At 55.0% G+C, this 140,296-nt stretch overlaps 3 protein-coding genes across 9 annotated transcripts in view; all 3 read right to left on the bottom strand.

Moving 5' to 3' along the window:
- Positions 1 to 321, bottom strand: part of WASF2 (WASP family member 2) — an 82,376-nt gene extending 82,055 nt beyond the window's left edge. Inside the window, exon 1 of the mRNA XM_046004164.1 lies at positions 150 to 321. The gene's annotated coding sequence lies outside the window, so the exon portion shown is untranslated. The remainder of the gene's footprint in view (positions 1 to 149) is intronic.
- A 34,009-nt stretch (positions 322 to 34,330) lies between these two features.
- Positions 34,331 to 98,097, bottom strand: AHDC1 (AT-hook DNA binding motif containing 1). Its single transcript, XM_046003872.1, is given in 8 exon segments — positions 34,331 to 34,987; positions 44,198 to 48,947; positions 48,949 to 49,115; positions 49,519 to 49,556; positions 49,697 to 49,808; positions 54,943 to 55,121; positions 97,373 to 97,467; positions 97,702 to 98,097. Coding segments are annotated over 2 exon segments (4,800 nt in total). The 5' UTR covers positions 49,042 to 49,115; positions 49,519 to 49,556; positions 49,697 to 49,808; positions 54,943 to 55,121; positions 97,373 to 97,467; positions 97,702 to 98,097; the 3' UTR covers positions 34,331 to 34,987; positions 44,198 to 44,240.
- A 6,191-nt stretch (positions 98,098 to 104,288) lies between these two features.
- FGR (FGR proto-oncogene, Src family tyrosine kinase) lies at positions 104,289 to 126,168 on the bottom strand. Of its 7 annotated transcripts, none has more exons than XM_046026634.1 (13): positions 126,073 to 126,168; positions 117,934 to 117,995; positions 116,770 to 116,999; positions 116,192 to 116,294; positions 115,284 to 115,382; positions 110,298 to 110,401; positions 109,922 to 110,071; positions 109,091 to 109,246; positions 108,835 to 109,014; positions 108,164 to 108,240; positions 107,752 to 107,905; positions 106,808 to 106,939; positions 104,289 to 106,695 (listed from the first exon to the last, which is right to left on the bottom strand). In XM_046026634.1, exons 3-13 carry the CDS (start codon positions 116,984 to 116,986, stop codon positions 106,487 to 106,489), a joined length of 1,581 nt encoding a protein of 526 aa, XP_045882590.1. In that variant the 5' UTR covers positions 116,987 to 116,999; positions 117,934 to 117,995; positions 126,073 to 126,168; the 3' UTR covers positions 104,289 to 106,486. The 7 variants fall into 7 exon arrangements, with proteins under 7 accessions (XP_045882590.1, XP_045882599.1, XP_045882573.1 ...); XM_046026643.1 differs by lacking the exon at positions 126,073 to 126,168 and adding an exon at positions 125,497 to 125,816 and having other exon boundaries at positions 116,770 to 116,996; XM_046026617.1 differs by lacking the exon at positions 126,073 to 126,168 and adding an exon at positions 125,497 to 125,812.
- Positions 126,169 to 140,296: the final 14,128 nt, after the last annotated feature.

The following is a 140,296-nucleotide window of genomic DNA, read 5'->3' as shown; positions in this document are numbered from 1 at the left end:
CTCCCCCGGCCACTACCCGTCCGCGGCAGAAGGTGCGCCACCCACTCCCCCGGGACCCCACGAGGCTCGAGGCAGGGGGTGGGGGGGTGGCGGCGCGGCCGGGCCCGGCGCCTTACGGCGGGGCCCGCCCGCGAGGACTTGTTGCTCACCTGGTCTCGTGCGGTCGCCCTCAGCGACAGAGAGGCCTACCAGCCGCCCTTCTCCGTACGGGGTCTGTTCCCGCGGGCCGCCTCCGGGGATGCCACACAGCCAAACCCCCCTCAGCGCGCTACGCCCCCAGCCGCGCTCACCCGGCCCGCGTCCGCCATTACGCGATTCCCCGCCCTGGGACACAGCCACACCCCGCCAACGGCCCTGATTGGCTCTCTGCCCCACCCTCCTGGGGCTTTCGGGCATTCCATTGGCCCGAGTGGAATGCCAGTTAAATAGCTACGCAAAAGACGTACTCAAGGGTACAGTCTGGGGAGCTCCACCCGAGCTACTTCCGCAATCGGAGTAAACAGCGAGAGGGCAAACCAAGTGAAGTGGGGGTGGAGATTAAACTGAATCAACTCCTAAATTCAAGGTAGGAAAATCCTACCTAAGAAAGTGTAAACACTCCTACAGAGTGTATTGAAATATGGGTTTCACTTGTTAGAGTTCAAACAATTGGGATTTTTGGTGGAAGGAAGGGGCCAAGCCCATGAACTTTCTGTGGATACCCCTCAAGTTGCAGATAGTTTTGCCCGGGTCTCGGGCCCGACTGAAAGTAGGGTGGGGAGAGTGAGTCATAGGCTCTGGCCCGCTGCTAAATGATTCTTCCGGGGCGAGGTCCGGGGTCCTGGGACTGGGAGCTGAGGTCAGGTGAGCGAGACCCTGGTCAGGCGTCACCTCATTCTGCGACCTTAGACGACTTCCTCAGTTTGTCCTTCTGCAAAATAGGAGTAGTCATGTCGGCCTCATGTCCTGGCGTTTTGAAGCTACACGCCTGAGTTTGTTATATGTGCGTCTTGTTGATTATAAAAGGCTGCAGCTGGATACCATTTGACAAATTCACAAGTTAGCGAAAATCTCTCATTTAGTTCTTTTGAGCAACTCTGTAAGACGGATATTGTCTTCGTTTTGCAGGAGAGAAAACTGAAAACTCCATGACTTACCCTGGGTCACCCAGGGAATTTGAAACAACCCTAGGACTCAAACTTGTATCTTTTGTTTTCCATTTCTGTATTTCTCCTTCCAGGCCTGGTGTCCCCTGAGAAAGGCCTTCTTCCACCAACCCTTTAGCATTCCCCAGAGTGTCGTGAGAGTGCCAGGCCAGTTCCCCTCTCTCCGGTCACCCTAGGCCCCAGCTGTTTCTAGGGTCCTAGGAATCAGGAGGTGAGTAGGGGATGACAGGTGGATCAGCAACCCGGACAGAATCCCAAACAAGGACACAGGGGCAGTGACACCATTGTGGGCCCTCAGCAGGGCAGCCTCCATGCCAAGACTTAAATCCAGGTCTCTTTGCTCTCAGAACAGGGCTCTTTTCATTACAGGATTGTTTTTCCCAGAAGGGCTGCCTTGGCTGTAATTCCTAGTCCTTTTCCCTCTCTGGAAAGGAAGGAGGCCAAGATGGGAGGGAGTGGAGGAGCCCTCTAAGCCTTTAGAAGGGCGGAGATCACCAAATGCATGGTGCTGAAAGAGCCTCAGTGCTGGCTGAGTCAGTGACCTCCAGGCTCAAATTGGGACATGTGGTCTGACAACCAATGACTATTTAAATCGTGACTGTGGCCATTGGGTGCTGGGAGGCAGCAGGTGCTGTGCAGAAGTCAGTGGCTTTGGGTTAGCCTGACCTGAAATTGAATCCAAGCTCCACCACTTTCTAGCTTTTTGAGCCTCACATGTCTTCTCTAAAATGGGGACAACAGGGCATCTGGGTGGCTCAGTTGATTAGGCATCTGCCTTCATCTCAGGTCATGATCTGGGGATTCTGGGATCTAGTCCTGCATGGGGCTCCTTGCTCAGCAGGGAGCCTGCTTGTCCTCCTCCCTCTGCCTGAGGTACCCCCCTGCTTGTGCTCACTCTGTGTCAAATGAAGAAATAAAATCTTTTAAAAATTTCATATACATATATATATATATGTATGTATATATATCTCCACATCAGTGCCAAAAAAAATGTATATCCACATCACTGCTAAAAACAAATTAAATTAAAAAATTAAAAATAAAATGGGGATAGCAGGGCAGTTGTGAGGATTCAGTGAGTTAATTGTGAAATTAATGAGTCATGTGTAAAAAGTACCTGGTATTTATCTATTCATTCATGGATTCATCTATTCAGTAAAAAATTACTAAGTACCAGGGTGCCTGGCTGGCTCAGTCGGTAGAGCAACTGACTCTTGATTTTAGAGTCAGTGAGTTCGAGACCTATGTTGGGGGTAGGGTTTACTTAAAAAAAAAATCGGGGTGCCTGGGTGGCTCAGTGGGTTAAGCTTCTGCCTTCAGCTCTAGTCATAATCTTAGGGTCCTGGGATCGAGCCCTGCATCAGGCTCTCTGCTCAGCGGGAAACCTGCTTACCCCTCTCTGCCTGCCTCTCTGCCTACTTGTGATCTCTGTCAAATCTTTTTTTTTTTTTTTTAAGATTTTATTTATTTACTTGACAGACACAGATCACAAGTAGGCAGAGAGGCAGGCAGAGAGGAGGAAGCAGGCTCCCCACTGAGCAGAGAGCCTGATGCGGGGCTCGATCCCAGGACCCTGGCACCATGACCTGAGCCGAAGGCAGAGGCTTTAACCCACTGAGCCACCCAGGCGCCCCAATAATAAAATCTTTTTAAAAAAATTATTAAGAACTGACTGTGGATAGGCAGCCTGCCAGTGGTACAGCTACAATGGTGGGCAAAACAGACAGACCCTCATGGAGCTTAGAGTTTAGTGAGGAAGTAAGTCATAAAACAAATGACCAGATGAATCAAAATAGAGTTAGAAACTGGTAAGGAAGAGAAGGCAAAGTACAAGGTGTTTATGAGAGTGAATGTTGGGATGGGGGTGGGGCCAGAAGAGGCTTCCTGAAGAGGTGATATCTCAGAGTGAGTTGGTGAATGGGGGTGAACCAGGCAGCAGGTCTTTGGAAGAAGGATTGCAGGCCAAGAGAAAGGCATCCAGGCCAATTGGAATAGGTGGCAATGAGGAGGGAGGACAGAGCTCATGCAGGGGCCTAAACAAATGAAGTGTTTCAGGGGAGGGAACCTGACTTTGAAATGAGGCTCATTTCCAAGGGTCTGTGTACTTTTCTGGTAGGCCCTAAATGCCAGCTTTGAGGCCAACCCAGGGTTTGCATCTTGGCTCTGCCATCTCACTTCAGACTGTGTGACCTTGTCCAGTCACCACACCTCTCTGTGCCTCATCTCCTTTTCTAAGAAATGGGGATAATGATAAAGTGTCACGGGGGGCAGTGAGGACTCAATGTGGAATGTGTCTAAAGTGTTCCGGCACACAGAAGGCCCTCCATAAAAGGTGCTCATTCTTCCCAGCATGGAGGGAGGTGAGCCCGAGGCAGCAGATCCATCAGGTAAGTTTGACAGAGAGCTGATGGAAGCATCCATACACTGGGCAAGTTGTCATCTGACCTTAATTGTTTTGCGAGACTTTGAAGCCAGGCAAACCTGGGTTCAAATCATAGCTATAGCACTTTCTAGCAGTGTGACCTTGAGCAAGTGACTTTGCCTCTGTGAGCCTCAGTTTCCTTATCCGTAAAATGGGAATCATAATTGTTTTTATCTCCCAGAACTGTGAAAGTTAAATGAGATAATAAATGCAAAGCACTGGGGCGCCTCGATCCTGGGATCGAGCCCCGCATCTGGCTCTCTGCTCAGCAGGGAGCCTGCTTCCCCCCTCTCTCTCTCTGCCTGCCTCTCTGCCTGCTTGTCATCTCTGTCACATAAATAAATAAAATCTTTAAAAAAAAAATAAAATCTTTAAACAAACAAACTCTTAAAAAATAAATGCAAAGCACTTCACACAGTGATTGGCACATAGTAAGCAGCTGTTAAATATTAACTTTAATAGTAGTATTGTCATTAACTCTAATTTTATTATTTCTTTATTTTTAAAGATTTTGTTTATTTGACAGAGATCACAAGTAGGCAGAGAGACTGGCAGAGAGAGAAGGAAGCAGTCTCCCCGCGGAGCAGAGAGCCCGATGCAGGGCTGGATCCCAGGATCCTGGGATCATGACCTGAGCTGAAGGCAGAAGCTTTAACCCACTGAACTACCCAGGTGCCCCTATTAGTAATTTAATTATTATTGTTGATATCAGCATTACCACCCGTCCTAGGTAAGATTTTGGAGCTTTGCTTGAAGATTGTCTGACAACAAGAGCCATAGGTTCTCCTTTTAGGCAATGGACACAGACAAGTTGCTTTCTGAGGGGATGGTGCTGAACACGGAGCATTTCCTACGTGTCAAACACATGGTAAGTACTGTCCATGCATTAACTCATAAATCCTCCTAGTAGAGTGAGGTCCTGTCATTACCATCATTTTACAAATGAGACAAAAGAAGGACTAAGAGGTTAAATGACTTGCCCAAGGCCACCCAGTATGCAGGCGGCACAGCTGGAATTCGAACCCAGCCCCTGAACATGAATGGACTTACTGTGCTTGAGGGTAAGCCCTCCCTCCCCTACCCAAGTAGTTCCGAGGAGTTATCACAGCTGGAGGGATGACATTATCCACTGCCAGTAGCCAAGTCCCAGGCTCTGAAGGCGAAACCCGTTCCTTTCCCACCAGTTTTGAAAAGTAACCCCTGCTTGTTTGTTCCCTGCCCTCCGAGGCAGCTTAGAGCAGGGAACAGACCCTCTTCCACTGCAAGGGAAAGCAAAAAGTCATTTAGAGTCTGAGTCCCAACCCTCTTCCACTGCAAGGGAAAGCAAAAAGTCATTTAGAGTCTGAGTCCCAACAGTCTTGACCAAGCCACACCCCCTGTCTGAGCCTCAGTTTCCTTATCTATGAAATAGGAATGATAGCAGCTTGCTTACAGGGCTGTTTTGACGAGCAGAAAGAATAAGGCCCGCGTAAACTATGAAGTGCCGTTGGCACAGACAGGCCTCTCATTGTTGCTATGGGGATGGCAAACACCCTGGGGAAAGCAGCCTAAACCAGTACAGCTGGCAAAATTGCCATCTCTAGAAAAAGTCCTGGGTTTGAGTCCAGCATCTGCCTGTTACACCCTGTGTGACCTTGAGCAAGTTATAAAACCTGGCTGAGCCTCAGTTTTCTCATCCATAAAATGGAGTGAATAATACCAATTGTACAGCTGGGGAGAAAAACACTGAGGGAATATATAAAAAGCCATGAACCAATTCCTGGTACAGAGCTGGCAGAACCCAGTGTGTGAAGGGAAGAAACAAATCACAAGGACCACGAAGAATCAGTGACCCCTCTTCACCACCCCTGGTTGAGGGGAAGAAGATGGAGACCAGTGTGTTCAGAGCCCAGGACAGTCTGCAGCCACTTCCCTACCTCTAGCATCGTCAGCTCTTGCTGGGTCCACTGCATCTCTCTCTCTCTCTCTCTCTCCTTCTCGTCAAACAAGTTCTTCTCCACTGAGCAATCCCAGGGGGCCCTGAACCTCAGTTCCAGCCAAGCTCACAGGCTTTCCCCGCCTCCACATCCTTAATCCACAGCCTTTGCATTTGCCATTCCTTCCACCTGGAATGCTCTCTCCTCCCGGAGCGCTTGTGATGGGGAGAGGGGGGTTGCTGAAGGGAAAGGATCTGGAATGATGCTCCCCTTCCTCCTCACTCCACTCCCCTACATCTCCCACGCTGCATGCCTGACCTCCCCCCCCTCCCAGCGTGGGGGGATGAAGCAGCATCAGGAGGGGGAGGAAAGGGGGAGGACTCTGAAGGGCCCTCTGTGGGGTTTTTCACCTGCTCAGAAGAGGCAGACGGAAATGAAAGCTCTAGAAAAAAAATGCCTGCTGCTCTGCTCCGGAGGCCCCAGCTCAGGGAAGCCTCCCTGCCTTCCCACTGTGCCATCTTCTCTTCCTCCCCCTCCTCCTGCAGGCAGGTGCCACAGTCAAGGAACATGGGTAGGCGGCAGGCCAGGGAGACGTAGGTTCAAATCCCATTCCTGCCCCTTACCCAGGGACTGGCCTGGCCTTAGCAAGAACCTTTGGCCCCCACACACCTCATTTTTCAGTAAAAGGACAAACAGCCCTGCCTCTCAGGCAGCTGTGAGGGCTAAGTGGGGTGCCAGATGAAAATGCCTGGCACAGCCAAGGTGCTGGGCCATGGAGCAAACTCAAGCACCACGCGGGCCTGGCCCAGCTCTCAGCACCTTGCAGATACTCGCCCATTGAATTCCCAGTAAGGTAGGTACCCTTAATCTCCCCTTTTGACGGATGATGAAACTGAGGCACAGAGAGATGATCTACCTTGTCCAAGGTCACACAGCCAGTGAGAGGCAGAGCTTCATCTCCGTTCTGCCCACCACACTACGGTACACTCAGTACTGGCTGTCAGGAGTATTGTTTCTCTGATTTGTTTTTATCGACGCTGACTCTGTGCCCTCAGTGAGTACATGTTATTCTTCCCCCACATTCAAAATGTTGCCTGAATTTTCCCTCCGTCATGACATCCTCCAGGTTGTTTCTTTAAAGAGCATACATTGCTCTCTCCTCTGGCCAGGTCAACCCAGGGCTCTCAGGACCAGTGATCCATCCACCAAGGTTCTGTTTTCAGCAGCTCCCAATCTGGTGGGGAAGAAAATACACACATTAAAAAAAAATTTTGTTTCAAGTTTTTTTAAGTTTAGGGGCACCTGGGTGGCTCAGTCATTAGACATCTATCTGCCTTTGGCTCAGGTCATGATCCCAGGGTCCTGGGATCAAGCCCCACTTCGAGCTCCCTGCTTGGTGAGAAGCCTGCTTTCTTTCTCCCACTCCCCCTGCTTGTGTTCTTGCTCTCTCTGTCTCTCTCTCCATCAAATAAATAAGATCTTATAAAAAAAAAAAAGGGGGTTTATAAATTTATTTTTTTGAGAGAGAGAGAGCACAGGCAGGGTGAGTGGCAGAGGAAAAGCAGGCTCCCCGCCAAGCAAGGAGCCCAATGTGGGATTCTATCTCAGGACCCTGGGATTGTGACCTGAGCTAAAGGCAGAGGCTTAACCAACTGAGCCAGAAGTGCCCCTACATACATAAAAATTACCATAAAAGAGGGAAACACCAATTGCAACAGGAGCTGTAAGCTCACAAAACCTTACACTCAACCTAACACAACTGAAGGACTGAGCAGGTTCATAGAGGAGGGGTCATTTGGGTGGGGCCTTATAGGGTGAGTAGGAGTTCCTCAGATATGGTTCTTTTTTTTTTTCTTTTAAAGATTTTATTTATTGGGGTGCCTGGGTGGCTCAGTGGGTTAAACCTCTGCCTTCAGCTCAGGTCATGATCCCAGGGTGCTGGGATCGAGCCCCGCATCGCATCCGGCTATCTGCTCAGCAGGGAGCCTGCTTCCCACCTCCCCCCCCACCCCTGCTTGTGCTCTCTCTCTCTGTCAAATAAGTAAAATCTTTAAAAAAGAAAAAAAGAATATGATGTGTAGTGTAGACCCTGCAAAGGGGACTGGATAAATAAAGGCTAGAGAGTAATATATTTGGGGTCAGTTCTGTGGCAGACCCTGCACTGTATATGCTGCAGGTATAGAGGTGGAGAGAGAGTAATTGGGCCCTGAAGATGCTTCCAGACTTGGTTTTGGGGGGGGGGGGGAGAGAGCCACAAGTAAAGCAAAATATCCATATTAAAGAAAAACCCAGAGGCCGCTTTAAGACTACCTGAAAGAGAACTAAACTTGTCATGGGGTCAGTGAAGGCTTCCTGGAGAGGTGCTGAAGTCCAGGCTAAGACTCAAAAAGCAGAGTCCCATGATGTTATGTACTACCACCCAGCCTCAAAAACAGTGCTGGCGGGGTGCCTGGGTGGCTCAGTGGGTTAAAGCCTCTGCTTTTAGCTAAGGTCATGATCCCAGGGTCCTGGGATCAAGCCCAGCATCAGGCTCTCTGCTCAGCAGGGAGCCTGCTTCCCTCTCTCTGCCTGCCTCTGTGCCTACTTGTGATCTCTGTCTGCCAAATAGATAAATAAAATCTTTTTAAAAAAAATTTAAAAAAAAAGTGCTGACTATAAAGTAAGAGTAAGAAACCCCAATAAAGTTCTATTTTTTCCCATGAGTGCTCTTTAAATGGTTTTTTAATTATCAAACATCAAATTAGTTTAAAAAATAATATTTGGGGGCGCCTGGGTGGCTCAGTGGATTAACCATCCGCCGTCGGCTCAGGTGATGATCTCAGGGTCCCTGGATCCATCAGGCTTCACACAGCAAGGGGCAGGCACCCTGCTCAGCAAGGAGTCTGCTCACCTCCTGCCCCTCCCACCTCGTATCCCCCCATAAGTCAATACATAAAATAATATTTTTTAAAAATAATAATGTATTTTTTTTATTGTTTCTGCTTTGCTGGTGCCCTAAACACGTGCTCGGTCTGCTGATTGGGTAATCGGACAGGGTGACAGGCCAGAGGGAGTCATCCAGGTGAGAGGTGGAGAAGGGTGTGGAAAGCAGAGGGAATTTCACAGGCAAAGGCCCAGAGGCAAGAGGAAAGATGGCACTTTGGGAAAAAAGGAAATCCTTTGATGAGAGCTGGCAAGTGGGAAGAGGTGGCAATAGAGAATCGGTCTGGATTCTCAGGGAGCCGGGGAAGCACAAAAGGGCTTTAACTGGGATGTGCCATAATCCAAGGTCCCTTCTGTGAGAGCTCACTCTGAATATTTCTAGAGACCTATTTCCAGTTTGAATCCATTCATTCCAGAGACCCCATGTACCTACTAGGCTTTAAGCACTGACCCAGGTGCTGGGGCTGCAGCAGATAATTAAGGGCTTGGCGGGCAGGGACACTGATGGCCACCGGACAGTGGGTCTGGCTGGACAAAGGCTTGGAGTGTGGAAGTGCATGCCCTGCAGAGAGAGCCAAGCCCGGTGCCAAACAGTGAGGCCCTGATGTGGGAGATGCCTTTCAGACTCTTTGCTGTGAAGAGGCCAGAGGTTCCTAAGACAGGAGAATAAAGGAATGAAAACAGGAGCGGAGGCAATGGGCGAGGGGTGGAAAATCCTCGCCTTGTAACCTCCCGAGAAGGCGGCCAAGTGGGCAGAGGGGCAAGAGGCCCAGCCAAGCCCTTCAGCCCCCCGTGCTTTCCCAGGCCTGCCGAACTCTGCAGCTTGGCTCCTCGTGGCTCCAGAAGTCAGACCCAACCCTGAAGGAGAGCAGAGGCGGGTGAGGAGGGCGTGAGGGACAGGCCCCGGCCTCTGTCTGCCCAGCCGGGCCTTCCCTCCCAGCGGCTGGAGCCAACCCAGCTGAGGAGCCAGAGGTTATGGGGAAGGATTAAGGAGTTGGTTGCTTTTTTACCCAAACTGTGGCTGCGTTTCTCTCTCCCTCTTTCTCTCTCTCTCTCTTTCTTTCTTTCTTTTTTTTTTTTTAAAGAAAAATGTTCCTGTACACGCACCCGGAGGCTTTTGCAGGAGGCGGCTGTTGGAGAACCGGGAAAACAAGCCAAGAAACAAGAGAGAGGAAGAAGACCACGCCTCGCCTGGCAGATTCCTAATGGCCCAGGAGACCTGAGGCTTTACTGTGGGAGGCCAGTGGGGGGGGGGGGGGGTGAGGGGGGTGCTGGCTCCGGTGGGAGGGAAGGGCAGGCTGAAGGACAGCCACTTGCTGGTCGGTGACCTTGGGCGGGATGCTGCCTGCTTCCCTCTGGTGAGAACGGGGAGGGGGGGGGGCAGGGGCAGGGCTGGCCGGCTGAGGTCACAGGAAGGCCCCTTCCAGCCTGAAACGCGATCTCGGGATGTGGGGCCTGCCAACCTGCAGCGACCCTGGGCCAGCAGAGATGAAAGGCTGCCTGTCCCCAGCTTCCGGACCCCCCCCCCCCCCCAGGCCCCAGTGCCTGAGACTTGAAGGGCAGCAAAGCTGCTGCAGCTGGCTGGAGCCGGTTCCTGGACTCCTCACCCCACCTGATGTCATCCAACCCTCCCTTCCCTGTTTGGCTGGGGACCCTCAGGCCCAGAGAGGGCTGTTGACCTACCGGAGGTCACACAGCAAGTTGGAGGCTGAGCCAGGGCTCACCACAAAGTCTTTGGGCTTCAAGTCCAGGCCTCATTCCCTTTCCCAGAAATTTGGCTGCCTGGAGCCTTACCCCAGGGAGTGGGAGAGACCCAGGGTTAGGGGAGACAGTTGGAAGCTGTGTCCTTTGAAGTCAAGACTTAATGTTGACTAAAGTGCTTTTCTTTTCCGTCTTTCTCTCTCTCTCTCTCTCTCTCTCTCTTTTTTAAGACAAAAAAGAACGTTCCAGGCCCCTGCCATGAGCCTGGACTTGCTCTGTTGGCAGGGGAAGGAATGCAGCTCTGGCCGCCACAGCCGCTGGTGGCCAGCTGCAGCCTCCGCTCCTGCCGCTCCCACCCCAGTGGGCGCGGGGACAAAGGCCTCTTCTCAGGCTGTTCCCCTCCAGCTCCCTGGATCAGTGGGGGCAGAGCATCAACCCCGAGGCTTGGTTACAGACCAGCTAAGTCGCCGTCCCTCTCTGGGCCATAGTGCCCTTTCTAGAAAATGGGAGCCAAGGATTTGCCTGACCTACTTCTCAACATTATGTGGGGGCTCCAAAGAGGTAAAGTTACAGAAATACAGACCTCTCTCGGCGCCTCCTTCTGCCTGAGGGTCTGCCTACTCAGACGGCCCTCTGCCTCACCTGACCCTCCCTCCTTCCTCGAGCTTCACCTGGCCAGCCCCAACTCACTCAGCTCGGCTCAGCAGGACCGTCTCTCGCTCTGGGGAGCCTTCCCTCACCTCCAGACCACACTGCTCCTTCAGGGTATTTATCATTGTTGTAATTAAATAATTAATTGTGTAATTGGATCTGTCTCCCCACTACAATGTGAACTCGAGTAATAGCTGATCCCCAACGCTTACCCAGTACCAGTACCGGGGACCTTACACATACCAGCCCACTGAGTCCCTGTGGCAGGGACTGTCCGTTCCCCTGTCTTATGGATGAGCCACCTGAGACAATGAGAGGTTCGGTGACTTACCTGAAGTCATAGCCAGCTGGAGGTTCATCCAGGACGGAGCACCAAAGAGTTGCAGAACCGGGATTCAAATCCAGACCCCAGGCTGTAACCATTACCCCTCAAATAAGGCAGGCTGAGCTTGTTCCCCGCTCCTCCCCAGCTCCCAGAACAGCCGGCATACAGTAGGTGCTCAGTGTGAATGAATACACAAACAGATGAGGAAGAGACATTTGGGAGAAGAACAAAGCACCTTCCAGGAGTGAGTTTTGCAGGTGCCAAGGGTGCCAAGTGTGGAGCTAAGCCATGGTTGGGGGACGGGGTGCCCAATAAATTGTGAAAGACCAATTGTTGGGCTTCCCTCTGGAGGGCACACTTGGGCCAGAAGCCCCGGAGGCCATCTTCGACAACTCCATCCGTTTCATCCCCAAGTTCTGCTTGGTTTCTCAGTGCACCTCCTCTTCTCCATCCCTCAACCCTCCTCTCTTTCTTGGATTTTTTTTTTAATATTTTATTTGTTTATTTGACAGAGATCACAAGTAGGCAGAGAGGCAGGCAGAGAGAGAGGGGGAAACAGGCTCTCCGCTGAGCAGAGCACCCGATGCGGGGCTTGATCCCAGGACCCTGAGATCATGACCTGAGCTGAAGGCAGAGGCTTGAAACCCCGGATTTTTTTTTTTTTTTTTGAGTAAGCTCTCTACCCAATGTGGAGATTGAACTCATGACCCGGAGAACAAGAGGCACATGCCCTACTGACTGAACCAGCCAGTCCCCCTTTTCTTGGATTTTTGTAGCAACTGCTTTACCGGTTTCTCCATCTCTAACTTCTCCTCCTTCAAAGTGAGCTCTCAGTGTAGAAAGCTGAGTGTGGGTGCTGTCCCTCTTTACCCCCTCCTTCACTAATGAACCTTCCATGGCCCCACGGCTCTCTGGATAAAGCCCATACTCCTCCCAAGGCTTCTGCCACCAAGCCCTACTTCCACCCATTCAGTCTTCCCCCCTGCCCCCTCCTCCACATGTCCTCCGTTCAAGCCACTCTGTGTAGTAGATGTTAAGAGCACAGAAGCAGGGGTGCCTCGGTGGCTCAGTGGGTTAAACCTCTGCTTTCGGCTGGAGTTGTGATCTCAGGGTCCTGGGATGGAGCCCCGCATCGCATCGGGCTCTCTGCTCAGCAGGGAACCTGCTTCCTCCTCTCTCTCTGCCTGCCTCTCTACCTACTTGTGATCTCTCTCTCTCTGTCAAATAAATAAATAAATAAAATCTTTAAAAAAAAAAGAGCATAGAAGCAGATAGACCTGGGTTCAAGTCTTGGTTCTGCCATTTACAACCGTGAGAGTCTGTAAGCAAATCACTTCCCCTCTCTAAGCCTTGAGTTACTGCATCTAGAAAATGGGCGTAATTCTAACACCTACTTCACAGAGTCATTGTAAGGAGTCAATGAATACAGAAGGTGCTGGGCCCAGTAGCTGACATCCACAATGGTCACTATAATTCTTATACTCTCCACTGTCACAAAGAGCATTTCTTTCTGTCCGTTTCACTTATTCTTTATGACCCAGCTCAAATGTCACCTCTTAGAGGAAATTTTCCTTGATATTCACACCCTGTTCCGCAGGTGAAGTCAGTCTCACTTTCTATACTTGCTCGCACTTTGCTCTTCTATAAAGCCCTTGTAAATTTTGCTCTCTCTTTCCCCCATTATCCTGAGATTTCCTGGAGAGGAGGAATAAATACCGTTTTCCTTAAGGCCCTGCCCGGCATGCAGCAGGTGCTCAGTAAATGTTGGTTGAATTGAAGGGAGTAACCGTGGCTTGGTGACCACCTTGCAGGGAGAAGGCCTGAGTGGTGAGACAGCTGAAGTCTGTGGGGGCCTGGTGCTGGGGTACTGGTGGCAGGGAGTGGCAGGCAGAGGGGGCGAAGGAAACTCCTGACCTCTGGGCTCTTCCTGGTGAGACCCTTTGGTCCTCCAAGGAAGGGAAAGAGGAAAGAGGATATGAGTAGGTCCAGGTGCTGAGCAGGGGTGAGGTGGGTGGGGCTGTAGCAAAAGCTGGGGCGTGGGTGGGAGCTGGCAGACTCCAGCTCCTCTAAGACCCGGGCTGGGCCTGGCAGGACAGGGCCTCACAGCCCAAGTCCCCACCTGCCACATCCCGCCTCATCCTGGCACCTGGATTAAGTGACTTTTCAAGTTGTAAAGCTACATCTTGATTTGCAAGGAAGCAAAACCCAAGCCTGGCTTTGTCTTGTTGCTGAGCAGGGAGAAAGGGGCATGTTCCCTTTCATTCGTGGTTCTACATAGACCATATCTTGTAATCCTGGGCATATCAAAGAAGGTAATTCTTGATTTTGCAAACCCAGGTGATGGTCACATTATCCCTAACTGTTGTTTCAATTGCTGCTCCTTCCACTCCCCCTTCTAAAAACCCTTCTCTTGGGATGCCTGGGCTGGCTTAGTCAAAAGGACACGGGATGCTTGATCTTGGGGTTGTGAGTTCAAGCCCCATATTGGGTGTAAATTAAAAAAGAAAGAAAAGAAAAAAGAAAAAAAGAAACTTAAAAAACCCTTCTCTGCCTGCCTACCACTGTCAGGATAAACTCCTAGTTCCTAACCCAGCTTATAACGCCCTGGCCCTGGCTTGGACCCCTACCTCCTCTTGGATTCTCTCACACTTCACTCTCCCCCTGCCTTTGCTTCTTCTGGCCTTTTCTCAGTTTTTCTAACATACCTTGCCTCTTCCTTCCTCTGGGCCTTCACATATTGTTTTCTGTGTCTTGAATGCTTTTCCCCATCCCCTGACAATTCTGTTTTATGTTTAGTATTTTTGATCCTAGGAAATTTTTGCCTATCCCAAGATCATGGAGATATTCCCATACATCTTCTTCTAGAAGCTTTATAGTGTTAACACATTTAGGTTTGTGATTCATCTTGAATTCTTATATTCTTAAGTAAGCTCTACGCCCAATGTGGGCTCAAACTCACAACCCCAAGATCAAGAGTCGCACGCTCTACCGCTGAGCCAGCCAGGCGCCCCATCTTGAATTAATTTTCGGGCAGTGTAAGGTAGGGGTTGGGAATCATTCCTGCTCTCTAAATTCCTGGTCACTCTGTACAGTTCAGCTTATCCCTCACTTCCTTTGAGACCTTCCCTGACTACCCCGACGTGGGCTAAGGGCTACTCCACAGCACTTAGAGCCCTCTACTTCCATTGTAGCACTTGTCACAATTGTGATTAATCAATTATTGGTGTAATTAGTTAACATCTCACCTCCTCTACTATACTGTAGCTCTGTAAACTCAATGCTTGTGACTGTTTTTTAAAAAAACAAATGTTTTGGGGCACCTGGGTGGCTCAGTGTGTTAAAGCCTCTGCCTTCGGCTCAGGTCATGATCCCGGGGTTCTGGGATCGAGCCCTACATCGGGCTCTCTGCTCCGCGGGGAGCCTGCTTCCTCCTCTCTCTCTGCCTACCTCTCTGCCTAGTTGTGATTTCTCTCTGTCAAATAAATAAAATATTTTTTAAAAATGTTTTTAGGGGCCCCTGGGGGGCTCAGATGGTTGGGCGTCTGCCTTCAGCTCAGGTCATGATCTCCAGGTCCTGGGATCGAGTCCCACATCAGACTCCCTGCTCCGCAGAGAGTCTGCTTCTCCCTCTCCCTCTGCCTCTCCCATTGCTTGTGCTCTCTCTCTTTCTCTCTGTATCTGTCTCAAATGAATAAATAAAATCTTTTAAAATTTTTTTATTTGAAATATACATTCAGAAGAGTGCACATACCAAAATGTACAGCTCAATGAATTTTCACAAACTGAACACACCCATGTAGCATGTACCCAGATCAAGATGCAGAACATTTCCTGCCAGGAGCCCCCTCATATCCCTACCAGCTCTGACTGTCTTTTTTAAAACCCTTATATTCTTAGCAACCAGCATAGAGCCTGCCATTATTAGACTCTCAAAACACACACACACACACACACACACACACACACACACACACACACAATCCCTTTGTTGAATCAGTGGATTAGTTGATGATACTTAATTTTTCTTCAAAGAACTTGACATAGAATCCAGTCTTGACTCTAGCCCCAACTTGGTGTGACCTTGAGGAGGTAGGTCCCTTCTGCTATTGGGGTCTCAGTTTGCTTGTATATGAAATGGAGGTAGATGGAGGGAGGTTGGACTTGGGACTATTCCAGATCTGGCATGTGAGGCAGAATTAACCCCCCAGGTTCTGATAATACATGCTTGGGAACTCTTTTGGTCTCCTGCCTAAAAATGAGGACCCGGGAGGATGAGAACCTTGCTTCAGGTTCAGGTCGAGTGTCAGAAACCTGTACCTAAGAGCCAGAAGACCTGGGTTTGAGTACTGGCCTGGCCTCTGGGTGACCTTGGGCAAGTCCCTTCTCCTCCCTGCACCTTCAAGGTTTCTTCACCTAAGAGGAGAGGTGCTTAGATCTCAAAAGCTTAACAGTGATGCTGGCTTCAGGTCTCTGAGCACCAAGGTTCAGCTCCTAGGGTATGGGCCACTCTGGCCCTGGGCTCCTCCCTACCTGGCACTGTGGGGGGAGAGGGAAGCACACGATGTGATAACCGCCTTGGGAAGAGAACTCGCAGTCTGGCCAAGGGGACCCAATGTTCAGCCAGGAACCAAATGGAAAATGGGCTCATGGTCCAGATGATTCTCTGTGTGTGGGGCTGAAGGGAGAGGAGCTGGAGTGTTCCAAGTAGGGGTAGGAGACCTGGGGGTGGGGGTGGGGGAGGACAGAGAAGGCTTCCTGGGGGAGAAGACTTTGGAAATTGGCAGGGCAGCCCAGGGGCGCTTCCCAGAGATGGGAGGAGGCAGGAAGGAGGAAATTGGGTCCAGGTGACCACAGAGCAGCAACTTGGCTGGGGAGTAGGAGAGGCGGGGCTGGTGGGAGCTTGGGCAGCCACCCCACAGCTGGGCCTTGGAGAGGAAGGGGGGGGCTGCCTCCTCTGCCTCTGGCCCTGAGAAAACTCTGTGTTCTCTGGCCACAGGCTGGGAGGGAGGGCAGAGTAGTGAGCCCAAGCCAGAGGGGCCTCTCTCTGAGCTGCCCCCAGGGCCCTGCTCAGCTATCCTGTGAGGAGCAGAGGTAAGCCCCACTCCCCCAGCAGCTGCCATATGGCCCTCCTTCAGCCTGGATCCCATCTCTGCCTCTTCCTGGCTTTATGGCCTTGAGGTGGGAAGCATTTTTACTGTACCCATTCCTCAGACAGATGATTGAGGCAGAGTGGTGCCCGGCCAAGTTAAGGAAGCCAGTTATAACTCTGGTGATGGTAAGATAGCAGAGCTCAACGTTAAGAGCTGGACCGCCAAGATTCAACCCCCAGCTCTGCCACTTCTGGGCTGCGTGACTTCAGACAAATCCCCTAATCCTTCCGTGCCTCGGTTTTCTCATCTGTAACGTGGGATACTAATATTGCTTTATCAGAAGGTTGTCGTGAGGATGAAGTGAGATGAGAGACATAAAGCACGGCCGCCTCAGGGCCAAACCAATGAACAGTCTTTGGAGTCATTCCTCCAGTCTGAGCTTCAGTTTCTTCTTCTCTACAATGGCACCAGGAATTCCTTCCTTTGGGGGCATTTGTAAAGATCAGTAAGGGCAAGCTGGTCACTAATGAGAGTGTACCAGAGGCCCTTCTTCTCCCCCACTCCATCCATGCTCCACCCCTAGCAAGTTCAAGGTCTACTCACCCACCCCCAGCAACCAGCTGTCCCTCGGTCACCCCTCAGGCCTGGAAATCTACACTGGCAGTGAGGTTTGGATTCGGCAAGGACTGATCCAGGCCCTGGGAAGCTAGCTCAAAGGATTATGGGATCTGGGATCCCAGAGATGGCCTAGAAGTGGGTAGAGGTGGGTGTGGCCTCTTGCCCTCTCTGACTCCTGGCTCCACAGGGAAGGGCCCAGCAGAGGAGGGCCAGAGTGGGCTCTGAAATGCAGGGGCTCCTGCCTCCCTAGTTACCTGGCTTAAGGGTCACACTACTCAAGAATAAATGACAAAGCCCAGCACAGCACGTGTGGGGAATAATAAGAATGGCTGGCATTCATTATCTTCATCACCAACATTTAAAAGCAGCCACTACTGGGGTGCCTGGGTGGCTCAGTTGGTTAAGCAACTGCCTTCGGCTCAGGTCATGGTCCCGGAGTGGTGGGATTGAGTCTCACATCAGGGTCCAGCTCCAAGGGGAGTCTTCTTCTCCCTCTGACCTTCCCCTCCTCGTGCTCTCTCTCTTAAATAAATAAATGAATTTTTTTTAAAGATTTTATTTATTTATTTGACAGACAGAGATCACAAGTAGGCAGAGAGGCAGGCAGAGAGAGAGGAGGAAGCAGGCTCCCTGCTGAGCAGAGAGCCTGATGGGGGGCCCGATCCCAGGATCCTGAGATCATGACCTGAGCTGAAGGCACAGGCTTAACCCACTGAACCATCCAGGTGCCCCTAAGTAAATGAAATCTTTAAAAAAACAAAAGCAGGCACTACTGAACCCGTTTTGAGGATGAAGGAAATGAGACTCAGAGAGATAAGCCATTTGTCTGGGGTAACACAGCTATATGTGGAGCGTCTGGGTGGCTCCGTCGTCGATAAGCCTCTGCCTTCGGCTCAGGTCATAGTCCCAGGGTCCTGGGATCGAGCCCTGCATCGGGTTCCCTGCTCGGCAGGAAGCCTGCTTCTCCCTCTCCCTCTACTGCTCCCCATGCTTGTGTTCCCTCTCTTGCTGTGTCTCTCTCAGTCAAATAAATAAATAAAATCTTAAAAAAACAAAACAAAACAAAAAACAGAGCTGAGATTCAGAGCTGGATCTGTCTGATTCCAAAGGGGCTGTTCCCTAAAGGATGGGAATCTTGAGGTCACCAGCAGACACTTATTGGCTTTGGGTCAGGTGCTGGACTGGGCACGATGTCTGTCCCAGGATGATAACCAGAGCCACTCAGGATGGAGGAGTCTAACCCACCCTCAGAAAGCTGTCTTTGGGGGTGCCTGGTGGCTCAGTCGATTGAATGTCTGACTCTTGGTTTAGGCTTTGGTCATGATCTCAGGAGGGGGTCTGCTTGAGATTCTCTCCCCTCTCCCTCTGTCCTTCTTTCTCTTTCTCCAAAATGTGTTCTCTTTCTTTCTCTCCAAAATAAATAAATAAATCTTTAAAAAAAAACAAAAAAACAAAAAAACACGAAAACTGTCCGTGAGCCCAGAGCACAACCCTATAGTAACCTTCTAGCTCATTTTTTTATTTGCTCTATGCACATTGGTACCCACTCCTGTGTGTAGAGGAGCCATATGCTGGATCCCAGGGAGCCTAGATGAATTGGACTTGGACGCTGACCTCCACGTGCTGCTAGTCTGCTCAGGGAGGCACATACATTGCTAGAAAACCTTATTAGAGGGTAAGGGGGCCTAGGGATTAAGCACACGAGCTGTGGCCGTCAGTCACCTGGGGTTGAGTCCCTGCTCTGTCACTTTGGAAACTAGGTTAGTCCCTTCAAGTTTCTGAGCCCCAGTTTCACATGAGTAAAATGGGGCTGATGATAAGACACTTTCCTAAAGAACGTCATGAGCATGAAATACTTCTGTAAAGCCTAACAGAGAGGAAACAGCATCCACTGAATATTAGCTCTCTGTCATTAAGTGATCGGGGCATAGAGGAGAAACTTACTCTTGCTGGGGACAGGGGTCAGGAGAAGCTTTGGGGAGGAGGCCCATCTGGGTTGGGTCCCCGAAACATGAAGACTTCACCTGGAGAAGTGGGAGAGGGCGTTCGGGGAGGGGAGCACTCCAAGGACAAAGGCCCAGAGCCAGGAAAGGATATGACCTGTTCGGGTGTGGCTGAGCAGAGTCTGCCGGCAGGAGGAGCGGCAGGAGAAGCGATAGGAGGAAATGAGGCCGGCTTGAGGGTTTCAAGGGTCTCGAGTGACTTACTCCTCAGGGTTTGAAAAAGACTGGGGACAGAGCAGGATTTTAAGAGCTGGGAAGGGGCTTGGTTGTGCCAACTGTAGAAAGATGATTCTAGCCGAAGCTTATAGAGTGAAATGGATAGCAGATCTGAGGGTACGCCCCTATGGGTTCAAGTCCCCCAGTGGCCCCCTCCAGCCTGCACGGGAGACTCTGACTCTCTTACTTCTGCCTGCCCACGTGGCCTGCCCACGTGCTCTTTCCTCCGCGTGGGCTACCTTCCCCTTCTCTTTCTGCGGCAAATTCCTCACCCTCCCTCAGGTCTCCGTTTAGCCACTTTCTCTTGGAAAGCTCTTCGAGGCACCCCTGTCCCAGATTAGGTCCTCCTACTCCTACTGCTGTGGACTTGCCCGTCTCCTGGACTAGACTGAGGGACTGTGTGCTTCCTGCTCACCGGTGCGACTGCAAGGCCCAGCCTCGGGCCCAGCACATAGGGGGCGCTCAACGCATGAGCAGAGCGACAAAGGAACTAGCGAGTGAATGGATGAGCTCCTTAGGGGGCAGGTGTGATTGGGGTGAAAAGGATGGGGTCCGAAGTAGCAAGGAGGAGAGGGAAGACCAGCGGAAAGTGGTAGAGTTGACAGGACATGGGACTGATGGGAGGTGAGCAGGATGGAGGTGGGGGTGTAGGAGTGGGGAGACAGAAATGGCCCTAACTTGCAGGTCTCTCCCTTGAGTAAGCCTGATGCTTTAACCAAGACAGGAAACATGACGGCGGCGGCGGGTGGGGGGACGCCTGGGTGGCTCAGTGGGATAAACATCTACTTTGAGCTCAGGTCATAATCCTGGGGTCCTGGGATTGAGCCCTGTATCAGGCTCAGGGCTCAGCTCCCTGCTCAGCGGGGAATCTGCTTCTCCCTCTCCCTCTGCTCCTCCCTACCTCACTCATACGCTCTCTCTCTCAAATAGGTAAATAAAAACCTTAAAAAAAAAGAAGGAAACATGGGGGTGGGGGTGGGGAGAGAAGCAGTCCAGGGCGAGAGACTGGGGCGCTGGCCCAGGCTCTTCCCTGGAAAGCTCTTCCTCCCTGTGTCCCCACTGGTGGAAGTCACGCTGACCATCCTAGGTAGGCCAACCCCCTCTGCATTAATCTCTGCCCGCACATCCTCTCCATTTCTTCCCAGTCCTTGCCATGCTTGTAATCAAGTATTTATTGATTTGTATTTTGTCTAGAGTGTGTCTTCCTCACTAGATTGGAAGTTTCAGGACGGCAGGGATCTTGCTGGCTTTACTGCCCGTGTGTACCTGGCAGTCTCTCGGGCACATAGCAGATGGGCCAAACCAGATTTGTTGCAGGAATGAGTGAACGAATGAAGAAATGAATGAATGAAGGCCTTGAAGGCTGCGAGAAGGAATTTGACTCTTGGCCTGGAGGGAATGAGGAGCCATGGAAAGTTCTTAAGGAAGGCCAGGTCAGGATTCAGCTGGTGTTTTAGAAGGCTCCCCCCTGGGGGCTGTGTGGAAGATTGATTGGGAGGGAAGGCAGGGGGAATTGAGGAGCCACTGGGGGAGACAAAGACACAGCACCTGGGCCCGGGCTTGGGAGTGCTTCCCCCCCCCCCCCACCCCCAGGGCCAGGCCTGTTGTCTCTGAGCCCAGCAGCGGGCGGTGGGAAGAGCAGAGCTGGCAAAGCTGACACTCACTAATCACGGCCCTCACCCCGGAGCCGCACTGACTGTCTGGTCTCCATGGAGACACGGCAACCTCCGGCCACTTGTTAATGGCAGCTCAACAAGGCTGCAGCAACGGGGACAGGCCTGACCGGCATGTCCCAGCCCCGCACCACCTGTCCCAGCCTGGGCCTCGGCAGCAAACCCCAGGGGCGCCCGAGTTGGGGGACAGGACCAGAGGTCTGGTGGCGGCGAGACTCCCCCTCCCCCGCCCCTCCTCGGCCCCGCCTCCCTTGGCACTGCCAAGCCGTGAGAGGGCAGAGGCAGCCTCTGCCCCGGCTGACTCCTCCGCAGGGCTGCTGGGAAGCTGAGCTCATGCAGGTCACCCCGGCAGGGCCAAAGGGCTGGAGGGGGATGGTGAGCAGAGTGTGTGTGGGGGGGGGACCAGTTTGCATCCCACACACAAGAGGAATGGAGGGGAGGGCGCTTCGCTTGCCCTGACAACCCTCTGCTCTGCTAGCCCGAGGCAGGGACCCGATTGGGAACCATCTGTCCAGAACCTCTTCCCTAGTTTGCTGTCACTACATCTGAAATCTGAAATGCCACCATTAGCAATTCACTCCTTCGGGAGGCAGCGTGGCATAGCACAAAAAAACACTGGCTTTGCAGTCAGGCGGGCCTGGACATGTGGCCTGGCTCTGTCCCTCTGCTCCTGAGAATTGATTTCCCCATCCGCAAAATGGGAGGGTAATTGCACCCACTTGGACACATACTGGAGCGCGCTCCCTTCCCCGGGCTTGCTACGGCTGCTCCTGGAAGCATGCGCTCAACACCTCGACTCCTCCCAGAGGCTTTTCTTCCCCCTCCCAGATGAGCCAGGAGCCTCCTCCGCAGGCCTGGGGACCGCTCCCTCCACATTAACCACCCTCCTCTTGCTGCCCCACATTTGTCCTCCCCGAAGACTGCCCTGCAGGGTGGGGCAGAGTGACCTTCAAGAGAGGTTTGTCCAATAAACAAAGGAGGTAGGTAGTCTGAGAGCCTCCCTCTGCCTTTTGTCCTCTTTCTTCCTCAAGGGGTGCTTTGCCCCTAGGACACTGGTTGAGGGCTTCTGCTCCCTTCTGTCTTTCCTTCCTTTGTTTGTCCACTTGTCTGCCATGCATGCATCTTGCAAACACTCTCCGAGTGGGACTTCAGAGAGGACTCAGAAGTGAACCCAGCCTACAAGTGAGGCAGAGGCCAGATTCTTGGGTCCAGACACCTGAGACACACCCATGGCCTACCGGGGACCTCGGTACAGCTGCCTCTCCCCACCGTGTTTCTCCTTGGTCACTCCCTAGGCAACCGTCCAAGCCAAAAGGGCCCCTGGAACTCGTCTAGTCCAATCGACCGTGGCCAGATGAAGAAACAAAGGCCCAGAGAGGACTGTGGCTTGCCCAGGATCCCACAGCATCTCCGTTTTTGAGTTGACAATGTACCAATTATGTGGGTCTGCTTCGGAGGCGGCTTTTGGCTCTCTTGGCCCTGCTGACAGCTGTGTTCCCAGTGGCAGCTGGAATGCTAGTGGGAGGCCTGTCTGGCCTTTGAACCCTCACTCCCCAGGGCAGAACCAGGTGGCTCTGGTGGGGCCCAGGGCTGGGAGATGGGGAGCCTCAGGGGGGCCAGCCCCTGATACCGGTGGGGGCGTGGGATGACTGAAAGATGAGGAGGCAGCTTTGATTCTTAGAGGTAAACTCCTAAGGCCAGCTCCTGTCCCAGCTCTGCCAGTCACTTGCTGGGGAGACTTGGGTGCATCATTTGACCTCTCTGAACCTTAGTTTGCTTATCTGTAAAATGGTACTACCTGTGTAGCATGAATATGGTTTGTCAACAGTGAGAACTATATAGATTTCAGGAATTTTTACTGTTGGACTGAAAGGCTAAGTTTCCGAGGAGGGGAGGGACCCGCCTGAGGCCACAGAGTGAACTCACGTCTCCCTCCTACGAGCTCCCTGCTGCGCTGAATTGGATACAAGGTCTGGGAGATGAAAGAAGTGTCCAGTCCAGACTGTTCACTGAAGGAGGAAACAGGACCAGAGAGGGGAGCAAGCTGCCCAAGGTCACCCAGGGAGTCCGGGGCCAGTGTGGGCCCAGAGCCCAGGCTGGGCACAGGGTCCCCCTGCCCAGCTGCATCGCTTGCTCATCCAGCCCCCTTGGTTTTGTCTCCCCCAGTGAGTGGGCGCAGAACAGGCCCAGCTTCCTTCCTGCCGCCCTGCCCGCCGTCTGCCACGTTGGCAGCCGCCTGCACCCTTCTCGCCCCTGCTGCTGCTGCTGCTGCTGCTGCTGCGGCGGCGGCATCAGCTGAGACCAACCCACCGAGAGTTTGCCCAGAACAGCCAGGGCTGCTGGAGCCGGGGCTGGGTTGGCCGACTCTGCCAGACAGGAGGGAGCGAGCCAGCCGGCAGAGGGAGGGAACAAGGGCTGAGCCAGCCCCCCAGCCTTCCCAGTCCTTCTTCACCCTCACCAGCCGAGGGAGGGAGTCAGGAGCCTAGGGTGGGGAGCCAGAGGGCTGGAGGGTCCTTGTGTGAGGTTCAGAGAGCTGGGTCTGTCCAGGGGGGAGCACGCATACTTTCGTACACGGAGAAGAGCATGTGGGGGCGATTTGTGAGTCTGGGTTTGCCTCGGCGTGCACAGATGCTGCCGTGTGTGTGTGTGTGTTTGTGCTGGCTCACGCGTACACAGGGGGTCACTGTGTGTCTTTGTAAGCACCAGGAGAAGCTACATGTGTTCTGAGTCTGAACACATGCCTGTGTTTCCAGAGATGCTGTGTCTAGCAGTGTGTGCACGTGGAAGCCAAATGCGAGTGACGAGGAAGCCTCGTGTGCGCTGAAGGGTCAGTATGTGTGCCTGAGTTCACGCACGTCCCGTCTGGGGCCCCTGTGAAATTGTTGTTGACGAGAGGCTAATGACACAATTGTGAGTCGAAGCTCATCTGCATGTGCCCAGGGGGCAGTGGTTCTGCGTGCCCGGAGGAAAGCCGCATGTAGTTGTGTGTGCGTGTGTCCATGACTGCTGGGCTCCTCCAAATGTCCCTGGTATGGCTCTGCGGTGTCTCTGCGCCCAGCGGCCTTTGTCAGGGCGGTTACCTAAAGCGAGGCAGGAGACCGCTGCTGTGTGGGACTGACGTGCTGGGCCGCGTGTTACCGGGCACAGGCGTCATGTCGCCAGGCTGCGTCTGCCTGGGGTGGCGATGGCGGTGGTGGGCACAGTGGCAGCGGCGGCTGTGGGCGCTGTGCAGGGAGACAATATGCTATGGGTTTGCACTGGTTTCTCTGCACAACGAGGCCCCATGTGTGATCATGTTTGTGAGTGTCTGTGAGCCCCGTGTGCTGGGAACCGTGTATGCTTCTGAGTCGGTGGTAAGCTGAGTGTGGGAAGGAGGGGGAGGACGTGGCTGTGTTTGTACTTGTCTGGGAGCCCGGGGTCAGATGTGCTCCACGTGCTACCTCCTGTGTGCACAGGTGGCCGCTGTGTCCAACCGTGTCTTTGTGTGTTTCGGGTCGTCTGAATGTGCATGGGAGGAGGACACGGAGGGGGGATTGGAGTGCGTGCCTGTGCAGGCCCCTTTAACGTGGCAAGTCTAAGAAATGTCGGCCTTCTTGGCAGCAGATCTGGGCTTGGTTCCACTGGGGGTGTCTGCAGAGAGGGGCTCTTAGAAGGGACGTGCTTGAGCGAGAGAGACAGGAAGGGAAGGGGGGGGCCAGCCCCAGCTCGGGGTTTCCAGGAGGGAAAGCCAGACATTGGAACTTGTCAACGCTACCTCCTTCCCCACCCCCACCTCCCCCTCCCCGACTGCTGCCTCCCCTCCTGGCGCCTGAAGGCTGCTGGCAACCAGACAGACAGACAGACAGTGCACACATAGACTGGCTCACCGGCACAGAGCCCAAATGTGAGCCCCAGATACACAAGCCTGGATGCCAAAGGTCCAGAGAGGGGCAGAGGACATGGCCAAGGGTTGAGGGGAGCTCATGTGTTTATATATGTTGGGGGGGGCAGGGCGTGCTGTTGGCCTCTCAGAAACCAGGCCCCGAAGGAGGAGGCTGCTCTGGTTGGGGAGCTCTGGGGAGGGGGCTTTCTTTGCTCTAATCAGACTCCCAAGGCTCCAGGCCTTCTCTCTATTTATACAGCCACTGCAGTGCCTCTGAGAATCTCACTGCCTCAGAATCATCCCCTGCAACTTCCTCTTTGTACAGAGGCAGAAGGGAGACCCAGAGATAACTGACCCAGGGTAACACAGCAGACCCGGGAACACACAGGGCTGCTTCTCCCAGCTGTGCATGCTAGCCCATGGGCCCGTTGGTCCTATCCTTCCTTCCCTTGGCACATTCTTTCCTTCTTCCTCCCAGGACTTCAGGATTTGACAATGACTCTTGCTTTTTTGCCGTTTTTTTGTTTTTTGGGTTTTTTTGTTTGTTTGTTTGTTTTTTGTTTTGTCTTCTAGGGCAGCAGAACCTGGAAGAGAAGAAAATTTGGTTTTGGGCCAAGGGCTACTGGGGAGGTGGGATAGGGAGATGGAGAAGTAGAAGGAAAGAAACTCAAGGAGCAAGGAAGGAGGGGAGGGACATGGAAGGAGGGAGCAGGGGGGAGATCTGAGAAGCATTGCTTCTCCTTGGCCTCTACCTCTAGCCTGGGCACCAGGGGCAAACTCTGAGCTCAGAGGGAGTCCTGCCCCTTGGGGACTGGCATGGAGACAGCAGGATCAGAGTCTTGGAGGTGTTCTGGGTGACCTGCAGTGATCTGATCTGCAGTGATCTGATCTGCAGTGACCACACTCACCTCATGAGAAATGAGGGAGGGACTGTGGGTGGGAGAGGGGGTCTGTATTGACTCAGGGTACATGGCCTCTTTAGAGCATGCAGGTGGGGTGTGTCTGAGTCATGAGTGTGCCAGGAGTCCCTGTGTTTACCCGTGAGCGAGTGGCAAGCAGACCTGGACTGCACTGGGTTGGGCAGGATTATGGGAATTGTGCGCATATGTACGTTAGGGATAGGCAGAGGGAGAAATTCGACCTGAAGGAATGGTGTGCACGTGTGTGTGTGTGTGTGTGTGTGTGTGTGGTGGGGCATGGTTGTGGGATCCTGCACTTACGGGCTCTTGTGGAGACTCTCTTCCGTGTAGGTGGGTAAGGAACATGTCCAGCTCTGCACAGTGTGTGTGTGTGGCTACATTTGTGCCCTGTGTCACGTGTTCGAGTTGCATGAGTGTTTGTGAAGCGTGTAACTGCAGACGCGTGTGGCAAAGTGTGCATGTTGGTGACCGTTGTGAGGTACATGTGTGGAGTTGTCTGTGTGAGTCTTGGCCATGGGCTGTGGGTGCTGTTGTGTGAATTTGTGGGAGAGCGAATGTTAGGGAGTCGTTCACATGTGTGGTTGTATATTTTGGGGGATTGGGTTATACACGTGGTTCCTGAAGTAATACTTTGCTTATTTGTTTTTTTGTTTGCTGTCAAACTTCCTACTTCCCTCACAGGAACATAACATAAACTCCGTGAGGGATGGAGAATTTTTGCTGAATTCGCTCACAGTTGCCCTGGCGTTTAGAAGAGTGCCAAAACTCAGTCGTCACCAGATCTGCCTTCTGAAGTGAATGACAAAGGAGTGTGTGTACACTTGGCCAGGTGTGGGAAGTGGGTTCTAGGTATGAACTGTGTGTGTATCTGGGTGTGTGAATAGACACGTGTCGTGTCTAGGTGTGTGAGGTCTTAGGCGTAAGCGGCCTGTGAACCAAGTGTGTGCACAGGTGCACACGTGTGTGTCTAGGTGTGTGACTGTGGGCCTGAAGCTGCGGCCCTCGTGTGAGCATGGGGGTGTTGGGGGACGGGGCTGTGTGTGTGCACAGTTGTGTGTGCGTGTGCATGGGGGTGGGAAGGCGCTGTCGGCTGCTCCCAGCCTTCAGCACTCACTCAGCTTCACCCCAGGTCGCCTGCTGCGAAATGTCAGTGGCAGAGAAGCTAAAAATATCCACTCTCCTCCTCTGCTCACTGCTTGGGCTGCTGGGGCTGTGGGGCCTGGCCGGCCCCTGGGGCCCTGGGGGGAGCAGAAACTGCTGGATGAGGGGCGGGGTCTGGGGTAAGAAAAGGAGGCTCTCTCCTCAGCACACTCCCTCCCCCACTTCTTCGTGGGCTCCAAAGTCAGGTCCCAGGCTCACCTCCATCAGGAGGCCCTTGAGAACCCCCCAGGAGCTGCCACATGCTCTCTCACAAGTGCATGCGTGTGCGTGTGTCCGTCCATCTGTGGTGTCCAGAGCTGCCTGGGAGAGAGATATGGCCTCCATCAGACAGGGGCTCATCTGAGCAGGACAGTGCCTCTTTTGTCCAGGGATTCCAGAGGACATCGCTTCAGACAGGGGCTACCAGGGTGGAGCGGGGGTGGTGGTGGGTAGTGGTGAGCGGGATCTTTTCCCTCCGTCTGGGGGCTCCCAGCAAAAGAGCTGGTGGTTTTCTCCCTAGAGCTGAGGGCCAGGGGATAGGGCACAGGACACACGGGCTCATCTGGCAGTGGTCCTGGGGCCATTCGGGCTCTCTGACCCCAAGGCACAGTCGCTGACGCTCAGGGCTCCGGGCTGGGAGGAGTCTCTGCTCTGCCCACACCCTGGGCCGGCATGTGTTTGTGCTACAGTATTTGTGTGGGAGCGGGTGGGACAAGTCAGGGCCCGTGGTCTTTCAGGGACCTGTGCCTTTTCACGTGTCGGGCTCCTGGGTGTGTCTTTGCCTCTGTCAGTGGAGTTAGTGACTGTCTGCCTTGGGCAATCAATAAAGCTTTGGGGAGTTGCGGGTTTCTGTGTGCTGTGCGCGCGTGGGTGACTCTGTATGCGGGCCCTGACGTAGACCAGCACACTCTAGCCGGGATAAACTGGGTTCGTGGGACAGTTGCTGGTGTGAACACATGGGGGGGGGGTCTGTGTATATGTCAGTGTGTTTGTTTGTTTTTAAAATTGTATTTATTTGTCAGAGAGAGAAAGAGAGAGAGGGAGAGAGAGAGCACAAGCAGGGGGAGCAGAAAGGAGAAGCAGGCTCCCTGCCTGATGTGGGGCTCGATCCAGGGAGCCTGAGATCATGACCTGAGCCAAAGGCAGATGCTTAACCGACTGAGCCACCCAGGTGTCCCTGTCAGTGTGTTTGAGCATGTCCCCGTCGGATGGTAGGTACCTGTTTATCCTCTGTATCAAGATGTCTGTGTTTCTGGGTTTCAACCACTTGATTACTTTGTTCCTCTGTGTTGGTGTCTGTCTGGGTATCATGATGTCAGTGGGCATCTCTGTGCCCGTGTGTGTGTGAGTGCCTAAGTCAGTTTAATTTTGTGGGTCTGTATGTTCACATGTCCCTGAGAATGTTGGTGTTCTCTGTGTGGGTTGAAGTCTGTGCACAAACTGGGCACCCCCCTCCCCAGTCCCTTTCTTAGTCTCCCACCCTTTCTATGTTAAAGGCCTCAGGTTGAGTATGTGTGTGTGGTTGTGTGTGTGTGTGTGTGTGTGTGTGTGTGTGTCCATCAACTTCTCCCAGCTCCAAAGCCTCCAGGTCTGAGATCTGCCCTCCCACTCTCTCCTGGTTGGACTTGAGGTGGGAGCTGAAGCAAAGAGGGCAGGCAGGCACGGAGCCCACCCGCAGCCAGGGGCCAGGGCCAGGCTGCCACGAGGGCCCTGCCTCAGCTTTCCTCCAAGCAAGCGCTAAGCCAGAGCCTCGGTTACATGTAAACACCAGCTGTGTCAAGACAGCGCAGCTTCTTCTAGGTCAACAGACAGCTGTGGGGTTGCTAGGCAACCGCCTGACTCCCCCCCCATTAGGCCCCCCTCCCACTTTCTTTACCTGCAAACCCTCTGCTGGCTCCCCCCCCCCCACTGCCAGGGTACCGCCGCCAGGGTACCACCGTGCCCCGCCATGCCAATTAAAACAGTGGGGCTGAGGGGGTAGGGGTCAAGGCTGTATGAAAGGGGGACTGTGGGACTGGGATCGAGGTATGAGGTATGGGGAGGTGTTAACCATTCCAGTGCTTCTGCCCCCCTCCCCTCAGTCCTCAGCGCACACCACCGCATCACCAGTCAGACTACAGGCAGAGCTGAAGTGTTGGGAACTGATGCTCTCCTCTCCTGCAGGTCAAGCCAACACTGGAGCAATGAAAATGGAGAGGGGTGTGGATTGTATTACTACTAAGATCGGTCAAGTGTCCTTGTGGCTCTCCCCGACCCCAGCCGACCCCAGCCAAGCCTAGGGACAACAGATTGATGGGCCCTCTGGCAACAAAAGGGTTAAGTTCCCCCCTTTATTTCCCACCCCTCCAGGATAGCCACCCCCATTCCAAGGCAGCACCTGCGCTCCCAGCTGCCGTGTCTGTTTGGTGCCCAAGCCCAGGCCGGGCAGCCCCTGCATCGTCCCAGTTCCTTGCTCCGCCCTCGCACCGCTTCGCACCACCCGCCTGGGCCTTCTCCCGGGAAGTCGAGGCCACGAGGGTCCGGGAGCCAGGTCTCCTGACCGTCCCCCAGGGCTCCGGCCTTTGGAGTGGGGGTCGCGGGCCGGGACCGCGGGCCGGAGTGACTTCGGTGAAACTGGAAGAAGGAGCGGGAGGAGGGAGCCGGGCTGGCCAGGGGGCAGCGCCCCTGGCCGATCCATTAGTATGCTGCCGCGCTCTGCGCTCCATGGCAACCGCTCCCCCGGCAATCCGCGCCGCGCCAGCCGGGCAGCCCCGGGCGCAGTGCGCACCTCTCCTCCCACAGGTGGCGGCGCGCGCGGGCGGGTACGCACGCACGCACGCACGGGCACGCACACTGGGGGCGCCTGGGGGCTCGCCTTGGGCGCCAGGTGCGCTGGGGCCGCGCTGCTCCCCACTCCAGGCTCCCGCCGCCTGTGGGCGTGTCCCCAGGTGCTCCCGAGTGAGCCCCTAGGGGGTGTGTGTGTACCTGAGGGCTTTCCGCCTGTGCTGGGCGTGTCCCTCAGTGCGCCTGTCTTGCCCTGGTTCGGGTTGTCCTTGAGGGTATTTGCCTGTCTGTGCTCATTTGCGTCCCTATCCTGAATGTATGTGGCTCTGGGTGTTGATAGCCAGGTGTAACAGAGTGTACCTGGACCTTTGGACATCTGTGTTCCAGTGAGTGATTGTGTCTGCTGTCTTTAAGCCTGTGTGTCTGCCCCAGACTGAAAGTGTGTGTGTGTATGTTTGTGTCCATTTGTGTGCCCATGGCTCTGGGTTTTCCTCTGGAAAAATGCCCTGATTGTGCCTGTGACTGTTTTGGTGTGTGCCTGAATAAGTATTCATCAGTTTGTGTGTGCATGACCCCTTGGTATCTGCATGTGACCCTCTGTCTGGCACCCTTGTGTTTCTGGGCTTAGCTGTGTGTTGAACTGGGCACCTGTGTATATGTCCCTGAGAACCCATCTCTCCACGTATGTCATTGTGTGTTCCTGTGAGCGACCCCAGTGTGTCCTGGAGTGTGGCTGTGTGTCCAGGGGCTGCTGGCTCTGTGCCCTCCTTGGCTTCACTCCCTGCTGCCTGAGTGAGCTGACACCTGCTCCCTGAGCACTGGGCCCCTTCCCCCCACCTGGCAAGGACAAGGAAGGACACGGAGACAGAGTCAGACATGGAGACAGAGACAGACTTGGAGTGGGGACAGAGAGCCAAGTAGGCTGGAGAGGTGGTGACCCAGAGTCATGTGATCAGCCTCCCAGCCCAAGACCCAGAAGAAAGAAAGAGTGATGCCAATATCCGGACATCAGAGAGAGGGAGACCCAGAGTCACACAGAGACCCAGAGCACCAAGTCCGGAACTGCTGAAACAGACCAGAGATCAAGGATGTGGCTCCCCAGCCTCCCTCCCTTGCTCTCCCTCCCTTCCTCCCACTCTGGAGTTTCCAGCCCCAGCTGTGCCTCCTCCACATACCCGGAGCAGGAGCAGAGTTCTCCTGGCCCTGGGACTGGAAACCAGTATCCTCCTTGCAGCAGCTGGCTGTATGTGTGTTTGTGTGTGTGCACGTGCACTGGTGCCTACCTTGCGCACAGCCCTTCCCCATCACACCCCCTTCATCCTGTTGTCTACCTTTTCACAGGCCCAGCTCATGCACATCTTTACACACATGCCACACAGGCAGCCACACGCATTCAAAGTTAGAAACATGCCCTAGGTCTCCTTCTCTAACACATCTACACGTAAGGCCAGAGGCCCCCAGCTCCCCGACCCATGCACATAGCAACCAGCATGTCTCACCCTCCTAAGATCTCCCAGCCAGACATTCACCCTTCAGCAAACTCCAAGGGCAGCTATCCCCTCACCACACATAGGCAAAGACAAAAGACCAGTCTGTCAATTCCAAAAGATGATACATTCAAAGGCAGGGACCCCATCTGTTTTGTTCACTATTGCATCCCCAAGTGCCTGGGCTATTGCCTGGAATCCTGTAGGTGCTTAAGAAATATTTGTTGGATGAATGTGTTTACAGTGCCTCTAACAGTCACTCGGAAAACCCATAGTAATTTACAGCCACTCAGTGAAAAGCACTAATGGATACCACAGTGCATACACAAGAAAAGCATCTTACAAACACCTGAACACCTAGGACAACACATTAAATGTAGGTGTGTGCACACAGGTGGCTGCTTGTGTGTAAACACTCAGCACAATAGCTGGGTTAGTGGTTCTCCACTTGGCACATCAGAACCATCAGTGTAAACTTTTAAAAATCTCATCGCCCAGACCCTACCCAGCCCAATGAAATCAGAACTTCTGGGCTGAGAACCACTGTTCTCCTTGAATGGACCTGAAAATGTAGACATGTGGGTTATTACCAGGGATGTGGGTAGAGTGGGTTTTCACTTTTAACAGGACAGCAAAGCAAGCAGACTCCACAACCAGATTGGGGTTTGAACTCTCCTCTTATCACAATGAGTGGTCTTTGTAAATTACCTCTCTATGAGTTGAGTCTCCGGTCTGTAAAACAGGAGAATAATTACAATAAAGCCTTATCATAGAATTGTTGTGGAGACGGCATGAATTTTATATAGTTTAGAATAGTACCTGGCACATAATTAAAGAAATGATTTTCTATTCTTGTTTTTTACTTAACCTTTAAGCGAATCTTTTTTCTGAGTGAATTTTCTTCAGCAGGATTTTTTTTCTTTAAATTGTTATGAAAGAGTGAAAGTTCAGACTACTTCTTCCCACTTCCCATGTGATCTTGGACAAGTCACTTACTCCAGGTCTCTGAACCTGTCTTCTCATCTATAAATGAGTATCTTCTCTACCTCAAGGATTGTTTTGAGGAATAAAAACAGGGAAGTATTTACTAATGGTGGTGAAACCCAAACATCTGGGGCCCACATTGCCTTGATGCTTTTTGCAATCAGGTGCAGGGCTGTGACTGTGGTAAGGCTGAAATTTCTGAAAGAACAGATCAGAATAGGGTGAATAGGGTGACCCCCCCCCCATCCCTGCCCCACCCACCTGGACAGGGCCAGAGAGCCTTCCATCCCAAAGGCTGGACCCTTGGTCCTGGCAGATCTCCCAAGTCTGCTCTCCAAGATGCACCTCTGCCCTCCTCACCCCTTACTAAGCCACAGACTAAGCCCCCTTCCTTCCCTGAGCTCCTTTCTCTCCTCACCCCCCCCCAACTTCACTTTCGAGGAACTCCCTCTCCAACTCTCTCTCCCAGCCCAGAAACTGTAGCTCTGCTCTTTGCAGTGAATCCCCATCCTTCCTCCAAAACCCTCTTCAAGTTAATGAGCCCCCTCGCTGGGCTATAATCACCTCCCTAAACTCCCATTTCCTTCATGGGTCGTCCCTCCCAACCCCCACCAATTCCTGGGCACACAAGCTTTCATTCCCTCTCTCGCCATTTCAAGTAGAGCCCTAGTCCCTTCCACTGAATTCCCCCTCCTGCCCCTTTCCTCATAGAAACTCCTCTGCGCACCCTCCCCCTACGGAGCCTTCAGAGCACCCCCCCCCAACCTGCCCCAACCTGGATAGTGACCCCAAGCTGCTTCTGCTTCCTCAGCAGCGCCGAACACATTTACTTTCTCCCTGCAGCCGATTCAGGGACTGAAAACAAGCTTCTGTCACCCTGCACTGGTTTCGTCCATGCCACCTACTCCAACCAGCCTCCGCGGGGCCCCAAAGCGACCTTGACAAAGCACTCTCCCTGTGCTCTTCCCCCTGCACAAAGTGTCTGCTCCAAATAGACCTACCTACGGGTGGTGGCCACCTGCCCCCCCCCCCCCCCGTCCCCCCCCCCAGGCCTTTGCACATGCTGTTTACTCCTCTGGGAACAAAGACCCCCTTCCCGACCCTTACTGGGTCTTACTGCTCCCTGCCCCCACTTGCAAAAGCATACTGAATTGTGGCCTTGAGCTTGTGTTGCCGCCTTTGCCTCACCAGGCAGTGTGGTGACAATGTCTTCATCTGAGTGTTGGGGACACACAGAGACTTGGGGGTGGATAAGCCTCACATTCAGCACAGAGGCTGTGGTTTTGGGGGATTGTTTTACCTGCCCCATCTGAATCCTCTGACATCTGCTTTCAGGTAGGGGTCCCCAGAAGCTAGGGGTGTGTGTCCCCCTCAGAGGGTTCCTCAGGGTCTCCCTGATCTTCAGTGGGGAGACAGCCACAACCGGCAGCGGATCTATGGGAAAAGCTGCTTGCTAAAGACCAGGCGGCCCAAAGTGGGCATTAATTTGATCAAGGGCAGCCAAGAGCTCCCAAAGTCAGGGAGTGGGGAACAATTCAGCCTTTCCAGGTCCATCAGAAATAGGCACGGGATTGAGTTTTCTTTATACATAGTTTACAAATGCTGGGAGGGAACAGACCCAGCATTTGGGGTTCAAGTAAGAACGGGGAAGGCAGAAATATTGGGGTTACTGGCCTAGTTAAAGTCTGGAATTTGCACAGGCAAAAGCAGGTACATCAGGTGTGCTGAGGCAAAATGGGGGGCCTGGAGGCCAAAGGACCTGGGGTGAATGATAGATAAACAGGGGGTACTCCAGTCCTTGTGGGAAAGGGGGTTTCCCCCGTAAGAGTTCTTGGGCTTAGGAAGGCATGAGCATCTCAAAGACAGGTGTCCCTGGACCAGAGGAGAACTGTGGGGCCCATAAGCTGGGGTGACACAGTACAAATGAAAAGGCTGGAGTCAAGAGACCTGGGATCTAGGATGGAATGAGAGAGTTCAGAAGCAAAGAAACTCGAGACCTGATTTATAACAGGAATCCCTCCTAGGAGAGGAGAGGACGCCTAGGACTTGAGGGGAGAAGAGGGGTCTGAGAGGCCAGCATTCCCACACTTGTGGGATCCTGGGGCATGGGACACAACATGGGTTTCAGAATCAGGGGAGACCCAGGACCAAGACCAAGGGTCTAGCAGGCAGAATCCCTGGATCTGGGACCTAAAGCATGGGCAGGGGCCACAAAGCCCTGGGGAGCAGGCTGGGGATCCCCGTGCGGCAGGGGAGACCCAGGGCCTGGGCTGTAATCTGGAAGAGGGGTGGTACCCTCCAATGCAAAGCTGACTCAGATCTCAGGCAGAAGGGAGACCTCAGAAGATGGAACACATGAAGGGGTATTTCAACTCTGGGGAACCAGTGTCTGGTGACAAAACCCAACGATGCCTTCCATTCCACTTCCATTCCATCCACCCTTCACTCACCCCCTTTCACAAGACACGAGGTTGTTTTTTTTTTTTTTTTTTTTTTTTTTTTGCTTTTTTTCATTTCTTTTTAATACAAACTTGGATCTTTGGGTGTGTCCTGCCAAAACAGAAAACAACAACAACAACAGAAGAGAAAACCCAAAAGAGTGAAAAATACGAAAGAAAGGGAAAAAAAAAAAGCTCCCGCAAGAGGTTCTGCCCCTCCCCCCCACCATGCGAATTTGCACACCACGGGACCACAGCAGGTTTACAGAATGCAATATACAATCCACAATTTATAATAAAACAGTATATACAATAAATAGGATATTGTTCATTTTTGTCAAACGACCTGTAGATAAATGTCTCAGTGCATACTTGCAGGGGCTCTGGACACCTCGGGGGGCCCCCCCGCTCGCAACCTCTTGCACACGCTCGCGCGCTCTCTCGCTCTCTCTCTTTTTTTTTTTTGTCTTTTTCTAAAACTGTGTTTTGTTTTTAAGTTTTGTACATTTTTAAAAAGTATTTACAATTGCTGGTTTTGTGCAGAAAGGGCTCACCTTCGGCTTCTGCGTGGAGGGATGGGCAGGGAGGGGTGGGGGGGAGATGGTAGTGCAAGGGGGACAGGTGGGGTGGTGGGGGAGGTGGAGGGGCAAGCGCTCCTGCCAGAGGACAATGTGGACGCTGGGAGGGGTCTTGGCGTTGGTTTTCTGAAAGCTGCAAAGAAACACGAAAGAAGCAGAAGTCAGTGGTGGGCACAGACACTGAGCTCTAAGAACAGAGAGGCTAAGAGCGGGACCCCCACTCAGTTCCTACCAGGATTCTGGGAGAAGCTAATCACATTGTTCCTTCTCCCAGAACACTCCAAATAGCCCCTCGTGAGACAATGGACTGTTCCTGGTCTTCTCTGAACTCAGTTTCCCCATTTGTAAAACAGGTCTGTATCCACAGCCTGCCTCCCTGAGAGGTAAAGGAGGCTCCTGGAGAGGAGCTGGGGTTCCAGGCAGTGCAATCTGCCAGGGACTTGGGCTCTTGAGTCAGACACAGCTGAGTTCAAATGCCAGCATCACCCCTGGACAGCTCTAGGATGCTGGGCAAGTCAGTGAATCTCCGTGAGCCTCAGTTTACTCATCTGTAAAAAGGGGATAACCAAACTATCCCATAGGTTTGTTGGGAGGATTCAGAGGATTAAGGTGGCTTAAGCCTGGTACAGGAAACATAAGAAATGATGCTGATTATACACCATTATTATTTTCCTGGGGCCTGAGCCAGCTAGATGCCCCAAGCCTCGGTCTCCTCATGTAACAATGAGTTTAGTACTTCCTCCAAGCTAGGCTATTTGAGGAATGACACAGTGGGGAGCAAAGGGCTTGAGCACAGACAGGTATGAACTGCACACCTGTGCACTTTCATTTTTTCCAATTCCAACCCTTTCCCTCTGCCCTCCAATGCCGTTTGGTTCCTTCCAGAGGCAAGGTGACCGGGATGTCTGTCTGAATAAAGGAATAAAGAAATGGTCCAACACAATACCATTTGTGTTTGGCTGCTGAGGCTCAGAAACCTCCAAGCTCCCAGACCCTACAGTCACCAGATGCTGGAGCTCTGAAGTACCCCTTCTCCAGGCTTTGCAAAGGCTAATGGGAAGATGCCCAGAGGGACAGGGATGGACTCAGTTATTCTCAAGACCGTGTCCACGCACTCGGTGAGTGACCAGCTCACCAGAATTAAGGGGTGGGGGGAGCTACAACTGCCTTCTAACACCCCCTAGCAGAACACCCCCCCTCCCCCACGCCTGCAGGAAGCAGGCGGCCACAGAAAGCCTTTCCTCTCTTGTCCTTTCTTGGCTCCCCTTCCCAACAGGGCCACATTTAAATTCTGCTCAGCCTCGGCTGCTGTCTGCTGGGCAGTCAGCCCTGGGGAAGACTTTTGTCCTGAGGCTGGACTTGCCAGGACTCCCCCCACCCCCCACCCAGGGCCAGGGGAACCAGGTGGGCTCCCAATAGGTAGAGGCAGCCCCCATCCCAGTCTATCAGCCCAGGTGGCAAGCAGAGGCTGGAGGGAGGGAGGGAGCGGAGGATGGAGTATCAGCCCTAGGGGGAAGGGGTGCGCCTGTTAAGGTGCAGTTGTATCAGAACGGGGGTGAATGGTGGAAAAGCAGCTCTTGGGGCCGGGGGTGCCGATGGGATGGACAGTCCTCCAGTTTGGGTGATAAACAGACCACCTGGAGCCATAAGGAGGGTATCCATTAGGGCCAGGATGACTGTATCTGGGGGAACGGGTTCAGCTGGGGGAGGGGGAGGCCTCTTCTGTAGGTAGCTTTACTGCGGCTGAGGAACAGCTGCCAAGCTAAGGAACCTCTGTTGGGGTGACAGGTAGTGTGCCTGGGTGACAAGTGAGGCGGAGATTCAGGACTGGCTGCCCCAAACCACTCAGCAAGTGGACTGTACTAAGCCCCAGCCTTCCCTGCTCCCCAGAAGGGCCCCAAGGCAGGCTGGGAGCCTCTGCACAAATCCCTGTCGCCCCCGCCCCCTCCGGCCCTTAGCCACTGCCAGTGACCCTCTCCAAGCCAGGTCTCCATGGTGATCTCAGCCCAGCAGGCAGCTCCTGCCAGAACTGTTCCCGCGGTACCCGAAGCCAGGCAGCAGGGAGGCTTTCTCGCCCTCTGCTAAGCCCTCCCTGTCTCACCTTCCTCCTCCCCCTGCCCTCCCCACCTTTCAGGACTTGGCCAGCATCTGGGGGATGGTGGGGATGGTGGGGGTGGGGGCTGGGGAGAGAATCAACTCCAGAGGGTCCTGAGCCCGGAGAAGGGAGGATGCCCCGTAGCCCTGTGAGACCCTGACCTCACTGGGTTCAACTCCACAAAACAGAACTAAGGTTGTGGTGCCAGGTGAGGCCCCGCGCTGGGCACTGGGGACAAAGCGGAGGAGGCAGATCTGGCCCCTGCCCTTGAGGGGCTCACGGAGTCCAGAGAAAAGCAAAACAGACCCCAGAGCCGGCAACCCCAAGGCAGAGAGATGGGGGCAGTGCCAAGGGACATCCAGAGGGCTCCAGGAGCACTGAGGGGGGCACCTAACCCTGCCTTGGCAGGAGGAACTCTGGCTTTTCAGCCCACTATTGAGCACAGTGCCCAGCACACGCTGGGGTCGAGACAGTGCTGACTTGAATGCCAGAGTGATGACTGCTCTGAGTGGCGCGGTCCAGCTCAGGTCTTGCACACCTCCAGGATGCCTCCTTAGGCCACCCTGTTACCATAGCTACTGGTGCACTTCTCCTTCCCTTCTATGCTCCTCCAGGGCAGAAACCTGTATGTGGTACCTCTCTATCCCCACGCCTGGCGCCCCAGGACACCAGCCATTGTTCCTGAGACTTAACCTTTTAGTGCCTCTATAATCGAGGACTGCAGAGCCACATTCTGCGGAGCCCTCAGGGCCCAGCGGTTTTACTGGCTGAGGTGCTGAGGTGGGAAGCGGTCTCTGCCCGTCAGGAGGGGCTGGCACTGGGAGCATCCGGGGCTGGATGAGCAGGCACTCGCAGTGCTCAGCTCACGTATAAATCAGGCCATCCATGGAGAGCAGCTCTCCCCCCAGAAGGTGCACACGTCTGTGCATTCATTTCAGTGACCAGCAGACATGTATTCACACCCACTGACTGCCAGGCCAGGAGCTATGGTCTCACTTCCACCTGCGGGTCTCTGCCCTCCAGAAAGGGGTCTAACACAAACAAGGCAGTGGAGCAGAAGGCAGAGAGAATGCGTGAGCGTCTGAGCCAGGTGTGCTGTGTCACCTAGGGCAAGTCCTCTCCTTCTGTGGGATTCAGTCTTTAAGTAAAGTAGGGAGCTGAACAGGTCATGGGGGAGATGAGGAAGACAGGGAACTCGCACAGGAATGAGCAAGCAGCCTAAAGGAGCCAATGATGTGGTGAGGACATTCCTGGGAAGGGCTGTCATGGACGCATAAAGGGCTGGAGATTAAGTGGGCCTGGGAAAGATCCTGGAGCGCTTCTTGGAGGAGGTGACATGTGAATGAAAGATAGGAACTGACAGGTGGGAGATGGATGGTGGGCAGGAAAGGGGGAGCCCAGACGAGGGAAAGCTAGGGACAAGGCACAGGGCACACTGGGGTAAAGAAAACTCCCTCCTAATTCCACATTCTAGGGCTGGAAAGGGATGGTGTGTGAGGAGGAGGTCAGGGCAGAAAAGGAAGAGCAGAATATCTGGACTACCAGGCTAGTGGCTGGGCCCTTACTTTGTAGGCAAGGAGACTAGAGGGGTGGGCGGGGGGTGGGGGGGGAGAGGGGATGCAGCCGACAGATGGGAAGCAATGGAGGCACAGGAGAAAACGGGCTGGAATCCATACATCCAGTAAATATCCGGGGGACTCCAAACACCATGCATCCAGAAATGTTGAAGAACAAGCACTCTGGGGGCCACAATGAGGGGAACAGATGGGGGCTGAGGGCAGGTGTCAGGGCAGCAACATGGCAGCCACTGGATGACTGACCCAGGACTACAGTTCTGAAGCCTTAAATTTGTTCAAGACCCACTTTCTTTTTTCTCTTTCTTTCCTTTTTTTTTTTTTTTTTTTTTTTTTTTTAAATAAAATAGGCTCTGCATCCAGCGCGGGGCTTGAACTCATAACCCTGAGATCCACACCCGAGCTGAGATCAAGAATCAGACACTTAACCGACTGAGCTCCCCAGGCGCTCCGTAAGACTCATTTTCTGATTTTCTGGCTCCAGGAAGCGTTTGCAGCCTGCCCTGCTCATGGTTCAAGGGTGGGGGGGGGGTCCCTGGAATTTCCAGAGGGTCCATTTCAGTCCCTGTCCTGGAGAATGATGCTCCCACGGAGACTTTCAGTGGACACCTGTTGACAGCCTGTGAACTCCATGAGGGCAGGACACCGCTGGTCGCGTTCAGTGGTCTCCCCAGCAGCAGATATAGTGCCTGGCCCGGGGCAGGTGGCTGGTTCACGTGTGTTGAGCACAGACTTAACCTACTTCCTCCCGCCCTCTAGCAAAGAGGGCACTACGGCAGCAAAAGTGATGGCGACAAAGATGGCAAGTCCGCCAAGATATGACCATGGCACATTTACAAAGACGCGAGGCACCAAGAGAGGGGATTGGTGTAAGGACCTGCGTGGGAAGGGCTTCTGGCTGACCCGGGTCATGTAGGGGTCTGGGTCCTGCTGCCCATCAGGCTTTATAGGTCCCTTGGCAGGGGGCGGGGTGTGTATGTATTGGTGACTTACCTTGCCTCGGGGCCCCCCAGGGAGGAATCAGCCCAGTTGCTAAGGCCAAAAACTAGGTAGTGATTCAGAGCCTCCCACCAAAGGACCCACACCCACGTGAGACACAAAATCATTCCAAGGAGACAACAGGGACAGCAGGTGAAGGAGGCTGGCTACCCACAGAGTCCTGAGCGAGGAGGAAAGGGTCAGAGGTGTGTATGAGTCACACAGACTGGGTGACAGAATTCATTCAGCTGGTGGGAGGCGTTCGTCCACCCATGTACCATCCACTGACTACGTGCTTACTGTGTGCCAGGGACCGGGCTTCATGGGTAATCTCATTAATTCTCACAAGAGACACAGCAAGGTGATGTGACTCACTGGGTCACATAACTGGTAAGGGATGGAACCAGGCCCTGCACAGAGGCTGGTCTGTGCCTCCAGGCATGCTCCTGGCCCCCTCCACTTCCAGGGCCTCACTCCCTTGGGCTCTTCCGGGTCCACAGGGATGTGGGGAGATGGGAGAGGAGGAGTGTGAGAGGGTGTGTTCACAGGGAGATTATATTTCCAGGAAATGAAGGCTCAGAACAAGAAGGCTTGGCCTGAAAATGGCCACAAGGGAGGCAAGACATAGGATGGGAGGGAGGAAGACCTCAGAGTGTGAAGAGAAGCCCACAGAGGCAGGGCAGGGATGGCTGACCCCTGACGTGAGGGCTCCTCGCTCAGAGCCAGAGGCAAGATCAAGTGACCTCTTGAGGCTTCAAGACGCAGAGAGACAAAGCCCGGAGCAACTGGGGCCTGGCCCAGGTCCGGGCATGCCTGCTGACCCTGGTTGGCCGGAGGCCTTGGAAACTGCTTCCTGCTCTGGTTGGGCCCCAGGCTGGTGTAACCTTGGAGGACCTGTGACATTTCTCTTGGCCTCAGGTCCATGCCTGAGAGGGAATAAGGCGGAGAGGGGGACTCAAGATTCCTGAGCACTTTGGAGGGCCCTTCCCAATGGCACAGGGTGTGGTAGGACTGACTTCAGCCATGAGGGCCCAATGTGGAGTCAGTCTCCCTGGCTCGGTTTTCCACCTAAGGGCCTCGAGAGGTCTGCACTGGGACCCGAGCACTCCCGGCCCTCTACCTCTTCCCTCTGTTCCACTAGCTCAGCTCAGCTCCCAGACCAAGGGGGTCCCACATTCTCCATTCTGGCTCCCCTGAGCTTTCCTCTTCTAATTCATAGTGGGGTGTGACCCTCCCCTTGCCCACAGTTCCCTCTGCCTAGAACACCTTTCCCCTCAAGTCTCTGTCCATCCAAATCTTGCCTATTTAAGGTTGAGATTAAATGCAGCGTCTCCCACAGAACCTTAAAATCTGCTTAAAATGTCAGACCCAGGGCTCCTGGGTGGAGTTGGTTGGGCAACTGCCTTTGGCTCAGGTCATAATCCAAAAGTCCCGGGACTGACTCCCCCATCGGGCTCCCTCCTCGGTGGGGAGTCTGCTTCCCCCTCTGACCCTCCCCCCATGCTTTCTTTTTCACTTTCAAATAAATAAAATCTTAAAAAATAAATGAAATAAAATGTCAGACCCCGAAACATTTGAGTGTCCAACCAAAGTGTCATTTTGCAGATGGGGAATCAGTAGGTGTGGGGTGTTGGGAGAGTGGTATGGCAGGGTACCCAGGCTCTGGGTGGAGGGGGCATTACTGGGTTCGAATCCCGACTCCATCAGACTAACTGTGGATCCCCTGGGCAAGCTTCCCAGCTGCACCCGCTTCCTCAACTCTCCGATGGGGTGGCGAAGCGCGGGCACTACCGTTTCCAGCCTGCCATGAAGGCTCAGTGGGGCAGTGTTGCATGAAGGGCCCAGCACAGACATAGGTCCCTTTTCTCAACAAAAACTCTTGAGAGATGACCTGTGACCTGAACACCCACCTTCCTGGTACACAAGCTTTGTTTCTCCCTGCCTTTGGGCACCTGCCACTTGCCACCAGCTGTTTTCCAGTTCTTTGTGGACCTGTTTTATCTTCCCGGGGTGGATGCTGAACTCTTGAGGACAGGACTGTGTGTGCTTTGTCTCCTCTATGCCTGGCACCAGGATAGGCAGCAAAAGGGTCAAGATGTGGGGCGGAGCCGAACCCGTGCTTCTCCTGCGCCCCACACCCGAATGCTCACTGCCTGCTGGCGAATGAGGTCTCCCTCCTTCAGCCCTTGCTCTGGGGCAGGGTGGGTGGTGTATGTGTGGGTATGGGGGTTAGCCTTCTAGCTGATAACTTCGGTGGCTCCCCACTGGGTTTGGAATATAGTTCAAACTCCTTCCGGTGCCCTGCCCACATGATCTGACCCTGCCTGCTTTGCCCGCTCATTCAGTGAGTAATTACTATCCTCTTACGGTTCCTCAAGGTTGAGCTCCTTCCTGCCCCAGGCTTCACCCGCTGCTGTTCCCTCTGCCCAGAATGCCCTTCCCACTCCCTGTCTAGCCGGTGTCCCTTCATCCTTCAGGCGTCGGCTTCAGGATCTGGTCAGCCCACTGCAGGCTCCCGTAATCTCGAGGTCTTTCCTATGGTAATCCTTACCAAATGCTTTGTGTCAGCCTACATACTGTCTCTCTCAACTGGAAGCCTTCTGAGGACCAGGACTTCGTCTGTGGTGCTAAGTGGGGTGCCCCCCAACGCCTGCGTCATGGTAGGGGCTGGACAGATGTCTCCAGAACAACTGAATGCATCAGTCTGAAGACAGCACTATCAACTCCCAGCCCTGAGTGGGGAGCGTGGCCAGAATGTGGGGCTGGATGGCATCCCAGTTCCTCCTGTGTTCAGGCCTCACTGGATGGTTCCATTATGTATCTCACTGAGCTGTGACCTGCTCAAACACCCAGCCCCCACACTCATTTTATTCTCCCATCCAGAGCCCAGGAGGAATGGTTTTTGGATTATTTCACATTTCTGGATTATCCACGAGACATCTCCCCTCCAGTGAGGAGGATCAAGAGTTTGACATTTTAAACCCTAAGCAGCTTCTCCCTGGCCTGCTTCAGATCTGCAGCTCTGCGGCTTGCAGTGAGACGCATGGGGAATGGAAGGCCATTTTAATCTTGGCCTGGCTTCATTAGGAGGAAAATATGCTGCCAAAAAAAGAGAAAAAAAAAAAAAAAAGTTTGGTCCACTGTCCATGCCACGCAGAATTGCAAAACCTACGAGATTATCAAAGCCAAATTTCTTGAACAGATGGGGAAACAGAGGCCCAGGGCCCGAGGGAGTAAAAGCGTGGTCAAGGACACAGAGCATGTTGATGGCCAATTGGGGAATGGTCCTTCCCCAGGCCTCCTGATTCCCACGTGCTGCCCCTGGCCACCTTCAGGCACCAAGGGACCTGGGGTCAGGCAGAAAGGGGATAATAAGTTTCCACTGACACGACTTCAGGACCTGGAGTCACCCTGGCCTTGAATGGCCTCCCCAGCACAAGGATGGGACTTTCCAGGAGCCCTGCTGTTCCTTCTCCAGGAAGAGGCTCTCCCAAGAGGCTGCGGTGGCAGCAGGGGTGGAGGGCGAAGGACTCAGACAGGCCCCTAGGCCACTTCCCCAGCATCCACCACATCCGGGGCAATTCTGTCCAAACAGAACTGTCCAAACGGTGGGATCTGATGGGCCAGTTGTGGCTGTGTTTCCTGGAGCACCTTGTGCTTTGAGAAAATGATTCTTCTGACCTTGTCCCTTTTAACCCATTTTGGGGGCGTTTCCCCTCTTATTTTCAGTTCCTGAAAACAAAATCTTGAGAATACTAAAACTTTGACTCTACCTCATGAGGACACCATGCCTGATAAATGCAGGATCAAAACATCCAGCAAAACTTAACTGAACTCTTGGAAAAGCATTTGGCTGTAAGAAAGGGAGACTGGCTTTTCTTAGGCAGGAACTATCCAGCCCGGGGATGGAGCTGCCGGGTGGGTGGGGGCTGGTCAGGCACAAGCAGGAGCTCAGTCTCCCTTGTCCACCTCCGGATCCCCATCCCACTTGCCTCCGACCACTGTGAGCCCCGCCTCGGGTCAGAGACAGTGAAAAATAATCTTTGGGTGGGCCCCGAGGGAGACCAGGAAAGACACTTCAGGCCATTTTGTAAAGCCCTTGCAGAGTGTGACCAAGATATAGTGACCACACCCTCAGCCTGGCCCTGGCCAGAGTGCACCCTGAAGTAAACGCAGCTCCTAGAGAAACTAGCGAGCCAGGCTGGGTCAGCACCCTGGGTGGGCCCTGGAGGATAATTATCCGCCCTATTTCATTCATTCTCCACTCATCTCCCACGGGGCCATGCAAATGCCCTCCCTGGCAAGAGGACATGGGGTGAGTGTTTCCAGGGATTCAGGTAGCACCTGCCCAGGACCTAGCACAGGCAAGGGAAATAAATATTTGATGAACTGAACCAGATGGCCCCATCCAACGTAGGGTTCTCCAACCATCTCAGTGACTGAATGTCCGAGTGGATTGCCCACCCAAGCACCCCATCTCTTCCCAAAGACTGTCCCCAACATCTAATCCCAGGTGCCTTCCTGAATCCCAACTTCCTCTTATTGGGATGCCCGATCTTGTCCTTAAATCCTTCCTGCTCGTATCTGTACCCCTTCCCCTTGACCGAGTGCTAACGTCCTCATCGCCACCCCCCCCGCCCTGCCCCGAGACGCCTACCCAGGCCTCTCCCCACTCCACCCACACCCCCAGACTCACCCAGGAACAAAACCTCGAGGTCCAGTCGGCATTTCAGTTGGCACTACAGGGAGGTGACGGTGAATGTGTCCTCGGGGTGAGGTTCCGCCATGGGCCCCAGGAAGCCGCTCTTGGGGCCCCCACCCAGGCCGGGATGCGCCTGTGGCATGAAGCCTGGATACCTGTAGGCAGTATCCTGCAGGGGCAGCAGCGAGTCCCTCGGCACAGGGGACAGGGTCAAGTCACTAAGGAGAGGGCAGCCATAGCCAGCAGTGGCGGCGGCAGGGCCACGGGGCGGGCCAGGTGGCCGGGCCATCTCCAGTGGCTCCTTGTCGGCCTTGGGTGTGGCCGGCGGGCTAGCCAGGTGTGGGGCACTGAGGCACGCGGCCTCCGTCCTGCCCAGGAAGTCAGCCAGCAGCCCCGTACCCACCTTCCCTTCATAGGGTGGGCTGCGGGCAGCTGAGCCTGGCGGGTACCAGTAAGCTGTGCCCTTGCAGCTGGGGGAGTCGTAGTGGGGCTGGCCCAGTGGCAGGTCCCGGCAGCTAAGGTGGGCCTGGGCAGCAGCTGCGTGCCCCAGACTGGCCCCCTGGAGCCCATGCTTGAGGGGCTCACAGGCAGCCAGCTTTGTGGGTGGTGGCCGCAGCTCTTCCTTGAAGCCCAGTGTGGGTGAGCAGGTGGGTGAGTACGCCTTCTGCAGACCAGCATCAAACACCGTGGGTGGGTGCGCCAGAGGCGGGAAATGCTTGCCGTCTAGGTCAGGGGCACCCAGGCTGGGCGAGTCGCAGTGGAAGCCTTGGCCGAAGGTGCCGTCAGAAGGAGTGGACGGGTTCATGGAGTAGGGTCCCATGAAGTCACAAGGGTCTCGCTCACCCACACTGAAGGCCCGTGACTGGGAGGGCAGCGGCGACATGCTGCTGTCCCCACTGTAGTAGTCCAGGCCGAGGTCTGGGCTGTCCTGGAACAGGGGGTTGACGGGCTGTGGCTTGGGGATAAACTTGGCTTTGGCGGCCGCCCCGCCCCGCTCCTTCTTAGCTGAGCAGGCCCCACCACCCCGTCCACCACGCGGCTGCCGGGGCCCAGTGCTCCGTTTGGATGGGTAGCCTGAGGCAGTGGCCGAGGCGGAGGACGGGAAGCCCAGGTGTGAGGCCTCGAATAGGTCCACCTTCTTCCGCCGTCCACGGCCCGGCTTTGAGCTGCTCTGGAAGAGGACGCTCTGGTTCCAGTTGTAGCCGGGGGCAGAGGATGCCTCGTTCCAGTCCATCATCAGTTTCTCCAGGCTGGACAGGCTTGACTGGCCCTCGCTGCTCGAGGCCTCGCTGTTGGCGCGCCGGAAACCGCCGCCGACCGGCTGATTGAACTGGGTGCTGTCGGAGGACGATTCGGAGAAGGTCTCAGACACAGCCGTCTGCTGCTTCACCTTCTGCGGCGTGTAGTTGGAGATGTCCAGGATCACGTTGGGCTCGCTGACGTGGCAGTCGAAACCAGGATTGTAGAGTTGACTGAAGGCCTCTGAGGCCCAGTCCAGGCCTCCATAGCCCTGCCGGAAAGGCCACTGAGAAGCCCCCGCAAACTGCCGACAGTTTTCAGGCGAGGGCTGGAAGGAGGACGAGGAGGAGGAGGCAGCAGAGGCAGCAGAGGTGGCCGAGGCCGTGGTGCCCTTGGGTACCATGTAGCCGCCGGGAGAGACGGTGCTGGCCCGGCTGTCACAGCGCAGGGGCGTGGGGGCGGACCCGGAGAAGGGGGCCCCCTCAGAGCTGTTGAAGAAGGAGGCCTTGCCGGGTGGCAGGCAAGGACCACCCGTGGGCGGCGGGGCGTAGCCGGCGCTGTGGGCGCTGCTAGGAGAGGCAGGCAGGCTATTGCCGCTGCCGTAGGCGAAGCTGCAGTCCTTGCTGTTAGCACAGTCCTGGCCCGTGAAGGGTTTCGCTGGGGCGAAAACGCTCTGTCCGGCCCCATAGCCACCATACTGAGGTGGGTAGGCGGAGGCAGGCGGGTGGGCGGTAGGCGAGCGGGCCACAGCCGATGGCGGGGGAGCCAGCTTCGGGAAGGTCTCCGCTGCCCTGCAATCTGAAGTGGCTGGAGTTATCCCGTAGCTCGCCGCCCGGCCTGGCGGGAAGGTCTGGCGAGCGGGCAGGACGGGCTGGAAGGAGGGGTCCGCACCGGCCCCGCCACTGCCCACGGCCACCGGGCTGGCCTTGGCCCCCCGGCTGGGGAAGGTGGCCAGGCCCCGCTGGGCAGGCAGGGTGCTGGTGGGGGGCCCTGCATAGGCGCCTGATGCCTTCCGGGACTCGGGACGAGAGGCTGAGAGGGCGAAGTCTAAGAGGTCGGAGGAGTCATCCGAATCAAGCAGTGAGCGGAAGTAGCCGGTGAAGAGGTTCTGGCGCTCCTGGCTGAGCTCGGTCTGGCCCGCGGGCGCGCCGGTACCGTAGTAGCTGCCGCGGCCCGAGGCCCCACTCTCAAGCCCAGTGGAGGCAAAGGCCTGGGCCTCGGTCCCCTGGAACCCACAGTTTCGGCCAGCTTGCCCGCCTGGGTGCCCATGGTGAGGGGCCCAGCCACCACCCTTGTCCCCGGCCCACTCAGCGCCGGCCTCCCCAAAGCCTGGGCCACTAGGCACCTGCTCTGGGAACAGAGTCCCATTCTTCCGGGACCGCCTCTTGCGCTTCGGCTTCCCGGTCATGGCGTCCACCTCCCCTCGGCCCCGTTTGCGTGGGTGCCCCAATTCGGTGAGGCTGGGACCCCCCACGCCAGCAGCTGCCACCGCCACCACTTTCTTTTTCTTGCCGATGCCCTCAAAGAAGTCACTGAAGGAGCATCGGGCCGCCTTGGCTGCGTGGCCCCCGCCCCGGCCACCAAAACCGCCTGCTTTACCGCCCCGCCGTCGGAAGCCCTGCACCCGATGCAGGAAGTGGGAGATGCTCTGCGTGTCGGGTGCCTGGTGTACCGACTCGGGCTCGCTGGGTGTCCAGCAGCGGGGGGGTGAGCACCGCCCAGCGCACTGGCTCTGGCGGTTGAGGAAGGCCAGCTTGGCGAGCACGTCGGAGTACTCGGCCTTACTGTCATTGGCATCTGCTGCGTATGATGGCTGGGGGGAGGCCAGCTTCTGCTTCCGCCGCCGCCGTTTCTTCACCTCCGGCATGGCCATGGTGGCGGCGGCCACGGTGGCCGCTTCCGCTGCGACCACTGCTGGCTCCTTGGGCTTGCCGGGACCCAGCAGCAGGTTCTTCGGAGGGCGGCCGCGCTTCCGCTTAAGAATAATGGGCATCTCCCCAGGGGGGAAGACCACCACCACGTTCCGTCCATTGTTCTTCATCTTCAGCAGTGGGGTGGGCTCCGCAGACACGCGCAGGCCCAGCTCCTTGCCCTCTACGCTCAGACTGCTGCTCAAAGAGGACACCTTGTATGTGGTCTTGTTCCGCCGCCCCAGCGACACGGGGATTTTGGCCATCTTCACCACCATGCGCCGCACGCCCCGGCACTTGCCTCTGCGGGCAGGGACCACGGGAGTCTGGGAAGATTCTGGCTCCAGCTCTGGGACTGGGGCCGGGCCCGGCAGGGCGGGAGGTGGTGGAGGCGGTGGTGGTGGGGGCTCAGCCAAGGCGGCCGCCAGCCCCGTGGGTATAGGCAGGGGCAGCAGGCGGCCCTCCGGTCCGGCATCAGCCTTGCGCCCCCGTCCAGCTTTCCGCCGGCGACACAGGATCTTTGGCCTATCAGTGCGCCGCAAGGCGTACTTAGGGTGACCCTCAGGCCCATGGGGGCCATGGGGTGAACACAAGTCCAGGCGCAAGGGCTCGCCCAACGGGCAGGGCCCCAGGGGCTGCTGAGGCTCCAGACGGCGGCCAGGTACATCAAGCAACTTGGGCAGCGGGTCGAGTGCCTGAGGGTCGAGCAGCTGCGACTCCAGAGAGTCGGGCAGGGTATCCAGGGCCTGGAGCGCCAGGCCTGGCAGCCCCAGAGGATCAGCAAGGGGTTGCAGGGGTGGCAGCTCCAAAGCTTCCCCGAGCGGCTCTAGTGCCTGTGGGTCCAGGAAGCGGGGCTGGGGGTCCAGGAGCTGAGGCTCTGGCTCAGGAGATGGTGGCTCGAGGGCCTGGGCCTCCAGCAGCTGGGCCTCGGGGCAAGTGAGGGAGGCCAGCTCGCTGAGGATGTCGGCGTCAGCGAGTTCCGAGTAATCAGGGCCGTCTGGCTCAGGCTCCGGGGGCAGCCCGGTGGCCGCGGCTGTGGCTCCAGGACTGTGGCCTTGGCCAGGCTGGGGGCTGTCTCTAGGCTCGGGCTCAGGCTCATAGAGGGGGTGGCTGGGCCTCTCTGACTTGGCATGGGGGGCAGCCCGCTCCTCGGGGCTGCGGATGCTGTTGGCCAGGCTGGGTGAGGAGAAGAAGCTGTACTGAAGATCACCGGGGGGCGGGGCCGGGGGGCGGCTGAGTCTGAGGCCACCGCAGTCCAGGTGCACACCGCTGTGCTGCAGGTCCTGGGAGAGCCGTGTCAGGTCCTTCATGATGTCAATCAACCGCACTACTGGACGCAGTTTCACCCGCCCGTTGTCCCAGCGCCGTCGGGAGCTGTTGCCGTCTCCCGCGGGGGTGGGGCAGCGGGCCTGGGAGACCGGACGGGCTGCCCTCGGGGGCAGCGGGTCGTCCCCCTTGGCAAGGACTGGTGGGCGCCGGGTGCTGGGGTCCCGGCGTGGGGGTGGGCGTGGGTTCTCGGAGAAGGTGTGGGCGAAGGCCTTGTCGGGTGGGCTGGCAGGGGGCCGGGTGGGAAGCAAGGGCCGTGGGGTGGGGGGGGCCGCCGGGGTAGTACTTGGGCTCTCGGAGGTAGTCAGGAGAGCTGCACACGGCACTGGAAGTCACCACCAGGCCCTGGGGCTTCACACGCATCCTGACCTTGTCCTCCGCGGGCCGCCGGGCGGGGCCGGGGCTGACATGAGGGTGCGAGAAGCCGGGACCAGGACCTGCGGGGCAGGACGGGCAAGAAGGCCCTCACGGAACGCCCAAGACCTCGGCTTCCCACATCCTCAGGGAGACCCTGCTACCCCTCCTGGGAGTCCCCTCAAGCCCTGTCCCCCGCTGTGACTCCCAGCGTTTTCCCGAACCACGGCATGCACCAGGAACCCCTCAGGGGCCCTAGTTCCACTTGTCGGAAGCTCACCCACTTCTAGACCCTGGCTATGGGCTCAGGGAGAAGAGGATGCCTGACTGGGCGAGGGAAGGCCATCAGCAAGCTGGGGTGACCACTCCATCCAAATCAAACTTAAGGAGAAGGCAAGGAAATCCTACCCAGGGCATGACCTTTTCCCTCTTATCCAACCCCCCCGTCCCCCCCCCCAACTCCATTTCAGAAGCCCGGCCACTCACCCTCGGCTCTGCCGCCTGGGCTGTCACACTGGAGATCTCTGTGGGCGACAAGACAGGAAATAGGGGATCTGAATTGTCAGCTGGCCACAGCCTAACCATTCCTGCCCACTGGCCTGGTCTCCTCCACACACCACCCCCAGCTCCCTGGGGCTCCCTCCAGGGCACGCACCCTGCTGACCTGGGAGAGAGAGGGCCCCCGTGCCTGGGGGCTCTGCCCGTTGCTGGCTGTCAGCCGGGGGTGCTGTGGAGCAACTTCGGCCTGAGCCCAGGCCTCGGGGCGTGGACAGCGCCTGGAAAGGACCATCGCAGCTCAGGTTTAGTGAGCACCTACTGGCGCCAGGCGCTGGGCTGGAAGCTGTCCAGGCATCGTTTCACTTAATTCTTCATATAAATCCTGTGAGGTAGGGGCTATTAATAACCCCATCTTGCAGATGAAGAAATGGAGGCTCAGAGATGAAGGAACAGCATTCATTCATATACTCATTACTTACAGAGCGCCTACTTTGAACAAAGACCAGGTAGACAGACAGTGATCAGATAATCATAAATGATTTAATTATTAGTGGGATAAGAGCTGTAAAGAAAAAGTGAAGAGTGCCTCAGGTCAGAGGTGTGACAATCATACCAGGGAGTCAACAACAACAAAAGCTTTGGGGACACTTTCTCTACTGCCAAACAGTGGGCTAATAAGCACTTTATGTGGATTATCTCATCTAAGCCCCCTGCAAACCTGAGATCAGTAGGATTACCATTCCCACCTTCACGGAGGAGGAAACCAGCCCCTGGAAGGCGGTGAGCCCCACGAAGGCAAGGATTTCTATCTGTTCACTTCTGTGTGTATCTCCCAACACCCTGACCCACATGTGGCCCACAAGGGTGCTTCAGGAAGTATTAACTGTTTCTTATGAATGAATGAATGAGGTGCAGAGAGAAATCAGCCCTGCCTTTTTCCCGGGTGGTTCTCTCTCATTCCTCTCGAGATCCAAAGGTGGGACCCAAGAAGGGTGTGGAGAGAGGGTGAGGGACAAGCACGTGGAAAGGGATGTTCTCTGTCCCTCTCCCACCTTTATCAGAGAGGCCCTCTCTGACCCCCCCCCTCACCATCCCCCGCCCCCCATCGCACCTCTGGCCACAGTCTGGCCCCTGCTGCGAACTCTCAGAGGCCTCTCTACTTCCCCTTCACACTATCTATCACAATTGCAACCAACTACTTGTATGACTGGCTTTTCAGCGAGTCTCCCCCGCAGAATGTGGGCCCTTCGTGGGTAGGTCCTGTGTCTGTCTTGTTTACCACTGTATCCTCTGACCCCAGGGCCTGGGCTTTGGATGCTACATAAATATTTACTGACTAACTCCCTGAGCTGGTCAGGGCAGAGCTGGGATTTCAATCCAGTCATGTCTGACTCCCCTGGGAGCCTGGGGACTCGGGGCCCTGACCACGAGGAGGGTCTTAAAGCTTGACCCCAATCACTTCTTAGTGTTTGGCTCTGACCTGATCCCCGGGGTCAACCCCCACCCTCATCCCCACCCCCACCACACACACATGCAGACTCCCACCAGCTGCTCAGGAAGACCATGGATCTGACTCAGGGACAAGATGGCTCTTCCACTCCCTTGTGGTGGGCAGTGCTTTGCAACCTACAAAGCACTTCCACACATGTGACCCACTGAATCTCCCCAGCATCCCAGGAGGCAGGGCCGATTATCCCGTGGAGGCTCCGAGTGCTGGGTGTGGAACTTGCCTGAAGTCACATAGCTGCAAAGTGGCAGGATTCCTAAATCTGCCCCAAGCCCAAAGCCTGCTTCCCCTCCCAGCTCTGCAGCTCTCCCTTGGCCACTCCTGAAGGCGCTGCTCCTAGAGCTGAGGTCTAATTTAAGGCTGGGAGGAACCTTAAAATCGCCAAGCCATTTGGCTTCCAAACCCTGGGCCTGGGGGAGCTGTGTAACATTCCAGATACCCAGGCCCTCATCCAGGGGAGTCTGACTCACAGATCTGAAGGGACATCTGGGAATCTGTACTTTAAAAATCAGCTTCCTCATGGGTATCAGGTTCTGGTGCCACCTTGTGCTCTTCCCATTTTACAGATGAGGAAACTGAGATCCAAAGAGGGAAAGGGCCTTTGCCCAAGGTCACAAAACGGCCTGGGAGGAGCCCTTCTGTTGCTTATCCAGACAGAACATCCCTCTGACCACTGTCCCTTTTCACTCTGCGGTTCCCAGGCCTCGGTTGCCCCTCACTGTCCTGCCTGCTCCATCACTCAGGGTCCTGCTCTCGCCTGTGCCAGGCTGTAGGCTGTGGACTGGCTCCTCCCAGGCTAGGCTCTCTTGCCCACTGCTCTTGCAAGAAGGACAAGCTCACGAAGGAGGGAAGGGGCACAGACCCTGGCCCCTCCAAGTCCCATTTCCAAAGGTATGGTTGACCCAGTATGGTTGACCCGTGGCTCCCGAGAGTCTTTGCGATGCCTCCCTTCCTGAGGGTGGGGCTCACCAAGCCTCCCTGCTCTGGAGACCTCCCACTTGGGGCCCTGAGGGTGTGATCTTGGCAGAAGGGAAAACCTCCTCTCCAGTGGTTGCTTCTGTCCCCCCCCCCCCACAAGACCTTTGGGCATGTCCTCCCGCCAGACCTCCTGACTCTGTCCATTGCCCTCTCCAGCAGCCTCCAGGATCTGAGGGAAGCGGCTGGGCTCCCCTCTCTACCACACCCAGGCAGCCATTTTCTTGGACCCCTCCCAAGGGCACCACCTATCCCATGTCTGTGAACAAAGTCAAAAGGGTCCTCTGTCTGACAGTCTGCTTCTGGGTCAGTGTGTCTGAGTCTGCCATGGGGACACCAACGGGCTGGGAGGGGGCTGGGGGCCCCAACCTGCTGTGCACAGTGCCGGGAAGCGCCAGCCCACATCCTTGAGTCCCCAGCCCCACCCTCCCCCGCTGCGGCTGTGACCACCCCACCCCTTCCCCAGCCCGCCTCCCCCTCCCCCACCCACAGCCTCCCCAGGGGAGCCAGGCTGCCAGCCCCAGCTCTCACTTCCGGCCTCATGACCCTCTCTCCAGCCGGCACACTCCTCCCCCCACACCATTTCCCTCCCAGCCTGGATTCAAGGCCCAGGGATGTCCTCAAAGGAAAAACAGTGTATCAAAGGGGCTATTACTACTGCTGTGAGCCCTCCCCTGTCACCTCCCTTTGGAGTCTTTATCCCCCAGGATGTGCAGCAACCCTCTCAATCTCCTTCCGCCCCCTCTCACCCACCCACTAGTGCCCAAAGATCTTCCAACCTGACTCCAGCCCAAAATCTACCAAAGAGGACACTGATGAAAATAATAACAGCAGCTGTCACTTATTTGGCATTTAAATAGAAGCACAGAGAGGTTAAGTGATGCCCTTGAAGACAAACAGCCAGGACCTGGAACAGCCAGAGTCTGAATTTGGGTTTGTTTAACAACTCCAGTGCAAACTTCTTCACCGTCCAGAGAGTCAGCTCTCTCACTTGCGGCCTCCTCCAATAGTCCCAATCCTCATCACGCGTTTTAATTTTTGACTTCTAATTTACCCCCTCCCAGCTTCTTCATCCCCTCCCACCACAGTCATCCAAACGCACTACCCTCCCTCACCACTAGGTGTCCCCTTAGAGCCACCGATGCCCCCAAGGGGAAGCAAGTCCTGCCTGGCCTCCTAGAGTCATCAGCCCCCCCCCCCCCACGGTATAGCACACCCCACCCCACCCTACCCCCAGCCACACAGAGCTCCTTTGTGCAGCCCTCGCCCACCCCCTTCCTGCCCTGAGCGGGGCACCTGGCAAGCAGGTCTTCCTTAGACCCGCCCCCTGCCAGCCCCCTGCCCTGGGTGCCAGGTGTTGCGGGCACCACCGCCAGCTCTGGCTGAACCTGAGGGTCACCCTGCCGGGCGGCCCTCCCTTCCTCCCTCCGAGGTCACCCAGGGACTGTGCTTCCCGCCCTGCTCCACCCCCATCTCCTCCTGCCCTTGGCCCTTCCAGACTCCTGTCCTAGTCTTTCCTTCTGTCTCCCGGAGGACTCCCCTCCTCCAGCCCCACCAGGCCCTCCCCACAGCCTCTCACCCCCGCCCACCTCCTTCCCCTGAGAGCTCCTCGTCCCGCCCCCCCCTTCCCCGCCCAGGTCTGAAGAACTCCTCCTCCTGGAAAGTTGAAGCTGGAAAGGAAGTGACTTCAGCGATTTGGCCACAAGGCTGGGCACTGCTGAGCCCAGCTCTGCTGAAGGTCTGCCCAGCCCACCTCCAAAGCACAAACAGATCCACACGCACACACCACCCGCAAGTGTGCGCCCAGAACCCTGAACGCGAGCTTCCCGGGTAACATGCGGAGAGATCCCGTGTGCACACTCCACACCGACCGAGTGTGCCCACATATCACCCCAGTGTTCAGCTTCCTGGTTACACACCTCTTCAGTGTGCACTAGCACCCTGCACACATATACCATCCTGTGTGGCCCCCACCACACTACAGGACTCCCATACCTACCCAGGACACACTCTGAATCCTGCACTCACTACTCCCCTATAGTTCCCTTCAATGTCCCCCAGCCCAATGCACTTATGTAACTCCTGCATACCGAACCCTGTGTACCTAAGGACAGAGCCCTACACACACCGGCTCACTCACAAGCCTGAGGGCTCGCACACACGGTGCCCTGTGCATTTACAGTTGGGTACGAAGAGCCCCGCATCCTCCCATAGCCACACCTCCCACCCTTACCATCCCAGGAGGCCCCACCCCTAGACCTCAGGCCCCAGGAATGCTCTTTTGGAGGCTGGGTGGAGTCCCCAGGCAGGCTGGGCTCTAGGGAGCTTCCTGGAGCCTGCAGGCTCCCTGTGTCAGTTCAGGGAGTTGCCTCTGCAGGGCAGGGCAGCCCCACCTGGCCTCTGGAGTGGGTGGGCTGATCAGGGCTGGGAACTGGGAGGCAGGTCCAAGCCCCCACCCCACCTCAGGAGGATGACCTAGCCTACCTGAATTACCCAGGTCCTCTTGGCACCTCACCTTGGCCTCCCAGCTCTCTGCTTCCAGACTCCAGCAGACAGGGGTCCTGGGAGGTGGGGGTCAGCAGCACACATCAGGTACTCTGGTTTCCATCTCTGCCCTGAGTTCTGGTCACTGTCACAACCCTTTTCTCTTCCCAGTTCTCTCACGTCAACAAGGTGCTGGGAAGAGTCCCCAGACTAGGGAGGCAGGACTCCGGGGGACTTGCTGCATAATCCATGGGCCTCAGTTCCCCTTTCTGGATAACGGGGAGTTTTGAATAAGTGGGGTTAATATATTTTGATTCTATAATGGGTGCCTTTTTGGCCTAAGCCGGGGGTGGGGGATTCCTGCTAAGACTGGGAAGTCAGTCGCCCTGACCCTCACTTTCTGGGAGTGGCCCAGGAACAGAACTGGCTTCCCCGTACACTGTTACCTGAGCAGGCTGTGTAGACAAGGTCTAGCTCAGCAGGAAAGGCCGGTCTTTGTCAGTGATTCCAGGGTGGTCTCTGAGGCAGCCTGAGAGTTGCCCCGAAACCGGGGCCCTCTGCACGCACTTAGCTGGGCAGGCTCTGGGGTCCAGGCCGATGGGTAGACAGGTAGGCAAGCTCCCATCTGTGGAAGCAAACACAACACCCCAGGCATAAGCGTGGACACAGGAGGAGTCAGATAAAGGGACCAGGAGGCTACCATGGCTGGGGTCCAGTCTCACAGAAAATGAAATCACCTGCCACCTCACGTCATTGAGGAACTGCACGCCTGTTGACACCCCAGGTGCCTGGGAAGCAGTATCTTCGTACATTACGTAGGCACATGCATGAACCTGAACACACATGCATGGGAGCCAGACAGTCCTTGGCTCAACCCTCAGCGTATGATCTTGGGCAAGTCAGTTCACCTCTCTGGCTTTCAGGTTTCTCATCTATAAAGTGGGGCGATATTATGAATGGGGGAGGCATGCTTTGGGGAAACCGTATATGCTAACAGCTGATTCAGAATGCAGGTGTGAGAACTGCTGTTTGAAGACATGGTGAATGCAGATTTCCAGGCGGGGTGTATAGGCTGCTGGCCTTCACTCTCCTCCACTGGCAACTGGTTAGGTCTCTTGTTTTCTTTAATAACCATGGCCCGTCTCACCACCCTCCTGCTTCCTGCACATTTGTCTGCCTCCCAGAGGTCTGCACTGGAGCCCAGAGGAACCAGGCCTCACGGGCTGCTTGGGTTCTGGCTGCCTGGGAATTTGTATGTGTGGCAGAGAGCATTCCTGTCTGGGTAAATACACCTGTATGTGGGCTCCCAGGTCTATGCAGCCTTCTGTGCATTTCTAAATATGCGTGTGTCCATGTGTGTTTAAGAATGTACACACATGGGATCCTATGTTTGCTCAGTATGGTGCATGTGGTTACCCGTGTGTGTGTGTGTGTGTGTGTGTGTGTGTGAGAGAGAGAGGAGGTGATGTGTACCCGGGTTCAGCATCTTCAGTTATACGTGTGGCTGTGTTTATCTGGGTCTATTCAGCTTTGTGTGTGTGTGTCCAGCCGAGCCTGTGTCTGCATGTCTGTGAGGCCATGGGAGCATGTGTCGGCCCCTCTGAAGTCAACCCGACCCCAACTGTGGTTGGGGTAGAAGTGTGCCTGCGTGTGCATACGCTCCGCCCGTCTCTCTGTATCTCGCTGTGTCAGGAGCTAAACCGGCTTCTGCCTGTCTCCGAGCTCTCTGGATGCGTTGTGGTGGTGGTGGTGGTGGGGGGGGGGTGCTGCTGATCCTCTGCTGTCCCTGCAGGTTTCCCATCTCGAGGCCTGTGACTGCGGGCACTGGTGTCACTGTGGATCAGTGTTACCTCCCGCCTACCTCTGCCTGTTTTCTGGGCTTTCAGGGTCATGGCTGACAGTGTGAATAGTCACGGTGTTCCCGTGGGTCAGTTCTGCTGGGGGTCACCGTGTGCCCGTGAGTGGGTCCTTGTTTGCATGCGCTGTATGCCCTCGTCACTCAGGGCCTGTGTGTCAGTGGGTCCTTGGGCCACGTCCCTGTGTCTGCGCCACAACAGCGACGTGTCAGTGTCAACATGTGTGAGGGGGTCTGTGTGCCACGGCGTGCCCGGCAGCACAGCGGAGGCTCAGTGTTTGTGCGGTGCCTTTGTGTACCTCCTCGGTCCATGTGTGCACGCGCGTGTGCATCGCATGCGAGAGACCCTTTGTGAAACAGTGTGTGTCTGTGTCACTGTGTTTGTGTGCCTGCTTCCCTCCTCCCTCCCTATCTCCTGCGTGCTCTCTCTTTCTCTCTCTCTCTCTCTCTGTAGGAGCCAGACAACTCCCCAAGCCTGGATTAGGGACAATTTATCCACAGGCAGAGAAGGAGAATTCCAACCTGCCAGAGCCTCCCTCCTCTGATCCATCCCCCCTTTCCCCGTGGTTGGGTGGGCACAGAAATGCAGCCCAGCAGCTCCCAAGCCCTCAGGGAGCCCCCACCTCTGCAGCTCCCCAGAGGCCCAGGAGGGCGGAAAAGATGGAAATCTGGGTGGCCCCAGAGCCCTCCAGTGGGGGTGGACTGGCTGCCCCCCATCCAGGCCCCCAGAGCTCAGTACATCTTGGCCCTGTTTTCCTACATATGGTGGTGGTGGTTGGGGGGGGGGGGGGGAGTCTGCATGGGGTCTGGCTGGCCCTGCGGGCTGGAGGGACCTCAGGAGCAAAGCTGCTCCCAGCCCCTCTACAACCTGATACTCCCCAACTGATAAACGCCAGCTTCCTCACCACCCCCGAAATGGGAATAACTGGGGAACTTGCAACTGCGCCCGCATAGGCTGGGGGAGATGCTGGGAGTGGGGGTAGTGTGGTGGGGGGGAATGCAGCAAAGGGGGGCACAGGGGGGCTGAGCTGGGACTAAGGCTCCCTTCACGGTGCTCCAGGCGCAAGGCAGAATCACATGTTTCCCATTAGCTGCTCTGGCCTCCTTGTTCAGGGGGTGTTGGCTGGGGGAGATTTGTTCTGGTTGCAGACACCAGCCGAGACCACACAAGAGAGAGAGAGAAAGAAGGCAAGGGGGGGGGGGGGGAGAGAGAGAGAGAGAGAGAGAGAGAGAGAGGTTGAAGCCCAGAGGGAGAGGAAAAGACACAGAGACACACAGAGGGAGAGAAGGTGAGACAGAGAGACACGAGAGACAGAGACAGGCAGTGACAGACAGAAACCGTGAGACAGGCAGGCAAGAACACAAAAGCAGAGAGGCAGAGCCTGGTGATGGGGAGGGGCTCACAGGGGTGGGGGGCCAGGGAGGTGGAGAGGCAGGTGGAGAGGCTAGTCAGAGGCTCAGAGTGCAAGTTAGAGACTCAGAGGGACCAAAAGGGGAGAGCAGCACAGGGCCCAAGGGCAGGAGGGCGACAGGGACGAGGTGTGGGGTACACCCGGGAGAGGGGCTGGGTGAGGGCACAGAGATGGCCCTGGCGGCGCTGTGAGGGCAGGGGGAGTGGACGCTGCAAGCGGGCTGGGCGGGGGCAGCCAGCGAGCCTGGAGCCTGGAGCCTCCCGCCTCCTGACCCTCGAGCCTCGGCGAGATAACAGGCCGAATAGTGCTGACTTGCGGTTCAGAAATCCAATATCCTCCGTGGCGCACTAATCGACTACCTGAGCTCCCGGCCCGCGCCGAGCTGCCCCGATTAATCTTGCGGCTCCATAGCCTTAATTAGTTTAACAGTTTCAGGAACAGAAGAGGCAAGGACCGGGGTCCCCCCACACTTGCAGGGACACGGACGGACCCCCATACCAACGCTGGCGGGTGCCAGTCACACCTGCTTCTGCCCCAGAGGCCCCTTGCCACATGGCCTGAAGAGCACTGGGTCCTCTTCCTTTCGGGAAACAGTCCCAAGGGTTGGCACCTGGGGCAGAAAGAAGGTCATGGGGGGACTCAGACACCCCCTCTGCTCTGGCCACCAACCCAGCATACTTGTCCCTGTGCTCAGGGCTCTAAATGCTTCCCCTGTCTGCCTTTGAGGGCCCTGCGGCCTGCACGGGAAGGCCCCGCCAACCGCGGGCCGCATACCACTGGGCAACATGTTGTCTCTTTAGGGTGAGAGACGAGCTCCCAAGTTACTGACAATCTCCCAACAGCATGAGAGAATCACACATGCCACTCCCCACAACAGCAGGAGAGGGACACGTGGTGACATCTCACACATCCCCAACAGTCAGAGACAGGCATGTGGGGTGGTGACTACCCTCCTAACGGGATGAGCTAAGCACGTAACCTGTCACTTCCCCCAAAGCGTGAGATGGGCGCATCTGATGCCCCCAGACAACAGGAGACAGGGACACATGTTGTCACCCTCACCGCAGTGTAACAGACACGCGGCCAGGCACTCCCACACCCGCTAATGGATGTGAACTGTGGAGAACCTGTCTCTCTCACACACACATAGACAAGCCTCATCTTTCAGGTATGAGGAAGGGACAGTTCCCCCCACCCCATGCCCACCACCCAATGTGAGTCAGGGACACCACCTCAGCCCTTCCCCGGAGGTCCTCCCTTCAGACCACCAGATGGGCACACAACATACCCCCCGACTGCTTCAGACAGGTGATCCCCCCACCCCTGCCATGGCTCCCCCATCGCTGGCGACAGCCTGTGTGATGCTGTCCTCTGCCTGCAGAGGCGTCACAGCTCACAGGGCATGAATGTCACCCCGGCACTGCCAGAGCCGGGCACAGCCGCATGTTGCCCCAGCGACAAACAGCACTGGCCCCAGGAGGAGGTGGAGGCGCACAGGGCTCTGGGCGCGACCTTGGTCCCTGGGCACCAGGAGGGGAGGCGCTGCGGCCTCCCTCCTGGGTAACTCTGGCTACCTGGTGCTGGGGGAGAGAGGCAGGGAAGCAAGTGGCCCCGGGGCATGCAGACAACCTGGAAACACAGACCTGGAAACACCACCTCTCCATGCTGCCACCCCGGCCCCATTTCTAAGTGAATGTGGTTGTTCTCCAGGGAGGGGGCAGAAGGAGTGGCGGAGGGAGGGCTGCTGTTGGGGCTTGAGGAGCTGTTCTCAGTAATGGGTGGCAGGGAAGCAGACTGGGGGGTGCAGTTACCATGACCTCAGGCCCCAGGACAGAGAGGGGGTGTGATGACAGCTTCAGACCTGCACTGGTCCTTAGGAAGGCCCCGTCTCCAAATTCAGGCCACAGAGCCGGACAAGGAGGCCAAAGTCCAGGGGCATGACTCACCCAGGGAACAGGCCCAGCCTGCTGGCCGGAGATCGAGGGAGGCCAGGAGCCAAGGGGCCTGGGTTCAAGTCTGAGCTCCTCCCAGGCCAAGCTGAGTGACCTTGGAGCAGCAGCTCAGTCTCCATGGCTTATGGGGAGGGGGAAGGGGCAGTGGTGAGGGGAGCGCCAGAAAGAAGCTGGGACTGGAGCCCGCAGGCAGAGCCCTGGTGATCATGGGAAGGACCCCCGCAGTCCAGTCCCTGGACCCACCACTTCCTCACAAGGAACCTCAGCTTTCTGTACCTCAGTTTCCTCAGCTGGAAAGCGGGGATGATGTCAACCTCACAAGACAATGTGATGTGAAGTGGGCAGGTGCTCAAAAAATAGGAGCTTCTCACTGAGGAGGGGAAAACAGAGAGGGCGAGAGACTCGTCCAAGCCACAGAGCAAGTTAGTATCTGCTGAACTCGCCCTCTAGCTCTGGGTTCCCCACCTCAACTGCTTCCGTAAGACTCCTTGGAGATCAGTAAAGAGTTGGGGGTGGGGGGGCAAGGGGAGGATTTGGGGGTGTTGGTTACAGAGCTGCCCTACTTTCCCGTGAAGACCAAGTGAACTGAACGGGAGTCTTCCATGCATCCCGACCTTTACCCCAAACCCCACTTGGCTCATCTTCAAACTCTAGACCAGAGGGCCAGCTCTGAGGGAGGGAGGCGGCTCAAAACCCAGGTCCCCATGACCAAGGCCTGTATCTGGTGCTTAGAAGGTTGGGGGTATCTGGGATATCAGTTTCCAGAGCCTGCCCATCATACAGGAGTCCAGAGAGGGACAGGCCTAGCCTGAGGTCACACAGCATGACAGCAGCAGAGCCCAGAGCCCTGGCCAGGGACAGTCTCAGAGCAGAGTCCCTCTAGCCCCTGGGGATGGCTGGAGCTGGGGAGCCCTGGGGGACTGAGCGAAACGTGGCGACAGATGGCCTGCCGAGGCAGCGGCGATCTGGGCGGCTGGCAGGCATGCTCGCTCCCGCGCAGGGAAGCGGCTAATTTTAGCTGAGGCCTCGATGCCAGCTTTGTTCCCCCCACCCACCCACCGAGGGGGCCCAGCATGCCTTGCGTGCAACCCGCCTCCCCCAGGCACCCCTACTCCCCCGCCGGCCCCTTGGTGAGTAGTGCCCAGACCCCAGGGTCCTAGAACTGTCTGCCTGACCAAGTCTCATCACACCCAGAGGCAAGGGCTAGGCCCTGGAGACCTGGCACCCCCACCCCAGGGCCTGTTTCCCAGGACTCCAAGTTCATCCCTTGAAGAGGGTGGCAGGGAGGAGAGCTAGATAGAGGCCATTACCCAGACTGAGAGGGAGGGCCTGATAGAAGGGTCTGGTACTCCTGGGGGTGAGGGCAAGGGGAGGTGGGGCACTGTCTTCCACTCTATACTTAAGGGGACGAGACCCATATTCTACCCCTTCCCCGACAGACTCTTCTGTGCTGGAGTCCCCCCTGGTCTTGGTAAGCAAGGGGCAGCAGCCCCTCTACCCCCTTCCCTGTTCTGCATAACTTTTAACTGTTCCAGGAACTCAAAGTACTTTAAAGAAGTCAGAGATAGAGCAAGGGTAGCACCCTTGTGCCACTGGGGGAAACTGAGGTACGGTCAGAGACAGTCATCAACGTAGCAGGGGAGGAGACCAATCCCAGGGATCTGTGAGACCCACACATGCTCTTCTTTGAGTTCTTAGAGCGAGGCGGCTTCTTGGGCCAGCTCAGCCCCTGAAACTACCTTCTGCCCTGCCCTGGGCTCCTAGAAGGTAGACTAGATGGTTGGAATCTGTGCTCTAAAACCCCAGAAAGGGAGGGCTGGCACTCTTGGCTTCTGTAGGTTCTATGGCCTTAGAACCTCCCCTTCCCATCTCGGATTCAACTACAGGTGCCAGATGGGGTGCCAGCACATCTGGTCCCTATCTGAAAAGGGAATCCTTTGGGGAGACTCTGGAGGGCCCTCATCCCTGTTCCAAAGCCGGGGCCATGAGGAAATCACCAAATGGAAAACAGAGGAAGACAACTTGAAAGAAATCTATGGATTTAAAGAGAGTCAGAAGAGAAAGAGAGGGAGGGCAAAGGGAAGGCACGGAATCCGATTCAGGAAGAGAGAGACAGGAAGAGTGTGGGGGACAAGAGACACAGAGCAGAACGGGGCTTAAAGAGAAGGAGATGGGGAGGGAGGGGATGAGAGAGAGAGAGAGAGAGAGAAGGAGGGAGAGAGGACAGGATGCTGGAGGAAGGAACACAGCAAAAGGAACTCAGAAGAGAGGGACAGAGGAGGAAGAAAAAGACAAAGACACAGAGAGACAGGCAGGATGAGGCAGAGACAAAGACAGAGAGAGAGAGCAAGATCCACACAGAGGGGAAGAGATGGAGAAGGAGCCTGCCACAGACAGGGCAAGGCGCAGAGAACTAAGGACACCACAGGGAGCTGGAGACAGACAGGGATTGACACACCCAGAGACCAACAGAGACAGTCGGAGAGGGTGAGACACACTCAGAGAATGGGGCGGGAGGAAGGGGGAGACACGAAGTGATAGAGCGTGTGGGAAGGGGTGGGGGGGACAGCACAGAGTGAGCAGGGAGGGGGCACGAAGAGGGGGGAGATGTCGTCGCCAGAGCTGGGGGGGGGGGACAGAGGACAGAAATGGAATGTGGGTCTGGGCATGAGGCTCACAGATGCATCGGCTCCGGTTTCAGCTGGGGCAGTTGGCTGCTGGGGGGGGCGGTGGGGGGGAGAAGGAGCAGAGCTGGTGGAGGGGGGCCTGTTGCCATGGCTGCGGGCACGGCAGGGGCACAGCCGGCAGGGGCACAGCCGGCTGGCACTTGGAGTTCTGGGCATGGTAGGGGGCTGACTGAGGGGAAGGGGGGGGGGAGTGATGAAGAAGCTTCACCCCTGCCCTCGGGGCTCTACCAGGAAGAAAGTTTCCAGAGATAGGATGGGAGATGTTGGCGCCCAGGAGGGCTCTGGGCTCTGCTCAACCCCATGGAGACTGGAGGGGTGTGGGTACCACTCCACAGGTCGCCTGTGAGTCTCCCAGGTTCCCACCCCTGCCGCAGGCTAGCCCCTGGGGACCCTCAAGCTCCATCCCCTCCAGTCTAGCTGAAGCTCCCGCATGCTGCTGCTGCTGCTGTTTTTGCTTGCAGGGGAGCAGCAAGATTGTGAATTCAGGATCTGTAATCCTAACGCAGAGCCCAGGCCTACCGGGCTCCAGTTGCCAAGGCGACGGAGGGTCAGAGGGCAGCGCGGGGCGCCCGCTCCTCCAAGTCAGAATCCCAATTGTTAAAGCCCAAGAATAAACAGCTGAAGCGGCCGTGGGGGGGCTGGGAGGGGGGCTGAGGTCTGCATCGGCTCAGTGTGGTGTTGTCAAGCGAGATGTCACTAATTGTCTGAAGGAACGGGCTGAGGCAGCTCTTAACTGCTTCTGTGCCACCGGAGACACCTTGGCTGCCTGGTCCCATCCCCCGGGCCTCCCAGCATTCCACCGGGCCAGCCTGGTGCTGGGAGTGCTGGCCCAACATAATCTCTGCCTCTCCTGCATTGAACCCCCACATACTCTGGCTCCCAGCAACTCCTCTTTGCCCAACTTGGAACCTCCCACCTGCCAGCTAAATCCTTATGTCCCCAGAACCAATACCCCCAATTACTGGGCCCACAAGACAGCCCAGAACTGCCCGTTTGGCCATGAAAGCTGTCCCAGCTCCCCCAGCATCTCCATCTCTGCCTCCCAGAAGTCAGGGGTTCTGGTATGGATCGCAGAAGAAGACAGACTTCGGGGCCCTTCTGATCTTTGGCGGCTAGGCAAAGCCTTCCTAGAGGGAAAAGGTCTGTGGCATCTTTCTGTGCAACTCCTGACTCAGGCACACACCAGAACCAAAAACCTGAATGGGGCCAGGAAACCCCATTTCCAGTGTTGGTTGGTCTACCTGCTTGCTGTGTGACTTCTGAGTATTCTCCCTCTGGAGCCTCGTCCATCCTCCAGCCCCAAACATTGGTAGCGCCTATTCTGAGCCAGGCTGTGTCTGCAACTCCTGCCCAGAGGAACTCCTAATCCGGTAGGTGGGAAAGGCTCTTTTATACAAAGCGGAAAACAACCCGAGATCCATCAGGTAAGCTATTCCAGGAAAAATACGGAGCAGTCTGGTACACAGTGAGCTGTCCGGTGGACTGCAGCTAGCTAAGAGCAGTAGTGTACTAGCAGCCCTTTATTACAGAGGGTCACTAAAAGAGTGTGGGTAATCAGGAAAAAGGCGGGGGGCAGGAGACGCCGGTTCTGGAAGGCTTTCCTGAAGAAAGTGGTACCTGGTTAAGATTTGAACAGGTGAGCAAGAAGGTAGAATGCTCCGGAAGAGAGATCTTGTGAGGTCCTTGAAGGGGAGCTGAGCTCTAAGGTCTCAGGGTCGCCAGTTGAGACCCTTCCAGGGCAGTAAGGAGGAGGCCTTCCGTGGTCTCCCAGCCTCGCAAGGCGGCCCCGCCTCCTCCTCCTCCACCCACTGCGCCTCGGGATAGCAGGAGATTGGCGCCTGGGGGCGGGGCACCCGTGGGCAGGGCTCCCAGGGATTGGTAGTACCTGGAGTGATGTCACGAGGGGCGATGCCAGCGCTTCGGGCACTCCCCCTGCCTCAGGTCCCAGACCCCTAACCCCAGGCCCAAAGCACAGACCCCAGGAGGGGGCGCTCAGGCCACCTGGCCGCCCCCCCCCCCCATCAGGTGGCGGGTGGGGCTGGGGCGCTGTCCGTGGGCGGGGAGCTGGGCGCGGAAACAGGGGATCCCCCAGAGAGGGCCCAGCCCAGCCCGGGCTGCAAGCGTACAAAAGGCAACTTGTTCTTTCTTGGGATGCCTGCGTCTTCTCAAACATACCTATGGCCACACTCCGGGGACAGCTACACCCACACACTGCTGCACAAAGCCTGCCGGGGTGGGGACTAAGGGGCCCTTGCCAGCCCAAAGGGTCAGCTTTAAGAACCTTGCCCCAACCACCGTTTGCCACAGGCTCAACACCGTTCATCTCACCCCATCCCACCCCAAGTGACCCGGATACTCCCACAGCCTCACATGCAGCTCTAGAGACACTGATCCAGTCACATTCTCACAATTACCCGCTCCCTCAGACCATCTGTAGCTCACCAACTCCTTCCGGCCAGAGTCAGACCTCCAACTTCAGCAGGGTCACTGCATCATGTGTGACCTTAGCAACAATGAAACCCATTTCGGTTCCTTTTTACTGAGCACTTATTCTGTTCCCATCCTTTTAATTACCCTTTGTGGGGAGTGGTATTAGTCTCATTTTGCGGGTGGGGAAACTGAGGTTTATGTTAACTAGCTCATCTAGGGCAGAAGGATTTGAACCCAAGTCAAACTTGACTTCAGAGCCCCTGTTCTTCTCTGTATTGTTTCTGCCAATCATCACACACCCCCCACAAAACCACAGAGGGCAAACCCATCTCAGAGTCAAGGTGTAATTCCCCACCCCAAATACATGTCAATGTCACCGTCTAGGATCAGGCAGTTTCTCTCACTCCTCAGAGAGTGTATGTGTGCTGAGGGGGAAGAGTGTCCTACCTCTAAGCTTCGCATCTCCAGGGCTGGCCGTCAGTCATTATAAATGGGGCACCGAGTAGAGCAGGGCCAGAACAGGCTCCCTCTAACCTTTCCAGCAGGCTCACCTCCACCTCCCCTGACCCCAGGATGACAAAGCACTGCCAGACTGGCTGGGGCACCAGGCTTGAAGCTCTCCCTGACCCCTTGGGCCATGATCTTCCCTTACCCCCCAACCCCTGCTGGGAACAAGTCGAAACAAACTCCTTCCTGGGGATGTCAAAGCACCTTTCCTGGGGGAGGCGGCTCTGTGATCCCCTGAGCCTGGCTAGGGGGAAGGATCAGGTTACTCTTGCCCCAGCTGTGCCTGGACTCCTTGGGGCTGACCTTTCACCTCATCCAGGCCAGGACCCAAAGGGGACCAGAGTACAGCCCTCACCTCCTGTTAACCCTCTGCATTCCTTATCTTTTCATGGGAGGGGATGGGGAATCTGCCAGGACCCAGAGGGTCTCAGGAAACCCAGCTAAGCATGCCAACTTCGCCCCACCCTCCCATGGGGGTCCGGTTTCCCAGAGGGCTTGACAGAATGCTCCTCCCTGCCCCCTGCCCAAGCTGCCCGGCCCTGCCAAGATCAGATACCTCCCTCAGCCTAAGCAGCTGAAAATGACCTGGGCTATTTTCGCTCTGGGATCGCGTTGCAAACTCCCCCTTGAGCTGGCAGCTTCCCACATCCCTCCAGACCATCGCCCCTTACTCCTCATCCCTAACCTGGAGCCATTGACTTAGAGAACAGGAGGACTTTTAAAGACCACAGGCTTAAGCCCCACTGATGGGGAGACTGAGGCCATGGGGGAGTCAGTCAGAGGGCTGGGCAGAGAACCAGGCTTCCTGGGGCTCTGCCCAGGTCTCTTTCTACTGTCTAGCACAGCCTGCTCTGTACCCTAGATCTCAGAGCCTCTGACCCAGCCAAACACCCAGCCGACCTCCTCCAAGCCCCGGAAAGTCACACTGGAGGCTACCCACAAGTCTCTGGGCTGCCCTGCATGTCATAAACCGCTTCTGCCACACTCTTCTCTTTGTTTAGAACTGGGACCAGGTCTGTACCTGTATCACAGCTATGTGGATCATGGGAATGTTTTGGCAGGTGCAAACAGGGAAGACAGACAGGGAGACTGAGGCCTAGAGGAACGGGAGGTAGAGTCAGGCTTCCTGGGATTTATATTGCACAATACTTCCATGTTCACAGCAGCCCCCTGCTCCAGCTTCTTGGTAACCCCCTTTTCCACTCCTACCAACCCAAGCCCCCTCCAGGCCCCTAACCCCCCCCCCCCCCCACCAAGCCCCAGTCCTCCTGGGCAGGAATGTGACTGGTCAGGTCTGAGCTGACCACATGAGTGGCTATAAGGCGACAGACCCCCATCCTCCCATCCCCCAAGCCTGGGGGAGCTCACATACCAAGGCAAGATTGGGGGGGGGGCTGTGCAGCTGCTTTAACCCTTTGCAGCCAGGCTTTCAGGGTGAAAATAGAGGTAACTTTACTTGCAATGGCCACTCCCATTTGAGTGCTGCGGGACAGTGCAGGGGAGGGGCGGTCATGCAAGCAGAACTGACTTCACTGAAGAGGTGGAATGAGGGATTTGTCCTTCCAGTCCCCGGTAAGAAAAATTATCCTTTGCCACCCCAACTGTTTAATCTCATCTCCCATGACATTTGGAAAAACAGTCAGGAGCTGGTGCTGAGGAGAGAGAAGGAAAGAACAAATCGCGAACCCCAACCTCAGGAGCCCCTAGTCTGATGGGAGAAATATAACCCTGCCCTGGGGAGTCTGATGGGGGAGACTAGGCACAGAGGTTGGGACAAAGAGCTGTGAGCCGAGCAGGGAAGAGCACGTCGCTGCGCAGAAGTGGGAGGAAGCCAGGGCAGGAGCAGAACGAGCCAGGTGGGGTCAGATCAGGCAGGCTTCCCGGAGGCCCCTCGGCCCACACCCCTCCCCCCAGGCTCTGGAATCTCGGGGGTCAGGGCTGAGGGACAGCTCCGCCCCCTGCTCCCCTCGGGCTCAGGAATTCCACCAGCCAAGGGGGGGGGCAGCTGCTTCGGCCTCAGTCCAAGTTGGCTCCCACTGGACCGGGAACTGCAGCTCCTCCTCGGCCCCCCACCCCCACCCAAGCCCCTGGGCTGGCCCCCAGCCCCCTCCCCTCCCCCTCCCTGGCTGGCACCGTGAGTGCCAGGCGCTGGCAGAAAACAAACCCGCCGGGGTGGGTTTGCAGGGAGCGGGGTAACCTTGACACAGTTGCGGCAGTCGCTAATGGCAGACACACACTCCGCCTGTTCTGGGGGGACTGTTGCCGTTGCTAGGAAACCGGCAGCCGCGTGAATGGAAATGGGTCAGTAAACCTGGGGAGAGATAGTGTGACACTCGAACCACTGCAGCTGCTCCAGCCCACACCGAAATCCCTCCTCTTCAATATTTATCACTCCCGCCTGGGCCCTCAGCTCCTGCCAGACCCTGCACCAGCCTGGCCCTCAGGCCCCCCCAAGGCTCAACAGGGGGGAGGGAGGAGAGAACAGATGGGGGGGTTGCTTATCCGCTCCTTGGGGGGGCCCCCCAGGCGGGATGGAACTGGTTCTGGAGGAGATTGAACAGGAAACAGAGTCTAATCCTGCGGCAGGGAAGGGGTTAAAAGGTCAATTCACGCCTGTTCCTGACTTAGGCACCGTGGTAAAATTACTGCAAGTGTGAGCAGGCTAGCAACTGCCTGCTTGCCTACCTGCGGAGGCACTGATTAAGACAGGAGACCTCCCTCCCCAAGAGATGGAGGGGGAAGAGGCACCCAAAACACCACCAGGATTTGCTTGCAGCTTGAAAACACCTTCTCTTACAGCCAGGCAGTCTCCCTAATGTAGCCCAAGCTTTCTAACAGCTAGAACCGATGCCTCTAGCACAATCTGATAAGCACCCCAAATGGACACGGGCTGCCTATTGCCCTACAATAAATACCATCCTGTGCACACACACCCCTCCAACAGCCAGACACTCGCTGTTCAGGAAACCTTGACAACACCCCTGCATGGACGCCCCCCCCCCTCCACAACAGGACAACTGCGATTCAGAACAGTACAATTCAGCTCAACACCTACAAACAAGCCGACAAACCTAGGCACAGGCAGAACTACTGTGTCAGATTGTGCCCAACCTTCCCAGTCAGGCTGGGAAGTTAGGCCTGTCCTAACCCAAAGCCTGGCTTCTCTGGTTCATCTATGTTTCTTTCTCTCCCTTTGCCAGCTTTCTTGTCTTGTTCACTGCCCCCCACCCATATAATGCCCCTGCAATCGCTTTTCTGGCCACACCATCCCACAAGCTAGCTGCCCTGAGCACTGCAAGCCTCCCCGCCCCCCCCCCAGCCCACTCCCCCAAATCCCTGGAGGCTGACTGGTCACTGACACACACATTCCCTTCGCCTAGAAGCAAGCAGTCTCACAGCCCCGGGCTGACACAAGCTCTTATTCTTCAGCTTCTCTACTGACAACAGGGACCCTGGGAATCAGCAGCACCACTCACTTGGGTGATATGTCCCCTCCACCCACCACAATCTCGACCAGTGTCCCTGAATGGTGTGTCTGGGGAAGGGAGGCTATCTAGTCTTCTAGAGGTGAGGATACCTCCACAGGAATCTCCCATCTGACTCGGTTCTGTGTGCTCCTATCTCCTAGGATACATCAGTCAACACAGTCTCAGAGCCTGTCAGAGCGGGAAGGGGCCTCAGGGAGTCACTAATCCAGCCTCCCCTGCTATGCAGGAAGAAACCAGAGCCCAGAGAAGGGAAGCAGCTGCCCAAAGTCACACAGCCCCACTGTGGCTTCCAGTCCCTTTCTCTTCCGCAGGCCCTGAGAGCTCTCTAAGCGTTGGAGAGAAACCATAGGGATACAGGCAGCCCGGGAGGGCTTCCTTGAGGCAGAGGGAGGTGGGGCTGGATTCGATGGGAGAGGGAGTCTACAGTCCTAAAGGTGAGTTTCTGAGAACTGCCCAGCCGTGCATTCAGAGACAGGCACCTGGCAGCCCTGGAATCTGGGCCACATAAATTTGCTTGAATCTGGACTATGCCAAATGATCTGATGGACACTCATCCCTACCCCACCCCCTAGCCCAGGCTCCCCCCACCAGCCCCCCAGCCCCCCCCCCAACCACCACCAAGCTGAGACCCAAACCAGCCCGCCAAACCAAAGGTAAAGGAAGACTGATCTTTTCTCCATACCTGGCCTTCAAGGTACATTCTAAGGACTCGCTGCCTTTTCTTATTTAAATAAATCTCTGCCAGGAAGCCTGGGATGCTCCGGAAAGAGGTGTCCTGCTAGGTAGCTTTTATGTCAACTCCATTTTGCAGAAAAGCAAATCGAGGCTCACAGAGGTGGGGCAGTTTGCTCAAGTTCACACAGACAACAAATGGAGCCTTGAGTTCCTTCCAGTACATAAGGAAGGCCAATCCAACAGGAAACAGGGAGAACTGGAGGGGGGGGCATGAAGGGGAGGGAAGGGTGGGAGTTGACACAGGCCCAAGCCCAGGCCCAGGCTCAGGCCCAGGCCCAACGTCCTGGGCTGAGGGGAAGCCAACAGGGATCTGAATTTGAATCTGGATATCTGGGCTCCACCCGCAGCACCCACTCTAGCAGAGGTGGAGTGAAAGGTCAGCACGGAGATGAGAGGGAGAGGAAAGAAGAATTCCACCAGCCTTTCAGCCTGCTTAGGCCATACCCTAGGGAGCCAGGCCAGGGGCTGCCCCAGCTTCCCCCAGCCCAGAGCTCTTTGCCAGGCCCCACCCCCACCCCTTAGGAAGGAACAGCAGGAGTACTGTGAGGCCAGGCCCCCTCTGTTGGCCTCAGTTTCTCCATATGTACTAAGAGCTCACCAAGCAGGAAGTACTTCTAAGGGCCCTTCCAGCTTTAACAGAGTTTAGTGACCTGTCCTAGTTTTCAGTTCCCAACACACATTCAGAGGTCTCTCCCCTAGTCTGGAGCTAGCTGAGAACAATGTTAACTATGTGCTCAATGAATAAATGAACACAATGAAACCAACATCTTTCATCCTCCTCAGCCTTACTGAGAGCCACTACTTACCTTGGGAAGCCAAATTTCGCAGGGCTGTTGGAGGGGAAGGGGATTCAAATACTTAATGGCTCTGAATGAGGCCGTGTGTTACACAGGTCCCTTTTATTTCCTGTCCTCACTCTGTGCAGACACTATGGTAATTTGCTTTAAACATTGTGCAACTTTAAACTCCACAACAAGGCCTCGGCCTACCTACTATTATCTAGTTTTCCAGATGACCAAAGGGACTAAGGGGTGAAGGGACTAGCTCAAGGTCACACCACCAGTGTGCTCTAAAGGCTTTTGTTGAATATGGTGAGGGTGTGATGGGTTGGGGCGAGAAATGAAAGCTGAACAGGGACCCTTGGCAAAGGGAGAGGTAATCCACCCCAGGGGAGAGAGGTGCCTCAATTGCCAAAAGGCTCAACAGTTTGCAGAGGCCAAATGGTACTGGAACTAGCAAAGTGTGGGAAAGCATCCCTTCCCCTCCCCCACAAAGGGCAAGGTAGACCTCCTTCCCTCCCCCTACCCACAGTGCCAAGAGTGAGCCCTGAGAGGTCACTTACCTACTCCCCTGGATCTCAGGGTTCCTCTAAAAGGAATCCCCTCCCTCCCGGGAGCCCTTTTCTGGACTTCAGGACCTGCAAGGTGCAGATCCGCCCCCAAAGAAAGCTGCCGCCAACGTCCAGAAAACTGTCCAGGATTTTTCCGGCACGTCCGCCCCCCACCGGCTCCGCGGTTGCCGGGGGTGAGGGCCGTGGGGGGGGGGGGTTGTTGAGAGAGGACGGCCTCGCCTCCCTCCTAGAAGCCCTGGGGCGCCTCTTGCTCAAGCAGGGAGGCTCTGGTCCGCAAGCCCAGCCGTTCTCGGGCCCGAACGGTCCGCCTCCGAGTTTTCCCGCCGCCGCCGCCGCCGCCTCTGCCTCTCAGGCTACCTGGCAGGCCTGCGCTGCCCCCTGATCCCTGCCACCCCCCCCTCCTAGATGAGGCCGCGGAGCTTCTGACTCCTGGAGGAGGTGACGGGCCGAGAGGGAAACCAGGCGGCTGGGGGAGGGGCGTTGCCTGCACCTGGCCCCTCTCCGCCGCCCAGGCCGGGAGGGGCGGGACTGGACCCCCGCCAGACCCGAAACGAGCGGCGGGGGGAGGGGAGGTGTGCAGCCCTCCACTCTCGCGGCCTGGGGGCGGGTAAGATCTCCCCCGCCACAGCCCTGGCTGCGGAGGCGCCCCCTAGGGTCGGGCTACGAGGCGCCCCTTCCCAAGCCGAGCGCTCAGCCCGCTCCCCCGGCCGGCCGCGCTCTCCAGCTGCAGGAAATTCCAGAAGCTCTCCATCATCCCGGCGCAGCGCGCAGTCCGGGCTGCCAAGGCTCCCCGAAGGAGAGCCACATGCCGGCCGGCCGCGCGGCCCGCCCTCGCCACCCCCCCCCCCAACCCGGCGAGGCAGCCACGTCGGGCCGGGCGGGGGCCGGGCCGGCCGCCCCTTCCCGCGCCCCGGGCCCGGCGGAATGCGTGGCAGCCCCGGCCGGGGGCTATTTTGAGCGGGAGGGGAGCGGCCCAGCCTCGGTGTTTTCGGCTTTTTCCTGGCCCCCGGCCCGCCCTCCGCCAGCCCGGGCCCTCGGCTGCCCGCGGAGTGGGGAGGGGGGGTCACGTGGCGGGGGGAAGAGGAGGGCCGCCGCGATCCGGCTCGGGCTCCGGCCCGGGTCCAGGCCCGGGAGGCGCCCGGCGGCAGTCGGGACCTGCGCTCTCGGCCCAGGCGGAGCGGCGGGATTATTAATAGCGCGCTTGGCTCCGGCGGCGGCTGCGGGGCGCCGGCTACCTGTACGCCCCTCCTCGGACCAGCACTGACAGCCTGGGCCCTCCCGCCCCAGCGGCGGACTCAGGCCTCACTGGATAGCGCCACTGTGCCCCAGTGGCCAATCACCGGCCTCGATTTCCTTACCTGTAAATTGGGGATGTGCCACCTGGCTTTATATAGTGGTACCAAATAAGGATTTTGCTTGCTGTGTGCCTCTCTTTGGGCAAAACGCTTTCCCTTTTGGGAGCCTCCGTTTTTCCATTTATAAAATGAGGGGGTCCGAGAGAACTCTTTGCAGGGCAAGAATCCCTTACATCTGAATAATGCATTTTCACTTACAACCCAATTGAACTTGTCAATTACCAATAGTAATAGCCAACACTAAGCACTTGCCCTGCATGGGTTAACTCACTTGATGATAAGTAAGGTTCCCATAAAGTAGGTAATATTCCCTTTTCGCTGATGTAGAAACTGAGGCCCAAGAAGGTTAAGTGATCTACCAAAGGTCCAATGGAAGGGACCAGAGTCAGATAAACTTAGGTTCCAGCGTCTGAGTTAACTACTGAACTACAGTGCCCTGAGACAAGCAGGACAAACCCTGCCCTTTCTTAGAGTGGAGGAAACTGAGGCTCAAGTGTCATTTGCCTAAAGTTTCCCTTGGCCAGTCAGTGGCAGAGGTGAGCATCCAACACAGATCTTCCAATTCCTAGTCTAACACCCCACTGCAGCCCTCCAAATCTGCTCAGCTTCTGCCCTGGGGCAGCTAGCAGGGTTCCCAGGATGGAGTCCTAGAAATGAGCTCACAGGCACTATCCCCATGGCTGCAAAGCTATGTCCAGGGCCCTAGGAATCACCCTTTGTTCCCAAAGCACTGACCCAGGCTTCTGGGCCCAGAGGGTTCACCAATCCACCAAACTCTAGACTTAGCCTAGCCTTAGAGCCATGGAGGTGGAGAAGCTAGGGATGAAAGGAGATGGCATAGAGGGGTAACAGCCTGGGACAGAGCATGGAGTTGCTTCCTGCCCCCACTCAACCTCCAGCAAGGAAGCACAAAGGCTGGCAGGCCCCCCACTCCGCCCCGGAAACCTGGCAGTTTATTTCTGTCTCTGGGCCCCCTGTTTCCACAGAGCCAGTCCAGGAAGGCTGGCAGCAGCTGGCTTGGAGGGGTGGAGCTCCTGCTCCCTCAAGGGTCCAGCTGCTACCCTGCCCCACCCCCACCTGCCAGGCCAGACCAGACTCCAGATTCAGGGGTGACACTGGGATGAGGAGGGAAGAGCTAGAGGCCACTTGGTCAGGACTACAAAGGAGGGACCGCCCTCCAACTCCCAATCCAGCAAAAGATGCTCTCCCAGGGTGAGCCAGCCAACACCCAGTTCAAGTCTGCTAAGAGTATAACCTCTGGTGTGTCCAACTCTATTTACTCCAGATCATTCTGGCTGATGATTCCTCTGGATCATGGTCCCAAAGAAAAGCCCATTTCTAAACCTGTGCTGCCCAATATGGTAGAAACTAACTATTGAGCATGGGGAACGTGGCTAATTGGAATTAAGATGTGCCATAAGCACAGAATATGCATCAGATTTTGAAGTCTGAAATATGAAAAAAAAAGTAAAATATCTCAATACTTTAAATAATGATTATACGTATTAAAGTGATAATATTTTGGATATACTGGGTTGCTACATTATTAATATCAATTCACTTATTTCTTTTCACTTTATTTAATGTGGCCACTAGAAAATTTAAATTACATACATGGCTCCCGTTACATTTCTATTGGACAGTGTTGTTCTAGATCATATGGTACTCTGGCTTAGGGCCAAGACTTTGCCTGCTCTAGATCAATATCTATGTGGCTTTAGCTCACCCACTTCCCTATATTCAGACCACAACCTTATGTGTTGGTCTAAATCTCACCACCCCACACCACTCTACCCCAGTCTTCTGTGAATCTAGGCTCTGCCAGAGATTATGGCTTAGTTTGTTTTAAACCACTCTCTATTACTAATTTCTTGTTCACTAATTCCTAACACCTAGATCCCAGCAAGACCGTGGATCTCTCTTCCATGTTAACCAGCCTGACAGTCTGACACCACAACCTTATTTGCTCAGATCGCTGTCTAGTAAGATTTAAGATCAAGATACCCTTAGGAAGAATGGGGTTCTAGAGTAAGGGCTGGCAAACTATGGCCCGAGAGCCAAACCCAACCTGCTGTCTGTTTTGTAATTCAAGTCTGATGGGAACACAGCCATACTCATCCATTTATGCATTGTCTATGACTGCTTTCAAACTACAATAGCAGAGCTGAGTACTCATGACTAAGACCCAATGGTCTACAAAGCCTAATTTTTTTTGAACTATCTGACTCTTTACAGAAGTTTTGCCAACCTCTGTTCTAAATGACCAAGTCCAATGCACCAGAAATCTAGATTCCAGCCTAAGACCATGATCTAGTCTAATCTAGATTCCTTCCTCCTTAGAGGATACTGCTGACCAGGGTCTAAACCAGAGCCTGACATGCATCACATGCTGTCTGGGTTCCAGATTCCACTCTGATCTCAGGAGATGGCCCCGGTTACTCTTTTCTGGGATGGAAAGGGTGTCTCCACTTCTGAAGTGCCCTACAGGGATCAAAGCCCATTTGAGAATGGGGAGGAAGGGATGATTCCAGAGACAGCATGGGAGGCTGTGTCCAAGAGTCAGCAGTAAGCCCTCCTCTGCCAAGGGGGCAGAGCAGAATCTCACCTAGAAGACAGAGCAGGTCACTTAGCTGGGGGTCATGTGGGACAGATACCAACCCCCCAGCAGCTAGACAAGGAGGCTTTAAATGGAGTCTTCATCTCTAGCTCCACACCCCCAACCACCTGATGCTTGAATGGCACCACTACGCCCCTTTTCCACGATTCACCTCTAGCTCTGCTTTTCCACAGCTTTCTTTGAAAGTCCTCTCACATCTGCCCCTCCTTGCCACGTCCCCTTCTTCCATCCTAGAATTCTAGACTTAATTTTAGTAGTGAAGATCTTGGGCTCTTGCACTGACAGACCCAGGCTTCATCTCCAGCTTTGGCTTGGGGCAAGTCACTCTACCTCTCTAGGCTTCCTTAGTTTCCCCATCTGTAAAGCAGAACTTTACAGAATCTGTAAAGTTGAATGGACTTAACAAGATCATGACGTATATCCCTTTGCCCAGCCCCTGGCCTGTAATAAGCATTGAATGATAGTTGCTATTTTTATTACTCCTGATCATCTAGTTTGGTTCCATGGCTGGACTTTGGCAGGTGTGTAAACCTCACAGAATTTTAGTCAAAAATTTGTTTTTGTATTTTTCTGAAGAGAAGGCCCATCATCTTCTCAAAATGGATCCTTAGCTCAAACGTTGAGGAGAAAGAGGGGTCTTTAGTTCAATGCAAATGGGGAGACAGGGGCACACAGATGGAAAAGGACTAACCGAGGGCCCCTCAGAAAGTATGAAGCAGATCTCAGAAGGTTATTGGTCAGGAATTTGTCTCCCGGGCTCCTCTCCCACTAGTCCAAGTTGTCTCTCCGATCTGACCTTGCCATATCTCGCCTGCTCAGCTGTGACAGTCTCCCAGTGGGCTCCCCACCTCCAAAATACCTCCATCGAGCCTCCTCCACCTCGTGCCACATTCGGCTTCCTCAGTCTCCTTCTCATGACACAATGTCCCTGCTCCCAAACCTGTAATGGCTCCCTACTGCTGCCGAGGCCCTTTGCCTGACACTCAAGGGCTCCACAGCCCGCCCTGGCCCCCGCCAACCTCTTCCTCACTGTGGCCTCTTGTCTGGTCAGTGGAGCTGACTTCTTCCTCACCTCTCCCCCTCCCCACGGTCTCTATACCACCCACACGTTCTCTCCGTTCTGGACAGCTTCTGCCCCTTTGCTCAATCACACAGTGTCTCAGGCCCAGCCGGCTGCCCCCGCTCTGCCCTCAGGGTTGCCCCTGGGTCCAGCCACTCTCTGAACTCACCCTGATCAGGCCATGCTGGGGTATGCTGACCGCAGCTCTGGCTTCAGGAAGTAGGCCTCTCTGCCGCTGTATCCTCCCCTCCTCCCGTTAGGCCTTCTGTCCTCTAGACTTTTGGGAATAACACTCCCTTGTCCCTGGGAGTCCTAGGGAATCAGCACTGTCCTCAGAGTTATGACTCCTGGGTCTGATTCCCCTCTTTGAGCCTCAACATCCTCATCTATAAAATGGGGACAGCAATATCTACATCTTGAGTGATTCTCACGAAGGAAAAATGCCTTATAGACTGGAAGGTACTTTTTTTGTTTTGTTTTAAAGATTTTATTTATTTATTTGACAGACAGAGATCACAAGTAGGCAGAGAGGCAGGCAGAGAGAGAGGAGGAAGCAGGCTCCCTGCCGAGCAGAGAGCCCGATGCGGGGCTCGATCCCAGGACCCTGGGATCATGACCCGAGCGAAAGGCAGAGGCTTTAACCCACTGAGCCACCCAGGCACCCCTGGAAGGTACTTTTTTATTAAAACCTGCTGCACGATGGGGTGCCTGGTTGGCTCAGTGGGTTCGAGCCCCGGGCTGGGCTCTCTGCTCAGCAGGGAGCCTGCTACTCTTCCTCTCTCTCTGCCTGCCTCTCTGCCTACTTGTGATCTCTGTCAAATAGAAAAATAAAATCTTTAAAAAAAACCAAAACAAAACAAAAACCTGCTGCGTGAACAATACTAACGATAACCTCCATTTATAAGCTTATTTAAAACTGCAATCACCCTGCAACCCCGGCCCTCCCCAAGCCCTTTCCCAGTTTCATTTTTCTCTGTGACACTTAGCAACATCTCACATACCATGCATTTTACTTCTTTCTGGGTTAACCATTTCACCCTCTAAATGTCAGCTCCTTGAGGTCAGGGATACTACCTTGTCCTCTGTTTACTCTACTTTGTTCTCTGCTGTGTGCCCTAGAAAAGTACCTGACACTAAGTGTGCACTTGGTAGCTGAGGAATGAATGAATGAATGAAAGAATGAATGAATGAATGGAGCACTCCCTGCATGCCAGGCACTGTGCTAACCACTTCTCATGGGTCTTTCCATCTTAGATGGGTACTTTCATGAGTCCTCATTTTGAAAAATGAGACCTCCAGTGACTTGCTCTGATCACATGGTAGGAAGCAGCCCGGCTAGGACTGGACTCCCAGAGCCTGCCCTCTTCATCACTCTGCTCTATTTCCTGTTCAGATGGGGGCTTACTTCTACTTCGATATTAGCTAAGCCTCTTGAATCTGTCACCCTCCCTATTTCCTTGGGGTTGTCACTCTCCTTCTGCCCCTGAGGCCACCAGTCCTCCCAACCCTATTCTGACCTCTCAGCCATTTCCTCCACTTCTCAGCCCTAAGCCAAGCTGCTCATTCTCACCTCATTCTCACTTTGCTGATACAGTGTGCGCCACCTGGACTGAGTGGGCTCCCCATCTCTGTCCACTGTGCTCATTTCTCGAGACCTACCTCTTCTGGTCTTGACTTGCTCCCTTCCCTGAGCTCATACCTTGTTTATTGCTGGGAAAAACCACTGGGGGAGCAAACGCTGACTTGGTCCATTCCCTCACTGTTTCCTGAATTTGGAGGCCTCGCTCACTTCTGTTTCCCTCCCGGTGAGGTTTCTCCCTCCTTCCTCTGCTAGACCACTGCCCCCACCCCACACCATCTCTTAAACAGGTTTACAGCTTTGTGATTAAGAGCCTGGCTTCTGAGTCTCTCAGTCTCCAGTTCTAGCCCTTCCTAGCTGTGTTCCTCTGGGCAGGTCACTTCGCCTTTTTGAACCTGTATCCTATCTGCAAAATGGGGACAATACAAGTACCTGCCTTAGGAGCTAATGTGCCTGGCATATAGTAAGTGCTCAATAATAAGTCAGCCTGTTGTTACTTCTACAGCATTTTACTGTGTCGCTCATCCCCTCTAAAAGCCTCAGCCTCCTCTCTGAACAAGCCACCCCCAATATAATGAGGATACTAGTAAGATTGCTAACATGTACTGACCACTTGTTATTTGCTATGAGTAGCAGTATGCTTGCCACCTAGCGGGTGCTCACTATTGCTTACTGAATAAACTAGTTTAATACTCACAACACCTAATGGGGGGGGCCACTATTAGCATACCCATTTTACAGACAAGGAAATCAAGGTCCAGAGAGGGTAAGCGACTCAGCATCTCTGGGATTTAAACCCAAGCGGCCTGACTCCAAAGGTGAGACGCTCATTTCCTCACCCTCACTGTTCCTGTCCTGATCTGCTCCAAGGGCAGCCCCGGGGTGGGGGGTGGGGACCCTTTCCTTCTCCAGAGGTGGGACCTGAGCATCTAGATGGATGTTCACCCAGCCCCCGCTCCTGAGCTCAAACCCTTCACACTTCATCTCATGTGAGCCTCATCAAATCCTAGAGTCAGTGCCATGCTTACTTCCCCTGGACAAACGGGGTAACCGAGGCTCAGAAAGGAGTCAAGTAACTAAGGTTACATGGGGATCAAAGCTCAAAACTCTTTTCCTCTGCATCACATTTTGTGATGTTTTTCTCCTATTGTCTTATACAACTGCTGGTAACTGTTCAGACACACCTCCCTTGTTTTTCCAGTTGGGAGGCAAGCTCTCTGAGGGCGCCATCTGAGGTCCAACTTCACTGTCCTCCCCCCACCCCAGCCAGCACTGCAGCAGGTGATCCAGGCCCCACGGAAAGCTTTCCAGTAGCTGATCTGCACCTCCTAGCCAGGCCCACCCTGATGCTCTGACTGCTTCTCCCATGGAACAGGTCTTAGCAGATTTGGGGTTGGTGAGGATGGGGCCGGATCTCCCTTTCAACTTGGGCTCCAGGCTCCCCCAAGATTCCACATCTCTGGGGAATTCAGGGCTCCTATTTTCCACTTACAGCATGAAGAGGGTAGGACATATGGTAGCTCAGAACAAGGACTCTGGATCTCCGTGTTCCAAGTTCAAAGGCTGTCCACCAGGTACCAGTTGTAGGACCTTGGGCAAGTTACTTAATCTTTCTAAGCCTCGGTTTTCTGATATGAAAGATAAAGATGATAATAACAGGGCTACTAGGTGATTAAATGAGCATCTATTTCTGAGGCTAGAAGAGTGCCTGGAATATGGTAAATGGGTTCCACCTAGCCACGGAAGGATCCCCCTGGTAGCGTACAGTGCGAGTGACAAAGCAAACCTCAGTTCCAAACAGACAACTGAAGACATGCAGGGAAATGGAAGCAGGAAAGCCCCTTGTGGCAAGGACCCATTCCTCTCCCCACAGCCTCCAAAGTCAGAGGACACCAGTTACCGGTCCTAATACCCCTACCCTAATCCCAAACCACTTCCCTTCCCCTCCCTCCAACTGTTAACTTTCTTTCTTTTTTTTTTTTTATTTGTTTATTTGACAGACAGAGATCATAAGTAGGCAGAGAGGCAGGCAGAGAGAGAGGAGGAAGCAGGCTCTCCACGGAGCAGAGAGCCCGATGCGGGGCTCGATCCCAGGACCCTGGGATCATGACCCGAGCCGAAGGCAGAGGCTTAACCAACTGAGCCACCCAGGTGCCCCCAACTGTTAACTTTCTATGCAACCAGATAGATTACAGCCAGAATCCAGGCCCTGCTTCTCTTAGTTGCTGTGTGACCTTGGGTAAGTCACTTAGCCTTTCTGAGCCTCACTTCCTCATCTCTATAGGGGATCATCCTCCTTTAGAGAGTCCATCCTAGAGATTAACCAATAATCGAAAATGTCCCAAGGACATGTTCACAGGTGGGTGGACATGCCAGCATCCTACAGGCCTGACCACACAGACGGGTATGCTGTTTGGGCACTGGAGTGGGTGAGGGGGCTGCCGTTAAAGCAGATCCCCTCTTTGAAAGTTTCCCCAACCAGCCCCTAAGTACAGCTTGGGTTGCAAGCCAAGCTCCCTATCCTTTAAACCACCACCCTACGGCATTAAAATCTATTTGCTGGGGAGGGTGGGGGCGGGAGACAGGGGCCTTGTCCCAGGCCTCTCTTCACCAAGTTCCTGCACAGGAAGCCCTGAAGCCATACTGGGGAGAGGGAAGGGAGGAGTAGGAGGGACCACAAGTGAGGGAGGGTGGGGAGGGCCCTTTGGAGGAGAGCCAGGGAGAGTGGAGAAGACCCCTGGGTTGAGAAGGGCAAAGCAGAACAGGGACATGCTCCCAGGGCTCTCCCTCTCCCCCATGGCTAACTCAGCAGTTACCTGGCCTGGCCTTCCACCCCTCCGAAAAGGAAGAGGAGCCAGAGGCAGCAAGTTAAGATAGACGATTACCCGCCGTTAATTAATTAAAATAAACAGCAAATTAAATACAGCAAAATTAAAATAGCACAGGAAATTAATTCTCTACCAGCCCCACCTCACAGGTAAGATGCTAAAAGGGCCCCTTGCAGCTAGGATCCAGGGCAGCTGGGGGTGGTGGTGGTCAACAGAACCTGCTTTATACTACAACTTCTGGTGACCCCAAGTATCAATGGCGGAACCCACAGGCATTTATGTGCCTCCACCAGCCTGAGAGGGGCCTCCTGGCTCCTCAGCCCCAGGGGATTCCAAGCCCTAGGCCGCATTCCTGAATTCCAGCCCTGCTCCTCCCTTAGTGGGCAGGAAGGGTCCTGACACCCCTTGGGCCAGGGCCTGGGCACTGTGCCCTCCTGGGCATATGGCCCACATCCACCACTGCGTGGGTCAGGGCAGGAGGGAAGAGGGACCTTGGCCTTCTCTTCTAGGTTACCTCTGGGACTTGGAGTCAGACCCTGGCAAAAATGCCCCTCTTTTCCTGCTAAGCTCCTGGTCCCTTACTCAGAGGGCCTCAAATCTGTCTCTAGGGAACCCCTCGATTTGCTCCTTTCTTTTGCTCCGAACGCTCAGGAAAAAAGCACTGCTGAGGCCCAGAATCCCAGGCCAGAAGAAGCCCTGCAAAGATGGCTAGACCAACCCTTGGGACGTCATACCAGGGTCCCCTCCTGTACAGCACTGATCACCTCATCACACAGATGGGGACACTGAGACCAAAGAGGGCAAGGCATTTGTCTGAGCAACAGCTCAGCAGCAGCGCCCGGAAGGAGTCTCTCATGGGCCCATTCCACGTCACCACCACAGATCAACCCCATGCTGACCACCCCAGCCTGGCCGCCAAGGCCCCTCCTCCACGATTCCACCCCAAGACTCCCCAGTCTTGTGTCTTCCACAGGGGCCGGATTAGACTCCTTGGCTTGCCCTCGGGCTGTTGTCCACATGGTTCCGAAGCTCTCCCTCCACCTCCGCCTGCCCAAGTTCAACCAGCCTCTTCAGGGTCTGGCTCAATGCCAGTGCCGCCATGAGCCACCCAGACCCTGCTGGGTGCTGCCTCGTCCTTCTTTAATCTTCCAGGGTGCTTTGCCTTCACCCCCATGCTCAGCTCTCTCCTGTCCCCTGTGGTTCTCAGGTGTGTAAGCTGCCCAGAGTCGCACACCACACCTCTGGGCCCCCGCCCAGTACTAGCATGCAGTAGGTGCTCACGAAATCACCTCCTCATTCGATGTTCCCCATGTCCCAAGGATACTGACAATAGTGGTTCTCACCGACTGGGCATTTACTACCAACCCGGCTCCCGTCCTGTCCCATCCTCACCTGATGGGCCCAGCTTAGAGGCTGTGGGACCTTCCCGAGGTCACAGCTCTAGAATTGGGACACCAATGGTCCTTGCTCCTAAATGAGCATTAGACCATTTGCCTCCTCTAGATCAGACCAGCATCATCTCCTATCTGGACTCCTCAAGCCTCTCAACTAGCCTCCCCGCCTCCCATCTCTCCCCACCTTGTCTTGGCTCTAAAGTCTTCCCACGAGTCCCTGTGGCCCACTAGAAGAGATCCAAACCTGTGAGCAAGGCATCTGAAGTCTGGGACACCCGGCTTCTGCTCTCTATGCATCTTCTCCTCTAGTCTCAATACTGCCCCTGTGCTCCTGCCATACCATACCTTGATTTACTTCCAGGCTTTGCATATGATGTTCCCTCTGTCTGGAACACCTTGCCCCTACTTCTCCTGTGAACTCCTACACATCCCTCAACATACAAGACCAAGGGTTACCTTAAAAATCTCATCAGGTGAGATAAGCAACAAATAAGCCGGTCACAAAATTGAGAGCTCTATGCGGGAAGGACCTGTGTCCCTAGTACCCCCAGTGCTTAACCAGTAATCAGGGCCCAATCGGCACCGTTGACTGAATGCTCCGGGTATAATTGTTGGCTAAACAGAGCAATGACAGAAGAACACAAGGCCACAGTGTCCGGGGCTGGAGGTGGAGGAGAAGGGACCAAGGCCAGAAAGGCCAAGGACGTGGTGGAGAACAGTGACAAATACTGTCAGGGGCTGTTCTGTGGCAGAGCTACACTCTTGGCAGAGGGAGTGTTTGTGAGAGACAGAGGAAGGAAAGCGATGGTGTGAGGGAGGCTCTGAAAGTGTGTGTGTGCGCGCACGCATGTGAGAAAGTGGTGAGGATGTGTGTCGGGGAGTGTGTGTGTGTGTGTGTGTGTGTTGCATTTGTGAATGAGTCTGTGAGGGAGAAGGTGAGGATGTGAAGGAGTGCCCGTATGTGGGCTTGGGGGGGGTGGTCTGTGGAGAAGGCGAGGGCGCACGGGAAGGAGAGCCCGCGTGTTAGATTGGTGGGTCTGAGTGAGAACAGGTGAGGGTGTGTGTCGTGAGGGTTGTGGGTGTAGGTGCTCAAGGCGGTGCATGTGTGCCGGGGGGGGGGGGGGGGGGGGGGCGGGGAGTGGCTGGGAGAGACAACCAGCAAGAAGGGGACTACTGAGGGGGGGGTGCGAGTGAGAAACTCTGTGTGGGCAGGGGGGTGCGGCGGTAAGCCTGTGCAGGGGGAGACGGCGGGCCTGTGTGTGTCTGACGGGCAGGGCAGGGTAGAGATGTTGGAGCTCCACTGAGGGTGTGGCTGCCGTGGCCGAGGCCACGGGCCCTGTGCCAGAGGTGGGGGCTGGCCCTGGGCCCAGGGTGGGGGGCTCCGACTGAGAGATTCCTCAGAGTTCTCCCCCGAGCCACAGGCGCCAGATTACCATGTCCCCGGGCACGGAGGTCGAGGAGGCCCAGATGTGTGTGCTCCTTACATCTGTCCACAGCTAAACCTCTGGGCATTTATTTGTCTTTGTCTGTGTCCGGGTGTGCACGCCTGTGCCTGTGTGCGCACCGCCGGCTGTGTGTCTGTGCCTGTCTTTGTCTCTGTATGTATCTGGGCCTTTGTCTCAGTGTGTGTGGCTGTTGGTCTGTGCCTGTCCGCATGACTGTGTCTGGGTTCCTGTGTGTCTAAGTTTATCTGTGTCTACAGGGCACTGGGTGTCCTTGGCATATGCCTGTCCCTGTCCCAGTAGGGCTGCAAGCATCCCCCTGGGCGGCCTGTTTGGAGCTGTGGGTCTGTGTGGCCTCGGTGTGAGGGAATGTTGTGCTTCCGAGGCTGTGCGTCTAGAGCTAAGTGTGAGTGTCTGCTTGTGTCTCTGTGTGTGAGACTCTACTGTGTGTTGTATTATGGAAATGTTTATCTGTGCCTGTGGGATGTGCGTTCGTAAGACCAAGGATATGTGTGTCTCAGTGTGTGTGTGTGTGTGTTGGTGTGAGGGTGTGAGGGGTTTGTCACAGACTGGTGAGCAAGTTAATCTCAGACTCCGTGACACGTGGAATAAAATCACACTCCCATAATGGGATCATTCGTCTTCCTGTCCAAGGAGAGAACCAACTCTTCACCCTCCGCCCTGGGGGAGCCAGTGGGGCCAGGGCCAGGCTCGGCCCCCATCCAGGCCCCCTCTGGCTTCGGCACCCCACCCCCACCTCTCCTCAGCCGCACCAGGCCCATTCTGCCTCCAGAGTGCCCTGGTGCCCACTGCGGGCTGGGCTGGGCTGGGCTCCAGGACATGTGACCGAGAGCCTTAGAGGCCTGTCCTGGGCCCCCCAGCCCCACCCACTACCAAGGAGAGCCCAGCCCCAGATGGGAGGGGGGAAATTCAGGAAGGAATCTTTGGGCCCCTCCTCCTCCCGGAGGGGAGGGATGAGCTGCAGGCCGGGGCCGGGATTTTCCATCTCTCAGCAACAAGATTCCTGGTGAGCAGGCTGCGGGGTTTGGCAGGACGCCTGCTGGAGACCCGCCCTCACCCGCCAGGACGCCTGGGTCCCCAGGGCCAGGCAGCAGTGGGTTCCCTGGGGAGCCAGGAAGGCCCCAGAACTCCAGTTTAATGCTGCCCAGGCCTGTGGGAAAGCCGACACTTCCAGTCACCCCCCAACCAAAGATGGTTCTCCAAGATCCTAGGCAAACCAACTTCCTTAATCTACCCCCCGCCCCGACCTTGCGCCTCCCCCTAGCCAAAGCCTTTGCTTCAGAAAACCATCACAGGCCAGCTACCCGGCACCACCCACTTCCCACCTGAACCTCAGCACACGCCCAGACTGGGTTCTAGACCTCACCTCTGGGTTTGAGGGCTCCCAAGGCCAGGGTTGTGCTTCTCATCTCAGACTGGGGCTTCTGAGGACAGGGCCTTGTGTCCTACAGCTGCAAAATCCCTCTTGGTCTTAATGCTCCTTCCTGATTGAGCGGACAGGCACCAAGAGAGGATTTAAAACTCAAGACTGGGGAAACTGAGGCACTGAAGCCCTCTGCCCTACCTGCCACTATGAATCTGAGGCCAAATCCAGTAGTCTGGACACACAAGATCTTAATCCTGCCCAACAGCAGCGGCTGCAACTCTTTCTTCCCTGTTGGGGGTACCTACGACTCCAGGAAGGGCTGCACATCAGTTGGAGGGTAAAGGGAATGGGAAGGTGGAGTCCCTCAAGCCTTGGATGCACAGCTGGAGAGCAGGTTTGGTAAGAGATTAAGGTCGAGGAGGAGGAGAACTGAGTTGCTCCAAGATTTACGAGCCCAATTCTTCTCTCTTAAATTCCCCCTCTAAGCCCCCAGCCCCAGTCTGGTCCCTCCAGGGTCATGCTGTGGCCCCAGGCCAATGTCAGGGCCCTAACCCATCCATCAGCTGTTGCCAGGGAGTTTCCACCCCAATGGGTTCCAAAGGGAGGGGCTCAACTGACACTGGGGCCCCAGACTGATGGGGAGGGGGCATGGCCCTAAAGACACAGTCAACGGCCCCCTACACCCTCCTAGGAGCTGGGGGCTCACAAGCTCCAGGGCAGAAGCTAAGGCTGGTAGGTGGGGCCCAGGAGGAGGCCGCCTCCCCGCAAAGCACCACACCCAGCCCTGCCCTTTCAAGAGGCAGGGAGACCTGGGATCCCACGCGGCCCTTCCTCTCCAGGCCTTGGCCTCCCCACCGCACAGGGCAGGAAGTGGCTCATATATCCCAGGTGTTCCCTCTTCAGCTCAGCTCTCTCAGCATTTAGCCCTGCCCTCTCTCCAGTCCAGAATCTGGGCCACATGGAGTGACACTGAGGCAGGTAGGTACCTGGCGGAGCCCCCCAAAGCCTCCCAAGACAGACCTGATGAGCTTATGGTGAGTACCCCTCCACCACACATCTGTTTTCCAGAAGTGCAAAACTGAGGCCCAGAAAGAGGATCTGAGTCTGGACCAAGACCTGAGTTTTCTTGGTGGGGTGGTTAAGGGCATGTTCTGGGGACAGAAAGACTGGAATTAAAATTCCAGCTGTAACAGAAACGCTGTTCAAAGTCCCTTGCCTTCTCTCAGCCTCAGTTTCTGCATCTGTAGAATGGGTAATGGGGCCTCCCTCCTGTAAAGTCGAGTTGAAAAGAGAACAGGCACCTAAGGGTTTGGTGCGGGGGAGGAAATGCTTGAACGATGGTAGCTCTCCTGTCAGGGTAGCACTAACACGAACCCAAGCAGCCTCAGGGGAGGTGAGGAGGGGTCCCAACCTGGCTGGAAGAACGAGCCATCCTCCAGCCAGATTAGGACCCCCAGGGCCTCAGCTCAGGAGGGCCAGCCAAATTCCTTGAAGCCCCCAGCTGTCTCCCCTATTTGTTAAAGGCCCCTCATTAGTGAGCCTGGGCACCTGCCCCTCCACACGTAATAAGCCTCATTAGTATCTTAGCCCCAAGCTCTGCGCCCAGAGTCTATGTGTGTGCACACGCACGAGGGCGGGGGGCTCCAACAGGCCACCAGCCAGGAGACGGCATCCTCGCCAACCACACCCCCTGCCTGTCATCAGCAGGGCCCGTCACCACCCAGCTTGTCACCTGCCTGCCTCGCACCCGCACCACCTGTCACCCACCCAGCTCGTCACCCACCCAGCCCATCACCTGCACCACCTGTCACCCACCCGGCCTGTCACCGAAGCCGCCTGACAGGCATCTGGGTGGGGGACAGGAGATGGGGAGGAGAAGACCACAGGGGTGTGGAGCTGGGGGCCCCAGAGACCCTGTAGGACCCCCACTTCAGCTCGGCATCCTGCAGCATCGCCATGGCAACCTCTCAGCCGCAACCACTTTCCCAAACATCCCCCGCCCACCCCCCCCCAGGCCCTGCTCTTAGCTGAGCTGAGGCTGAGAAGAGCCTGAGTGACAGCAGAATGGGGCGGGAAGGAGGGGTTCATCAGCTGGCTGGCCTTGGCCATCCTTCCCTTTCTGGCCTCGGTGACTCCATCTGCAAAATGGAGGAGCCGGAATGGGTGAGGCCCCGCTAGAGCAGGCCAGCCCTTCCCGGCCTGGATTGGCTGAGCCAGCTACCAGTTAACCTGTGAGGGCTGGGGGTGGGACAAAAGGACAGGGCTTTCTGGGTTCTTCCACATTACTTGGCTTCCTCCTCCCACCCTGCCCCCCCACCCCTCCCCCCAACCCCGGCCCAGAGAGGCTGGGCCTCTGGCCCAAACTCACACAGCGAAAGAGGAGGAGCAGGCTGGAAGGGAGAGGGGCTCTGCCACAGGCCTGCCAGCTGGAGACACCACACTGGGTGACCCAAGGTGACCGGGGGCTGAGCTGGCCCCCACCTCTGAGCTGCATTATTTATAATACCCGGAGCTTGGAGCTGAGCAACAGCTGCAGCGCTGCCCCTCCAGGGGGCACATGCCACAGCGGAATGGAGGAGACAAGGTGCCTCCTCCGGGAAGGCCCCCGGGGTCCTTGGTGCCCTCCGCAGCTGGCTAGGGCAGGGGCTGAGGTGGGAACGGGGCTGCTGCTCCATCCTTCCCCTCCCTGGCCCCCTCCCCTCCACTCCTCCAGGCAGGCGGCGATAGGATTACTTCTGCATGACTGCCCGCTCCACGGGGTTCCAGAGACCCTCCTGCCTGCAGCAATCTTTAAAATTCCTCCAGCCCAACCTCGCTCCCTTTCTCCCTGCAGTGAATGCTCCAGCATCTACCGCAGTGTGCCCGCCGCGGGCTGGGGGCCAGGTCCCTGGCACCTGTGGGCAAAGGCGGACTGGTCCTCAGAGTGTATGTAGCCCAGTGACCCTTGGAACCCTGAGGGCTCAGGCCCTAGCCCCTCTGGCCCCCAGTGCTGGTCTAGCCCTACAAAGCATGGCTCAAACTGGGGTTAGGCATCACAGTGGCACCAAGGTGGAGGGGCACAGACGTGCGAACACACCTGCTGGGTCTTGGTATGCCAGCCCGTGTCCTCTGCTGCTGGAACCGATCGGCCCCCTCTCTGCTCCGACCTCTCCCACCTGCTCCCACCTCTCCGCTCTGACCCCGGCTGTGCCTCACAGATCTCTGCTACCCCTGGGGTGGGCAGACAGCTGGGCCGGGCCAGAGTCTGTGGCTCCCCAGGGCAAAGAAACAGGCAGGAGATCGATCCACTGAATTTTTTAAGGCTCTAATGGAGCCGGCATCCCAGGACTTGGGGCCTGGGACACAGGCGGTATCTTGGGGACCCCTCCCTCAGTAATGCAGTGGCTTCCTCTTTCAGGTCTTGGGGGTCGGGGGAAACTTTCTCTGAGCCTTCTCCCAGCAAGAAGAGGCATGAGGGGCCCCTAGGAAAGAGATGGGATGTGGGGGGCTGTGAGCAATACCCAGAGCCCCCCCCCATCTTCCCAGCCCTAATGCAGGCAGAAGCAGCTCAGCCTCTAAATCACTCCCCTCACGCTGCCCTCTGAGGCGGATTCTGTGCATCTGTAATTAGGGGGTGGAACAGATGGTGGAGATTCCGTTTAAAATCATGCATCTAGTAAAGTAACCTTCACTGTCGGAACTGACTCCCAGGGAGACCGAGTCCCGAAGCCCAGATTGGGGGGGGTGGGGAGCATGTCAAGCCAACATCTCACCCATCTCTCTCCCTGAAGCCCCAGGCCCAATGTCCCTCTCAGGTAAGCCGGGGTGGGGGGGGCAGGCTGGCAAGCACCTGAGAATGTACAGGCAGGGGTAAATCCCCCTACCCCCCCCCCCCCCAGCATACATGCCAGAGCCGGGGCAGGGCTGGGTACTCAGAGTTCTTGGCTGAGAGACCAGGGTGACCAGGTGCCAAGAGCCCCCAAAGAGGCCCCAAACCCCCAAAGCCCAGGCCAGGGTGCCCAGAGCACAGGGTCTTGGGTGGGGCAGCTCTGAACCAGATGCACAGCCTCACTGTCCAGGAATGGAAGGCCTGGGGCAGGGAAGGGGGGCGGAGACGCCTCCCCAGGCAGAGGAGGCTCTGGAAGTGGGGGAGGACTGGACAGCAGAGAGGGAGAGAGAGCTACAAGAGCAAGCAAGTGTGTGTGCAGGGCTGGCTGAGGCTGTCTGGGGGGGTGTGTGTGGTGCGGAGGGGGCCTGGACAAGAGGTGGGGTTGGGGGAGCTGTGATGGAGAGTGCTGTGGGGGGGAGGGGTGCTGGCATGTGTGGGGCGGGGGGGGGGGTGGTGGTGAGAGCTACAGAGGAACTGAGCTGGGGTATGTTGGGGGGATGCCGGGGGGGGGGCGGGGGGGGACAATGAGGTGTGGGGCTGTCCCTGGGCCCTGAGATGGCCAAGGAAAGGACTGGAGCTGGGGCTTGCTGGGGACATACAGGGGACAGCCTGTTCAAGTGCTGGGTCTATGGGGGAGTGTGCGTGTGTGTGCAGGTGTGTGTGTATGTGCGTGCCTGGGAAGGTATGAGAAGCTGGGGGGACATTATCTGTTTAGAAGTGAAGCAGAACCGAAGCTATGTCTGTGTTCAAGGTACATGGCGGGGCTGAAGAGAGTGTTCTTGTTTGAGTGGGTGTTAAGCGGGCAGTGTGTGTGTGTTTGTGTGGTGAGCGGGGGAGGCTGTGTGTCCAGAAAGGTGTAGGTGTTGGTTGGTGTGTTCGGGGAGGTGCGGGGCTGAAGCTGGGAGAAACGCTAGGGCTGTAGGGAGAGTCTGAGTGTGTGTCTGGTGAGGTGCTGGGGAAAGTTCGAGTACGGGGAAGGGGTTAGGGCTGCTCTGGGGTCCCGTGTGTATCCAGGGAGGTGGGGGGGGGTCTAAGAGGGGGTTAATAAATGTGTGTCTGTGGGTGTGAGGTGTATGCTGGGGACCCTAAGAATCTGGGTTTGGGTTCATGACTAGGGCTGTAACTGTGTGTGTGTGTGGGGGGGGAAGGTGTATGGTGGTTGTGTTTGGGGCATGCTGGGGCCAGGTGTGTATATGGGGCAGTGGGGTGTCGGAAGGGTGGATATGTGTGGAAGTGTTTGTAGCTGGAGCAGTCGTGTGTTTAGGGGTGTTGGAGCGGTAAGCAGAGGAGGGGCAGCTGGATATTCAGGTGTTGGGGGCTACAGTTGGGCCCCTGTGCTCAGACACGCGATAGGGCTCAGGGTGAGGATAGGTGCCCCTCTGGGGAGATGACGGGCAGAGTCCTAGCCTCTGCTCAGGGGCCGCCTGCTGGAACCCCTCTTTGTGGGGGAGGGTGCCTGCCCACCCCCAGACCCTGAGTGGGGGTGTGGAGAACGGGGAAGGGGGGTTCGTCCATCTGTCTCAGCCTGCGCCCAGGCCAGAGGAGCAGAGCCGCCTCCTCGCTCCCTGGGGGGCAGCAGCGGATCTCAACCCACCCATCTGCCTTCAGATGGTTGAGGCAGGAGCTTCCACAAAGCTGCCTGGAGGGCATCACTGTGTTTGAAGAGGCCCAGGCTGGGGGCTGGGGGGAGCTGCACAGCAAACAGTCCTCATGGAGGCTCCTTTGAAAACCACTGACGCCAGGAGAGAGGAAGAGGGAGGACAGGGGCGGGTATGTCTGTCCTTGTGCGTCTGTGTGGGTCAGTGCCCAACTGTGAGCCTCAGAGCCCCTTCGCGTGTGTTCGTGCGGACGGCCTCTGTTCCAGCAGCATCCTGGCCTCGGAAAACAGCCCTCCAAGCCTGGCTGCGAGCTCGCAGCCTCACCCAGGCAGCTACCCCCTCCACACACACACACGCACACACGCGCACACTGCCTACACCCACACGCAACCCCCCACACCTTCACATCTGCGTGACACTGCACCCTCACACACATGCAGCTCGCCCCCAGGGCCCTGTACTGTGTGTCCACACACCCACTACACCCCCCCACTCTGCAGACCCGGGTGGCAGCACACACCTGTGACAGGCACACATGTCAGCACACACATGCCCGACGAGCAGCCATCGCACACACCCCCACGCGCTCCACGCACCTTGGATCTCCCCGTCACGCCCATGTCCCACCTCACACACGATCACCTCTTCCTCACACACGCCGTCACAGGCACCCGCCACGCTGTACCCGGACATACGTGCACATGTCTGCAGGTAGTGCACACACTCAGCCTCCCCAACGCTCAGAGAGCGTCTCTCCCATCACTCAGCCCACCAGCCAAGTCCTGTGGAAGGCTCCCGCTGGCCGAGATGGCCCCCCAGCATCCCCCCCCGCCGGCTGGGAAGGAGCGGGAGGGCACCCACCCTCACCCTGACACCTGGGACCACTGAGCTTCACCTCCAGGCAGAGCCCTCCCCCTGCTCTGGCGGGACCGCCACTGTCTGGGTGAAGGTGTGACTGTGTGCGTGCATGTGTCAGCACGTCCTGGGACCCCGTGACGAGGCATGCGTGTCACTGCCTTTAGGGATGAGGAAGCATCGGTATGCGTTCCCCAGGTACACTGTGAGATGTGGGATGAGTGTGAGGTAGACATTCACGTCACAGTGTGTGTGTGTGTGTGTGTGTGTGTGTGTGTGTGTGTAGGCCTGTGCGGACAGGTATGAAGATGGGAGTGCATTTACACAAGGAGACACCCAGTGAGTGATGAGTGTGATATTTTCTGACACAAGAGATATGTCCATCTTGGAGCAGGGGTCAGGGCTGGGAAAACTGCTCTGAGTAACTCCCTCCCCTACAAAAAGAGCAGGGAGGAGGGGGTCTCCCTGCGTGCTTCTCTCTCTCTTGTTCTCTCTTTCTCTGACCTCTTTAGCAGCTGGAAACTGAGCCGGGGGTGGAAGGAATGGAGACTTGGCTGGCCCAAGGGTTTGGGGAGGGAAGCAGGAGAAAACACCTTCCAGATTCTCATCAAATCCCTGTTTGTGGTCTGTAGCCTCAAGCCTCTCCGCCTCTCCTCTCTCTCTCTCTGTCTGGGTTTCCCCTTTCTTTATCTCTTCCTGTCTCTCACCCTCTCCCTGAGTCTCTCCTCCTCCTATCTCAGTCACCTTGTCTCCCTTCTGGGATCTCCGTGTCTCCATGTCTCAAGTCTCTCTGTCTGTTTCTCTCTCCCCAGGCCCTTCCATTTTTCTGACTCCTCCTCTCTCTGCCAGCACCTCTGTCTGTCCATCTCTCCCTGTCCTGGTCCATCTGTCCGTCTCTCTCCGTCTGCCTGTGCGTGGGTGTCTCTGTCCATCTGTTCCACCACCCATCTGTCTGGTTGTCTGTGTTAGTCCTTCTAAGGGTGCCCACTCGCTCCCCAAGGTACCCTCCCCCAGGTCAGCAAAGGCCTCTCCTGGCTCAGGGGGTGGGGGTGGGGGTTGATGCAGAGCTGCAGCTTCTGGAAGCTTCAGTAGCAGCTGGGCTGAGCTGGGAGTTCGGGGCCAGCCAGCTGCAGAAGCGGCCCCTCCTCTGGGCTCCCAGGCCAAGGACCCCAGAGCAGAAAGAGGAGAGAAAGCAGGGCCTCCCTGCAGCTGAGTCTGTGCATGCATAGGTAAGGGGGGAGGCAAGGGGCCTCCCTTCAACAACACCCGCCCCCCCAAAGCTAGGCCTTGCAGGAGAGGGATCTTCAGTGCCCACCTTCCTTATCCCCTAGCCAATGGCAGAGATGCTGGGATCCAGGAAGGAGGGGTTGGGGGGGGTGCCAGGATATGGGAGAGGGAAGGGGCTAAGAGCTCACAGTTTCTTGTCAGCTGGGGGGGGGGGGGTGCTTCTCTCCTCCCTTCCAGGTAGTCCCTGGGGATGGCTTTAGTTCTCTTTCCAGCTCTAGGCATGTGGAGCTCCCACAGGGGCCATTCCTGCCTCCCAGTTTCTCTAGAGCCTCTGACCCATAGGGATTTGGGGGGGAATATAGGAATATCCCCCCCCCTCCCCAGGTGGAGGTTGGTTCTGGACATGTGGGGACCTTGATCCTGTCTAGGCATTTGCCATCCTGAGAGCCCCGTGCAGCCCACCTACCACTGCCAGGCCAGCACCTCATCCTCTCTCTCTCTCTCTCTCACACACACACATGCACAGAGCAAACCCTAGCACACATGGCCTGCCACCCCCACTCTCCCACCCAGCAACTCAAAGGGCTCAAGAAGAAGCCCCACCCCAGAGACATGTGCCCTGCCCTGTGCTGGTGGCAGGCTCCAAGAGGACCTCCAGCACCCAGCCAGCAGCTAGGTGACACCCCTCAGTACCCTCCCAGTCTGCTCTGTGTCCCCCATTCCCTCTCCAAGAATAGTCCAAATCCCACAGTCCCACAACAGATGGGGAAACTGAGGAAGGGATGGGGGGGGTCACAGTTATTCCTCCTGAGACCCTGGTGTGGAATCACAGAGAAAGAAAGGGACGCTGACCTACCATGAGCAAAGTCCATACTGGCTGCTCCCGCCGCACAGCCCTACTGCTGGGCCAGGGCCAGAGGCTGGCTCCCTCCCTCTAGAGCTCTCCTTGCCCCCGGCTGGGCCCCCTCCCTTTCTGAGCTTCTGAGCAGTCCTCCCTGCCCTCTCCCTCCCAGCCCTGGCTCTCTCATCCTCAGCTCTTGGAAGCCTGACTCACTGTTTCCCCTCCTCTCTCCCCTCCCTCCCTCTCTCTCCCGGCAGCGGCGCCTCCCCCTCCCCTGGGGGGGCTCTGGCCACAAGGGTGCCCGCCTGCTCCTCTCTCCGGGATCCAGGCCCCCTCTACACCCAGGAGGCCCCCTGCAGCTGTCCTTATTCTCTAACTACAGACTGCTAGAGTGCAAAGAGCCTAGGTCCCAGGCCTGGCGAGTATCTCTGACCCTGGTCAAATGAGTCCCTTCCCTAGACTTGGATTTCTCCTGTCAAACAATGTGTGAGGGGGTCCAATGGGACGATGCCCCCGGCATCTCTGGGACTCTAATGTTCTCCGCCTTTAAAATCCCAGGTGCCTCTTGGCATGGAACACACACAACCTGTGGGCACCGACCTGCCTCAGGACCCACCCCCAGGTCTAAAGAACAGCCCTGCTCTGTTCCCAGACTTTTGGAGAAGGCAGAAGGGAGATGCTACCCTGGGGCAGGACCATTAGACAAGGGACCCCTGGAATCCCCCTGGATCCCTATTCTCCCTCCTCCTGTGGGCATCTTTCCCTCTCTAGTCCACCTGTCCTCCTCCCTCTTCCCAGAGACATTTGCTTGTCTCTCCTCCAAAAACAATGCCTGCTCATTCCAGGCTGTGGGGTAGCGAATGGCACATGCCTAGGGCCTTCTTGGTCCCCTGGGCCCCACCTCCAGGGGCTGTGATCCTGGCTCTTCCCCTCTACTGTTTGCTCTCTCACTCCCTCATCACTGGCTTCTGCCACCATCTTTCCCTTTCTCTACCTGGCACATGGCTGTCTGGGTCTCTCCTCCCCTCTCCTCAGTCCCCTAGCTCTCTCCCTGGGGGAGCCCATCTGCTGGCATTAGCAACAATGTTATCCTTGCTCCCTCCTGCATTCCCCATCCTGGCTCCCCCCCTTCTTCCGAGCTGTCCCAAGAGACCCAGGGGGCCCAGAGACAGAGCTGGTCTCCATCCCATAATAGTGAGTCTGCTTGACCTCACTCAACCAGACCAGAAGTGTCTGGGCATCTGAAGGCATAGCACAGCACCCCCTGGTCTTGGGTGACTGGCATGAGACACAGAGCTCTGTATTCCACAAACAAACAAAAAAGTTGGTTGGGGGTGGGGGTGGGGGACAACATAGCGGGTTTGTTTGAAGGGAAATGAAGGAGATCAGGTTAGCCTTGAGAAAGCCCCTAGCCAATGGGAAACAGAAGCAAGTGGAGGGAGTGGCTCAAAGTCAATGCTCCAGACTGATCTGAGAACCAGCAGTGTCCCTCTAGGACTCTGCCAGTCCAGAGCAGCAGCTCCCCCGACCACCCCCCCCAAGTTTCCAGCCAGGGACATTTGGCTCCTCAAGCCTGGAATACAGCTACAACCTCAGGTGGAGATCCCACCCCTTAATCTCCTGTAGGGTTCAAGTCCAACCTCCCAACAGTAGACCTCCACTTTAGCTCAGCAGGGGGTCCAAAAGCCTCCCTGCCAAGATCTAAGCAGGTGGAATGGGGTTAACAGAGCCCCCCAACCCCCAAGCCCCCCTCACCAAAGTCCCACTCAAGGTCTGGGAAGCAATGCAAAACAATCCTGGAACGTGCATACCCCCAAACTGAGAAGCTATGCTGTCCACCCACAGCATCTGGGGGTGCTGGGACTCCCTGCCCCCCGACCCTGTTCCAGACCCCCCAGCCCAGCAACAGTAATAAACAGCAAGCTCTTTTTCTTTATGACACCAAATTTCTCCAAGCCCAACAGCTCCTTCCATCACTACCTCAGCCATAGATCACATTAAAAACTCACAGAGGGCAACTTAAACACATCACATTTGTTTCTCTCTATATTATTTCAAAAGTAACGGCATTAAAAATGGATTTTACTACAGAAAATAAATATCAGCACGTGGGCCGGGAGCCCAGGCAGGAGGAGGGAGCCCACCAGGAGAACGTCCCCAAGGGTTTGGGCACAGCTTAGGTACTGACCAAGGAGATGGCTGAGGCCAGACAACACCCTGGGGCCTGGCAGGCGGGGGGGTATGTCTTGGGAGGGGGGAGTATCTGCCCACCCAGGCACCTGCCCCAGTGCCAGACCAAGAGGGACAAGAGTCACTGGTTTGGACTGGTGCCCACTGGTCCCCCTAAGCTCATACCCTCACTGATCTGTGCAAACCTCGGAAGGGTGGGAGCTCTGGGGCAAGAAGTTCACCAGTCTCTGGGGGTTATTCCAACTATTGACACAGCAGGAGAAAAAAAATGAATTCAACTTACTATCCAGTTTGATTTTCCATTGCTATAAAAATAAATATACATCTGCTCAAAGGAGGGAGATGGCAAGCGGCATGCACATGCCACCTGGGGGGTCCCTCCACAGCTCACCACCACAACCCAGCCTGCCCCCCTCCACACCAGGGGTGGGGGGGGATGGACAGACTGGTAATCTTTCACTTGAAAGCCCCAGCTCACACAGCTATACACACACACACACACACACACACACACATACACACATACACACACGCGGGGCCACACGGAACAGGAACAAGCCAACAATAGAAACACCCCAAATACTCCTGGCAGGACTCTGCCCAGGCCCGGGCACATGCCCCCGCCCCGCCAGCAGCAGCAGCAGCGGACAGAATGTGGCCACCCTGACCCGGAGGCAAAGCTTGTCCTCACACCCTGAGCTCTGCCCAGGGAGCTGGGGCCAAGTCCCGCCTGACACCAACTGGTCCGGCGGGAAACGCCTGCCCAGCCAGACAGGCACAGGCCCCCCAAGGGTCCCTCCTTGTGCTCAGGGACCAGGCTGGTGCAGCCTGGCCCTGCCTCCCAGGGTGACGCCTGGGCCCAAATTCAGCTGGCCCTGCCAGTCAGGCACTGGTGCAGAACCGAGGGCACCAGGCTCAGCCCCTCCCAGCCCAGCCCCAGGGCCCCCAAGCTAGGAGGGAGGGGGGACTCCCCACCCCTCCACATCTGGCCCTGGCCCCCAGGGTCTGCGGTAGAGAATTCCCGCCCCCGCTTCTCTCTCTCTCTCTCTCTCTCTCTCTCTCTCCCTCCTCCCGCTCTGTGCCCGCTGCCCGCCTCAGGGACAGCCCCAGCTCCCGCCTCCGGCCAGCAAGGCCCACATCCTTCCTCCCTCAGCTGGCCCCTTCGCCTGGCAGGAGGCTGGGGGGGTCAGGCTGCTAGGGAACCCCTCCAGCTCCCATTAGTCCTCATCCCCAGCCCCCAAACTCTGGGTCGCTGTCCCTTTTCCTGTAGAACAGGAAACAAGGTTATTTCCTAGACTCCGAGCCAGCCCCCTGCCCCTCTGGCTCTGCCCGGGGACCAGGACCCAGCAGGAGAAGGCGCCCTTAGCCAAAAGGCATAGGGATTCAGCAATTCACCCCCAGCTCCCGGCCCAGGGGGCTGACAGCTGTCACTCAGCACCCCACCCCCTGGGGAAGAGGGGGCCCGATTCAATCTGAGCCCCAGAGGAAACGCATTGATAGGCGATTATTTATTTATTTATGCAAAAGTGAGCCGACTTTGTTCGCCAGGTAACCGGGCACGCGGCCCAACCCCTCCGGCCCTGGCCACCCCCAAATCCCTCCTCCGCCCCACACCCCCTCCGGGTCATTAGGTCCCCGCCCCTCAACTCCCAGAGCACCAGCGGAACCTTGGGATTTGGGGGTTGGAGGGGAGGGGCTCCTCCCTCCGCAGTCTCCCCCTTTCCCAGCGCCGTTCCTAAAATCCAGCCTTGTTCTCCGCTCCCACGGTCCCCCCTTCATTCTCTCTCCCCCCCCCCACCACCACATTCTCAGCAAGCTGGAGAGCAAATTGCAGTTTTAAATCCAAAGACCGAGGGAGGAGGAAGGAGGAGGGGGCGCGCGGCAGCGCTGGGCGCGCACCTCGCCCCCGAGCCGGGGGAGCTGCGGGGCGGCCAGGAAACCCGAGAACCCCCCCTCCCCGCCCCCCCTTCTCGTCCACCTCCCCCTCCCCCTTCCCGGCGCTGCCTGCCAGGCTTCGAGCCGAGCCCAGCCGAGCCGCGGGCCCCGGTGGAAACAAAGACCGATCGCACCGCGGGCACCGCAGCCACCGGGTCCCGCGGACCGGACCGGGGCGCGCGGAGGGGGCGCGGGCCCCCCCCCCCCCCCAGTGCGCTGCACAAAAGAGCCCGGCCGGCCGGTCCCCAGCGGGGTCTAGGGCTCGGGAGGAGGCGCCACTCACCGGAGTGCTGGGCTGCCGGCTCCGTGGGTCCGAGCCAGGCGAGGGGCTTTGGGGGGCGTCAGTCTTCCGGCGGCGGCAGCGACGCGGGCGCCCGGCTGCTGGGGAGAGGAGTCGTGGAGGAGCCCTGAGCCGCCCGCCGTTGCTGACAGCATGGCTCGCGTCTCGGCTCACATTCTCCGCCGCTAACTCCGCTGGACACGGCCCCCCGCTCCCGCGGCGCCCCCCCCACCTCGATCACTCCTTCGCTCTCTGCGCCCCGCTCGCTCCCCCCGCCGCGCACACACTCTCACAGCCCTGGGCACCCCCGCCCCCACCCCCCCATTGCAAACCTGGGAGGGAACGCGCCCCGCGTAGTCCTCCTCCTGCTCCTCCTCCTCCGCCCTCCTCCCTCCCGCTCTCTGGCTGTCTGTCTGTCTCTCTGACTGTCTCTATCTCTCGCTCTCTCTGCCTTTCTCTGCTTTCCGAGCTGGGTGGGAAAAGGAAATGAGGACAGAAAGCAGACGCTGGCTTTGGGTGGTGGTAGCTGGATTCCCTCTCTCCCTCCCTCCTCCTCCTCCCCTCCCTCCTCCTGCCTTCTGCTCTCTCCGCTGCGAGCGGGGCTGAGCGCAGCCTGGCGGGTGGCTCGCTCTGCCCGCCCGCCCGCCCGCCCGCCTGTCTGTCTGTCTGGTCTGCCTCGCTCGCTCCCTCCCTCCGTCTCTCGCCCTCGCCCTGCCTGCCTGCCTCTCTCCGTCTCTGCCGCCGCCGCCGCTGCCTCTGCGAGCTCGCCTTACCTTCGCCGCTCACCATCCGGAACCCCAGGGGGGAGCGCGCGCGCGGCACGCCGGGACTTGTAGTCCCCACCCCGGCCGCTCGGCGTGCGGGGCGGGCGGGGCCGAGCCGGCTGCCCCGACGGTGCGGCCGGGAGCCCGCGGGGTCTGAGCGCGGGCCCTTCGTCGGGGAGAGGGGCACGTCCTCCGTTTACCAAGGGTGCTGGTTCTCCCGAAGGACTAGGGGTGTTTCCCTCGTTCCTTGTTCCCTGCGGGGGGCTCTAGCTTGAGCGGAGGTTTGCGGGTGGGAGCGAAGGGGCGGGGTCTGAGGATGGAATGAGTCGAATAGGGAATCGAGGGATTAGCCAAAAGGTCTGCGACTTTCTGGGGCGCCCCAATTAAATGATAGACGAAGAAGAGAGAGGGGAGGACCGGCTTTCTGAGTCTGGGGACGTTCTCCCTTCCTGAAAAGGTTTCCTACTGAGTAAAGCACGACGTTTTGACGTGAGCGCTGCTCCAGAAATCTCAAAGCCCCACCACTGCTTCCTCCTCGTTCAGGGAGCCCCGTCCCAAACTCTGAGCTCCGGGTTTAGCCCCTCCAACTCTTAGTTTTCCTAAAAGTCCAAGGGTGACCAGAGCACAGACGTCCTGGCTAATCCACAAACAGCACCCCTCCCCCTTCCTGAATTCGACTGAGCATTTTGGTTGGGTCAGGAAGCAAGATTCAACAGTTCAGAGCTCCTGCTGCGGCCTGGGGGCTGGGCTCAGCACTTTCACCTACCATCTCTTCAGGTCACATCTGTTATCCAGCCCCTAGCTCCAGGCCCCCTGCCTGGCCTATCCCCACAGATGGGAATGTGCCCTGCCTGGGCCTGGTTACCAAGGGGGAAGTGGCTGGACAGCCCAGGAAGGGAAACTGCTGTTGCTGCTGCTGCTGCGATTTACTGGACACAGCAGGGCCCCTCCGTCCACAAAGACCCAGTGAAATGGTGTGATTGTCATTTCCATTTTAGAGATGAGGGGAGCTAGGCCCAGGTTCCCTCATTTGGGAGCTGGACCAGGGACAGTCTGATCCCAAAGTCCACTGCTTAATCTCTGGGCCATAGCAGGGTGGGGGGGGGGGGGTTGTGACTCCTAGGTCTCTGACCTTCATTCCCAGCATCCATGTGTCCTCCCTTGGTACTTTAATTCAACAGATGTTAACGGAGACATGCAGGGCTCACAGGGGACACCGGGACACCAAGAGGAATAATGCAGGTCACTGTCCTGTCTCTAGTATCTACCAACATCAGCCCTGACTAGTGTTCTGCTAGTCCCGTTTCCTCTGTGTGTCTGACATTCCTTGGCCCTGTGTCTGCTGGCTTTGTCTGTCTCGCCCCTCCATCTAAAGTTCCTCCACAAGTGCCTTTGTTCTTGGGCCACCTGTTTCTGACTCCTCCTTTGGCCCTGCAGGGTGATGGCCAGAGTGTGACAAAGGCAGGTGGTGACGTTTCTCCAACTACAACTGCCTTGTCACCCTTACACCTCTCCTTCCCTACACCTTTGCTACACCTCTCCCTCTCCCAAGCACCTCCTTTAGGACAATCTAAAACCTCAAAGGGCAAAAGAAGAGGGTTCTGGGGAGCACTCTCTCTCGGCCCTTTGATGGAGGCGGGGCTAGGAAGGCAGCAGCAGTGAGAGAGATCTAGGGTTCTAAACAGTGTAAACAGTCCACCTGTTTATCTGGCATCAGGGGGCTGGCATGGCCAGCTGGAGAGGCCCCCAATAGGAAGCAGCTCCTCTTTGTAGGCAAACCGTGGGTTCAGAGATTTCTTCATTGGATGGGAAGTATTATGAGGTCAGATATCAATGAAAGCAGTGGTTTAAGTTGTTAGGGGGCATTTTTGGGTCCAAAGCCTGAATCTAAAGTTATTGCAAATAAGTGAGGCTTTGGCATCTTGCTCTAGCTGGTACCCCATGGCAGATACTTTAACATTGGGAAGGTGGAAGAGGCTCCCCTTTCTCCCCACCCCACACACCCCGACCCTCACCTTCATGACATACCTGCTGGGGACATACATGACATAAGGACAAGAGTCCTTAGGCTTTGCCCCAGAGCATGAAGATCCTACCTAGTCTGATCCAAGTTTTGGGAGGAAGTTGGGTGTTTTAGGGAAAATGGGAAGCCCGAGGTAGATTGAGATGAAGAGGAATTTGGGAAAGTCCCAAGAGGGGAGAGATTTAGTGATGAGGCACAGAGGGCAAGACCAGCTGGGTGGACCGTGGCACCTGGAATGAGAGAGTAAGAGAAGTTAGGTTGTGTTTTCCAAGCACGTGCCTTCCATCCAGGCTGTCTCAGCTGGACAGGGTGGCTACTATTGACCCCTAAAATACTGAGCATAGTGGGACACCAGGCATTACCGGGTTTTCCCCGTCATTTAGAGGCTGGTCTTTCTCTTGGAGCTTCTCTAAATTATGTCGGGTTGGGGGGTGGGGGGGCGGGCTTCGCAGACGAACTCGGGCAGATTCTTCCCGTGGGCTGCTGCTGCCACCTAGTGTCGAATCTCCACAACTGTTCCGATAGCTGCAGTCTAAAAGGGGGGCTACCCGGTCCTCAGAAATAGCGTCAGAGACCCCACTGGCTGGGCACGGGAGCTCTAAGCTCCCCCAGAAGGCAGGCTTGAAGGAGAAGACCTGCTGTTCCGGGAGAGCCTGCATCTTCATCTTTCCGAGTCTCACAGTTCTCCTGCGTGTAAGATAGAGGAGTAATCCCTTCCCTGTCTTACAGGCAGGGCTGTGGAGATTTACTGAATACAAGGATGTGAGAGCACTTTGAAAACTGGCAAGGGCGAGCTGAGGGACTGAGTCATGAGAATAACAATGACAGTAACTGAGAGGTCACCTCAGCCTGGAGCCAGGCCCTTGGGGATCATGGAAAAGGCAGAGGGAAGTGAGCCTTGGGTGGGCATGGGCACTGCCTTCCCGGAATACAGAAATTCTAGGGCTAGCCCCACTTTTGGAGCTCACCTCAGGGGAGGTATGGGTTGCTAGAGAGTGGTTCAGCCTAGTCCACAGAAGGAGAAACTGAGGCTGAGAGAGGTTGAGGGACTCTTCTAAGCCTCTGAGCTACCAATCCAGCAATCAAGAGACCAAATGGACTAGAGCCTTTAGGGCCTCGGTCTTCCCCTCCTCAGGATGGGAACAGCTCAGAACTGGGGCCCTAGAGACCCTGGAAGCAGGAAGCCCCTCCTCATAATGGTACAGTGGGAACTAAGGCCCCGAGGCCCCAGGGCCCCCATTATCCCTCCTCCTGGGCTAGCCTCCCCCACCCCCCATGTCCTCCCACATTCCTCCAGGCAACAGGAAACCCCAGCTGCAGCCCAGACTTCAAACAGCTCCTCCCTCTGGGCAGGGGGTGTGGGAGGAGAGGCCAGAGGCCAGAGGGCAAAGGTCAGCTTTGTTCCTGCTGGAGGTGGTGAAGGACAGGGGTGGGAGGATGGGGACACAGAAGGGGGCAGGGTAGGGCCCTTGACAGCCACACTGTGTGTGTGTGTGTGTGTGTGTGTTGTGTGTGTGTGTGTGTGTGTGTGTGAGAGAGAGAGAGAGAGGGAGAGCATGCGCGTGAGAATTTCTGGGTCTGTCAGGGTATGGTATGTGTGGTTCTCACTGTCAGCCTGTGTCTGGAGGTAATTGTATGTCCTTGGTTTCCCTTGGGCTCATGGACCTGAGTTATGCATCTGAGTGTGTATTACTCTGGATTTATTTGTCTGTGGGTGCTCAGCCTGGGATCCCACGGACATGTCTGGAGGTCACATCACTTATATCGATGTGTATGGCTCACAGACCTGGTCAAAGCTATGCATCCTTCTATTATTGGGACCTGGTGTGGGTCTTTGTATCACGAGGTATATTCCTCTCCTACCTCTTCCCCTCACATTCCTCCTCTGCATTGGTCACCAGAGGGTTCATTCTGAAAAATGAATCTGACTTTGTTACTCCTTTGCTCAAAATCCTGTGGCTTCCCATTATCCACAGCTTAGAATCCTAGCCCGAAGGCACGGCAGACATGCCGCATGGTAACCTACCTGGTTATCTTCATCTTTAGCCACTAATGCCCCTCAAATTTTACACTCCTGTCACACCTACCTAATTGTAACTCCCTGCATGGTCCCCTCTGAGCTCACTTAATTCTGTCAAGTCTGGAATGTCCTTCTCTTCCTTCTTTACCAAGCAAACTTTTACTCCCTTTGCAAGTTTCTGGTGAAAAAACACCTCCACTGAGAAGCCTTCCTGACTTCCTCCTGTCCAGCTGAATTAGGACCGGACCCTTTTCTCCTACACACCTTTATCATCATTTTCAGCCTGTGCCTGTCCTATTCTCCTCACTACCATTAAGAGAGCAGGAAACTCCCATCCTCTGGTGGGAAGTTCCAAAAGGGACCTAGTCTTCCCATCCCAGGGGAAAGTTTCCTGGAGTTCTGGATGTAGTACCCAAAATGGACACTGGAGGGAGTATGGACATCGCTGTAGGACGGTCCCGGAGCTGGGGGGGTGGGTGTGTGTGTGTGTGTGTGTGTGTGTGTGTGTGTGTGTGTGTAAAATGGGGAGGGGGAGAGAACTGGAGTAGATAGTAGGTCCACCCAACTCAGTACCAAAACAATAGGATCCAGTATAGGTACCCCCAATAAGTCCTGGCCACCCCCCAGATTTCTTCTGTGACTTTTCTCCATGACTCAGGGGTCATACCTCTTGGATTTCTGACCCTTCTGCTTTTGCCTCTGACTCCCAACCTTTTTCCATGCCTCATCTGCACCCTCAATCCTCCCATACATAATTATTTGCACTTGCCTGACTTGGCCTTGCTCTACCATATCTCTGAGCCCTTGCACATGCTGTTCCCCCCATGTGAGATGATCTCACCCTCTGGCTGCTTCATCAGGCAGACTTTTCTTTCACATCCTCCAAGAAGTCTCCCTTGGCCTCCAGACTGACCTTGCCCCTAAGTGTTGTAATCATTTACTGCTCTGCCTCCTGGTCAGGACTAGCTTATAGGAGACATCAGTAAATGTGTGCAAAATTACTAAATGATTTGGTTCTTTTATGAATATAACCCTCGGCATATATGGGGCTGCTCCAGACTCATCTGCACTATGCCCTCCCCGAACTTGACTCTAGGTTGGTATTATATGTTTCCGTGCTGCTCCATTAAATAAGAGACTAGGACACAGTGTGATTGCATGAGACTTTGAAGTGCAAGGGTTCAAATTCTGACTCTGCCATCCAGCTGTGTGACCTTGGGCAAATGCTGAAGCCTCTCGGAGTCTTCATTTCCTCTTTTGTACAATGGGAATAATCACATTTCTGCACAGCCTCGTAGTGGGGATCAAATTAGATGATGTCTGTGAAACACCCAGCATTCATCAATTAGGTGTCCTTCTCCCCCACCACGAACTTGGAAATAAAATTGCCCTCTGAGTCTTAAGCCAGTAAAACCCACAAAGCATCACAGAGGAGAAGAGCCAGGTGGGGGAGTGAATGAGGCGAGAGATGGTTTTGTAAATGACTAAAGAGTTTTGTGAACGGTGGAAACCACAATCAAGGTGACCCGCCTGTAATCTCAGGGAGGCAGGGCCAGGATGTGATTGAAATTGAGAAAACAGAGGTCTAATCAATTGCATTGTGCTCTATCTGAAGGGAACAGAAGGATGCACAGAAAAGGGGGTGCAAGGGAAAATTCATTTGGCTGCACTAGAGGGAGGGTAAGGAACCAGTAGAAACAGGGATTCCAAGCTCAGTGGGCTCTGGTCTCTGCTGCGGAGCACCGAGAGTCAACTCCAAGAGGTTCACTATTCTGCTGGGCCTTCATTTAAACTAAATAGGTGTCCAGGTACAAGGTATAGCCCCGTTGGACAGGCAAGAATATTCTGGTCCCAGGAGAAAGAGCTGTAGGGATTAAGCACACCGATTATGGAGTCAGAGGGCCTAGTTCAAGCCCCTGCCCTACTACTTAAAACTATTTACTTCACTGTGCCTCAGTTTCCTTCCTAGTAGAATGAAGATACAACAGCCTTCTCCTCATGGGGTTCTGTGAAGTTTCAATGGCAGCAAGCGCTGAGCAGGACGCCCAGCAGAGAATATGTAATCTTAAGTGGTAGTAACAGAGAGGGTGAATACGAGTTGAATATTTTATTGCCATTTCACAGAGGAGGAAACTGAGGCTTGGAGAGATTAATAACCTGCCCCAAGTCACACAGTGAGTGAGTGGTGGAGGCAAGCTTCGCACCAGGCCTGCAGCTCCAGGGCGGGGCTCTGATCTGCTTACTCCATGGAGGCGGACACATTTGGCTTCTGGCTTGTGTGTCAGACTCCTTTGAGTTTAGTCCGCCGGAGACAGGCTCTTGGGAAGCCACGGCCCCTGAGTTAGAGTGTGCAAAGCTAAGGATCCCACCCTTGGAACCACGCCTCTCAGCAGCCTCTTGGCCTCTCTCCATCTTACTGCTCCCATACAGGGATCCCCAAGACGGCTCAGCACGGGGAACTCAACCTGCATTGGCCACCTTGTCCCCTTTCCTTAGGATACTCAACGTGGAGGCATTTCCAGGGAACCTTTCTAAAAATGTCTAGACGGGGGAGTATCCTCCAAATATCTACCTGGGATAGATCAGATCTCTTCCCAAAGCCCAGAGTCTAGAAAAATCATGGGCCTTGGTATGAGACCTAGGTTCACGTCCCAGCTCCGTCCCATGCACCTGTGTGACCTTGGTACACCATGTAACCCCAGAGCCTCAGTTTCCTCATCGTCAATGGGGGCTAGTCATAGAACCAGACTCAGAACTGGATTAAATGAAAAGATGAATGTAAACACATTCTGGCATGCAGTGCTTAATAAGTGAGTTATTATTATTCCTTTTTCTCCCCATCCTGGCCGTGAACTCCTCCAGGACAGACACAGGTCTGGGGTCCTGCCTAGCAAAGGGACCTTCCCAGAGTTAATGCTTAGTAATTGTCTGCCAGTTGCTGCAGTGACTCCTAGCTCCCAGACTCTTCCCCACCCCCAACCCTGTCCATTCCCTTCAGAAGTCAGCAGTGCACGACCTCCTGATGGGACAGGTGGGAACCCTTATTCCTGTTCCTTTTATTTCCACCTGGAGGCACATCAGTGGCCAGAGTCTCCCACAGCAGCAGCAAGGACACGGGACAATTCTTCATTGCTCAGGTGCCTGGCGAGTTGTTTAGTACCCCCAATCCCTGTCTCACTACATGCCAATAGGAGCCCCCAGTCCTTGTGACCCAACGAAACTTCCTTCAATCCTCTCCTAAAATCCCCTAGGGGTCAGAGTTGCCTGGAGTGAAATCCAATGAGCTAGACTAGCTCTCAGACCTCTCTCCCTGCCCCGCCCCTCTATCCTTTTCTTGGGGAGCTGCAGAGAGTCTGCTGTGGTCTTCCCCACCGCCCCTGTCAAGAGAGTCCTAATAAGTTCTGCTCTTGTGCCAGTGATGAAGGATGTATCTGCTGAAATCAAGTAGGGAATTAACAAACCCACAGCACACAGACTGAAAGCCACTTCCGTGAGCTCCAGTTGCCTATCTTCTGTATCCATCTCTCAACCTGTCCTAAACTCACATGGGGACAAGCCTCAAGACCTCCGGGTACCCCCAAACACATTGTGAGTTCCCTGTGTTCAGTGTAGGCATTAGGGCACGCTCTCACCTCCCCCTCCTCCCAGCAGCCAAAGCAATCACACTTACCTTCCTCTGGCCATCGTTCCCCCTAACAGAAGGGATTTTCATGGCTCAAGGATTCATATTGTCACTTTTCTTATTTACAAAAAGCTATAAACACACACGTGATTCAGAGAGGCGGTGGATCCTCAGCAAGCCTCTCCCTCACCCTGGGCTTTGACCCCAGGCCTGGACCACAGCATCCACCCAGCAGGAAAGGGATCCAGCAAAGACTTTCCCTGTCTTTGCAACTTACAGACGTAAGAGAACTGAGTAGGAGGTGAACCCAGGGTGGGATGATATGGTAAAAAAGCAGGGATAGGAGGTAAGTGATGGAAAGGATATACAATTTTATAAATAACTAGACAAAGTCTGAGCATTTCTTTTGGGGGAGACGTGGGAAGAGAGTCTAGAGGTAGGAGCCTAAGTGGGAAGGGGAGAAATAGTGCTTGGGGAGATGATCATCCAGAGTGAGGGATGATCTCGAAGCCTGGAATGGCCCCATCCTTAAAACGAGTGGGGCGCCCTAGGTGGTGTCAGAGCAACCTGTTTGTTCTGACATGCTACGATCCTATAGGGTTCTAAGCCTGGGTGCTTTGGGACCAGAGCCCTGGGGACTGGAAGGGATTGGTGGGCACCCCAGAAAGGTGGTGAATGCCCAAACAGGCTATGTCTGATCCCCAGGCTGGTATTGGGGTTCTGTGGAGGTGAAGTAGTCCTCAAGGAAGGACTGCAGGTACTCGAAGGTGGGCCTCTCCTCTGGGTCCAGACGCCAGGTCTGCTCCATGACTTCGTACAGGGATGCTGGGCAGCCTGGGGGACATGGCATGTGGTAGCCATGCTCCACCTGTTCCAACACTTCCCGGTTATTCATGCCTGGAGGGAGAGGCTCTGTCAATCAGGGGGCCTAGCCCCTTCCAAAGAGGCAACCAGGAGAAAACTGTCCCCATGACAGCCCACCCTTCTCCACCTCCCCACCCCAGCAAACCTGGGTAGGGTACTCGGCCCTTGCTGATGAGTTCAGTGAGCAGGATCCCAAAGGACCACACATCTGACTTGATGGTGAATCTGCCGAAGAGAGCAGCCTCCGGGGCTGTCCACTTGATGGGGAACTTGGCCCCTGGAGAGATTGGGAGAGAAGGGGGAGTCATCGAGGAGGTCCCTGGAACAGCTGGATTAAGAGAATGGCATGTTGGGGTGCCTGGCTGGCTCCGTCAGAAGAGCTTGTGACTTTTGATCTTGGTGTTGTGAGTTCGAGCCCCATGTGGGCTGTAGAGATTACTGAAATAAATAAACTTTCAGAAACTCACGACCCTGAAATCAAGAGTTGCATGCTCTTCCAACCAAGCCAGCAAGGTGCCCCTGCCAGGCACTGTTTTAAAGTGATTTACAGGCATTAACTCATTTAACCTCACACACACACACACACACACACACAAAAATAAAAACCCTGCGAGGTAGATACTATTGTTATCCTCATTATACAGATTTCGAAAAGGAAGCACTGACTAGTTAAGTGACTTGCCCAGATCACATAGCTTTGAAGTGTTCAAATTCACTTCCAGATTCACTCCCAGACATTCTGGCTACAGAGTTCCCACTATTACACTCTACTGTCTTTCCCTTGAGAATTACGGTAGTGCCTGGCGTATACTAGGTGCTTGATAAATATCTCTGGACTTCCTTTTCTCTGAATATTTTCATTTTAGCTATGAGAAAAAACAGCTCACAGAGGTCAGGTGACTTGCCCAAGGCCACTTGGATAGTAAGCAGAGGAGTGGGGCAAACCTAGAGTTGCCTCTTCCACTCCATCAGGATGGGAGTATCCCAGATGTTCTGGGAGTGGAGGGAATGGTTCCTGAATATGTGGGGCCCTGTGACAGCCCCTTAGTGTGCCGGGGAGCTCTTGGAAGTTCAGATGAGACACGGCACCTTGCTGGGGGTTGTACTCATCATCCTCAATGAGACGGGCCAGCCCGAAGTCAGCGATCTTGCACACCAGCCGTTCCCCAACAAGGATGTTGGCTGCCCTCAGGTCGCGGTGGATATAGTTCATGCGTTCCATGTAGGCCATGCCCTCAGCCACCTGGGGGGTAGGGAGCAAGTTATGGAGAAATGGCAACAGAAACACCATGGCTTGTGTGAGAGATCACTTGAAAACCCCACTTTCCAGATAAGGAGACTGAGGCTCAGAGACGGGCAGTGTCCTGTCTCAGGTCGCACAGATGATCCAGTGGATGGGACTGTATGTACTTCTCGGGGTAGGGCAGGTGTTTGAGGGCACACGGATTTGTGAAGGTTAATAGGAGAGCAGTCTGAAATAAAGGTTGCTGTTCCAGTTTACCTGGGCTGCCATGTCCACCAACTGGGGCAGTGTCAAATCCTGGCCTTCCCGGTCCTTGAGGAACTCCAGCAAGCTACCTGAGGAAAGGAACTCAGAAATAGCAGCAAAACCATCCCCAGCTCCAGGCCCGCCTTCCCTTACTTGGCTCCGCCCCACCCAGTTCGCATCTCACAACTTGGCCCCGCCCCCTGCCCCCCGCCCTCTCACTTAGACCCGCCTCCACTAGGAGTCAGCCAGCTGCTTCAACCCCGCACAGATCTCGCTCAGGACTCGCTCCCACAGACACCTAGACCCTGCCTACAGCTCGTTTCTTCTCCTCCTCCGTCCCCCTAAACACGCCCCACTCAGACTGCGCCCCAGATCCTTCCTCATCACAGATTTGATCTTCATTCGTCCAAGCCCCACCCACCAGGGGAGACCCACCACCCCACGACCGAGGCTCCGCCCCCAGCCCCCCTTATCTAAACTTGGACCCGCCCCCACTCTCAGGACTCACTTGGTTTCACTCATCTCGGTCTCTTTCTCTGACTCTTATTCAAAGTCTCCGGTCCCATCACAGGTAGCCTCTCAGGTCCCTCTCCCCCCCCCCCCCACCTCCCGCCCCAGACAGGCTTCTGAACTTCGCCCCAAGTCCCGCCCCCCAGACTCCGCCTCCTCGCCCCGCCCCTCACCGTGGCACATGAATTCGGTCACGATGTAGATGGGTTCCTCCGACACCACGGCGTACAGCTGCACCAGCTTGTCGTGCCGCAGCATCTTCATGATCTGCGCCTCCGCCAGGAAGGCCTTCGGGGACATGGTTCCCGGCTTCAGGGTCTTCACCGCCACCTTCGTGCTGCCGTTCCACATGCCTGCCATGTGGTCGTGGCTCGTCAGCACCGCTCCCCGATGTCCCAAGCCCTCGCGCCGCCCCCGGGACCTCCGTACCCAGCCACACGTCCCCGAAGCAGCCGGTGCCCAGCCGGCGCTCGAGCGCGATGGAGCTGCGGCTGATCTCCCAAGCGTCCTTGGCCAGGCCTATTGTCTGCGGCTTCATGGTGGTGCAGGCCACTGTGAGCAGGTGGCATAGCCCGTCGTTCACCTCTGGGGAGCAGGGATGGGGGGTGTTGAAGGTCACAGGCAGGCCAGGACGCCCCACACATTCCTCATCCCATCCCGGTCACCGTCCCCCCTCCCCCGTCAGTGGAGAGAAACTAGGCCACAGGTGAGGTCACAGGCTGGGGCAGAAGGCCACCTGACCCACTGAGTAGGTGACCATGTTGGTGCCCAGGGAAGGAGGTGGCCCCAAGAGGGAGAGATGATCCCTGAAGGGTTTGGTTTCCTTCCTACAGGAGGTGGCCTCCAGTTGGGTGGGATTCTGACAGGTAGAAATGGAGTTGGGGATTCGAGACCGAGGTGTGGACATGAGGCCCTCACCCTTCCATGGACCTCACCTTTGTTGTAACTAACCAAAGCAGAAACCTGGGCATTGATTCCCAGCTTCCTCTCAACCCTAAAGCCTATCCTCCAAGTCAGGTCTTCTTAGCGTCCTGCTCAGCTAGACAGTAGGGGGCGCCCTTCGGCCGGGGACAGCCTCACACCTGTTTCCTTCGGAATCCTACCGAGCAGGATCCTGGGCTGGGAACCCAAACACTTGGGGCTCCAGTTCGGCCCCCAGCCACTACCGCTTTGGGGGCTCCCTTCCTTCTCTGGGCCTAATTCTCAGCGGGTTGGCTCGGGGACCCAAAGCACACACCAGCCCGGGAAGCCAGCCCTCACCAATGTAGTGCTGCACCAGCTCCTGCACGGAGTCGAACTGGGCGCGTGTGGTGATGTAGTAGCCACCCGTATCCAGCTTGCGGACTTTGTAATGCTTCACATGGTCACCTCTGGCCTGGTCCCAATCCCGGATGGACAGGGAATAGCCACCTGTGGGCAAGGGTCGCCTTCAAGTCGGTTTTCCTCCTTGCTCTCCATCTTGGAGGTTCAGAGGTCCCAGTAGGATGGCCACACCCCCTGGAACCCAGTCCCAGTCTATCTCTGCCCTCCACCCCAGTCCCGGTCTGGGCCCAGGCCCTCACCCAAGCCCCTCACCATTGCTCCTAGCCCCACCCTAACAACTGGACCTCCCAGTTGCCCCTTCCCAGGCCCCCACCTTTGGTAGTCTCACTCTCACGAATAAGAAAGGCCCCTCGGGGGTTCCCGGGGGAGAGCAGCTGCCTCTCTGCATCCTTCCTCCCCATCTTTCCAAAGTACCACCTGTTGGGAAGGGCCAGCAAGAGTCAGAGACACCCAGTTCAACCCCCAACTCAGCCTCAAGCGGAAAACCACCTCACTAGCCAAGATTCAATTTCCTCACTGTTTTAACGGGGCTCCTACACCTGCTTCGTACCCTGGTCATGAGAAGCACAGAGACGGGAAATGTGGAATGCAGGGCTCGAAGTAGGTGCCCAGTAAATGTTAGGCTCCTCCTCTTCGCTCTCTGGGTTTCTCTTCAACTAAAACTGCTAAGACCCCAGTCGCTAGTGACCTCCTCAGGGTGCTACCAGTTCCTTAACGCATCTCACAACTGCTCCCCTGTGGGCTCAGCGTTGCAGAGGAGGAACTTGAGGCTCAGAGAGGGGAAGTGACCTTCTTGCAGGACCGGTTGATGAGGTCTACCTGAAATTCTCTGCTGCCGAGTCTAGTTCTTTTCCCACCACCCAGGCAATCTCTCAGATCCTTCTTCCCACATCCACCCGCTACCCCCAAACCTTTTCCTCCTGTGACTTCCAAACAACAGTCTTTGCTGCTTCTTTGCCCCTGCTGCTGACTGCTCCTGCCTGGCTCTGACCGCTGCTTTTCCTCCACTCTCTGAAATCTGGATGTTCTTAGAAGGCTGAACAGGCAAGCATTCCTGTTCTGTCTTGGATATTCTTCCTGGGACTGAACTGTAGCCTTAAATCCACTGTGGAAGTACCCCAGGGGGGACTGAAGTGGTTCCACAAGTGTCATAGCAGACTCAGATGTCCTTTGATGACTAAATCGGCCAGTATGGGGCACCTGGGTGGATCAGTGGCTTAAGGTTAAGTGTCTGCCTTTCACTCAGGTCATGATTTGGAGGGTCCTGGAATAGAGCCACGTGTCCCATGTGTTGGGCTTCCTGCTCATTGAGGAGTCTGCTTCTCCCTCCCTCTCTGCCCCTCCTTCCCTCCAACAACCCCCCCATGCATGCATGTGTACACTCTTCCCCTCCCTGCTCTTCCTCGTCCTGCGTGTGCGCACATGTGCTCATGCTCTCTCTCTCTCAAATAAATAGATAAAAATCTTTAAAATAAATAAATAACCAGTCCACACCAAGGTACTAGGCACAGTTTGGGGAACAGGGAAGGCACTGGCAAGTGGCATGTCCAGGAGACGAGGAAGGATGGGGCAGGAAGAACTGCTGAAGGACTGTGTAAATGGGACACGCTCCCAAGTTTTTTTTCAAAGCCCTGACCCCACCCATAATACCCTTGATAGTAGTTACTTCCTTAATAATTAATTTAATAAGAGCAGTACTTATTTTCTGTCATGTGCTGCTTTAATACATGCTATATTCATGTAGTTCTTTTTTTGTTTTAGTTTGTGTGTTTATTTATTTATTTATTTGACAGAGAGAGAAGTACAAGCAGAGGGAGCAGCGGAGGGAGAAGGAGAAGCAGGCTCCCCTCTGAGCAGGAACCCACCAAGCGGGACTCGATCCCAGGACTCCGGGATCATGACCTGAGCCGAAGGTAGTTGCTTAACCGACTGAGCCACCCAGGCGCCCCAGTATTTATTTAGTTCTGACAACAACGTTGTGAGGAAGGTCCTATTATTAAGCCCCACTAGACAGATGAGGAAATGGAGATTACTAGTGGTTAAGCAACTTGCCCAAGGCCACATGCTCTTAAGCTGTGTTGCCAGAATAGGAAAGCAAGTTGTCTGCTGGAGGGCCTGCACTCTTAACCACAACACTGCTCTTAGGCATGACATTGCACTGAGTGCCTCTCAGGGCTTCGTGACACTGCCTCTAAGCTATGGGTGCAAGCATGAACCCCCAATACCTCCCACTTTCTGCATCATCACCCCTTCCCTCCCCCATGACTCCTACCACTTTCCCCAGATGAAGGCCTTTGGGCTCAGGACCCCAACCACTCCCCTCTGCTCAGGGACACCTCTCCCCTACCAACCAGTCTCTTCTCCACCCCCCACAGCCTTTCCATCCCACCAACCTCTACATATATCCCCATTTCTTCCTCCTCCACCCAAAACTTTTCTAAGCCCTAACTTGCCACCAGCATTCTGCTCTCTCTCTCTCACCTTCCCTTCATTTGAAAAAGCACTTCACACTTGGGTCTCCACTTCCTCACCTCCTACCCGCCCCCCCCTCCTCCGCCCCAGGCTCTGCTGTCTGGCCCCCACCCCCACTTCACACAGAGAGATCTCTCACCAAGGTCACCCCCATTGCCAAATCCAGTGGCAGCCTTTGACACTCCCTTTCGAGTTTTCTGCAACCTCTCCTCCACCCTCTTGGCTGTTCTGACTTGGCTTTGCCTGAGTTTTCAACAGCAACTTCTCCTTCAAGACAGCTTTCTCCAAAGCTGGGTCCTAGGGCCAATCTCTCTCTCGCCCTCCCTGCCATCCTTCACCCTCCCATGCGGCTCTGTCACCTCCGCTCTGAAGAATACCCAGGGGTTCCCTCTGCAAGAGCCACAGCAAACAAAGAGCCTTAGTGCCAACTAGGAAAAGATGCCCCTTCCTCTGGGCTAATTCAGCGGCCTAGCCTGGCCTGGGTCCAGCACCTCTCATATAAAGCACAGCTGATGGGCGTTTGGGTGGCTCAGTGGGTTAAAGCCTCTGCTTTCAACTCAGGTCATGATCCCAGGGTCCTGGGATTGAGCCCCACATCGGGTTCTCCACTCAGTGGGGAACCTGCTCCCCCCCGCCCCCCGCCTGCCTCTCTGCCTACTTGTGATCTCTCTCTGTCAAATAAATAAACAAAATCTTAAAACAAAAACAAAAACAAAGCACAGCCGAATCCTATTGCTGGCAGTCTTCCACCAGGGTGTTACTCTGCGAACCTTAACCCAACAAGTCCCCCCACCAGAACCCAGACACCTATACCTGCTCATACGTTCCCCACTTTAGCAAATGACACCATCACCCACTCAGTTCCTCAGGAAGACTTTGGGTCACCCTTGATTTCCTCCCACTCCCCAAACGCAATGGCAAATTAGTCACCAAGTTCTGGTGACTCCCACTCTGCAGTCTCTCCAATCTTTTCTTTTCCCATACATATATATATATATGTATGTGTGTGTGTGTGTGTGTGTGTGTGTATATATATGTGTGTGTGTGTATATATATATATACACACACACATGCACACAGATTTTAAAAAGGTTTTTATGAGCCCTGGTTTTCTCATCTGTAAAATGGGACAACAATAATATCAATATTGTAACTAGGAGAAAAAGTGTATATATATATGTGTGTGTGTGTGTATATATATATATATATATGTATGTATGTATATATACATATATATGTATATATATATGTATGTATATATATATACATATATATATGTATATATATATATACATACATATATATATATATACACACACATGCACACAGATTTAAAAAAGGTTTTTATGAGCCCTGGTTTTCTCATCTGTAAAATGGGACAACAATAATATCAATATTGTAACTAGGAGACTTAAGTGACTCAAGGTATGTAAAGTCCCTGTTGTCATATCTCAGGTTATAATGGTACACTATGAATGATAATTTCCTGTCTCATTAACAGAATTAATTCTTTTTACCCCCAAGATTTGATTGATTTATTCATTCGAGAGAGGGCAAGCAAGAGAGAGCACAAACAGGTGTGTGAGTGGGGGGAGGGGTAGAGGGAGAGAGACAAGCAGACTCCGCTCAGCTGTAGCCAGATGCAGGGCTCTGTCCCAGGAACCTGAGATCATGACCTGAGCCGAAATCAAGAGTCAGATGCTGGGACCCTGGGTGACTCAGTCCATTGGGTGTCTGACTCTTGGTTTCAGCTGGGATCACGGTCTCGGGGTCATGGGATCTGGCTCCGGGCTCAGTGGGAAGTCTGTTCTCTCACTCTCCCTCTCCTTCTGCCCCTCCTCCTGCTCGTACTCTCTTTCTCTCTCTCTAAAATAAATAAATGAATCTTTAAAAAAATAAATAAATAAAAGGGTGCCTGGGTGGCTCAGTTGGTTGAGAGACTGACTTTGGCTCAGGTCATGATCCTGGAGTCCCAGGATCAAGTCCCACATCGGGCTCCCTGCTCAGTGGGGAGTCTGCTGCTCCCCCGACCTTTCTCCTCTGATGCTTTCTCTCTCTCTCTCTGTCTCTCCCAAATAAATAAACAAAACCTTAAAAAAAAAAAAGAGTTGATGCTTAACCAACTGAGCCACCCAGATGCCCCTTTAACAGAGTTAATTCTAAGTAATATCCCCTTGTGTTTAGGGTTTTACAATTTTTTAAAGCTCGTATGCTGTTGTTATCACTGAGAGTCAATATGTATAATGCTTAGCAAGTGCTCCCAAACTATCTGGATTCAAATACCAACTCCACCGACTTACTAGGCATGTGAACTTGGGTAGGATATTTAATTTCTCTGTGCCTCATTTGCTTCATTCATAAAGCAGGATAATATTAGTTCCTCACTCTGCTAATACACAGAAAGCCCTTTGAATCGTGCCCGGAACATAGAACATGGTACACAAATATTATTTACTCTCATAAACGTCATTATTCTCTTCCCTTATTCTCACAATGACCTCACAGAAATATAGGTAAGAAGACAGGCTCAGGGGCACCTGGGTGGCTCAGTGGGTTAAAGCCTCTGCCTTTGGCTCAGGTCACAATCCCAGAGTCCTGGGATCAAGCCCTGCATCAGGCTCTCTGCTCAGCAGGGAGCCTGCTTCCCTTCTCTCTCTGGCTGCCTCTCTGCCTACCTGTGATCTCTGTCTGTCAAATAAATAAATAAAATCTTAAAAAAAAAAAAAGAAGAAGATAGGCTCAGAGTGGGTCTGTGACCCAGAGGTGTCTTTGGATGCCAGGTTCCCGTCCTGTCCATAGGGATAGCCACCTGCCACCCCCTACTCACTCTTCAGCCTGGATGGAATCCACAGGGGCCACGTAGTTGCTGGGAATATAGCCAGTTTGTCCGGAGCTGAGAGAACGAGCTTCCCACCAGTCACCCTCACTGCAGACATAGGACACAGGGCATCAGTGGCAGCCCAGCCCCCGGAGCACCCTGGAGCCTGGTAGGGGCATGCAAAGTCTCAAGTGGAGACTAGTCCTGCCAGCCCCTCACCTTGGACCCCCACCTCCCCTGGACTCTTGTCTGTTCTGCTCTCAGCCACTGAAGCTACCTCAGGAGACTTTTCCCTGCAGAAGCAACTTGTCTGGGGGACGTGTGGGCCTCCTGGCTTTCGTCTTTGGCTCCTTAGCTGGGCTGGGGTTTGGGTGGGCAGTGGACAGGTAACTCAGTCACTCCCCACTGAAATCCTCCCCTACCCCCAAGGACAATATATTTCCTTTTGGATAAAATCCAAATTCTTCAATATGGCTTAAAAAGCCCTGTAGAATCTGTTTCCCCTGTAGTTTCTGTAGTTTCTAATCTGTCCATTCTACACCTCATACTTTATGATCCACCAAGACCAAACCACTTGGTGGTTTCTAGAAGTTATCATTTATTCTCGTGTTCTCTCATTCTCTCTTCCTCTTTTCTCGCCTCTTCCTTCAACATCTATTCATTTTTCTAGTATCCCCTTAGAAATCACCTCCTCCAGAAAGCCTGCCTTGATCACTAGCCTCAAGACCATATTTAGTGTTCCTTCTGGGCCCATATGTCCTCATGCTCCCCCTACATAGTAGTGATTACTCAGAGTTGTTCTTGTCATGTATCTGTGTCCCCAGCTAGGCTGCTTTCTGAGGGACCAGGCAGGATTCCTCTCTGGGTCCTGCTCCCAGCCCCAGCCACATCCTGAGCCAGGTGGCCTGGTTACTTACGTGTTGTTCAGGATGTGGAACTTCTCACCCTTGGTGAAGGGGAGGTCATCCTCTGTCCGGGCCTCATAGTCATACAGGGCGACGAACAGGGTCACCCCAGTCCCTGCAGAGTCAGGGCTACTCAGCAGAGTAGGGCATGGGATGCAGGCTCCAAGGGGCCTGCACCCCCCAGAGTCCTGTTCCCCAACCATGCTCTGTGCCTCCCATGGCTGCAGCGCCTGGTCCCCAAAGGCCATAGGAGTCCAGTGGATTTCTGATTTGAGCTTCGCAGCTTGGCCTCCCATGGATTCAGGGCACATGCCTTCCAGCCCATCCCTCCCACCCTGGGGAGCTCCCGTCACCCATTCCTCCTCTTCTCCACCAAGACTCCCCTCTTGGGCCCTCTCTCAGATGGGAACAGAGCTGTCTTCCCCTCAGACTGGGATTTCTGAAGTAGGGCTGTATATTCTCCCTCAGACCGTGCTCTGAAAGCAGGGCAGTGTCTCCCACGTCATACTCGAGTGTCCTAACCATGCCTCCCTTTCCCCCAGGTTCCCCCAGGGGCCAGATAGGGCTTGCCTCCAGCCCACTAGACTCACCTGAGATGCCCCTGATGGTGCTCCCATCGAGAAAGGCGGGGCTGGTGGACTGAGTGGAGAAGTTGTAGTTGGGGATATGGGCAAAGGAGGACACAGTCTGGGCCTGAGTCGGGTCAGGGCCATAGCGGTCCGCGGCCCCATTGCCCCTGAAGTCACTTTCCAGGCCAACATCCTCCTTGAGCCCTGGCTCCAACTTCTTGCAGAACACACAGCCCATTCCAGGTGCCCTGCTATAGAATGGGATACGCCTCACTCTGGGGCCCCTGCCAGATAGGCCCCCTGCCCGTGTACACACGCATGCACATGTGCACACACACACTCACATGGGCGTGCAGTTTCCCCTCTGGGGTCCCAGCTGCTGTCGTAGGTTTGCAGACGGACCGTATACCCTTAGTGCTCTGGTTTTCTGCTTTGCGCTACTGCCGTATTTATCGATCGATTTTTGCCTCCTCTTGCTTCAGTACATCGTGTTTTTGTGACTTCTTCAGAGTGCTTGACTATGCTTGTCTCTTTGTGTGTCTCTAAGTATTTGTGAGTTCCCCGTGGATGTGTCTATGCGTGTGCAGTCTCTTGTGAATGTTTGTGTGTCTATGTGAGTATATGGGTGTGGGTGCGTGTCTCTGGGCATGTGATGGCTCTGTGTGTGTTCATGTCTTCTGAGTGTGTACGTGCATACGCTGTTTCTGTGCAAGCGCATATGTGTGTTCCTCTGTATGCGTGTGTGTCTCAGGTGGTCTGTGTGAGTAGGTGCCTCTGTGTCCATGTGTATGAAAACGTGCATAGCCCTGTGTGGGAGTATATGTGCCTGTGTGTGTGTGTGTGTGTGTGTGTGTATGTGTATGCAGGTCTGTGTATGGGAGTATGTGTGAATGTCTCTGTGATGTGTGTGTCCGGATCTCGAGACAGGTTTGTGTGTGAGTGTGTGTGAAGTTCTGTGTGTCTGCACCTGGAGATTCCCTGCAGAGGGGGATCAAGGCCATTTCCTGTTGTGGGTCCAGCCTCTGGCCTCTCAAGCTGCCTCTTTGTGGCTCCCCCATCTGTTACCTAGCAACAGGGCTCTTGGAGGAGGAGGGGGCTGGGATGAGTTGTGGGGCTCAGGAAGGCCACCCCACCCCTTTTCCTGACCCTTTTTCCAAAGCCCTCATCTCTCCCCTCCCCGCTCACCCTCAGGCCCCTACTGCTGGGTCAGCGGGGCTGCGGCATGGTCCTCGGGAGGGGCCAGAGACCTGAGGGCGAGAGAGAAGGACATGGAAGGGGAAGGCTCTGCCAAGGTTCCTGCAAAACAGCTGCCAGCTTCTGCCCTCTTCAGGAAGCCAGGCCTGGGCTCTGTCCCAGCATGACTTCTGCCTCCGCTTTCCTTCCCACCGCCCCTGGCGAACTTACACATCCACCCTCACACGTGACACACCACCCACACCAACCCTCTCACACTCATAGCCACCTGACACACCACCTCACCAACACGCACACACACCAGCACAGTCACACACCAACACCCACAGTGGGCACTTGAGTGAGTGTGCTCACCAACAACACCAACACACTAACACAATTGAACTCTCATGCAAAGCCGAGCTCTGACGCACGAATACACACGCGCACACATGTGCAGGCACACAGGCTACCTCTCAGGGTGACAGACGCCTCCTCAGATACTTAACTGTTTGTGTCAGACCCACCGCTTTCGTTGGATTTCTATCACACCGCGCTCGGCTCCCTCCCAGCACCACCCCCCCCCACCCCCCCCACCCCCCCCCCCACCCCCCGTCGGTCACTGCAGACTGCCTCTGCTCCCGCCCTGGGCTCCGTGATACCCAATGGTCCCAGGGTCACACCTGGTGGCAAGGTGAAGGTGGACACCTACCTCCACAGCTCGCTCCTATCCCCACATCAGGGAAAGGCCCAGGTCAGAAGCCAGAGCCACCAGGATTCCTTGGGGAGCCCCCCTACATGAGCCGAGACTGTCCCAAAAGCTACGTCCTCTGAGCCACAGGACAGGCAGGTCATTGAGCAAGGGCTCCCCACGCCCCACCAGAAACTCTGCCATTGCAACACTCAGAGAGGAACTGCCGGGGAGAGGGTTTCTTAAGATGTGAGAGGAATGGAGAGTAGTAGGGCGGGGCCAACCCAGTGAACCCTGATTTCCCCCAGAGGGGCTGAGGACCCTTGTGACAAGTGCCCCGTCCTTGCCTTTCCTGACCTCCAAGTCCAGTTCCCTTATGGACATCCTCCTCCCCTTCTCTCTGTGTCCTGCTCCTCCTACAGCGTACGCTCGCTCACCTCTTCCAGGAAGCCTTCCTAGCTCTACCGGATCCAGCCGCCTCGCCAATGGCTCTGTCACATCGGTGTCCTAACCTCTCCTCTCGACCCGCCAACCCCTTTCACTCTTCACTGTAACTGTTCTCCGGTGTGTGTAGGGGAGTGACACCCATCTGGCGAACTGCGAGGCGGGCTGTGGTGAGAACTAAAATAGCCTGTGTTCACTAAGCCATTGCTGAGATCTTCACCTCAGGACCCCTCCCCTGGGGTGCAGCCACCGTGTCTGAGAGGCCCCAGGACACTGAGGGCTGGTCAGGGCCAGAGAGAGGATATAAGTGGAGATGGGGGCATCCAGGGCCCAGGGAAGGAAGGGATTTCAGGCGCCAAGGGGACAGATGGAGGTAAGAAGAAAACAAAGGTTACAGGGTGAGAATGAGGTCTTCTCACAGGAAGACACCGACCCATCGCAAATGGCTCCCTGGGCTTACACCCAGATCCACACAGCCCTCCTGACACGTTCTTGGACGCACCTCACAGAGACTCTGAGCTCCTTTACACATGGACATCTTCGAGGATAGCCACATCCCCCTCACAGACACCCCTGGCCCTCACCCACCCACACGCATAGGTGCACATACACACGCCACACACGCCTCTCCGCGAGAACAGCACAGACAGGATTTATAGCTCTCACGAGGGGCTGACCACAGCACTAAACACTTGACATACGTTATTGCATTTTATTCTCATAACGACGCTCTGACGTATGACTATTATTGATAAGGCAACTGAGGCACGGCGAGCTTGAGAGCCCAGCCTGAGGTCGCACACATGATGAATCCTGACATTTGGCTCCAGAACGTGAGCCACTTCTCTCCATCGCCTGGTCACAGAAACGGATAATGACAGCCATTCCTGCCAGCATGCACAGAGGCACAGAACCCCCAGAGGGACACACAGAGATATACAGAGTCCTCTCCTAAGTCATAGACCCATACAGAGCACCTCCCTAAAAGAGACAAGGATTTGTACAACCTCTTGGGTCCCCACATAGATACAAGGTTGCCACTTCCAAAAACACCCAGATAAATATCACCACATTTTTTATTTTTTTAATTCTTTTTTTTTAAAGTAGGCTGTAGGCTCAATGTGGGGCTCGAACTCACAACCCAGAGATCAAGAGTCACATGCCCAGGCGCCTGGGTGACTCAGTAGGTTAAGCCTCTGCCTTCAGCTCAGGTCATGATCTCAGGGTCCTGGGATCAAGTCCCATATTGGGCTCTCTGCTCCTCTGGGAGCCTGCTTCCTCCTTTCTCTCTCTCTCTGCCTGCCTCTCTGCCTACTTCTGATCTCTCTGTCAAATAAATAAATAAAAATCTGTTTAAAAAAAAAAAGAGTCACATGCTCCACTGACTGAGCCAGTCAGGCGCCCCCCCCCCATTTTTAAGTCAGCCTAATGGGAGTCCCAGATGCTGCATGCCTGGAATGGGTTTGGGGTGTGAGGGGGCTGTTTACAAACTGTGAGCCTCTGAGAAGGAGGTAGAGGTCTCTGTGGGCTGAGGTAGAGCCCTGAAAGGGTGGACAGTGTGAGGAACAGGCAGTGGGGACCAGCTCTCCGGACATGGTACTCCTCGGCCTGCTGGAGACTGAAGTCCAGGGCTAGGCATGGCTCTCTGAGCACCGGTATACTGACAGGATTGGGGGGTGTGGGGTGAGGGAGTGGGGCACAGGGTCTGGCATCCTCATGGTCCAAGGCATTGGTGCGGGGGGGAGGGGCACACTGGATGTGACCACACTCACCCGGCTTTGTCAGAGCAAAGAAAGAGATGGGAGAGACGGAGAAAGAGAAGACAGAGACAGAGAGACGGAGACTGAGAAATACAGAGAGAAAAGAAAAACACAGTGTGGTGTGCTGGCATGCTGACTCTCAAAGGAAAAAAAAGGCCCTGGCTTATAGCATTTGCTGATTTCCGTTGTATAAATATTCCCACCATGGCTGATTTCAAGTAACCGAAGGGACTTCTTGAGCACGGGGCTGGGGAGAGGTTCATACAGTCAGCTCCCCAGAGCCCGGGCTCGCAGCCTCCAGGAGCTCACTGCCAGGAAGGAATAAAAAGAAAGAGACAAACAGAGACAGAAATGAGAAATAGAGAGACACAGACCAAAAAAGAGAAAGGTAGAAATTACAAGAAACTCGGGGAACCGAAGAGTCAAAGGCAGAGGAGAGAAGGCAGAAGAAGCAGGTTGGGTTCTCTGTGCTCGGGCATCAGCAGACAGATAGCCCCCAGGGCTCTCCCTCCTCACCCACCTCGGATCCTAAGCGGTGCCACCAACTCTGCCGAGAGTCATTTGACTTCCTAGAAGTCTGGGTGGCAATAACTCTTGGTCTAAAAATTTCTAATTTATTAAATACTTACCCAGTGCCTGGCATTGTGCCAAGCAATTCCCACACATGATCTCATTAATAACCCTAGGAAGGAGCTTTCATAACTACCCTTCTTTTACAGATAAGCAAACTGAGTCGCAGAGATGTTAAGCAACTTCCCCAAGATCACACAGCAAGTAAGGGGAGGCAAAAATGCAACACCAAGCCATTCCAAGCACAGTTCTGTTTTGTAGCCCTAGTAGAAGCAATAATGTGTGTCCCTTCAAGGCAAAAATGCAACGCCAAGCCATTCTAAGCACAGTTCTTTTTTTTTTTTTTTCTAAGCACAATTCTATTTTGTAGCCCTAGTAGAAGCAATAATGTGTGTCCCTTCAAGGGCACCTACAATGTGCCAGGCCCTATGCTACCTGCTCTCAGTCCTCACTGCAGCCCAGAGAGGCGAAGCCATGAGCATTCTGGTCACTGTAGGGACTTGGGTCTGTTTATGCCTCTTAAACACCTGGTTGATAGGAGTTAGTTGCCAGAGCCTCACTGTGTCAAAATCAGGTTGCAGGTATTTGAGCTGAGGTCCACCCCGGGACCAGGATGCTCCTGCCTTGAACATCGCCATCTGTGTGGCCCTATTCTTTTATTTATTTATTTTTTTAACCCACTGAGTCACCCAGGCGCCCATTTTTTTTTTTTTTAAGTAAGCTCTCTGCCCCACGTAGGACTTGAATTCATGACTCCTGGATCAAAGAGTCACATGCTCTACTGACTGAGCCAGCCTGGCGTCCCTGTTCTTTATATTACATTATTAGCCTGGATGAAGGCCATCAGCTCTCCAAGCCTCAGTTTTTGCATCTGTACCTTCTGTTGTGGGGAAGGCTTGAAGAGATGTGCCTCTTGCCCCGTGTGCAGTGGCCAAGTGAGGCTGAAAACCATAAGCAGCAAAGCTAGAATGCCCCCCACGGACCATTTATCAGTTCGCCTCCCTCTGGTGTGTAGAGGGGAAAGTGACTTGCTCAAAGTCAGACAGCCCCACAGGGGATTCAAAGCCAGGCCCATTAATTCAGGTCCAGAGTTCAGTTCACACCGTGGTTGTGTTCTTCAGAGCCTGCGCAGGAGGTCACGCTGTCCCTGACGAGTTTACGTCATATTTCCAGCCCATGGCCAAGGGAATGTACCTCCCCTGCCATACGGCAGCTGGCCACTTGGCAGGGAGCCTGCTTCAGGCCTAGCCCTGCTCCAGAACATAGGAGCCCCAGGCCCACCCACCCTTTCTTGAGGTCCCCGCTTCCCGAAGCCACATCAGGGCTTTAATGTAGACACAGGACGTCCTGTTCCCCCCTAACCCCTGCCAAGTATCTGTGGGACCTGGAGACAGATTTAAGCTTAATTCTCCATGGCCTGACAACTAGTCTGAGACATTGGGGAAGTCGGTTCACCTCTCTGAGCTGTAGTTTCTTCGCCTAGCAAATAGGAATATAAATCTCCACCTCATGGGGCTGCTTCTGAGCATTAAATATGAAAGCACCAGGCGCACAGCTGGTGCTCAGCGAACTTTCACTTCCGCTCCTTTCCCTTGAGGAAGGCCCCTCCAAGGCCCAGTGAGGGGGAGCGGCAGGGTGGAGGGGGGGGGCGGAAGAAAAAGAAGTTCCCAGGGTGAGGTGGGAGGGCTGAGCTGGTTCATTCGCCTGGGGGATTTCAAGAAAGAGGGAACTGGGACTTTGGGGAGCAGCAGGAAACCACCATCCTGCAAGAGTTCCGGCTACTCTTCAGGGCTCCGGGGTGGCCAAGGGCAGGGCACAAGTCTCAGCCCGGCTGTGCCCCATCCCCTCTGTGAGGCTTCCATCGCTCACCCACAGAGGCCCTCCGCCCCTCCCTGAACTCCAGTGTCTCTTACTAACCCAGCAACCCTTTCATGGAGGCCTCACCTCTCATTGAGCCTCTAACCATCTCATGCCATTCTCTCTGGAGGCCTTACAACACCTCACCCCAAACACCCAAGGCCTAAGAAGACATACCCCAGTCTGACTCTACCACTTGGTGGGCCCGGTGTGGTGGGGGCATGTGAGGGAGGGACCCTAGCTCTATCCCCCACGTGATCCCAAAGGTGTCAGCTGAATTTTCTCCACTTGTGGTCTGCTTGGTGCACAAAGGGACCTGGTTTCTCCTTCCCCTGCTCTGGGGTCCCCCTACCCAGCCTTGCAAGGTCTAGCCACTTCCTTTGGCCACAGTAGCTCCAGGTGGCTAGAGAACACCCAAACACCCACACATACTCTCACAGGCTTGTGCTCATTCACTCAAAACCCAAACCATACTCACACTCTGACAGCTCACTCACAGTTTCAGGCCGACTGGGTTCATGCTGCCCATGAACTCCACACCTCCCACAATTCATCAGTTGCTCAGTCCCCTATCCACAAGTCTAGCAGGGATGAGGAGGGAACACAGACCTCAGCTCTGGCTACTTCTTTCATCACAGCAGGAACAAGATGCTCTGGATTCCGAATCCCTGCTTCTGGCCCAGTCAGTCCTTGACTGCTGAACCTCGCTCTTCCTATCCGTGAAGTGAGAACAGAGCCCTGCTCTCCCATTACACACACTACAGATGCAAGGATATCAAAATACTCAGGGATCACTGGGGCTGGTACCATAAGGTTTGGGGACAGACCTCAAACCTGCTGACTTCCCCAGTATGGGACTTCAACAGATCCACAAACATTTATTTACTAGATGTCACTTGTGTGCTGGTCCTGGAGGCCCTGACAGGCTTTCTGTACCCCCTCCATGCTTTCGAGAAAGCGAAGGAAAGCATCCTGCCTAGGTCAGGAATAACTCTTAACCCCTCCAGGACACTCTGCAAAAATCGCTTTCTAAAGCACCTGATTCTGGGGATTCAGGAAGGGGGCGGGGGATGGGGCCCGAGTAGGAACAAAGGTGGTTTTCCTCCATAATACAAATGAGGAAAATGAGGCCCAGAGAAGCCCCGTAACTTGTCTAAAGTCACACAGCAATCAAGGGCCCAGCCTGGCTAAGCCCCTGCGACTGCAGATCCTCGCCCCAGGATGCCTGAACACTGAGCGTCACTGCCTTACTCCTCTGCCCAGAAACCTGCCCCTGACTGAGGATCCAAAAAGGGGGCGGAGGGGTACCAAGGGGGCTGCGTAGGCAACGCGCCCAACAGCAGTGAAGCGGTGCTCTGTCTCTCCACCCTCTGGTTGCTACGGAGACAGCCTCTCCGGGCAACCGCGGTCAAAAGCAGGATTTCCGTCGGGGCTGCCAGCAATTCCCGGATCCCATGGGGAACGTGGACTGAGACCGCCCCTGGAGGCGGGAAGGGGGCACCCAGAGAGGCCCATCCCTGCTGAGGGCGGGGACTTCCCCAGGAAGCCGAGACCCACGCCTCTAGCGCCTTGGAGGAGTCCCCTCGCCATCCGGGACCCGCCCACCAGTGTGGGCGCTGGAGGGTGTGGGGGGCTGCAGTTTTGGCAGCCTCCGCGCCACACCGGGCTACGGGCTTCACCCTCGACGTCTGCTGATTTGGGATAGGGGGACTTCTCAGACTCCCAGAATGGTGCCCCACATTCTGCATCCTCCAGAAATGGTTCTCCTTGACCTCCTCCAGCAAACTCCCTCACCTGGTCTTCCCAGCAACCCTCCCCCGCACACACACACCTAGTTCCCCTCTTCCAGAACGCTCAGCTTCTCCCCGGAGCCTCACTTTCAAAGTTCCCTCAATTTATTCCCCAACCCCCTTGGGAGGGTCTCCTTAGTCCCTCTCCCCTGACTCAGCCCCTTTCCCAAATTCTATTAATTTCACTCTACAGGTTCCCTCCGTTTTCCCTACCAGACCTTTTTAGGGGGTCCCTTTAATCTGCTTTCCTCATATTCCTTCAGCCCCCCTCCCCAGATTTTATCCGTCTCCTTCTCCAGGTTTCCTCAGTTTCCCTCCTGAGGTCCTTTTCGCGGGTGAGGTCCCTCCTCCTCCAGTTCAGCCTTCCTCCCCGCCTCCCCTCCGCCGCCGTCCCACCGGGGCGCCCGCGGGCAGGAGGCGGAGCACCGCGCGGCCCGTCCAGCCCCACCTGACCGCCGCCTACCTGGTCCCCGGGGAGGCCACCTCCGACGGACCCCACGCGAGCCGGCCGGGTTCCCAGCAGCTGCGAGTGTAGACGTTGTGGGGGACGGGGTGGAGGTGGGGGTAACTGGGGAGCTGCCGGCCTCTGACCGCCGCCCGCTCTGGGCTGGGAGGAGGAAGCCGCCTCGGACTTCTCTTATTGAAGCCCTGCGGCGGCGGCGGCGGCGGTGTCGGCGGCGGGGAGGACTCGCAGTCACGCCCCAGCCCCAAGCCGGCTGCCCCAGGCGGGAGGGGCCCTCAGATCCCAGGCCCGCCCGCCCCCACTGCCAGCCTTCCCCCGGGTGATGGGGGGAGGGGGGTTGGGCACTCCCAGCCCTCTCCCTGCACCCCAGCTCCTCTCCGCCGACCAAAGCCCCCAGCACAGCCTTTCTAAAGGCCCCCTCCAAAGGGGCAGGTTCCTCAGCCCCAGAAGCACCTGCTGTTTGAGACTGATTGGATTTCAGATTAAGAAGGAACTTTTCTCTATCACTGAAGCCCCCCCCCACCCCGCCCTTTTCGCAGCTTGGAAAACTGAGGACTAGATGCGGGCAGGCCTTACCCAAGTTCTCCAGCCCCTTGACTTCGATCGCTGTCGCCAGAGCCACTGCGGATCGGATCAACTTGCCTCGCCTCCCTCAGGAGCAGGACAAGAGGGGGCACAGGACTGTAGGAAGGTGGGGAGCAGCGGGGGGGGGGGGGGAACCCTTCTCTCAGGAGACTGCTTTTCAGAGGAATCAGCCCTCAGGCCACACTGAGGAAGGGGAAGCCTGGCAGCCTCCCCCTCCAACCACACCCAAGATTTAGAGAAACTGGCTGGCATCTTCTAGCACAGTTCCCAGCCTATGTGGCTAGGAGGGATCCCTGATCACCACCGCCCACATACCTGGGGTTCAATCTCACCTCCCACCACCCTGCCTTCCTCACCTTTAAACCAAGGACCAGGAAAATCCCTCCTCCTCTGGGGAGGAGGAGATGTGTGTGTGGGAGGGCTGTTTGGTGGAGAAGTATGTGTATTGCGATATGAGGGGAAGGCAGGGAGGGTGTGTGAGCACAGATGTGTGTGTGTGTGTGTGTGTGTGTGTGTGTGTGTGTGATTGTAGGCAATGAAATCGATGACTGCAATTTTGTAATCACAACTGACTGGGACATATTTTGCAGGCACCTGTGTTTCTATGTATGAGCAGGGATGTGTGTGTGTATGTGTGCATGTGTGTGCATGCAAGCTCAGGTATGTCCCAATGTGACTGTGGGATGTAGATAAGAATGCTCTTCCCTTAGGAAAATGGGAGGGGGGCGCCTGGGTGGCTCAGTGGGTTAAAGCCTCTATCTTTGGCTCAGCGGCTTAGGTCATGGTCTCAGGGTCCTGGGATCGAGCCCCACATCGGGCTCTCTGCTCAGTGGGGAGCCTGCTTCCTCCTCTCTCTCTGCCTGCCTCTCTGCCTACTGTGATCTGTCAAATAAATAAATAAAATCTTAAAAAAAAAAAAAAGAGCCTTAGGAAAATGGAAGGAGGGACGGGGAGGAAGATGCCAGGTATGAGGTAAAGGTGCAGGGACTTGGGGATGGTGGTCCCGTGTTAGCTGAGCAGCATCACAGCCATCAGCAAACACTCCCTAACTGGCTATTGATCCACATGGTCAATTAACAAACAAACAAACAAACAAACATTTATCATTGTCTGCCAGGTGCCAGGCTTAGGGGACACAGAGATTAATGAGACTGATCCCCCAATTTACCAGGCTTTCTCTGTCATCCTTCAAGTTCTGGCTCCTTGGGAGGCCTTCTCTGACTGTCACCCCTATCCCCGGTGGAGTACTCAGCACCTTCTATACAGTGACCCCTGCTTCCTGGGTTTTCCTTGAGGGCAAGGACTGACTGGTTCTTGTCAATGCTCCTAGCACCCAGAGTAGTACTGACACAGAGTAGCATGAGATCTCTGGGTGTGGAAATGCATGAATCAATCAAGGAACAAAGAACTAACGGGTGAACAAATGAAAGCCCAATGGATAAACAATTGAAGGTAAGAGGTAAAGAATGAATGAAAAAATTCAAGAATCAATGACTGAATAAGCAAATGAATGGAAGAACAAAACTATTTATACTTTTTTAAAAAAGATTTTATTTATTTATTTATTTATTTAAGAGAAAGGGTGACTGAGAGAGAAAGCACGCAGGGAGCCCAATGGGGACTTGATCCTAAGACCCTGAGACCAAAGCCAAAGACCTGAGCCAAAGGCAGCCGCTTAACCAACTGAGCCACCCGGGTGGCTTTTGAAATACAAATTGGACCCTGTTAAGTTCCTCACTCAAAATTCTCCATTCTTTACCTCCCAGTTTGCTTGGAGTAATAAACATAAAATAAAATGCAATAATAAGGGGTGCCTGGGTGGCTCAGTGGGTTAAACCTCTGCCTTCAGCCTAGGTCATGATCTCAAGGTCCTGGAATCGAGCCCCGCATATGGCTCTCTGCTCAGCAGAGAGCCTGCTTCCCTCTCTCTGCCTGCCTCTCTGCCTGCTTGTGATCTCTCTGTGTCAAATAAATAAATAAAAATTTTAAAATGCAATAATAATAAAAAACAGTAAAGTTCAAGTGCCTTGTCATGGCCTCCTGGGCCTTGTGTGCCTTGTCCCTGTCTCCCTCTCCAGCCCCACCTGGGCCATCTTTCTCCTCAGCTACACTGGAATCCTTCCCAGTTCCCAGAAAAACATTGAATTTTTGCCTCAGGGCCTTCTCACATGTTGTTCCTTCTTCATAGAATACACTTTTCCTTGCCTTTCACAGTACTGGCTCCCGCCTTTTATTCTTTTTTTTTTTTTTTTTAAAGATATTATTCATTTATTTATTTGACAGACAGAGATCACAAGTAGGCAGAGAGGCAGGCAGAGAGAGAGAGGAGGAAGCAGGCTCCTCGCTGAGCAGAGAGCCCATGTGGGGCTCGATCCCAGAACCCTGGGATCATGACCCGAGCTGAGCTGAAGGCAGAGGCTTTAACCCACTGAGTCACCCAGGCACCCCTCCCATCTATCTTTGATCTGAAGAATGACCTCCTCAGAGAAGCCTTCCCTGACCACCCCATCTAAGAATGAGGTCCCCTCATTCTTGCTCTTGGTGGCTAGTTTGTCTCCTTTGTGGCAGTTGTCAGAATCTAAAAGGGTATATTTCTCAGCTCCTTGTTTATTGTCTATGAATCTCTTGATCAGATCAGGTCTCTGACCTCAAGAGATGCTTGGCATCACTCCGGGCAGACAGGCAGAGTCTAGAACCCTCATTCATCCATTCAGCTTAACCTGGTGGTTAGGGACACAGACTCTGGGCCCAGACTGCCTGGTTTGTAGACCAGCTCTGCCTCTCCTAGCTCGATGACCTTGGAAAAATTACTTTACCTTTCGGTGCTTCAGTATCTCCATCTGTACACTGGAGATACTAGTAGACTCTATCTTATAGGGATCCTGGGGAAAATCAAGGAGCTGTTAGACTAGTGCTTGGCACATAGCAAGAGTCTAGAAGTGTTTGTTGTCATTTATTCAAACATTCCATCAAACCTCAGACCTTTCCTGGGACTTCCTTGTGCCAGGCTGGAGGCTGGGGTCTCAAATGGGAATCAGGCTCCAGTCCTTGCCATCTATGTGGCACAGGAGGCTGGTGGGCACAGGACAAAGAGGCCATAGGAGGGGCCTGTTGAAATCCCCCACTATCCTTCTAGCCCTCTCACTCACATTTTCCATTCGAACAATTCTGAAAACTCGTACCACAACCAAATACCAAAGTTCAGCAAACCTGCGGAACCATTTCCCATCTAGCTATCACTCTCCTCCGATTCTCACTTCTGTTTTCAAGCAGCCTAGATTCTGTTATCAGTCCTTATATCCTCCTTGGCAAAGAGCATGCCCTGGTCTGCCTCCCTCCCCTCCCTTGTTCTTATCTGGAAGTCCCCAAGCCTGTAGCAAGCCAACCACCCACCTTCTCTGGGGATGGAGGAGAAAAGCACTTACCAGGCAGGCAGGGTCACACCTCCCAGCCTCAAAAGGACATGAACCAGACCCCACAATCCTCCAGGGGTTTCCCAGTAAGCTGGCCCTACTGGTCTGCCCAGAGACCCAGTTCTCATCCTTTCTTCTGTCTTCTACCTTCCATCCTCCTCCCTCCCCACTAGCACTCACAAATGCCCTCACCTTTTGAGTGCTTCCCACCTTCTGAAACCCACTCTCAAGCATCATCCACCTCTCCCTTTCCACAGAATTATCCTTACAGCATACAAATAGATTCTAGAATTTCCCACATTTAAAAAGAAGAAAAACCAAAAACCTTCCCTTAGATAATTAAGCAGTTATCCTGCCTTCTTGGGAGGAACTGCATGCAGTTCATTCCTGGTTGATGAGGGAAAGCTTTTCTTTGCAGAAAAATGCCAACTAGAAGGAATGTGAGAACTAGAAAAACCCCATTTGCAGCCCCAATTAGATAATCAATTTAGGCAAGAATCATCAATGATGTGCGAGTGAGCTTGGGCAGTCGTGACAAAATACCATAGACTGGGTGGCTCGCACAATTCATTTCTCCCAGTTAGGGAGGCTAGAAGTCCCACATCTAGGTCTGGTGGGACTGGTTTCTGGCTAGAGCTTTCTTCCCGGCCTTTGGACAGCCACCCCTCTGATGCATTCTTACATGGCAGAGAGACGGTGAATTCTTTTTTTTTTTTAAGAAAAGCATTTTAGGGCGCCTGGGTGGCTCAGTAGTTTAAGCCGCTGCCTTCGGCTCTGGTCATGGTCTCGGGATCCTGGGATCAAGTCCCACATCGGGCTCTCTGCTTGGCAGGGAGCCTGCTTCCTTCTCACTCTCTCTGCCTACCTCTCTGCCTACTTGTGATCTCTCTCTGTCAAATAAATAAATAAAATCTTTAATTAAAAAAAAAGAAAAAAGAAAAGCATTTTATTTTGTTATTTTTTAAAAGATTTTGTTCATTTTAGAGAGAGAGAGAGTGCACACCCACACGCGTGTGAGAGCGGGAGGGACAGACAGGGAGGGAGAGGGATGAACAGACTCCACACGCTTGATCTCACAGGCTCAATCTCGTGCCCTGAGACCATGACCCTGAGACCACACTCCAAGTGGAAACCAAGAGTCAGTTGCTCCACCGACTGGGCACCCCGACGCCCCGGAAGGTGGACTCTTTGGCGTCTCTTCTTAGAAGAACCCCAGTCGGATAGGATTAGAGCCCCACCCTTACTACTTCATTTAACTTTAATTATTTCTGTACATGCCCTATCTTCAAACGCATTCACACTGGGGGTTAACACTTCAACATATGAATTTTGGGGGAACACAGTTTGGTGCACAGTAGATGCCGAAAATACCAGGTGAAAGGTTTTAAATTTTTTTAAAAGATTTTATTTATTTATTTGACAGAGAGAGATCACAAGTAGATAGAGAGGCAGGCAGAGAGAGAGAGGGAGAGGGAAGCAGGCTCCCTGCTGAGCAGAGAGCCTGATGCGGGACTCGATCCTAGGACCCCGAGATCATGACCTGAGCCAAAGGCAGCGGCTTAACCCACTGAGCCACCCAGGCGCCCTTAAATTTTTTTTTAAGACTTTATTTGAGAGAGGTAGAGAGAGAGCACAAGCAGACAGAGCAGCAGGCAGAGGGAGAGGGAAAAGCAGGCTCCCCGCTGAACAGGGAACCCCAGGCGGGGCTCGATTCCAGGACCCCAAGATCATGACCCAAGCCAAGGCAGACGCCCAACCGACTGAGCCACCCAGGCGCCCCCAGGTGAAAGGTTTTAAAGAACAGAATGTTCACACGGTGCTGAAGGAGCCCCCGAAGCTGATCCTGTATTTACAAATGGGACCTTTCCTATTTAGTGGGGACATTCAGTGGACACCTCATAAATGGAATCAGCTGGCACTGTGTGCCTCCTCACGTGATGATTGTTAAAGCTTGCATCATCACCGTGAAGAATTCTTGCTACAGATGCTTAATCTAAAAGCAATTAAGGGGTCAGCAAACTGTGGGTCCTATGCAACCTTCTGCCTCTTTCTGTGCATCCCCTGAGCTAAGAATGGCTTTTACATTTTTTAAAAGATCTTATTTATTTATCTGAGAGAGAGAGAGAATGAGAAAGAGAGAGCATGAGTGGAGAAAGGTGAGCGGGAGAACCAGACTCCCTGTTGAGCAGGGAGCCCAATGTTCGACTTGATCCTGGACTGCAGGATCGTGACCTGAGCCAAAGGCAGCCACTTAACCAACTGAGCCACCCAGGCACCAGGCTTTTACATTTTTAAGCGGTTCTAAAAGACCAAAGGAAGAGGGATGCCTGGGTGGCTCAGTTGGTTAAGCATCAGACTCTTGATTGCAGCTCAGGTCATGATCTTAGGGACCTGGGATCAAACCCCACACTGGGCTCCGTGCTCAGCTCAGCTCAGAGTCTGCCTGCACCTCTCCTTCTGCTGCTCCCCTTCCCCTGTTCCCTACTCCGTGCTCACTTGCTTTCTCTTGCTCTTTCTCAAACAAATAAATAAATAAAATCTTTTTTAAAAAATCAAAGGAAGAATAATACAGCATGACATATGATAATTAGGGTAAATCCAAATTTCACTATCCATAAATAAATTTGTTTCGAAGCACAGCCATGCTCCAGCAGCATATGTATTATGTGTGTCCGCTTTCATGTTATAATGAGGGTCAAATAGTTGGAACAGAGGCTGTATGATCCGCAAAGCCAAAAATATTTAGTTGGCTTTATAGGAAGCTTGCCAACCCTTGCCAACCCTTGCTCTTGACCTAACTTCCAGGTATAAGAGATACAGAGCTTAGAGGATTAAGGTAAACCACACCGTGAGGGGAACTTCAGACCCATCTATAGTACGGAATATTCTTTCTTTCTTTTTTTCCTTTTTTTAAGATTTTAACTGGCCGCAAGAGAGCACAAACAGGGGGAGAAGCAGAGGGAGAGGGAGAGGCAGACTCCCCGCCGATCAGGGAGCCCAATGCGGGGCTCAATTCCAGGACTCTGGGATCATGACCTGAGCCGAAGCCGAAGACAGACGCTTAACCCACTGAGCCACCCAGGCACCCCTATAGTATGGAATATTCTATGAGACAACTGTCCTGGTCACTTTAATAAGAAAGAAAGAAAGACAGACAGACAGACAGGATGGGGGTAACCATTCTAAACTGAAAGAGACCAGAGACCAAAGAGGCATCACCACCAAACATAGTGTGTGAACCTTGGTTAGATATTTTTGGAGAAAAACCCACTATCGCAGGTAGTGGTCGATGTTTTTTTCTCTCTCTCTCCTAGATTTCCAGCTCCACTAAGGCAGGGGTTTTGTCTCCAGATCTACCCAGCACCTAGGAAGTGCCTGACAGTAAGTAGGTGCTTGATAGATGCTAGTTGAAAATAGGAATGAAAGAAGGAGTCAGTTTTGCTTAAGGGACAGGGACAGGGATGACCTCCCAGAGGAGACAGGTCCGAGTGGGTTCCGAAGGACAAATAGGGGACTGCTCAGAGGCGAAACTTCTGATAGAGTCCCCCTGTGCAGTGGCGGGGCTGACTCTCATTCCGGGCGCCCCGAGACAAGCAGAACTCTGACTAGTCGGGGGAGGCTCAGGCCCGCGCTTTCAGCTCAAGAGCAGGAAGAACTCCAGTCAGTGGTCAGAACAGCTCAGCAACAGAATAGTTGCTCTCAAGAGGCGCCAGAGTGAGCAAGCTGAGACCCACATGTGGGCGGTGGGCCTCCATGATGCTGCACACCACCACCAAACCTTTGCACCAAGGTGCCCCCCATTTGGGGGCCTCTCTCCTCTTTTTTTTTTTTTTTTTTTTTTTTGCCCAGGATCCGCGGTCCAGGCAGGGGCGATTTTCTCCCAACTGGGAACCTTGAGCCCTTCCTGTCTGCACCAGTAGGGGGCGTTCTGCACGCTTGGCCTTTTATGGGCAGGAAAGCCTCCACCTGGTTAAATGGCAGGGTCTCTCACAGGCTGTATAACCTTGAGAAAGCGTCTGCCTGTATCTGGGCTTCTGTTTCCTGATTTTTTTTTTTTTAAGATTTAATTTCTTCATTTGACAGAGACACAGCAAGAGAGGAAACATAAGAGGCGCCTGGGTGGCTCAGTGGGTTAAAGCCTCTGCTTTCGGCTCAGGTCATGGTCTCAGGGTCCTAGGATGGAGCTCCGCATAGGCTCTCTGCTCAGCGGGGATCCTGCTTCTCCAGCTCCCTCTGCCTGCCTCTTTGCCAACTTGTGCTCTCTGCTTGTCAAATAAATAAATAAATAATCTTAAAAAAAAAAAAAAAGAGTGAGGGAACACAAGCAGGGGGAGGGGAAGAGGGAGAAGCAGGTTTCCCGCTGAGCAGGGAGTGGGACGCGGGCTCGATCTCAGAACCCTGGGATCATGACCGGAGCCGAAGGTTTAACCATGGAGCCATCCAGGCGCCCCAGTTTCCTGATCTGTACAAGGATACGGAGGAACAAGGAGTCCAATGAGAGCTCTTCAATCTCCAGAATTCTTTGCTTGAAGCCCGTCTGGTCCTCTTGGCCTGTATATGATTGGAGACTCCTGGGGAACAGAGAAAGTACTGGCTGAAGCCCTCTGCCAGACCCCCAGGAAGAGACAGGGCTCATGTCCACACAGCACAGAGCTAAGTGGGTGGGTGGTGGGCGGTAGTGGTAATGGCTATTGGGGGCGCGGTGATGCTCTGACCTCCTTCCTGGTCAAAGGCAGTGAGGTTCGTTCAGGCCCCATGAGTTACAGCTGTGTTATTTGAGGCAAGTGACTTAATTCTAGGCTTTTAGCTTCTACATCAATAAAACCAGAACAGTAACAGCTTTCCTCCAGGATTGGGAGTAAAACAAATGAGGGCTTTGAAAGCACCTTTACCAGATATACAAACAGCCATCAGGAGCTAGCCAGGGGTGGTTATTTATTTATTTTTAATTTTTAAAAGATTTTATTTCTTTATTTGAGAGAGAGAGACCGAGAGAGAGAGAGAGCGTGCACAGCAGGGTGAGGGACAAAGGGAGAAGACGACTCCTGGTTAGCAGGGAGCCTGTGAGGCATGATCCGGGGCTCAATTCTGGAGGTCCTGTGGCTCCGGGTTCATGACCTGAGCCAAAGTCAGACACTTAGCCAACTGAGTGACCCAGGCGCCCCTGATCAAGAGTTTTAGAATCTCTCCCCCAACCACTCCTCACCCTGGTCCGTCCGTCCTCATATGCTGATTGATGCAGGGAGAAATCATAAACACTTTCTGTCTATGTCTAAAGCATAGCCGGCCCATAGCAGGCACTCATATATCTGTTAAATGAAAGATTCATTCCATAACCACTATCTCACTTGAGACTTGAAGCAAACTGAGAAGGGGCAAGATAGTGGTTTTCTGCTGTAAGGGTGAAGCCACTGCAGCTCAGAAGGGGAAAGTGACTTGCCTAACGTCACACAGAAGAGCCGGGTTTGGAACCTGGTTCCTTCGCCCAGCAGAATCCAGAATTGAGAATCCATGCCGTGCAGCCCTCGGGTGTCAGGCACTTGTCAGGCTCTGCCTGTACTCACCCTCACAGAAGGGCGACCTAGTGGGTGACACTTGGACAAGTCCAGGGGCTCAGCTCTGCTCCTGGATGACCCAGAGGCTTTGCTCCTTGGACAGAAAGGCAGCTTGCCTTGGCTTAGCTGGCTTTTATCAACAGACCCCTGGAGGCACAGGACAGGTGTCCCAGAGCAGGTCAAGGGGAAAACTGGCAGAGTGCTGGGGCTGGCTGGGCCTGTGGGACTGCCTCTGAGCAGCTGCCCCAGCCAGGGGGCTCACGACAAGTTGACTTGGCAGGTCAGGGGTATGCCACCCCAGGGCCTGGGTGCTCCCAACCTTTGGGGACTACTACTGTGTTTTTGGTTAGTGGGGCTCTTATCCTGGGGGTTGCGGGGGGAGGTTTGTAGAGGAGGGCAGTGCTTGGCTGCAAGCACCAGGAGGAAGGCAGTGGGATCATCTCCCAGACCTCTCCCACCAGGGGTGTTGACACTCCCCTACCCTGATGCCCAGGAGCCGTTTGAGGTCCAGGAAGACAGGAGGACCAGCAAGGAGCCAGATCAAGTACTTGGTGTGCTCTGGGCAGGTCTTGGAATCTCTCTTTCCCTGGGGGCAGGACAGAACATTTCAGAGGTGTTAGGTATCAAAGTGGGGCTGGAGTGTTCCTGAAAGGGCTGTAAGATTTTCACAGGGTTGGGGGGGTGAGGGGGTGGGGAACTCTAATAGGAGGGAGGGCTAGCATATTAAAGTGGGGTGCAGAATATTATGTGTGTTAGTATGTTTTGGGGGACATGTATGTATGATGGTCAGAGCACACGTTTTAAGGTTGAGCTGGAGGGCAACGCTCTTCGGTCCCCTCCCTCTTTGGTAGTTCTGTGCTAACACTCAATCAACTTTGCTGCCCACAGGAAAAAAAAAAGAAAGAAAGAAAGAATGAAGGAAAGTTGAGCTGGAGCATCACAGCAGGGTCTGAATTATGTCAGAGATAATACAGTATTGTGTAGTGGGGGTTACAGAATGTCACAGAGGACTGGGTTGTTTCACAAGGTGATAGTATATTGTTGGGATTGGGGAGGACCTGGAGTACCTCAGAGGTTGAAATATTATGGAGAGTGCTAAAATCCCCTGGGAGAAGCTGGATTATTTGAAGAAGTAGGAGTTCTTCGGAAGGGCTAGAGTCTTTTATGGGGGAAGGGGTTAGGATATCTAAGAGGTGAGTGAGAACAGTGTTGGGGATGGTGTGGGGCCCGGAGGCTGCCAGGGGAGCCCCCTTAGCTATGAATCTGCAGTCCAGATTCTAGGGGCATCCCCGGGAGTCCAGTCTCATGATCGCTCCTGTCTCCTTCCAGGGGAGGTTGTCACCTCGAGTTCAAGTCATAAGCAGCCCTTAGCTATGGGCTACAATGAGATGCTGGTGACCGTGGCCTTGGGAGCCCACATCCGCCATTACCTCCAAGTCAATGGCACCAAAGAGAAGCCAGTCCCAGTGCAGAATCCTGCCTGAGTTTCTGGGGCTTCCATTAAGGGTCAGGCCAACCTGACCATTCCTCTGCCTCTGGGCAAGACTCCCTTCCCCTTTTCAGCAACCTTTTCCCAAGATGGGGTTTCCAGTTGAAGAAGGGAGCACTGATGGGCACAGACCCCTCTGGTTTCAGGGGTCTCTTTGCAGTCTGCCCACAATCCATTCTGCACTGATGGGGGCCGCGTTCTGGTTTGCTCACCAAGGGAGCCCGGTTGGGGGGTGTAGAAGCCTATCTGTCTCAGTGCTCCTGCAGCTTGTGAGATCTGAGTCCCTTGGGGGCCAGGAGGGCTCAGTGCTGGAAAGGGTGTTCATAGGCAGGGGGAAAGAACATGTGCCCACTCTGGCCTCCGGCCCTCAGGGGACAATTCCCGTTTGTTCTGCCAGGCATGGCTTTAGCGACCTGATGGGCTCTCACTTCACCCAGTATCAGCTGGACTCTGGCAACTTCTCCAACCGCTGTCAACCAACGTGACACGTTCCACCTTGCAACAGGTGAGAGGCCCCGGCTCACTTAACACAGGATAGAGCCCCATACACCCTCCCAGCCAGAGCATCAACATTGCTACCTTCTGTGTCCGTGCCCCAGCCACACACGCTGTGCAATGAGGTGGCACAAGGCTGTGGTTTCTCCCCGTTGCCAGCCTGGGGCCACTATTTCCCCTCTCTGAATGTGCTATGTCCCCATCAAACTAAAGACTATCCTCTCACCCCCAGCAGACTCCCTGGGTGGGGAAAGCTCTTGGGGTGGGGGTGGGGAGCTTCCTGTAGTCCTCCAGGCCTTATCAGTATGGGAAGAAAGAACATAAATATTGTCTCTGAGACAGCCTGGTCAGCCTAGCCTGGCATATGGCCAGACCTGGAGTCCCTGCCAGAGGAAGGAAGGGAAGAGCACCTTTCACTGAGCACCTACTGTGTATCAGGCCCTGTTCTAGAGTTCTACATGCATTATCTCCCTGTGAGGTAGACTTGCTCTTCTTATTGTAGGGATAGGGGAACTGAAGCCAGGGAGCTCCAGGCACTTGCCCAAGGTCACACAGCTAGTGAATGAGTACAAAGAGCTGGGTTTTGGTTCAGGGTCTACCTGAACTGACTAACGCTGTCTTCTCTCCGTAGCCCTGATGTGAGCCACTGGACAAATCCTCATTTCTCCATCTGTTGGCTGAATGGCCTTGAACAAATTGCTTAAACTCCAGAAGCCTCAGTATTCTGGTCTGTAAAGTGGGTATATTAATCAAATCTATGTAATATGATGAACAGAGATGATGCATGTGAAATGCTTGTTGTATTGTGTATTGTATATTGTATATTGTTGTATTGTTGTATTGTATTCGTGTGCAGAATAAATGTTAGGCAATGCCCACATTTGAAACATATAGGAGAGACATAACCCTGCCCCCAGTTTCAAGAAAGGGATGCAGCTCTGCCCTGGGATCCCCTAGTCTGAAGGAGAAACTAAGCAAAGTGGCAGAAATCACTCCATATCTGATTTCATCAGGTCCAGGGAAGGGAGACGCATTAAGGAAGGGACCACTAGCCCCCAGCCCCACTTTGACCCCAACTACTTTACCCTTTGCTTGGGGTTTATTTTATATTGTTTCTATGTCAGCCTTTCCCTCTGGACCCTTGAGAGGCTGGCCCAGAGCTGGCATCTCTCAGTACTGATTATGTTGAGGATAACATGTTTATTAAGTATTTACAATGAGCCAAGTATTATCTTAAGGGCTTTTGGTACATTTGTACATTTGCTCATTTGATCTTCATAATGACCATATTAGAGGGGACTATTTTTCCCATTTTACAGACAGGGAAAGCGAGGATAGGGAAGGTTAGAGGTGGGTGTCTGGCATGTAGTTGGTTCTCTGTGTACTCTGAAAGCCTGAATGAATGGATGAATACATTAAGAAAGGGGAAGTGGAAGCAAGGAGGTCAAGGTCACAGGTATCCATCTTTTCCCTCATCCAGCTTTATTAACAGCCACAACTGTGCCCATCACACCTTGTGCCTGGCCCCCAATTACCTGATGGACACCGTCCTAGAGAGCTGGCAGCTCTGTGGGGCCTGCTGACATCCTCTGAGCTGAATAAAGGAGAAATCTTTCCTGCCAAGCATCTGGCTTGTTGTGTGAGTTGGCTTGAGAATCTGACCTGGAAATTCCATGGTGAGGGCCCATCTCCAAGTCTCTGACAACCAATAAAGAATACAGGAAAACATTGCCCAGCTGCTCTCTCAGAGGTTCTAAAGAACTAGGAGGAAATTCATTCTTTATTGCAGCAAGAAAGATTTCAGTAAGACTGCAGAAGGGACTTACTGACAGAGCAGGGAACAAGCCTGGACTTCCTTACTAAAGTTAGGAAATGACACTGTGGTCCCTGTGGCTGGCTCCACAGGCTGAGTCCTGGGAAAGGAGGGAGCCAGAATGAGGCTGAACCATAGTCCCAAAGTTCCTGCACAGGGAGACCACCGTCTAATGAAAGAGACATATCACACCTCCAGGTCAACAGTCAACTGTGAGGTTACTGGAGAGGAGAGTTGGGGGATAAGGGGGCTCTGAGAGAAGAAGCTCATGTGGTCACATGGGAGGTACTCCTAGGGTGCGGGGTGGGTCACAAGAGCGTGAAGATGTCCAAGGCAAGTGAAGGGAGTAAAAGGGGACCCTCTGCTGGATACCAGGCACCACGCTCAACACTTTACATGTGGCATGTCATTTCACCCAGCCGCCAACAAATATTTATTGAATGGGCCATGCTCTGTGCTAGGGACTAAGGCTACAGCTGTGAACAAAGCAGACACAGTCGCAGTCCCTCCCCTCCTAGAACTTAGAAGGGGAGGAGACGATCAACACAAGCCTAATATCAAGGATGATGTGTGCTTTGAAGAAAAGTAAAACAGGAAAGGAGATAGAGTAAGGTGGCAACTGGGAGTCAGGACTCTTTAAAAAAAAAAAAAAGATTGGGTGCCTGGGTGGCTCAGTGGGTTAAGCCTCTGCCTTCGGCTTGGGTCATGATCTTGGGGTCCTGGGATCGAGTCCTGGGATCGAGCCCCACATCGGGCTCTCTGCTCAGCAGGGAGCCTGCTTCCCCCACTCTCTCTGCCCGCCTCTCTGCCTACTTGTGATTTCTCTTTCGGTGTGTCAAATAAATAAATAAAATCTTTAAAAAAAGATTAACTCATTTAATCCTTATAACTCAACCATATGAGGTAAATATTATTAGCCCTACTTTACAGATGAAGAAACTAGGGCACAGAGAGGCTAAATTATTGCCCAAGATTGCACAGCTTTCTAAGTAGCCATGTTAGTGTTCTAGGGTTGCCATAACAAATTAGCACCAACCAGATGACTTCAAACAGAAATTTATTCTCTCATAGTTCTAGAGGCTAGAAGTCCAAAACTGAGATGTCAATAGGGTTCATTCTTTTTTTTTTCCCAAGGATTTTATTTATTTATTTGAGAGAGAGAGAGAGAATAAAAGAGAGCACAAGTAGGGGCAGAGGGAGAGGGCAAAGCTGACTCCTGGCTGAGCAGGGGCTCCATCGCAGGACCCTGGGATCATGACCCAAGCCAAAGGCAGACGCCCGACCGACTGAGCCACCCAGGTGTCCCTATTTATTTATTTATTAAGTTATTTTTTTTTAATTTATTTACTTGACAGACAGATCACAAGCAGGCAGAGAGAGGAGGAAGCAGGCTCCCTGCTGAGCAGAGAGCCCGATGCGGGGCTTGATCCCAGGACCCTGGGATCATGAC

This window comes from Meles meles, chromosome 1 (genome assembly GCF_922984935.1).
Source record: "Meles meles chromosome 1, mMelMel3.1 paternal haplotype, whole genome shotgun sequence".
Lineage (NCBI taxonomy): Eukaryota > Metazoa > Chordata > Mammalia > Carnivora > Mustelidae > Meles > Meles meles.
The sequence above is the reverse complement of the archived record's forward strand: the minus strand, read 5'-3'. Positions and strand labels throughout refer to the sequence as shown.

What these genes read in the sequence shown, in the direction of transcription:
- FGR (XM_046026634.1), bottom strand. Translation starts at nt 116,986, where the DNA reads ATGGGCTGTGTGTTCTGCAAGAAGTTGGAGCCAGGGCTCAAGGAGGAT. An exon ending in CACCATCAGGGGCATCTCAG is followed by an intron (nt 116,295 to 116,769) that starts GTGAGTCTAGTG and finishes CTGACTCTGCAG; the next exon opens with GGACTGGGGTGACCCTGTTC. An exon ending in CTTCGGGGACGTGTGGCTGG is followed by an intron (nt 109,015 to 109,090) that starts GTACGGAGGTCC and finishes ACCACATGGCAG; the next exon opens with GCATGTGGAACGGCAGCACG.